At 45.6% G+C, this 118,099-nt stretch overlaps 3 protein-coding genes and 1 long non-coding RNA gene across 4 annotated transcripts; 3 read left to right on the forward strand and 1 right to left on the reverse strand.

The window, feature by feature from the left end:
- The first annotated feature begins 22,218 nt into the window (after positions 1-22,218).
- Positions 22,219-81,303, forward strand: HDGFL3 (HDGF like 3). The gene is made up of 6 exons (XM_054041642.1): positions 22,219-22,859; positions 57,880-57,956; positions 61,725-61,863; positions 70,158-70,316; positions 72,371-72,517; positions 79,926-81,303. Exons 1-6 carry the CDS (start codon positions 22,776-22,778, stop codon positions 79,929-79,931), a joined length of 612 nt encoding a protein of 203 aa, XP_053897617.1. The 5' UTR covers positions 22,219-22,775; the 3' UTR covers positions 79,932-81,303.
- Positions 77,475-79,039, forward strand: LOC128844174 (uncharacterized). The gene is made up of 2 exons (XR_008446445.1): positions 77,475-78,377; positions 78,925-79,039. It is a non-coding gene; the product is annotated as an uncharacterized LOC128844174 (long non-coding RNA).
- Positions 81,304-84,826: 3,523 nt separating the features above from the next.
- Positions 84,827-117,108, reverse strand: TM6SF1 (transmembrane 6 superfamily member 1). The gene is made up of 10 exons (XM_054041640.1): positions 116,748-117,108; positions 112,979-113,082; positions 111,295-111,392; positions 106,718-106,821; positions 105,539-105,621; positions 104,015-104,136; positions 98,580-98,684; positions 95,647-95,739; positions 94,019-94,138; positions 84,827-85,195 (listed from the first exon to the last, which is right to left on the reverse strand). The coding sequence occupies exons 1-10, from the start codon at positions 116,837-116,839 to the stop codon at positions 85,004-85,006; spliced, it is 1,113 nt and encodes a 370-aa protein (XP_053897615.1). The 5' UTR covers positions 116,840-117,108; the 3' UTR covers positions 84,827-85,003.
- On the forward strand, positions 116,882-117,812 carry LOC128844171 (uncharacterized). Its single transcript, XM_054041641.1, has 2 exons — positions 116,882-117,402; positions 117,557-117,812. Exons 1-2 carry the CDS (start codon positions 116,882-116,884, stop codon positions 117,684-117,686), a joined length of 651 nt encoding a protein of 216 aa, XP_053897616.1. The 3' UTR covers positions 117,687-117,812.
- The last annotated feature ends 287 nt before the right edge of the window (positions 117,813-118,099 follow it).

Consider the following 118,099-nt stretch of genomic DNA (forward strand, 5'->3'; position numbering starts at 1 on the left):
AAGGTTTGAACTGATGTTTGTTTTTGATAAGCAAGGATCCACTTAATCATAAACAAATCCACCACCACCAAGGAAGAAAAAAGCTAAACAAATGACCCCCAGCTAACAGCAAGCTATGTCCTCACCAACTCATTATAGTCTAATTAAAAAGTAATGCCACCGCTTCTCTGGTAACAGCTACAATTCCTGCTTGTAATAGTGTGTCTGAAAAATCTATTCAAATATGTATGTATTATTTAGTAACATTTCTATTCTAACAGCTCAATACGTTACGAAAGTGGTTTGGGGGTTTGTCTGACTTCGCATTGATGTAAATCAGGAGTAACTTCATTGTATCCAAAGGAGTTAAACTGATGTAACCAAGAAGAGCATTGGGCTCATTAACCTCCAAGGGCTTGGTGATTATTGGCCCTTTGTTCATAAGTGCAGTGGCCCTGATTTATTATTATTACTCTTATTTATTATTTATAATTGTGTAACTTTCCAAACATCAACAAAAAAACAATCCCTGCTCTGAAGAGTGTATAAAGGGTAGAAAGACAACATCAGCTTCTGGGCAAGGGAAAGGGATATAGCATATAGAAAAGTGATCAGGGAGCTGATAGATACATATCATATTAGTTACATGGTTTGTAGTAATTGTTATTAGCAATACGCGCTAATTTCCTCTCCTTCCATCCACCATTGCCCATTCATCCTCCTTGTCTTCCTGCCCCATTAACCTCCAGCTCTCATTCCAGTGTCCTTACATCCCTTACCTATCAACACTTAAACCCTGGATAAGTAGACAACTTAGCCATCTCTTATGGGTGTCATGAAAGAACCATGTCTTTGAGAGGGATTTAAGAGAGGATAAGGTGATGATTTTGAGGAGCCGCTCAAAAAGGACATTCCCTGAGTAGAAGGGTGGTGTGGAAGAAAATACTGAGATGGTTCTGGGAGAAGTGGATAAATAGGATGTTGACTCTGGCATTGCTGGTGATGAGGAAAACATGGGATAGCTCAGTGGTTTGAGTATTGGCCTGTTAAACCCAGGGTTATGAGTTCAATCCTTGAGGGGGCCATTTGGGGATTTAGTTGGGAATTGGTCCTGCTTTGAGCAGGGGGTTAGACTAGATGACCTCCTGAGGTCCCTTTCAACCCTAATATTCTATGATTACCATGTGGCTGCAACATGATAAGAGACAAGGAAGTGGTGGAGATATGTAGGGCCTTGCAAAGCATTGCAAGAAGCTTGATCTTGATGTAGTGGTTATGGGAGAACTAGGGGAGGGATTCCAAGAAGACTGTCATGGTCAGAATAATGGGCGATGATCTGAGCAACTGTGGTTTGTGTGAATTACAGAGAGGCCATGTGAGTATCAGAGGAGGAGGTTATAGTACTCATAATGGGGAATAAGGGTCCCGATGGAGAAAAAGATTGGATCTTTAAAATGTTTTGAGAGAAAGAGCAGCAAGATTTGGGCAAGGCCTGGATGTGTGAGGCCAGGGGTGGGAGAAGTTGAAGATGACACCCTTGTGACAAGCTTGAGTTACTGGAGGGAGGGATGGTGGTGGTGTCTGCAACAACAGAGAATGTGGTCTTGGAGAAGATTTGAAAGGAAAGATTGGGATAAAGTCAATGGGGCCAGGATTTCACTCCAGCAGTTCAGTTTTAGCCATGTTAAATTTTTGCTGATGACAAGAGATTAAGGAGCAGGTAGCAGATGGGATTATTATTATTAATAATAATAATAATATAATGTAATGTTTATATTGTGGCAGTTCCTGAAGTCCATAACTAGCTTGGACTAGGAGCTGTACAAATGATGAGATGCAGAACTGGATGAAGGATGCTGCAGGCCTAGGAATGGATGTAGGTGAGCTAGATTCATATCCCAGACCATTATTTCTGAATATGGTATTATGATCTAAGTGAGACAAAGACAATCCAAGGGGTTACCTGCAAATCACACAATTTCTTCCTGTTCCCCATCTTCTGATATGGTCATTCAGGTGACATAAAAGTGAAGTTACAGCACTTCTTCATATATGTACTGCTGTCCACTTCAGGACATAATTACTGTACTCATTAAGTCACATTTAGAAAGGCACTTTGATGAATTTACCATAGGGTGTGTAGAGAAATGCTTTCCTCCAGCATTTATGAGAGGAACATATGATGGGGCAAGCGTCATGCATCTGGCACTAAATGACCATTCCTGTCAGCTCTCAACATATTTCTCACCCAGTAAATTTCCATAGCTTTAGATTACACATTTTAAAAATTCTTCTTCTGAGGAGAAACATCTATTGCAGTTTTTCTTTTGTAGGCACTATGGCTTTGTAACTTTAGGGGTGGAGTGTCACGTGGCTGTAAGTGGGAATGCTTTAAGAGGCGTATAACCGTGCCTCCGTGGGTCACAACTGAGAAGACCAAATTCAGGACAAACTGCTGATAAACAGTGTGGTTATTCTCCCAGGAGATATACCAAAACAGCAACAAAGGTAAACTTCTGTTTCACCACACTGGCTAACAAGAAGTCAGAAAAGCAGCTTCCTTAGGCATCCCCGTCCTGGATTCAACACCCAGACACTAGACGTAATGATGAGTGGTTATTTAAAACCAGTTTCATCAAACAAAAGGTTCTTCTGATTCCAAAGGACCAGCCACACACCCAGGTCAATATATAACTTAGATCAGGGGTGGCCAACCTGTGGCTCCGGAGCCACATGCGGTTCTTCAGAAGTTAATATGCGGCTCCTTGTATAGGCACCGACTCTGGGGCTGGAGCTACAGGCGCCAACTTTCCAATGTGCTGGGGGGTGATCACCGTTCAACCCCTGGCTCTGCCACAGGCCCTGCCCCCAATCCCCCCACTTCCTGCCCCCTCCCCTGAGCGTGCCATGCCCTCGATCCCCCCCCCCCCAAAAAAACAGCTGATCGGGAGGTGGGGAAGGGGGAGAGGGAGGGAGAGGAAGGCGCTGATCGGCAGGGCTGCTGGTGGGTGGGAAGTGCTGGGAGTGGGGTGGGGGGGAACTGATGGGGGTTTGATGACGTATTACTGTGGCTCTTTGGCAATGTACATTGTTAAATTCTGGCTCCTTCTCAGGCTCAGTTGGCCACCCCTGACTTAGATCTTACCCAATAATCATGTTGTTGCCAAATCCTTTAGTATCTAAAATCTAAAGGTTTATTTATAAAAAGAAAGGTGAGAGTTAAAATTGATTAAAGGAATTAAATACATACAATAATGGCAAAGTTCTTGGATCAGGCTTGTAGCAGTGAGGGAATAAACTGCTGGCTTGTTACGTCTCTGGTTGCTTCCAAATCATTGGATGGTCCTCAGTCCCTTGGTTAGAATGCTCCCATTAGTGTAAGTTCATAGTCCAGAGGTTTGAGCAGGAAAGAGGTGTTTCCAGGGCCTTTTATAGCTTCCGCCATGTGGAGGGGAATCCATTGTTTCAAACAAAGCCCTCAGCACAGCTAGTGGAAAATTACAGGTAGCAAGAGAGTGTTTGGAGTCACATGTGCAAGTCACGTGTCCATGCATGATTTAGCTTAGTCACAACAGAGGCCATTACCTATACTTCAGAAGGAACATTCACAGAAAAGTCCGTCAATGTAGATGGGTGTCTTCCATTGTGAGTTAAGTGTTCTTTTGATGGGCCACTTAACTTGAATACTCCCTTCAAGATGTGCAGGCTAAATACCTTGTGGGTGTTACCACAGGAGCAAACATTTGAAATCCAGGTATAGAGCCAATGTTCATAACGTCAAATACAAAAATGATACATGCATACAGATAGCATAATTATATTCCGCAAATCATAATCTTTCCATAGACACCTTACGTGACATAATTTGTACAAGATTTGTTGCAATTATATAACCGTGATAGCAACAATGATCTACATGGTTATATTTTATCAGATAAAGTCACATGGCATTTTATAGATCGGCATAGCAAATACAGATGAGAATACTTAATTTAATGAATGATGCTTCTACCAAACAGAAAGTTAAAAGGAAGGGAGCAGGGATGCTAAAGGAAATGGCTGCACAAAATCTATCCTACAAGATAATCCTAGTAGCACAGGTGACTACATTTAGGTTATGTTAGCGGAAGCTACCAGTTTGTGATATGTGCTTCACAGCATATTTGCAATGATAATGACAAACTGAAATCTATTGCATTCAGAAAAAATTACATTAAAAGAACATTAACTTCACAAAGTCAAGTACTCAGAAGTTATGAAATGCTGGAATTAATATTGGCTCTGCAACTTTGTCCCTTTGTGCATATTAATTATGATGCAGTATTTAATTACATGATCACATACTGCTTTTTCCACAGAACCCTTGTGTCAGTCAGTACAGAGACTGTCGTTTGGGACCCTTGCTTCATTTGTTGCAGATGTTGGAATGTGTGTAATGAATAAGGCATGGGACTGCAGGAAGAGAAAGGGCCATGGTCTCATGGTTAAGGTAGTGGAATGCTGCCCTCGAGAACTGGATTCTATCCCTGCCACAGAGTTCTTATGTGGTGCTGGCCAAGTCACTTAAACCAAACTTTTCACGGTGTCACTAATTGTGTGTTCCTCATGTTTTGAGTGCCCTAACTTGAGACTCTGAGATCTGATTTGCAGACATGCTGCGTGGTCACAGCTGCAGATGAATTCAGTGGGAGCTGTGCTTTGAACATAATGCTAAATACTCCGAAAAATCAAGCCATAGGCACTGCAAACTGAGCACCCAAAATTAGTGGACAATCTCTGTGTGCCTCAGTTTGCCATCTGTAAAATGGGGATAATACCCCCTCACTTCACAGGAGTATTGTGAAGATACATTTGTGAAGGGTAAGAAGCACTCGGGTACGATAATGATAAGCATAATAGAAAAGCCCATGAGGAAATGAATAATTCTGAATTCAGTGCATGGTTTGGAGGGTGTGCAGTGAATGATGCATGGGGGCCACATGCTGACTGATAAGGATAAAAAGAGCTATGGAATACTTGCTTATTCAGTGAACACCCATCCATCTTGCGCGCGGAATGAGGAAGGAGCATGTGTGGACCAAATCATGCATAATCATGTAATTAAAGTCTGCACCATATGCATGCTCACAAAGGGGATGAAGTAATGTTGCGCAGACAACCTTTGTCCAGGCATTTCCTAACTTCTGAGTGCTTGACTTTGCTATCTTAACATTCTCTGCACATAGCTTTTTTTCCATGTATTTTCCTAGGTTGTAAAAAAAAAAAACAAATTGGGAAACCCAGAAATTCCCTTGTGAGTAGCCATACTGATTCCCACATGAGTCATAGGCAGGACTGGAACCTTTAGAGCCACTGCCACTTGAGATAATGGATAAGTGTAAGCAGAATAGTAGGCTGCTATCCTCTGTGGGAAGCAGCCACTAAACAAGAATGAGATGTGCACTTTGCCAGTGGGCTTCACAGATATTTGCTAGACAGCAAAGAAATGTTTGGACACAGGAATCCTGGATTGTATTCTAGGTTCTGAAAGACAGTGTGTTGTAGTAGTTATAACCCCTTCTGCTTCTGTCTACCCTTTTCTGCCCCGTCCCTTAGCCTGATCCTCTCTGCCTGTCCTCTTCTGTTCCGATTCCCCCTGTTCCTATCCCGCTCTGCTCTTGTCCCCTCCATGGTACCACAGGCAGTGGAGAGAAGTGGCATGTGCTAGCCAAGCTGAGTATAACCTGCCAGAACCCCCTTGGTATAGACATGGCATGGATAGCTCATGCCACCACTGCGATGTTACCGTGGCTACACTACTATTTTTAGTACACTAGCCCTCATTGAATAGCATGAGTATGGGAATCATGTCCCTAGCTCCTAGTGCAGACATAGCCACACACACAAAATCTATAACATGCAAAGTAACCACTATCATCAACCTCTAGGGTACCTAGTAGATTGCACTAGTAACATAAAAAGGTGCCTGAGTCTATGTAGTTTGCACCTGCTGTGATATGCACCCTCCTCTCTCCCAAGCTTATGAAAGAGAATATTTGAGATCCCCTGGTGAACTTCCTCTTCCCAGTAATTAAGGGTATCCTAATGGGCACTGTAAGTGCCTTTCTGTGCATGTTGGGATGGACATATAACATCATGAACTCTTTTTGCCTGACATGAAGTAGTTCTGTAATTGCAAATAGTGCTTTCAGACTTGCCCTGCAGAAGGCAATGGTACAATTGTGGTCCAGAACAATTTCCTATTAAAATATTTATCAGACAATCAGTAACTTATTGTGGACATAAGCAAAATACTAACCATTGCAATCTGTGTCATTACAGACATATTTTTCCCTGCAGGAAAAGGAGGTGCAGAGGGAAAGACAATAAAATCAGAGTTAGACAGTTCTGGCAGAGGTGCTCATCAATTATTTTAAAATAAAAGTATCAATATTTGTTGTTTTTCAGCACCTTACAGAAAGGTTCATTAAACCTGGTCCCTGCCCTAGAGTTTACAGCATAATTTCAGAGAGGATTCAAGGGGGAAACAGAAAAGTGGTAGCAAACCACTAGAGATGGCTAAGGACAGAATTTCAGGGAGGAATATAACAATAATTTGTATAATTTTACTCCTGGGGGAATTCTGCGTCACTGCACATGTACAGAATTCATGTCCCACACAGATTTCTTTGCTTCCCTGCAGAAAAATGACTTCTGATGGGAAAGCAAAGGGAAGCCACAAGAGCAGTCATGCGCCCCTCCCCGGCAGTGCAAGCAGGTCAGTTCTGGTGCCTAAAGCAGCCAGTAGAGACATAAATCACCACTGGGAGGAGGGGACTGGGCAGTCGTGTGTGTGTGTGTGTGTGTGTGTAAGAGAGAGAGAGAGAGAGAGAGAGCCTCTGTCCCTCTTGCTCACTATTGCGGCACGTTCGGCATGGAAGGGCCGGGCTTTGGGGTGTTTCTGAGGAGGTGGACATGGGGCAGGCTCTGTCCCCTCAGGCTGAGCAGAATGTAGCAGCCTGCCTGCATAGTGAATTGTCCCCATTGTCTTTGTGAATTCCCCCAGGAGTATAAAACAAGTATAAAGTTTTAAGGCTCCTTTACATTGCCAGAGTGGTGTAAAGGACAGTATGGCCTTATAAAGACCTATGGTGCTTTAGTGATTAGAATTGGTCTAAATTTTTGGACTGAAAATAGTTCCTATCAAAATGTGCTCCATGAACTGTTCGCTGCTGACCTTTTTGGAGATGGAAGGTAGCCAATATAAATTGTGAGTTTGATTCCCCAGCCCTCACTTGCTCTTCAGTTGCCTATCATGTAACACTGAGCATATGGCTGTATATATTTGTTGACTAATAACTAGAAATAAAGGGTCAAACCTAGCTACATTACTATTAGACAGAGGGGGGGCTTTGGGATTTTCCCCAATGCTCTCCACTCCCATTCTCCATCCATTGTATTGTAGTTTAAATAAATTACCAAAATAATTGAAATCAGCGTGATTATATTGCGTTACTTTGGCAGATAAAATCTGCAGAATTTTGCAGAATTTTAAAATATCGTGTTCAGAATTTTTAATTTTTGGCACAGAATTTCCCCAGGAGCAATAACAACTCACTAACTTTCTACAAAATGATCATATTTACTGACATGCTTACGCTATATTGGAACTTGGGCTCCCAGGTTAGGTAGTTCCATGTCACACTAGTAGACACCTACTTTGAATGCAGTATCCAAGTTGTATGTGATAAAACTTGATCATGGAATGTTTCAGGCACAAAAAATATGTGTGCTTAAAATTACAGTCATGACTTCAGATGCTGCTTTTGATAGGCTTTTATGTCCATACACTTTTCTCTTAAGGTTGAGCCAAAGCCTAATGAAGTCAATTGGAATCTTTCTTGATGAAAATTTCCAACCAGTCATGGGGCCAAATTCTCTGCAGGTGCAAATGGGTGAGGCTCCATTAACTTCAAAGGACTTACGGTCAGGTCAGAGCCTTAGCAAGTGCCCCTTCCCAGCACACTTATGATCCTACCTTGCTCCTTACACCCTTCACTCTCCTTCCCACTCTTGCTTGTGCACTGGCAGGAGCAAATAAAGTCCCCTTAGTAACAGCATAAGAGAAATAAATACAATATATGATATAGCAGCAGAATTATCTCTAAGCAGAATGTTTTGCGAACTTCTCAAGGTGGTGTCAGTGGCCTATGATAGATCTTATATTATTATACAAGCTAAGGAGGCGCTAAACACACAGAGCTTCTTTTCTGTTTCTGCTGGGTTTCCCGTGCATCAGCGGAAATATTTGTGTGCTTCATATTTGCTGAATGGTTTGTCTGCTTTTTACTTATCAGAAGTGTCTGCCTTCCTTTTCTTCCTATCCCCACCCACACTCTTAATAATGTGTTGAAAGAGGCCTTGCTTACGGAGACAGGTTTTCAAAGATTTTAGAATTGTTTTGAGTTAATTAAGGTCAGTAGAGTTCTTAAATTGGTGGCAATTCCACCTGTTTCAGTAAATATGAAAGCAGATCAGGGCTACATCTTCTCATCAGGTCCAGATAGCTCAAATAAAGGATTATCTTCACTCCACCGCAGAAACATTTATCCACCTGATGCTTCCTATACCTCCTGCACACACCTGCACTGGCACAGTGGATCTCCAAAAGGGGTGTATTTTGGTGAAAGATGTTTGTCAAATATTTCAGATTCTGCTCTCCTGACACTGGCTGCACAGTAAGGCATTGCAGGCAAAATACATGTGTATATTTAGATTTTTCTCCTTGTGGCAAACTGACATGCACCCTCTTCCACCTCTGATATGGGATCACTAGACAGGACTGCACAGATGTATAAACAATTGTCATTGCAAATAGGCTAGTCCCAGGGCAAAGAATATACAAATATCATGTGGGCCACTTGAGGCAGTTATGATGCTGCATGTATTTGTTTCACACTACCTCAAAGGAAACTGTACTCATTCTCCTCAGACCGACTCACTAAGCGACCAGTGATAATAGCTACTCTAATCGTCCAGCAAGCATAAACTCAGAAATGTAGAATTAAATCCATTTGGCATCAGCTAGTGCAATTGCAGGCTTCTGGGATAAGCCTAATGGGCACAGCTTTTGTATTTTTGATCGCCACAGGTGAGAGTCACTCCAGGTCTGCGATAACATCCTGTCCCAGGTCCCCCAGCAGCAGATGCCCACCTGGAAGGGGATCTGCTGTGGTTTCTGTAAACCTCCCTGCCTGGGTTCTTGGAGACCCAAGAATGTGTGGAGCTGGCTAGTCAGGAGGGAGATGTGACTGGAGCATCCAGGGATGTGATAACTCAGTGCTTCCCTTGGTAGCCTCCACAAGCAGGACTCCTACGTAGACCTAATCTGAGATTAAATCCGCTCTCCCCTAATAGAAATGCTACACAAAGGCAGGTGGTGAGACACTGCCTGCCCTCACTTGGGTGAATGCCCCATAAGGCACAGTGGGCTAGACTGGCACACGGAGGTGCAATTCCCAGAGTGAATCTGGCCCCTTTGTTGCCAGATTTGCCTGTTACTTTCGGGTACGCTCATTTATTAGGGTTGCTCTTCTGGGGGGGCGGGGGAGAGAGGTGTTCTGTAATTCTATCAATGTACTGCTTGTGTCACTTGTGTTTTCATATGGAGCTCTACTTATCCCTTCTGCAAGTACCTTCCCAATGGAGCTATCCTGCAGGACCTAGGTTCCCCAGGGCTGGTTCCTCCAGCTCCGAACCAGATGAACACACACACACACTAACAGAGCAAGTCTGAGTGGACTGGGTCGAGCAGCACTTCCAAGCTGCCACCCTCGTATGTCACAGGTTCAGCACATTCCTATCCCCACTTTCATGTTATCCACTTGATGAGCAAACCCCACGGTATTGTTGGGCGCTACAGGGATCTTTAGCTTAGGTAATAGAAGCGTTGCTGCAGAGTAAATGGGGAACTAAAAACACAGAAGAGTAAAGTTCAGAGAGAGAGAGGGAAGTAACCAAAAAAGTTATTTATTGAATAATAGTGATAACTACACAAGGAGAGCCTAAACCAACATAAGTTACATTATTACGTAATACCTTTGGGGTTTAGAGAGCATGGCCCCTTTAAATCTTTTTCCTGGGGGGAGGGGGAGCAGTGAGAGAAAGGAGGGAAACTCGGGGGTGTGGCTCTGGACCTCTGGGGGAGAGAAGGGCTGCAGCCCACAGGCCCTCACGCAGTGAAGCAGCAGAGAACCTGCCGGAAGCCTGGGAAGGACTGGGCGGCTGATCGGCAACACCCCAGGACAGGAGCCAGGAGGAGCACTGTGCCAGGGAGGAATCGCTGGAGAAGGACAAGCCGGAGCTGGACCCACTACTGCCCAGAGCTGCATAGGGCTGTGAGTGCTGGGGTTTGTGACTCTGCATTGGGAACAAGGAGGAAGGTTGCTACCTAGTTAAGTGGGAGGTGGTTGCTCTTTGTGGCTTTGCAGAGAGCGGCAGAAGAGGGCACCAGAGGGGTTTGTTGGGGAAAGTTCACTGGCGCTGAAGACGACCAGGAGCACCCAAGACTCACCCCTGGGCTGGAACTTTGCTCAGGACTCCTGAACTCTGTGTGTAGACACATTGTTCGGTGTCTGTCCTTCCAGACTGTGCTACCACTGGGTCTGTGGGGACTTGGTTTGGATGCAACCCTGTTCTACTGCTCCCCCTATCTTTCCCCTTGTTGTTTTTCTCCTTTCATCCCTCTGTAAATAAATATCTCCCTTTCTTATATCCATTGTACTTTTCCTGGAGTGGGTGTGTTCACTCTGGGGGGTTTGGACCAGGTGCCCCTGGGTGGAAGGGATTTTTCCTGCTGCATTCCTGCGCACGCCCTCTCTTGACCAGATCTGCCTGCAGAGCAGACTCCATCTTGGTCATGAGGGCGCTAAAGTTACAATTAAAGGTTACAAAAGACATATATAGAAAACTATACCTGTTCAAACAAGTCAGGGTTAGAAAGTTATACCTGAGGTAGAAAAGAAAACAGAGAGAGAGAGAGGGATCTCACCACTTCCATGAAGCTTGAACTGGTCGGGGTTCCCAGGTGCTGGTGGTAGCTCAGGGTCCTGAGTGCTGGAGACAGGCAGAGCCCTCAGCGCGATCAGTCAGGAGAAGATGAAATCCCTGTGGAACTGATGCAGTTTCCATCAGAACACTTACTTGAACATGGGTAGGGTTTTTTGTAGAGAAACAACAATGGTTCAAGGGAGAACACTAGATTTGTTTATGGGTAAACTGATGATTCAAGGGTTTTCTTTAGGCTAGAGCTAGACAATAGGGGCTGATCATTCCTAGCTATGGATGGTGTTCCTTCCAGGGAGCTCACAATGCAATTAGGCTGCTTCAGTATTTTGGTTATCAATTGAGGATTTATTACTAGAACTGGTTTGATAACTGCTGAGCTGAGTGTGTGCAGGCGTAGGTTCACTAACATCTGGAGCAGAGATCCCCCAGCATGCAGTGCTTCCCTGGTCCCAGAGTTCGGTGCGGTTCTTGCCTTGGAATCTCTGTTCTCCATTCTGTATGCTAATGGAGATGCCTCCCTGTCCCATCTTTGATGCAAATGAGGCTAGGGGAGTGCCTTAATCTTGTCATTCTTGTCAGGAGGGGTCTAGGTGTGTCTCCCACTGCCCTTCACTGCTCTCTGCAAGTCTTTTCTCTGATTGATTTTGGTTCAAGCAGTGGCTGGGGGTGAGGGGTGTCCTCCCTGAGTCAGACAGGCTGGATACTGCGCCCTGGCTCCCCAAGAACACAGAGCTGACTGGTATCATGTTGTATGACATGAAGCAGCAGAAGAGGAAAAAAATCATCCATACATTGTGTGAGAAGGCTCCTGCCTTTTGTGCCATGGTTCATGCATGTCTGGGAAGTGACAGGCATGTCACACACCTGCTTCTTGGCTGTGCCATGTCACAAGACAGCAGTGACACAGCCCAGCCTAGGAAACATGTTACAGCCAAAGAGCAGGTGTGTGGCCTGCACTCAGTCACATGCATGCAACATGGCACACAATGCTGCAGACCTTTTTGCTTTCTCTGGGATCACAGTGAGCATGGCTCTATGAAGGGTCCAGGGTAGGAAGTATAGTCTTTGGCCTGCATTTGGGGGGTGGGGGAGTATTTTCTGGTGTCATCCAGCCAGGAGCACTGCCAGCTTTTCTGCTGCCCTAGGTGGCAGAAGGTCCTGCCCCGAAATGCTGCCTCCCACAGAGGCGGCAGAAGGTCCCGCTGCTGAAATACCGCTGCAGTCACCACCCCCCCAAATTGTAGCGCCCTAGGCGACCACCTAGGTTGCCTAATAGGTTGCGCCGGCCCTGCATCCAGCAGTTTAATCCCAATTCAGTAGCAGAATATATGTGTAGACATGATAAACACAACTACTTTAAAAAAAGAACTAGATAAATTCATGGAAGATAGCTCCATCAATGGCTATTAGCCAGGATTGGTAGGGATGATGTCCCTAGCCTCTGCTCGCCAGAAGCTAGGAATGGGCAACGGGGATGGATCACTTGATGATTACCTGTTCTGTTCATTCCCTATGGGGCACCTGGTATTGGCCACTGTCAGCAGACCGGATACTGGGCTAGATGGACCTTTCGTCTGACCCAGTATGGCCGTTCTTATGTACTACTGCACACCTTTCCTAAAAAGCTTTACAACAGTGGTTATTATCCCTGTTCTACAGATGGGGAAAAGGAGGCAGCAAGAGACTAAAATGACTTGGCAGGTGTCCTGTTGGGATCCTGGAAGTGGGCTTCCGCCCACCCACTGCCAAGGACCCTTACCCAGCCTAAGGGGAGGATCCACAAGGTCCAGGATCTCAATTAATTATGGGACAACTAAAGATATAACAGGGACAGGAGTTAGGTCACAGGGCTAAACGGAGGGAACCAGATGGGGACACCGAGCAGAGAACCCCGGGATAGCACCCACTGCTCCTCGAAGGCATCAAGGGAGCCAGTGGACGCTGCCCAGAGGAACTCCGCCCGGATGCGTGAGCGGACGGAGGATCAGAAATAGGCCCCACAGTCACTGGAAACCCCATCAGCCAACCTCCTCTCTCTGGTCTTGTAGATGGCCAGTTTGGCCAGTGCTAAGAGGAGGTTGACAAGGAGGTCCCGTGACTTTGTGGGGCCATGGATAGGAAGGGCGTAGATAAGGAGGTAAGGGGAAAAGTGCAGCCAAAAATGTAACAGGCTATCTAAGAGGAACCAGAATAGGGCTGCAACCTGGTGCACTCCAGATACATGTGCGCCAGGGTCTCCTTCACGCCGCAGAAGGGGCAGATGTTCAGGACGGGGGTGAATCACGCCAAGAACATGCCCGGGCTCACGGCTCCATGAAGGAGCCGCCAACTGATATCCCTGGTGGGCTTCGGGATCAGGGTGGAATATAGGCTGGCCCACCAGGGTTCTTTACTCTCCAGAGGTGGTAGGAGGTCCTGCCACTTCGTGCTGGGGCAGGATGCGAGGGTGAAGACATGAAGGGTGTGAAGCACGAGCATATACAGATGTTTCCTCAGCATGGTCCAGAAACGGGCTGGCTACAATTTGTGCAGCCGGCTCACGGTGAAGGGGTAGGATGGCTGGGTGGGGCCACGGGACAGGAGGCTGATGAGAAGGTCCGGAGGGCCTGGAGTGTAGGGTGGGCGGGGGGCACCCTCCCACAGGACACGGTCAAGGTAGGTCCAAGTAGTGGGCAGTAAAGTGGCCCTCACCTCCTAAAGTACACACCGGGGAGTACGAAGTCTGGAGAGCCCCATGCGCTGAGCGAGCGTCAGGGGATCCAGCCAGTCTCCCCGGTCGTAGTCCAGGAGGTCTCCGATTCTGGTGACTTCTGCCAGGACCAGCCTCTGTCACACCGAGGGGGACTCCGCCACCTGCACACGAAGCTGGGGGTTGTGTAGCAGGGGCTCTGCAAGGAGATCCGCCCCCTTGGCGGCCGCCACGGACCTGATCACCGAAACCAGTTTCCAGGTCAGGAGGAGGTCCTGGTAGAAGACCAGCAGCCCGGAGAGTCTCTCAGAAGACCCCCTCGGATGGAGATAAAGGAGCTGCCAGTCGTATCGGAGCCCTCAGAAGCGGCGCAGGAAGGCTGCACTCCACGCTGGACTACCTGCACCTTAAAGGAGCCTTGGCAGGGTCTAGAGGCAGAAGGCATGTACCTGAGTGCGCAGGCACTTCAGGCCCTGTCCTTCCTCCTCCAGGGGCAGGTAAAGGACCCCTGCAGAGACCCAGTGCAGTCCTGGCCAAAAGAACCCCAGAACCAGCTTCTGGATATCATCCAGGAATCCCGGGGCTGGGACCAGGGTGTTGAGCTGGTGCCAGAGCATGGACAGGTCGAGCTGGTTGAGCACCAGTGCCCTCCCTCACAGGGAGAGGCACCGAAGTAGTCCCATCCACCTCTGCAGCTGCTCAGACACCGTGCCCTCCAACCCCAGCCAGTTCTCCAGCAGAGAAGGATGCATGGCAGAAAGATAAATGCCAAGATAGAGCAGTGGACCTGCGCTCCACCGGATGGCTTGAACCATGGGTGGGAGGGAGCTTGCCTGCCAGCTGTCTTTGACCACCAGGCCAGAGCTGTTGACCCAGGTGGAGGAGGCTGCCAAGGAGATGGCCTGGCAGGCCTCCACCTGCACCAAGTCACCCGAATCCTGGACCCCAAGGAGTATGTTGTCAGTGTATGCCAACAGGACCAGCCACAACTCCGGCTCATGGAGCACCAACCCCCTCAACCTCTGACGGAGGAGACAGAGGAAGGGCTCAATCGCCAGAGCATACAGAGCGATGGCCTGACGACGGATACCCCAACACACCCCGCGCCCAAAGCTGACCGGTTCGTTCAGGATCCAGTTGAGCCTGACCACACACTCCACGGAGGCGTACAGCACCTGGAGAAAACCCACGAACTGGGGTCTGAAGCCAAATGCCCGCAGAGTGCCCAGGAGATACCCATGGTCCACCGTGTTGAATGCCTTCTCCTGATCCAGGGACAGAAGGGCGAATGATAGACCATCCCTACACCTGAGCTCCAAGAAATCCCGGACCAAGTACAGACTATCAAAGATGGTACAGCCTGGGATGGTGTAGGACTGCTCGGGGTGGACCACGTCCACCAGCACGGATCCCAGCTGCAGCGAGATGGCCTTCGCTACGACTTGGCAGGTGTCATGCTGTCAGGAGTAACTCACAAGTGTGAGACAGCATGACAGTTGGCGTAGTTGTGACAGGATTCACGTGCCACAAGTCAATTGGGCTTAAAGATTATAACCCAATGCTGTCAAAAGTTTGATATTGAAAGTCTTAAGGGTTAACCATTAGTCACAATGAGTGTCTCACAGTCATATGAAGGTCTTGACACAAAAGACCTTGAAAAATTATGTAAAAATAGGGGGCTATCCCATTAAAAGAAAGCCCAAGATCAGGAACTGAGACCTTTGCTCATAGACTTTGACCAAAGAGCAGGGTCTGAGCATCCCCATATTAAAGGTGCCAGAGAGACCTGTGCATCAGAACTAGTTCGGCTGAGGCTCCTGGAAGCCGAGAAAGAATATGAGCATGAAAAAAGGATGGTGGAATTCTGGAACAAGGAGAAGAAAGAAACTGAGGAAGCTGCGGTGAGAGCATACCAAAGACTCAAAGCCAACACTAAAACTGAGGAGGAAGTCCACCAAAGATGCAATGGAGCAGCTCAGGAGAGAACTCGTGCACTGCAGCTCAGGGTCCTGAAGCAGCAAAAGGAGCAGCCTCAGACTGTGAGTACATCTCCTCTCAACAGCCAGGAGTGGGAGAAAGCCTGCCCAATTTATCAAGAGATTGACTGCATTGAGGCGTTCCTGTTCAACTTTGAGAGACTGTGTGGGACCCATAAGATTCCAGAGGATAAATGGATGCCTATCCTCTTAACCTGGTTGATTGGGAAAGCCAGACAAGTTTTTAATAATATGGAGGTGGATGATGCTATGGTATATAAGAAATGTAAAGAAAATATATTGGAGAGGTTTAAGATCACCACTGGTCCTATTGAAGTACAGAAATCTTAAAATTTTTGACAATGTCACTCATGTGGAATTTGTGCATAAAATGTAAAATTATTTGAAAAAATGGGTAGTAGGGGGCAGGGGCTGAAAGTAGCTATTTGATTTGGTGGCACAAGAGCAATTATCATGAACAGTCACTCATGAGGTAAAAGCGGCCATCTGTGACAAAGAACTTTCCATAGCTTTGGAGGCAGCAGAAATTGCTGATGAATATATTTTGTTAAGGGCTCAGATGGGCACAAACCTCAGTGGAAGGACAATCCCTCCGCTCTCCAGGTTAAAAGAGATGAGGAGTCTAGGAATAAACCTAACCCCAACTTTGTTTAAAAACCTCAAAGGAGCCTGAGATTTTAAAACCTCTTACCCGAAAGGAAGGCAGTCAGTCTGCCATTACTGTGGGGCTCCTGGCCATAAAAAAACAAATTACCCAAAACTTAAGGTCACCCCACAATCTGCACCCACAACCTCCGCCATGAGTGCCAATGCTACCACATTGATTCCAAAGGAAATTGTGGGGGAGGAGAATGGCCTCCTAAACAATATTAGGACTGAGTCTTGGGAAGGTAGGATGACCAGATGTCCCAATTTTATAGGGACAGTCCCGATTTGGGGGGCTTTTTCTTATATAGGCACCTATTACCCCCTACCCCCTGTCCCGATTTTTCACACTTGCCCTCTGGTCACCCTATGGGAAGGTAGTGAAGAATTTATCAGGAGTGTGAGAGTGAATGGCATCGAATGTACAGGGTGGAGCAAGAGTACATCGCAAGTCACTTTGGTTAAAGAAAGTTTGGTAAGGGAAGAAGACAGACTTCCTGGCAAAAGTCTAAATCTTTTAGCTTTTGCTGAATTTTCTGTGACTGTACCTCTAGCTTAAGTGGGAAGATTTTAAGGGTGATGTCATCATTGGCATCAGGAATTTGCTGCCTGCTGATATTTTGATAGGTAATAACATTTTAGCCATGACTAAGCATATTGTTATAACCAGGTCCCAGGGAAAGTACGGATCTGATTCACCTGCTTTGTCTGTGGTCAGCAGGGAAGGCTGTGAAGGGGAGGGGAAATGACCCTCAGTAGCAGCTTGCCTTCTGAGGAGGAATTTGCAAAGTCTTCTGTCATGCCAGAGTCTGCTCTGAGCTTAAGTGAAACGCAAAAGGAGTTTGTGACTGCCCAACAAGCTGACTCTTCTCTGGAGCAAGAGAGGGTTGCAGCTGAGAATAATGCCCCAGCCGGGGAAGGAAAAGGTAGGTTTTTATTTATTTATTTATTTATTTATTTATTTGTAGCAGGTTTGTTGTCTAGAGAGGCTCCTAGAGGTGTCCTGGTGAGGTTTGCAAGCAGGTAGTTGTGCCTGAGAAATACAGGAGAGCATTGCTCCAAGTAGCTCATGATTGTCCATTCGCAGGACATTTAAGAGTGGAAAAAACCGGTGACAGACTGAAACAGAATTCCTATTGGCCTTGCATGTTTGAGACAGTAAAAGATTACTGGAAGAGTTATGACTTTAGTCAGAAGCGTAAGGGAGTAAAGGGACCTTGCAAAGCACCACTGCAGCCTTTGCTCATTATTAAAGAGGCATTTGCTAGGGTGTCTGTAGATATTGTGGGACCTCTCACTAAACCTTCCAGGACTGGATAGAGATATATACTTTCTTCCAGGTACCCTGAAGCCACAGCCTCGTCTAATATTGAAAATGAAACCATGGCTACAGCTTTATTCACCATTTTCAACAGAGTAGGTTTTCCCAGAGAAATCTTGACAGACTGTGGTGCAAATTTTATCTGTAGTCTTTAAAAAGTTCTGGGAATTATGTGGAGTGAAGCATATAAAGGCTGCTCCCCATCACCCAGAAACTAATGGGCTTGTGCAAAGATTACATGGAACTTTAAAGGCTATGGTAAGAATATATGTCTCCTGGAGTGAGAATGACTGGGACATGTTACTTCCTTATTTTCTATGTGCGTACAGAAGTATTCCCCACCAGTCTACTGGCTTTGCCCCCTTTGATCTGTTGTATGAGATGCAAGTGAGGGGACCCCTAGATTTGATCTGAGGCTCTTGAGTGGGCAGTATTGAGGAAGCAGGACAGCTGGTAGGGGACTATGTCATTCGTATTAAGTTTGGTATGATCAGCATACTGAAGAAAGATCATTTGATATTGGTGTTAGTTCTGATCCATGTAAGGAAAAACAAAATGCAGGATTCTTGGGAAGAACCTTTTGAGGTGATTGAAAGAGTGAATAAAGTTACATGATGTAAGGAAGCCCAATGGCAGAGGAGCTGTCCAAACCATGCAAATCAATAGTTTAAAAGCTTACCTTGAAAGGGAGATGGCAGAAAACATGATTTGTTATCCTTATGAGGAAACATTCTCCACCCCTTTAATTGATTTGGTCAAAGAGAACAGGGAAGAAACTCCTCTGGGAAGCATTGAGTTTGGGGAGGGTTTAAATCCTACCCAAAAGCAAGAAATGCTGGCCCTTTTAAAGCACCACAAACAGGTATTTTACTAACAAGATTGTACACTCTGTTCAAACCTCAGGGCCCCACCCAGCATCTAGCAGAGCATATTGGGCTAAAGGGGAAATGCAGAAGCAAATCCAGGAGGAGGTAGAGAGCATGCTTGAAATGGGGGTAATCACTAAGTCAAAAAGCCCCTTGGCATCTCCTATTGTAATGGTAGCTAAAAAGTACAAAACCATGAGATTTTGTGTGGATTACAGGAAACTAAATGCTATAACCCATGCTGGACCTTACTCCGCACCCCAAATAGAGGACTTATTGGACCTTTTGGGGGATGCTAAGGGAACCAATTCTAAATTACTTTGTTGGAGTCTAGCCCTACAGGAATTTGACGGAAATAATTCATATCAAGTGAAAGGAGAATGTAGTGGCTGATGCTTTATTGAGAAAAATGTCAGTGTATCCCTTCATACACCAGTTTTGTGTTGTGAGTGTGATGCTGGCAGACCAGGTGCCAGCTCATGCTGAAGCCCCAGGCTAATTCACTTGTGTATTAGTATAGATCAAAGTGATTGTTAAATATATAAGAATGTAGTTGGTGTTTAAACTTCATGAAAACTAATGGGACGTTACCTGCATTGTTTTCACTTATCTGTATCCTGTTATAATGTAGTAGTGTTATGCTTCTAAGAAGCACACAGGATCTTTTTTAGGGGAAAAGGCAATATGCCGTGTTTATTGAAGATACAACAATTAGCATATGCATTCAATCACACCACACACACACACTGTCTTTCCAGTCGATGTTATAGTTACCAATCCAGAGTCCAGATCAACCTGGTGGCCACTGTAGGGAGGAGCCGGGTTCCGTCAGTCGTGACACGATGCTCCGGGGAAGTCTTGGCAGGACAAACCCAAAGTTTCATGGCAAGGCACCCTGTTTATATAGTGATTTTCCTTCATTGGGACCAATGAGTTTTGCTCCATCATGCTGTAATCAATTGTTGTTTGATGAGTGCTTGTTTTCTTAAATTGTCCTTCTCATACTTTATCATCCTCACCCATAGCTTGAAGAAGGCTGACCGAGATGTAAGCATACACAGCTTCTGATGGATAAAATATTCTCCATACCACAACCGTAACACTGCCCCCGAGAGATGCCAGCCTCCTATGGTCCTCTTTAACTGCCCTCCTGCAGGTACCCCTTTACCAAATTATTTTCCCCCAACACTAGTAGTTCTGATTTAGCAAATGGGTGTGTGCAGACAGGTGAAAGGGTGCAGAGTTCAGATTGTGGTGAGGTTTGTGGGTGTGGTAGTTGCAGTAATGATAAGGGGTGAGCTCATAGATGGAAGAGTAGAGGGTATGCCTATTGGTTGGCTTAACTTTTCACTTTCCTTGCTTTTCTGGGTTTGTGTTGGGAATGTTTTGTATAGAATCATAGAAATATAAAGCTGGAAGGGACCTCAAGAGATCATCTAGTCCATTGGTTCTCAAAGCCGGTCCGCTGCTTGTTCAGGAAAAGCCCCTGGCGGGCCGGGCCAGTTTATCTGCCGCATCCACAGGTTCGGCCAATTGCGGTTCCCATTGGTCACGGTTCACTGCTCCAGGCCAATGGGGGCTGCAGGAAGGGAGGCCAGCACATCCCTCAGCCTGCGCTGCTTCCCGCAGCTCCCATTGGCCTGGAGCAGCGAACCGCAGCCAGTGGGAGCCGCGATCGGCCAAATCTGCGGACGCAGCAGATAAACAAACCGGCCCGGCCCGCCACGGGCTTTCCCTGAGCAAGCGGCGGACCGGCTTTGAGAACCACTGATCTAGTCCTTCCCCCTGCGCTGAGGCATCTATGTAGCAACCTTCACTGCTTCACAATGAAGATTTTTGCGTATTAGTTTCCATGGGTTTTTTAAGGCTTAATTGGTCATGGGGTTGGCCAAGTGGGGTACAGAAATTCAAGTGCTGATGGAGAATATTTTACCCATCACCCGCTGCACATGCACCCTCATCTACCAACAGCTGTCCATGTATCCTTCCCTGCTCTAGAATAAAATAATACAGAAAAGTGCAGAAGGCTTAATATATGCCCTACTCCGCCATCAAGTATATATGCACCCAGCCTCAATAAATCAAGTTGGTATGCACAGCACATGAACTTTCTGTTTAGTATGAACAATGACTTTCAATTACCCTGCCCCTAACATTTAAAAACAACCCCAAACTACTTATTGCACCAGATCTACTCAAGCTCACCTCTCTACCAAGTGTTGTGCAGTCATTAGACAATGATTTTTAGGAGACATTGGACTTCCAGTAACTCAGCCAGATGTTAGGGGTCTATTATAAGAGTGGGTGGGTGAGGTTCTGTGGCCTGCCATGTGCAGGAGGTCAGACTAAATGTTCATGATGATCCCTTCTGATCTTAAAGTTTATGAGTCTATAAACAAAAGTAGGACTGCCAAGAACAAATTCCAGACCGAGGCCAAATTCAGAGACTTCCTGTTAAATAGTTTTGAAGAGAAACTACACAAAAACCATGTAGAAAATTCAAAGGGCATAAAAACGAATGTTGTGTGAAATTTTGCACTGACTGGCCATCTATTTTTAGAAGGCCAGCAATTCATACCCATTTTAAGCTCATTTTAAATGCAACACCTTACTATAGATTCTCAGGTAGACACCATCCCAATATAAATAATAAATATCAACAGTAATCAAGTGGAACTGGAATTGCTGCAAATTGCTACTTAGCTGGTAGAATTTTGGGGTAAAAAAAACTTGCAGGATCCAGGTGCTAGATTGGTGATCTTGTGATACTGCCATGTCTGTTTGCAATAAGGTCTGGAATTTTTTTGATGTGTTAGGAGCTGGTGCATTGTGCATCTATTTATAGAGTAGAATGTAGGATACTGCAGTTAAAAATTAGCAAGATCCACGAAGATCCATGTCCCAATCTGGGTCCTTGCGTCACTAGGACATGCTGGTGTCCAGAACTTCATAATGAAGTAGGAGCAGTTGGTTTGTTCTGTATTCAGACAATAGAATTTGGGGGTCGGAGCACAAAAGTCTGCAAGATCCAGCAGGATCCCAGAGCAGGTCTCTGTGGCATCAAGATGCTGGAAAGTTAGAATCCTCTAGTCTAGAATTTTTGTGTGTGCCCTAATAGGGGTTGGATGTGTTTTGTAGTTAGGTTATGAGATTTGGGGACTTTGGTGAAAATGGGGAAGAGTCCACCAAGACTTCATGTCCCAGATCCAGGCCTGTGTAGTGCTATTGTGCTGGGACACATGGGGGTCTAGAATTTTTGGTGCACTAGAATGAGGTGGATTTCTTGTGAATTTAGGCTGTTGTGTTTGGGGGCAGGGGTGCCATACTCCATGTCCTGGATCCAGGTTTTTGCAGCGCTGAGGTCCTGACATTTTGGTGCAGTAGGAATGGTTGCATGTGTTCTATACTTGGGAGGCGGAATTTGGGGGTTCAAGCCCAGCCACCAACAGGCTCCATTTCCTAGATCCAGATCTTTGTGGCCCGAGGGCACACGGGGGTGGGGAGGGCTGTCCAGATTATTTTAGTGCAGTAGGAAAGGGTTGGACGTGTTTTGTATTTAAGCGGTGGAATTTGGGGAGGGTTGGCTGCAAGAATCTGGCAGGATCCATGTAGATCCGGCTTTTCCCTTTTTCCTCAGCCCCCCGTGGAAACGGTGCATAAAGAGAGAGCCCCGCGCCTCAGCCGGGGAGGCAAGCAGCGAGCAGACTGAGCCGCTCTGAGCTCTGCTGTTTTTCCTAGAAACGGATCCGTGCACCTAGAAAATAACAGGAAGGGAAAGCAGGGAGAGAAAAAAACACACGAAGATCCTGTTGTTTTCGGTCGCTGCCCGAGGAATAATTTGGAGGAGAAGGATCCATATTTCTGCTGCTGCCGAGGCTGCGGCGCCGGGGATGGAGCGCGGGGCGCGGGCCGTGTAGCGGGCTCGCCCAGGGGCTGCCTTTCGGCCAGGCTCGCTCCGCCCGCGGGGGGATTCCGGCCTCGGCCCCGGCCCGGGCGCTGCCCCGCCGGCAGTGGGATCCCAGCAATTGGGGGCCGGTGGGGCTGAGTCCAAGGCCTCCCCCTCCCCCGCTACACACACGCCCCCCACCTCTGCCGCCGCCGCCGGGGACAGAGGCTGGTGCCTGGGGCCCGACCCTGCTGCGGCTGCGGCTGCCTGCGCCTGGGCGGATCGCACCCCGCGAGGGGCGGCTGGGGGCAGGGGGCGCGGGGCAGGCGGAGGAGGGAAGCTCCCGATGGCGCGTCCGAGGCCCCGAGAGTACAAGGCTGGAGACCTGGTGTTCGCCAAGATGAAAGGCTACCCGCACTGGCCGGCCCGGGTGAGTGCGGACCGGGGCTGGGTGGGGGGCAATGCAGGGAACCCGACCCCCCCACACCCAGCGCAGCGCCCGGCCCGACCATTTCCCCGCTGCTTCTCCTCTGCCTCTCCTGGGGCGTGTGGCGGCTGTTGCTGGGTCCATTGCAAGCCCAGCCGCAGACACAGCCCCACCCCCCAGCCCTCCATGCCTACCCCTGCGGGGAGCCTAGCGCTGGGGGGAGACAGGGGGTCTCTTCCCCGCTGGATTATTGAGCATCTTTGCTTGGTTGTGCAGATTTCTCCGCGGGAGAAGGAGGGGGCGTGCGGGGATTGTACCTGAATTATTATTATGGGGAGTTGGCAGCTCTGCATGATAATGATGCTATTTATTATGCGCCCTCCCCTCTCACTGTCCCCCCCCCCCCAGTAGCGAGGGCTCCCGCCAGCCTTCCCACATGCACATTTCCAGGCAGTTGCAGAAAAGCTGCCTTTGCCCACAATATGAAGCCACAGAGGGAGAGAAAGAGACAAACAGGCATAGCCATCAGAAGGCCAGATCTGTGTCTCTCTCAGCCCAGGAAGTGTCTACTGCATGGGAAACACACATGGGAGGAGAGCAAGGCCTAGAATGTAGGCAACAACTCTTTGCAGGGTGCCTGATGCCCAGAATACACCATATTTGGGGCTGCAGTGGGCGGAGGAGGCATGGTCTACTACAAAGAGATAAGTGATAAACATGGACACAGTCCTGAGGGATGCAAGTTATTAATTGAGAGGAGGAGTTGGACTACATGGCCTCCATTTTTCCATGTACCCTTCCAAATGCAGGCACATTGGGTTTCATTGGGGGGCTGATCATATGGAGAAGTTCTGGGCTTGTGAGACAGTGGCTGGTTTTATTTCGTGGTGGTTTGGGATTGTGGATTTTTTATTTTATTATTGTTCCTTTCCCATCTTTGATTATAAACTGGTTTGAAATAACTGAGTTGGGAAAGCATCATGGGCATTTGGCAACCAAATCAGCATCCCACTGTATATTTAATGTCCATATTCCTTAGAGCCCCAAAACAGAGCAAGGCGTTCCCAGGGACCACCTGATACCACAGCATACTTACAGCCTTCTCTTTCCCCTTTTTTGTTCACCACGGTGTACTTTGTTGTGTGATCTACCCAGCAGGCATCATCCAGTGCCAGTCTGTGTTTATTCATTGTCCATTCCATCCTCCGGGCGGAAATTACAACTATTCAGTGCTACATTCTGTTTTCATTCACAAGTAAAAGAAAGTTGTTGGTGTTTATGATCTGTGAGAGCTTGAACATTATAAAGTGTTGTACACATTGTGTAAGAAAGTACAGGAGAGCAGTGTCAAGGTACCATGGACTTTACCATTACTCTTGAGAAAGCAATGAGAAAAGGGTATGTGTAAGTGGTGAAAAGTGAAGCAAGGGGCATTGTGAGTGTGACTGAGAGTGTGAGTGTTGAGCTGCAGACACAGTACAAGGAGGGAAAACCAGTATCAGAGGCTTAAATGAAGGTTGATAGAGAAGGGAAAAATCAGAGGATGCTAAATATTAAAGGGAACAGAAATAAGGAAACACGCCCAATTGCTTTGGCAGAGCCGGCTGAAATTCATTTGTGAATAGGCATGAGAACATAGAACATAAGAATGGCCATACTGGGTCAGACCAAAGGTCCCTCTAGCCCAATATCCTGTCTTCTGATAGTGGCTAGTGCCAGGTGCTTCAGAGGGAATGGACAGAACAGGTAATTATCAAGTGATCCATGTCTAAACTTCACATTGTATTTGTAATTAATGTCTCTGATCAGCATTTATATTCTTATATCTGCTTGTGATGGCCAACATCATGTTAAAGGTGATGAGTCACATCAGTAGAACGATGGAGTCTATTGTAAATCAATTTCTTTCTTACATCAATAATGGTTCAATTTAATCTGAAAATGGATCAGCAAGTGACTTTAACAACTCAGATCATTCCAGCTTTGGGTTTGATCCTGCTCCCATTGAAGTCAATGGTAAAACTCCTGTTGACTTTACTAAGAAAAGCACTACTCTTCTACTCACTTGCATGCAACAACATTCTCCTCCGATTGCAGTGAATACTAGCCCTGTGGCCTTGTCCTCTTGAGTAAAAAGGGAGTGTTGTTAACTCATGTTAGCTAACATATGGTAACTAATTGAAGTAAATGGAAAATAGGATAGGGCTCTTTGTTTCAGCAAACTTTTCTTTATTTTTTATCATACACTGAGCGCAGATGGGCACATCTTTGATTATGTGTCCAGCAGACTAGTCAAAGGTATGTTCCTCAGGATACAGGTTCCTCAGGAAAAAAGGTGTGTTGTTAAATTGCGGTGTTAGGTGAAGACCCCAGTGAAGACAAAGTCATCCACAGTTTTAACATGAGGTTTTGCAGGTTGAGGTAAAGGCTATGAGACTGCTTTGTCTTCAGTAGGATTTTACCTTGTGTTAGGTACCATGTGTTAGCGAACACAAGTTAACACACCTTTTTTCCATGCGAAGACAAGGCCACAGGGTTTACACTAATCTTCATTGTGCTCCAAGAAGACTATTGTGGCATGTAGATGAGGAGAGAAGTAGAGATTTTTGCAGGTGAGACGGCAAGTCAGCTCCCCTGATTAACTGAACCCCAGTTATCAAGAGGTTTTGCTTAGGCCGAAGAAATTTGTATGATCAAAGTTCAGATGTGTATATACCACAATATAACATTTATAAACCATTTGTATGCTTGATCCTTAAACTCACATATAAAAAAGCAACATATTTTATTTTAAAAATACTGGTTTAGTAATCCAAAGAGTTTATTTATTGTTGCATTTAAATAATTTATTGTTGCAATGGCCCCTCACAGAGGGCGTGTTGAGACTTTGTGGTCCTTGGCAGGAAAGTGCTATAGGAGGGCAAAATAGTTACCTGTATTTAGTGAAGTGGAGCAGTATTAAAGCAGGACAGGAAGTGGGTAGCCAGCTTTGACACTAAGCCAGCCACTTCTTACCAATATGAATCTGCCGTTAATTCTATTGACTTCAGCAGGAAGAAGATCGAGCCCTGTGTGGGCAAGAACAACATTCTGCACAGTGAGAGAAGTGGTGGAAAGTGGCTGATGTGTAGAGAAACCAATAGGGAGCGCTGCTTAAAAATAGATGGCACGCTATGACTCGTGAGCTTCACTAGCTTATGATATTGAGCATCATCTCACAACTTAATAACTTACAAAGGGCCAAATCCTGCAGTCCTTAGTCAAAACTCCAATTGACAGTCATTCAGGTCTTTCCATGCTCTGTTGGAAAGACTCGCTTTACAAAACCTGTCTTTGTAAGGCACTTTTGGATATTTGGAATATGAAAGATATCTTTGAAGTCATATTGACTTCTCTCTGTTTTGATCTTGCAGTCTTTACTCAAAGACAAAACTCCCATTGGCCCCAATGTAGGCTAATAAGTAGGGATGGCAGGAATTGGGCCAAAGTCTGTAAGTTTGGTATCCCAGGTGACTTATGTGAGTGGCTCAAGTACTATCTTGTGTCAAAAGGAAGAGTAGCAGTTTGGTGTAATAAGATGCGTGTAGCACTTTTGATACTCCATGTATCCAAAGGTGCTTTTCAAAGCCATGAGATAAATACTAAGTGACCAGAACCCCTGCTGGTGTAAACAAGTGAAGTTCCATTGACAGTGCATTGATTGCATAGTCAGAAGAGGCATTTAGTATGCATGGAGGAAGCATGCTCGGATGGTTGAGGTACTAGGCTGAGAGTAGGAAATATAGGTTTGGTTCTCAGCTCTGCTATAGGCTACCTGTGCGACCTTGGGTTACGCAGTCTTTCTGGGCCTCAGTTCACTGTTTGTAAAACAGGAACAACACCACTTCTCTACCTAACAAGTGTGTTGTGTCAGTAAAGTCATTAGCGTTTGTGACTTGCTCAGCTACTACCAAGATGGGTGCCATATCATTACCTAGAAACAGAGAAAAATATTCATTGCACCTTCCAGATATTATATTCTAGTTTGTTGAAGGGGTGAATATTGGCCATTGGTTAGCCACTTAAGATTAAATGAAAGGAAGAATACAAAAAATCAATAATTGTGTTCATTTCATCAGTGTCCCTGAAGAAATAATAAGCAATTAGATGACACAATGTGTGGGTGATTAAAAAATAAGGAGACCGTTAATGCAAATGTAAAGAGAGGAACAAAATTCTGAATGACCTGAATAATGGAGAAGTTTGCCCAGGTAAGTGACTTATGCAGTTCACTGAACAAAATGTAAGATAATGTGGCTTGGGATAAGAGAACGAGATTTGGGTAAACTCAGATAGCTTGTGCAAGGATGGTTAAGTTGGTTTGGAACAGTACAAAAGAGATCTAAACAGATATTGCAGTGAACTTTAACTTGCCACACACAAGAGGTTTAGAACGATGCTTTTCACTTCTCATTCAGGTGAAAATATGTCCCTTAGAGTTATGATGTTACACTAACTAATCTAAAGTTTACAGTCTCTTGGAAATCTGGATTTCTTCTCTTCTAGACCCACATCTAGCTCCTTCTCCCTTATAATTCCTTGCTGCTGCTTTATATTGACAGTGCCTTGTATGTCATATTTGTTAGATATGTTTGACAGCACATGTGATGCTGCCTGGTAAATGTACAAGAGTCACACTTAAAGAAGATAACATTTGCCAGCAATTACCACAAAAAGGTTTCCTGAGGTATTTATATATTTTAGGGAATCAATGTGTGATCTGATACCTCTTGCCAGTAACTGTTAGTAAACTCTGGCATTGTAATGGGGACCACTGTCTGTGATATTAAAATAATTTCTGCAGCTGAACATAAGATACAAGGGTAGGCTGATAGTTTCCTGTCCAAAACATTTAAAAATTATTGTTAACTGTGACCCAATCTAACAACCCCCGTAAGACATGTTTAACTTTAAGCATTGAGTAATCCCAATGTGGAACTTAAGTTGAAGTTAACCATGTGCTTTGTTTGATTGTTGCCTAGAAGAGTAGCACTGTTAACACTATGGTACTGTATTAAAGAACCTTAAAAAAAACAACCTACCAAAGTGTGAAATAATACCAGCAGTCTTAATTTTCACTCTTCAATAAAACAGGGAAGAACAGTGTGGAAAAATATATTTAAGACACATGCACAGAAATTTTAGAAACAAATTACGACCCCGATTTTGAATTGGGATCCACTAATGTGAACTTCTACAGGACTGTGCATGATCACAGGGTCTTCACTGATGGATTCCAGAGCAGGACCAGGGCCCTGGTTTTGACACAGTAAGTTAATATGCTAGATACTTAACTAACAACAACTTACTAACTAAAATTTGTATGTATGGCATCTTGGAAATATCACTGATCCCTCAAACAATCATGGAAGTACGGTTCTACATTTTAAAGTGTTTGATATTTTAAAGAGACCATTTGTTTTCTTATTGGACAAAAGACAAGAGGAGGTAGGGTTTCCCTGGCAGAGTTTATCCTTTTTGGCAAAGAATGACAAAAAAAAATCAGTTTAGATTCAGAAAACTTCAAAGAGCCCATCAAAAACAGACAGCAGATCTTTCTCTATATTTTCATGCCAAAACCAGTTGCAATCTATGAGCTTTTCTCTTTGGCCATTTGGGACTTGTCCAGTCCTTTCCTATTTGCTTAAAGATCACTCTGTGCTTTTTCTCCATCCTTCCCCTGGTGTTGCTCTGGTCTTCTGCTATCACTTTTTGCCCTGCTGCTAAATCTGAGTCTCTCATATGTCCTCCTCCTTCATCACTCTCCGCCTATTCCTACTTTTCCTCCCTCTCATTATCTATCTGTTACAGGGGACCACTGGTGCAACCCAGTGTATTCCACTGCCTGTCCAGCTTGTGTGGTGTCACGGTCACAAACACACACCAGGTGTTACCTTTTCACCAAGGTGTGTGTTTGTTCTTTTCTTACAAAGTAACAAGTGTAATGCAGGCATGCAGCAATGGGAGACTTCTATGCCACCTTCATTCTGCAGCCCAGGCTCACCTTCTGAGCTGAGCCTTGCTTCCTGTTCATCCCACTTACATCCGCCCAAATTGCCTCATTAGCCCAGTGATTACTATCCAGGTGCTCAGTCCCCCAACACAGTGTATAATTGGCTTCAATTAAGCCTGTACTCTTCCCAGTGCTGCAGCAAACCCAGTGACCAGGGTGCTACTAGTTGTGCCCTCTCTCATACCTCCCCACTTATTTCTCCTGAGGCCGTTTCTTGCCTCTGGAAGAGGTCTTCTTTGCTGCCCATGCCCCATCCTCTTTGTGGGGCTGGGGTTCTACTAGGGGTTCCTGTTCCTTTTGCAGCTGGCCTTCCATGGACTACTGGTGATGGTCTCCTGCTTTCCACCAACAAAAAGTACACTTTGAGGGTGGAGGGTTTTCCCCACATCTCCACCTCAGCCCATAGGTCATTGCACCAGTCACACCTCACTGATCTCTCTTCCAGTTTACTTGGCTCATGGTTTATATCTACCTGCATGAATTGTCCCTCTAGAGCCCCATTCTCGGGATCCCTCTCTTCCCCTGACTTATCTTGGCCCTGGTTTGGGACTGTCGGGGTAGGTTCACAAGGCTTCCTTGTTGGGACCCCCCTCTCTCTTCAGCTTGTTCTCCATCCTGAGCCTTTCCCAGGACTTGTTCCTGCTGGAAGTTGGCTGAACCTCCATCCTCCTTCTCTAGGTGTCCCTGGTCTAGCATTCCCTGCTTCATTTTCCCCTTCTCAACTTTTCCTCCTCCCCTCAAGTCCTCCAGTGTGTTTCGTCTTTCTAAGCTTGTCACATACTGGACCTGGAAGGATCGACACTCGTGAGCTTTTTGCACAGACCCACTGGTTGGGGTCCCTTCCCCCCATCATCAACCCTTTTTACATAAAGGGAATGGGATCCAGTCTGTTTTTAACATTGCTGAGTAAGGCAAAGACTTTACTAGCCCTACTCACTGCCATCTACACTTTCCTTCTACTTCCAATGGGATAACCACCAAGGGATAAGGTCTCTTTTCCCCACATATACAATAAATAGTTATCATCAACCTCTCTTGTTGCCACTGCAGCCTAACCAAGGTGTTCCGTATGAGGGAACACATTGCAGCTGAATTCATAACACCCCTTGTCGTTCTTCGGGCTACTTCAGCCAGAATTGTTCTTATCTCAGGTCCCCTTTTTAGGGCTGTCCACCCACAGAACTCCACAAACCCACAGTCCATGCAGGGGCAGTCTCTCTTTATGTGTTCTTGGCCCTTGTACTGGTAGCAGACTACTGCGTGAGCGGCTGGGGCATCATTGTTTGCCCTTTGCATCCCCTTCGCAGGCTTTGCTGTATGAGGTTCTTCAGCCTTCTTCCCCCCACTGTTGATTATAGGGGGTACGGAGCTCTTTCTGTGGAAAGTTTGCCTCCACAGACTCCTCTGTTAATTTTACCGCCACCTCTAATGATTCTGGCTGGTTCCTCCAAACTCAGACCCATGTAGTTGCAGGGAGGTGCTGTTTAAATTGCTCCAGAATAATGGAGTCCATTGGGGTCTCGATGAGCTGTCTATCCAGCTGTATGCAACCATCCAGTAGCCTAGTCTGATCATTTATGAGCAAAGGCCCTGGGACATATCCCACTGTTCCAGCTGGCTGCCCTGAATTTTTGACATTACTTATCAATATTTGGCGGTATTCAGACAGGCCGACCCTGTCTGAAATAGCAGTCTTCAGCGTATCATAGTCTTTGGCCTAGTGTATTCGCTCAGGGCCATATAGGCTACCTGAGCCTCACTGCCCAGATAAGGAGTTGTCCCAAGTGCCCATGCACCCTTGTTGTATTTGGGGCTAGTAGCCACCTGCTCAAAGGGTAGTAAAAAGGCATCGGGGTCATCCCCCGGGACTGTCTTACACAGTCCCAGGCCCACATTTCAATTTCCAGTCCCCTCACTGAAGCTCACCAAACTCTAAAGGAGCTGTTCCTGTACCTGGGCCTTCTCTTTGATGAATACTAGCATCGTTTGCTGGGGCTGCACCTACCAACTCAGAAGTGCTTGCATCCCTGCCTGCTGGGTCTTCTGCATCTTCTGTTGTTGTTCCACTAACCAGCACAGCATCAGGTCCATGGTGCCTGGATCTCCTGCCTTCGCACAGGTCTCCCTCAAGGCTCCTTATCAGCTGAGGGAGTTATTAATCCTGGACCAACCCTCATGCATCACAGGGCACCTCTGCCACTACTCAGCATACTCCAGTGCCTGGCCAATTTGCATGGACTCATGGTCACAAACACACACCAGGTTGTTATCTTTCACCAATGTGTGTGTGTTCTTTTCTTCCAAATTAAGACCATGTAATGCAGGATTACAGCAAGGAGAGGTGTCCATGCCACCTTCACTCCTCCGGCTAGGCTCACCTTCTGAGCTGCCCCTTGCTTCCTGTTCCTCCCACTTGTATCCTGATCCTTCCAAATACCTCATTAGCTCAGTGATGATCATCTAGGTGCTCACAACCCCTCAACAAAAAGTGTATTAATGGCTTCAACTAAGCTTGTACTCTTCCGTATGCTGCAGCAAACCCAGTGTCCAGGGTGCTGCTAATAGTACCCTGTCACACTATCTTATGCTTTTGTCACTATCAGAATTGTGCAAATAGCATTCCCTGGTAGGCTTTCTCCATTAGTTTGTCATATTGGATCAATCTGTGCCATGATTTCATGATCAGCTACTAAACTCCTGCTTTATAAGGGGTTCTGCATGCAAAACTCCTGTGGCTACACCCGCTGTTCTACATGTGAAATATAGTCCCCTTCATGGAACCCTTTCTTACCTTCAAGACTTTTTGCACATTTTGCTTAGATAATCTGAAATTAAGCCTTCTTTGCAGATATTGGAGCGGATGTAAGAGGATGCTCTTTTATTGACTTCAGTGGCTCATTGTATTGATAGTTAATATTGTTAGCTGAATACATCATGTACTATTTCCTTCATTTTCCAAAAGTAATAATGAGAAATATAAGTGTAAATTTCCCTGTATTTGGAGGGTTTGGGATCTCCTCTAATCTCACGCTCTTTATCTTGTGCTCTGTTTGGAAGCATGCTTTAAAACAGAATTCATCTGAGGGTCATGGCAGGGACTGCAATGACTGCTATAATTAAGGTTTAATGTAACGTTCATAATAAACCCCATTTTCCAATTGCTTTTAACTTTTGACAATCAAATTCCCTTTTGGGCTGAAATGTTCCATGCTTAGACTCAGCCCAGACATAACTGTTCCAGGGAAATTTCAGCAAAATTCATCATTTTTTTTTTTAATTCAATGGCTTGTTGTTATTTTAAACAACCATCTCCAAGTGCTCAGGTGAGAGTTTTGTACACAAATAACAGTAGCTGAATGTATTTTGTTTAACCATGGAATGTTTTTTGTAAATCTGAGTGAATTTAAGGAATAGGCAAGAATGCAGGATATTGGTTCAGTAATTTTGAAGCTCTGAGTATTGAAAGCTTTTTGCACATGAGCACTAAGTTTTTTCTGTTGGACTTCTTTTTTTCCTCATAACTTTAAAGCTACTGAACTGGTGTTCATCAATCATTGCTTGTTTTGTGGATTTCAGGTCAAAGCCATTATTATTGTAAGTGGACACAATCCCATGGAAATCTTGCTTATGCTAGTGGTGAATCTGTCTCCTAAGTGAAACTTGCAGTGATTAAGGTTCTCAAAACTGTATGTACTTAATTATAACTCACTCCAGAGAAATATAAAAATTGCTAGTTTATATTATAATTGACATATGCTTTTATTAATTGACAAATAATGTATGATGATACTGGCAGAGTATAAGTTCCTCTTCTTATTGTATTTTATTTGCATTAAAGTAGTTTTTAGAGGCTCCAACTGAGATTAGCCTCCATGGCACTAATTGCTGTACAAACTGATATAAACGCAGGGAACAACGCTAAGGTTTGTGCTTTCAACTTTAACTTTGCATTTCCTGCTGGTGAGTGTTGATTTCCCAACCTTAATGTTGTGTTACACTAAATGTAGAAAGATGAGTGTTAGCATATAGAAACATATGTTTAGAATAGCTTGCAACAATATAACTGGTGATAATAAACACTTTCAAACGATATATGACTGTCCTTTGAAGAAAGATCAAGAGGGCGTCCTGACAGTGATATGGATTAATCAGTGATGGAGAAGCAACTCGCTTTGGAGATTTAAATCTTAATTTGAACTTTAAGCCCTTTTGTGACAGAGACCTTTTCTACATGTGGGCTAGAACAGTGGCCTATAAGTGCTACTTGAATATGCATAATAAATGGTAACAACAACTAGAAAATACACTATATGGAACGTTCCTTCACTGGCAAAATGTTGACTAGGGACCATATTTTTAAAGATATTTACATGCCTAAGGATGCAGATAGGCACCTAGTGAGGTTTTCAAAAGTACCTGGAAGCCTATTTGCATCTCTAGGCACCAAAATACTTTACAGATCTAGCCCTAGATGACTTAATGGGTCCTTTACGTCTCTAACCTCTATGGGTCTATGAAAAATATTTTAGTGACATATACCAGAGACAGAAGCCTAAAATCTAGGTAGTGCACATTGCAATGAAAGCACACCATTTAACTGCGCACTCTGACAGAGGCAGCATCAACAAAAAAAAAAAAAAAAAAAACCTAGAATAAATAGTATTTTAAAGGAGTCCCAGAAATACTTGGCAGAAGAGGTAGTTTCATGAGGTAAACCTTCTAAAACTTAAAGGAGGAAATCGATCCAGCCTCCCCTCATTTCCTACTCACAGAAAAGGCTCTGCATTACTGGCTTTGGATTTTTCAGAGTGTTTTACATAATTTTTTGTAACGGTTAGTTCTAAACCTGATACTATTGGAAATAAAGTGCAGATTCATTTCCAGTCTTGCTTTGTTTTTTTTCTCTTACTGTCTGACTGGGAAGCTGAAGGATCCGCATAAACCTGTTTTTTTCTTGTACTGAAAACAAACAAAAAGAAAGTAACTAATTAGAATAAATACTACAGCAACATAAAATAACAGACTTCCATGGCCATTTCTCCATTCCAAAATCCCACATACTCCAAATGATCCGGGGTCAACCCAAATATTATCTTTTGCATCACTGCTGATCCCAAACGAACAGAATGTTCTTGGATTTCAGTAAGATTTAATACTCATCTCCCAGCCTTTTGTAAGAGCTCCCTAAAGTCTAGAAATGCCTTCAGAAGTCAGTATAAAATAGTGTTTCCCAAACTTGGGATGCCGCTTGTTTAGGGAAAGCCCCTGGCGGGCCGGGCCGGTTTGTTTACCTGCCGCGTCCGCAGGTCCGGCTGATCGCGGCTCCCACTGGCCACGGTTCGCTGCTCCAGGCCAATGGGAGCCGCAGGAAGCGGCAGCCAGTACATCCCTCAGCCCACGCCGCTTCCCGCAGCTCCCATTGGCCTGGAGAAGCGAACCGTGGCCAGTGGGAGCCGCGATCGGCCGGACCTGCAGAAATGGCAGGTAAACAAACCAGCCCGGCCCGTCAGGGGCTTTCCCTAAACAAGTGGCGTCCCAAGTTTGGGAAACACTGGTATAAAAGATTGGAGACAACATGCTGCAGTGTTATGTTCAAACCCCCAAGGTTGAAGGGGTATAAGTCTGGAGAATATGTCTCATGGTTTATGAAAATGTATTATATCCCTAAATCCCTTTAAATAGCCTCTTACACCAGCGTGGAGAGAGAATTAGCGTACAGCTGCAGCCCTAAAAATACAGACTGGAAACAACAGGTTATTTTGCCTTGCAGCAGCATGTAAAAGCCTAGAGAGAAGCTAGCTGCCAGCTTCAGTTTAGCAGCTTGAACTGAAGGCACCATATAACACCAGAGAGAAAAAGCCAAGCCATGAATGTTATATACACCAAGGAATTTCCTTAAGACCATAAGTTAACAAAGCAATGTGTGTGTATATATAACACACAGCCAGAGTGAGTGAGCAGTGAGGGAAGAAAGGGAAAAAAGACAGATGAACCATGTGATGGAGAAAAGGTACCAGACTGCAGTGACCTGGTTGGGACTGCTGGAAAGCCAGTGATGCTAATCATAAAAGGATGTTTGAGCCCAGTAAGCCAGTACACTTGCATTCGCTCTTAGGACCTGGTAATGCATGCCTACTTACAAATGCAATTGCAGAAAAAACCCATGGAGGCAGTGGGTAAAAGAAAATGTAAAAGACGTGCAGTTAATGCAAACAGCAATGGGAAGCAGACCCATAACAGAGTTCGTTACTACATTTACCAAAAATAAATACATGTTAGCTACAGCCAGGAAGCAAAGGCCTTTATCCTACAGATCCTTATAAATTCACTTTGAAGGGACTACTCACATGCTTGAATTTAAGCATATGCATAAATGTTTGCAGGATCAGGGCCAAAGTGATGGAGTAGCATGTACTGGGAACTGCAGGAGATTTTTGTCAAAAACCTAAGAATGTATTGCCAGACAGTGTGGGGTAGGTGAAAAGCAAGCAAGCAATAGTACTTCAGAAATGCATGGGAACACATCAGCAACTGACAGACTCAGATACCACGTTATGGGGCAGAGGACTCTCAGCCTACCAAAAGGTACAGCTAATTTCCAGCTTGCACCAGTGTAGCTAGTTAAACAGAAAAACATGCAAGGGACACAAAAGAAACAATCTCAGTAGGCAAAACTCTTCCTTCAGTTCCCCCCTCTCCCCCATGAAGTGCCAGTGAAGTCAATGAGATAGCACAGGGAGCTTCTGGCCTGAGGACTGGTGTTCTTAGACTGTCTCTTCTACAAATTCCCACCTATCTATAACCAAGACCACTTTCTATATTTTTTCCTGTCAGAGAGATCCCAGAGGATGGTGTTGGGGCAATTGCACATTTGCCCCATAGGCTGTCTTGTGATGAGTTCTTTTCTGTCCCCACGCCTGCTCTACTCCAGAGGCCAGCTGGCGAGGCAGGAGACAGTTTGGGTTACCAGGTCCATCCATATTTTCATGGCTAGCAGCTTTTGATTCCTTTGAATCACACCAGGACAGTGCAGTCAGTCTGCTTTCAGTCACTCACCGACAGAGGGCCTTAAATGAGAACAAATGGGCTGAGAGGCTCCGTTCAGAAAAGACAGAAGAGATGCTAACGGGCTGAGGGGTGTATTAGTCCATTATTGAGGAGATCCACACACTGGCCCTGATTAACTGGTAAGCTCTGGCAGTTTTGCATTGCTCTGTGACACACAGCAGCCATCACTCAGCTTAGCTGGCCAGGTAAGTCGGGTTTGCAGTTGGTCTATGTCACTGGAGCAGCACAAAGTATGTGGAGTATTCTGGTGAACCATGGATACCTTTGTTTTACTAAAGGTTCCCCCTGGGGTGCCACCTGGAACTGGGGTACCACTGAGCCCACCTGGGCTCCCTTTACACAGTACTGCTGTGACAGGCCCTCAAGCCCCCTCCAGACACATACAGGCAGTGACTCACCCAGCTGCAGCTACATACAGTCGCTGAGATCAGCTCTGCATGGGAAGGCTTCAGCTAAGGAACTGCTCAACTACTCAAGTGCACACCCTACTCTGGAGGGTAAACTCAAAATTATACCGTCTTGTGCTGCACAGAGATCTGTACAGCGTAAGCTCGTGAAATTTGCCCCCTCCCTCAACAGGGAAAGGAAATGTACAGCAGCTTTTTGCCCCAGGTTATAACTCCCACACTCACTGGTTTTAGACAAGGCAAAAATAAATCTATTAACTACAAAAGATAGATTTTAAGTGATTATAAGGGATAGCAAGAGAAAAAGCAGGTTACCTAGCAAATAAACAAAAACACAATCTAAGCTTAATATACTAAAGAGATTGGATATGAGTAGCAAATTTGCATACTAAATGATGATTTAAGCTGCTGCAGGCTCTTAAGGGGCAAGCTGCACTTGCTTTCAGCTTAAAACCCCAGGTATTCCTTTCACAGGCTAGAAATCCCTCTAGCCTGGGTCCAGCACTTCCCCCCAGTTCAGTCTTTGTTCCTCAAGTCTTTCCAAGAGTCTCCTTTGAGTGGGGAGTCAGTGAAGAACCACGATGGTGTCACTCCCCTGCCTGAAATAGCTTTTGCATAGGGCAGGAACCCTTTGTCTTCAAGCTTGGATCCCACGCCCAGTCAGTGGAAAAACAGTGGTATTCCAAGATGGAGTCCAGTACCAGGTGATCTGGTCACATGCCCCTTTAGAGTCATAGCAGCCATGACTTGGAGGCTATTTGTAGCATCCTCAGGAAGGCTCCCTGGTGGGAGATTAGCTTCTTCTAAGGCCTATTGTTTTCTCTAATGGCCCTTCCCAGCCAACCACCTAGATGGAGTGCATTCTGGCTGGTGGGCGTTCCCCAGATGTAAACATATTTGTATTGCAGATACACAGTCAATATTCCTAACTCCAGATACAAAAATGATACATGCATACAAATAAGATAATCAGATTCAGTAAATCATAACCTTTTCAATGATATCTCACATGCCTTATATTGCACGAAATACATCATAATTATACCATACTCGTATAATAATATTACTGTGAAGAATATGGGGTGTTGTGTCGCACTGGGATTGTGCCTAGGTCTCTGGCTGCTCATGGACTGGACAACCATGGACACCATTTTGTTTCCATGAATACCTCGCACTCTAGTGCTCCAGTGTGTGGGGTGGGTTTTCAAGGTCTCTATTATTACTAGCCAGGACACAGTATAGCTCCCCAAGTATAAATAGCATGGGTATTGTTTTGAGAGAAAAATGCATTCATAAATATGTACGAATCCTAATCCAAAATGAAAGTTCAAGTGTGAAAGTGCTTTGAGTCAGACATACCTTAGTCTGATTAAATGGGACCCTGCGCAGGTGTCTGGGCAAGGCTGGAGATGGTGATAAGCTAAGAAAAGCAGTAAATAGGGGGGAAGAGGGGGTTGCAAATGGATCTTGAGGAGCTAGGAGAATATATTAGACCTAATGTTACCTATAAATTGGTTTGTTGGGACATTTGGGGAAAACACTAGACGTAGGGATGATGCTCCCAGGAAGCTTTGGTCTCTGCCTTACAGGGGAGATATATGATTTATCCCCTCCCCTCCTTTCAGTTTATACCATGAGACCACCCCAGTTCTGCTGCCAAGGAAGCCTCCAGGCTATGAAAGCAGAGGTGCGGTTTGCCCCCAAGAGCGAAAGTGATGCAGACAACCGTACGTGGTCGCTCTGCACTGGGATAACAATCACCCTTAATTATTGCATGTTTCTCAGTTTCTTCAGCCCCTGCATTGCTTTTGCTGCTTCTCTGTAAATTCCCTTCAGTTTGTTGTGTTGCAGAGCTGGAACACTGTACTAGGTGTGGTCACAGCAAGGCCACAGAGAGCATAACTGTCATCTCCCTGCTGGGAGCAGCCTGTGTGCTCCAGGCTGGCAGTACCACTTAGTGGTGCGTGTCCAGGACCGTTTGCCTAGCAGCTACAGTTCACGGTAGCGTCACCCAACGGTGAGAGTCCAGGGCTGCTCTGCCTAGGGGCTATTGTCCCAGTGGGGGGCGGGGGGAACCTGGGCCCACCCTACACCACCAGGTTTCAACCCAGGGTGCTACAAAGCAGTAGACCATATACATAGCATACGGTCTGGTATCCTTACTCATGCTCCCTGGGTCACTTCCTACCCCTATTTCCTGTACATCCATTGATGCCACGGCTCGGTCTTAGGATCCCATCTGGCTCCCTCCCTGTTTCGTCTCTGGAGCCCCTTCCCCTGGCGATAGCGAGTCGTCGCCCTTGGTTCCCATAGTTGATAGGCTTCCAGCAATTTGGCTAGTAGGCTTGGTCCCGGCAGCTTGGCGTCTCAGCGGCATCTTGGCAGGAGGTTGCTGCATCCAACTGCCCTCCTCTGTCAGCCCAGACTGAGCAGAGCTGCCCCCTTTTGAATGCTCCCACTACTGGGAGCATGCCCAGCAGAGATGAGGGGGCGTGGCTTCCTTCGTCCAGAGCAGCTCCTTAACCCTTGCCTCACCAGTGTGGGGTTGATACACCCCGTCACACTCCCTGCTCTGCGACAGGTTGTGTGTCTGTACAATGAGCCCAGATTGTGCTGGTCTCTTTTGTAGCCATATCACATTGCCAGTTCATGTGTAACCTGCACTCTGCTATCTTTGCTAAGCCCCTTTCAGCATTGCTGCTTCCCAGATATCTCCCTCGCATGGTGTCCGATTGCCTTCACTTTCACTTTTCCAAACAACATTTCTGTTTTGTTGTTTTCAGCCCACAGTTCTGATTGGTCAAGAGCCCTGAGTCTACTCTCACACTATTGCTAATGCCATTGGGCTCGGTGGAGTTTCTCCATGTTTATGCTGGTGTGAGAACCGAATCAAGGCTTTGCCCTCACTGGTGTTTGCAAACTTTCCAAGTGTACTATCACTTACTCCCTCTTCCAGAACCGGGTAAAGCTATTAAAGGAGGCTGGTCCTAACAGTGAACCCACCCAAGGCAGACACATCCTCCGAGTAATATATTACTTTATTTTTTATCATTATCATTCTTGTAAATCAATCAATTAGTAGTCAATTTTCAGTCCAGATGCCACTGTTTCTATCTGAGCCAATGTGAATTCATTTTTCACTAAGGATTTTATGAGGTGCTGTTATCTAAAGTCAAATTTGATTACATCCATTCATGGATTACTCATATGTGGAAGTGTTTGCAATATCAGGGGCTCATGTTTGTCTTGCTTTTCATAGTCCCATGCTTCCTATTATTCATTTTTCCATTATCCCACCAGATGTTTGTTGATTTTTTTTTGCCTCTTCCATTATTTTACCCCGACCTTCATGCATGCGTAGTGATCAGTCGATGCAGATCCATTTGCAGGAGAGGGGCCCTAGTGTGCTAGCCACTATGAGCCATACGGAGGAAGGAACACAGTGCTTATCCCAGGGAATTTATAGTCTAAGGACCCGATCCTGCAATGCTGTCTGTGGAAGCAGACCGCACTGCCTGTGTAGAGCTCCATTGAAGTCAATGGAGCTGCATGCAGGTGCCAGGCTCTGCATGTGTATTGCAAAGTTGGAGCCTAAAATGGACCCATTCTTCTTTCCTTTCCTGAAAATCAGTATGACATTTGCTTATTCCAGTACATCTCCAACTACCCATGACTTTTCAGAAATAATTGTCAGTGGTCCAGCAAACTCAATAGATGGTGGTTCCCTTTGTGTATCATCAACTGATTCATACATGTTCACATTGTTCAGGTATTCCCTTACCAGCTCTTTAACAATAGTTATTTTTTCAGGGTCTTCCTTCTTTACCAGTTGTTCACACTTCTTATCTCTATTTGCCCTGTTGATGGCAAATGCAAACATTTCTTTGCCATATGCTCACAGCTTGAAGAAAGTTATTAAGCCTTGTGGTTGAAAACTAAGAAATGGCAATTATGTATCACTGATAACAAGCTTCTTTTGTAGGTTAAAAAGATTTTGATTTACCTGCATTTGTTCGAATGAGTCTGTCCTGGAGCTTTTGTTTTTGTGGAGGATTTGGGTCAGGTTTCTGAAGGAGATTTTTTTTAAATGGGCGAGTCTGTCGAAATGACACAAATTCCTACATTAAGAGGTGAAAACATTAGAAAGAATGTATTTATCAGACGTCGGCTCTTCATTAAAACACTGTTAACATTTTGTGCCAATATTTTGCAAGGCCTCTTATACAATATCATGCCTCATGAATTAATCCATTCTCTTGCTATGATTGCCACATTATTATTCTGGAGGGGATCTGATCCTGCAAATACTTACTATCACTTTCGTGCATACTATGAAGCCCTGTGCTCAGCAGTGCTTGTAAGGATTTCGAAAGCCAAGACAATAAATATTTTAGGGACAATATATTGTGAAGAGTTCCTGATCAATGATTGGGGCTCTTAGGCACAACAGTAATGCAAATAAATAGTAATAATAATAATATGATGGGTAGGAAGACCCAAACTAGATGGATGGATGTTATACAATAGGATCTGATTTGCTGTGGATTTTCCAAGGAACTTTTTCAAGACAGACTGGAATGGAGAAGGAGCCAACCCCTTAAAGAGCCAACCCCATATAGATGGGACTAAGGCTAGAAGAAGATGGTGATGACAAGAGGTCAGTCTCTTTAGAGAGATGAACCACTGTGCCATTGCTCAACTTACATCTCATCTTCCAGAGTGGCAATACCCTTAGAGGTATTGAAAGAGTTGGTTCAATTGGAAGTTAGTTTCTACGACAGTTGCAGCTAGATGATGATTATTGTTATTGTTAGTTACCTGTCACACACCAACAATAGGGTTGGCCTTGTACATGACATAAATATCAATATAATCTCTGCCCCAAAGATTATAGTCTGGAAGACCAACATAATGAGATGGTCGCCATCTTGTCCAACACACCGAGAATTGAACTGGGGATCTCCAGAGCTAAAAAGCATAATTTGTTACAGCTTGAGCTAACGTGCCCCTGGCTCTGTATACTCTCTGTAAAGGCACAGAGGAGGACCTGTAACACACACTCACCAGTGGGTTACAGTAGCAAAATGAGAGACACTGAGGATTAAAATGGTAAAAGGAAACATACAGGCCCACTTTTGAACTCCATAGAGATGCATGAGGTCTAATTCAGCACAGTATTTGGACCCCAGCATGAATTATATACGTTTAGTGTTCCCTGATGTTCTTATCAGCTCCAAACATATATCTTCGTAACCATGCCCTCTTCTCTATGTAATTGCCTTTGCCTAGTCCTTTGCACAAGATGAGTCAGTGTAATATGCTGTTTCTTCACAGCTGCTGTAGAAAACGAAATAGTAAACTGATGTAAAACATGTTTTTGATCAGCTACTATGGTAGCAGCATGGTAAAAACCAAGCTCTCTTGCATACTATGTATGTCATTTCTGTTTTAAAGGGAAAATAATTATAATATTTAATATTAACATGCAAGGGAAAACAACAAATTAGATGAGTTAAGGCTGTATGAAGTCAGGTTGCATGAATGTAACATAACATGTATTTTATATAGGAAAATATAAATATATTAATGTTTTTAGAGGGGAGGAGGACTGCAAATTAAGACCCCAATCTTCCAAACCATTAAGCATATGCTTAATTTTACCACTTGAGTTTACCGTGAGGCTAAGAAGGAATCATTGGATCTAAGCTAAACGCAATCACACTTCACTCTACAATTTCATTGTTATTCAGTTATAGTTTATAATTTTCCCTCCATGTTGGGTTCATTTTGGGGCAATTCACTTTACATGCAAATAAACAAGAGTAACTGGGCTTTATGGGGAGACTTTAATTTGGGAGACAAAATCCATTCTGCACCCCCCCCCCCAGGCTAGAACGCAAGACTACAATACATGGCTCCTCCCTCCCCTGGAGTCACAACTCCAACCTTTGGGATGGAATAACAGCTGCAGGCCATCCACACTGGACACTAGGACCATGAGAGCCATGTCATTGTGAATCCTGTGGCCCCTCCCCCAGCCTGTCTTCAACACAAGTCTGTACGGGGCGGTGCAGAGACTTTCTCCATAACATCCAGGGGCTGAAGAAGCCACCCCTTTACATGGCCACTCGACTGACTCTGCACAGCTCCATCTGGTGCAGAGTGCCTTTGTCTCCAGAGTGAATTTCACCCTTGGCTACTAACACCTTTATTCGTTAAAGGTATTACACAAATTATTAAATAGGAGTATAAAGAATGTGACCCAAGTGACTGAACTGTGCAACTAACAGTAGCCCAGATCTTGCAAACAGCTACATTGGTGTGGACATTTGCACCTGTGCTTTTAAATCAGTAGGCTCTACACCGGCCCTTGCAAAACACTGATACCCATCGTGTGCCTGTTAGGTGTCTGTCCACTCCTGTTGGAATGACAAATACACCCCTGGAATACACTGTAGTGTTGAAGTAGAATTGATATCAAAACAGTATTGCGTTGCAAGGCACTAAAAATGTTGTAATTCATTGTCATCTTATTGGATCAGAGCTTGTCAAGCCAATTTGTGGTAGACTCATTAGCGAAATGCACAGGCCTCAGCCCACTATCAGATCTGGTCAAAGGGCAATGCTCAGTGATGTGAGACAATAACTACCTTTGCCCATAGACGCACGTGGGATCTTCTTGTTGGCCCCACGTGTGAAGACTGCCTGCACACTGACCCTGGCCCGTTCAAAATCAGTTCAGAAGGGCACATGAGCACTATGGCACATCAAAACCTGGGACACGCATAGTTGGGTCAGTTATAAGAGACTGGTTTCTGACATCAGCTGCGGACCATTCTTCTTGCCACATCGATGTCACTGAGAAATCTGGGTAGGCCGAGTAGGCCCACAATGGGTGCCTCGATGATAGGCGTGTTTTGGGGTGATAGAAGAGGTCTGTGTATAGTGGTAGGCTTGGGTTTGGCCTGAACTTCTCAGCCATTCTGGCTGTAGCATCCTCATGGGGATGTTTGGGGGAGTGATGTTGCTTGACATGGGGAGCCACAGGACTAGTGTGGGTCGAATTGTCCCAGTTTTGATGCTCATGGTTGAATATAGTTGTCTATCAACCAACTTGATGTGAGAAGAATGGAGCCAGAATGGAGTACAGTATTCTGCTGCAGAGTAACAGAAGGCTAAACTGGATAATTGGAGAGTTTGAGCAATTACTTCCCAAGAAGTGCTGGCCAATTTGCCTAGAAGGTTGTTATGAAACCTCACCTTAGCTGCAGTTTTCCTCAGGTGCTTAAACATGTAAGAGATCTATCTAGGGGTTGCTCTGTGTTAAACTGGGTGGGATTTGTGTTTCAAGCGATGTCCGTTGAGAAAGATATCCAGTTCTTGGGCTGCTCTGGAGTTGTAAAGGTGGAACACACTCAAAACTGTCTTGGTTATACTTGGTTGTAAATGCCACTGAGTACAGAATTCAGCCATCTTAATCGAGTCAGCGTTTAAGGCATCTTCAAGTTCTGGGAGTGATGGTGCTTGGTCACCTAAGGCAAATGCCATCTGTGTACGTGAACTTGCAGGACTCAGTAAGCGGAAGGTTGTTTGTGTACAGGCTGAAAGGGGTCAGTGGCAGCACAGAGCCTTGAGGTAGACCATTGGTTTGTCTTTTCCACACACTAACTCTGTCTCCTGTGCACACTCAGAAATGTCTGTTGCGGAGAAGGTCAATGACTACCCATGCTAGGAGTGCTCTTGACAATTTGACTAAGAGCCCCATGTGCCAAACTGTCATATGCTGCTGTCGGGTCCAGAAATATGACTCCCATCTTCTGGGTTTTTTTTAAAACCATTTTCGATTAATGTTGTCAAAGCTAACACTTGATCTTAGGTGCTCCAACCTCTCAGAAAGTCTGCTTGCTCGACGCTGAGTATTGAATCCACCTCTAGGGAGATGCACTGAAGAATGAAACGCTCCATTATCGTGGGTCTTTCTTGTAATCAGTGCTTTTGAGGGACAGAAATTGTATGTTCTTTTTCAAGGTAGGAGCATTTTCTTCAACTGCAAGCAGTTAAAAAGAGTGTTTCAGTAATCCCAGCAGCATTTTCTATAGCTATACGGCGTGCACTAAAGACCCAGGCAAGTGAGGGGCGAGCAGGCATATTTTGTGTTACACCTTCCTTAAGGAATAAAATTAAGTGTGTGACCAAAGCCCCAAATAGCATCTGATACAACAAGAGTGTCAATCTAGGAGCCACACTGGCTGGAGCCTTGAGGCTGCATTTAATTTGCAGAAAATGGAGCAGATTGCCCCTCCCTTGTCTTTAGTATGTTCATGTCCATTCACAACTAAATGGAGCATCGCATTAGAATCATAGAGCCATAGGGTTAGAAGGGACCTGAGGGTCATCTAGTTCAACTCCCTGCTAAGATACAAGATTTGTTGTGTCTAAACCAACCAACCAACTATCCAGCCTCCTTTTGAAAACCTCCAGTGAAGGAGCATCCACAGCCTTCCTAGGCATCTGTTCCATTGTCCAGCTGTTCTTACAGTTAGGAAGTTTTTCCTGAGATTTAATCTAAATCTGCTATGCTGTAGTTTGAACCTATTTTCCCTTGTCCTGCCTGACAAGAGAGAACAATTTTTCTCCATCTTTTTTTATGACCGCCTTTCAAGTATTTGGAGACTGCGACCATGTCCCCTCTTACTCGCCTTTTTTCCCAACTAAACATCTCCAGTTCCTTCCTTCAGCCTTTGCTCATATGGTTTGCATTTCATCCCTTTGATCATCTTTGTCGCTCACCTCTGGATCCTTTCCAGTTTCTCTGCATTCTTTCTAATACAGTGGTGATCAGAATTGGACGCAGCACTCCAACCGAGGCCTAACGAGTGCAAATAGAGCAGTACTATCGCTTCCCGTGACTTGCATGTTACACCTTTGTTAATGCAACCTAAAATTGCATTTGCTTTTTTTGCAACAGCATCGCATTGTTGACTCATGTTGAGGTTGTGATCCACCACAACTCCCAGATCCTTTTCAGCAGTGCTTTCAGTAGCAAGCCAGTTATCTCCCATTCTGTATTTGTGCATTTGGTTTTTCTACCTTTTATATGTCTTTATGGAATTTCATTTTGTTGTTGATAGCCCAGTTCTCCAATTTATGCAGATCCTTTTGAATTTTAGCTCTATCCTTCAAAGTGTTTGCAACCCCCCTCCCAGCTTTGTGTCATCTGCAGATTTGATCAGTATGCTCTCTATTCCTACATCCAGGTCATTAATAAAGATGTTAAATAACACCGGACCCAGAACACATCCCTGTGGAACCCCACTTGAGACCTCCTTCCAATCTGACATCATTCCATTAATAGTTACTCTTTGTTTGCAGTTGTTTAACCAATTATGTATCCATTTAATGATAGTTCTACCAAGCCTGCATTTCCCCAACTTACTTATGAGAATGTCATGTGGGACTGTCAAAAGCCTTGTTAAAGTCCAGGTGTATTATGTCGACCATTCCCCCTATCCACCAAACCAGTTATCTTGTCAAAGAAGGAAATCAAGCTGGTTTGGCATGGTTGGTTCTTAGTAAATGCATGATCACCCCTTCATCCTCCAGGTATTTGCAAATTGAATGTTTTATACATTGCTGTAGTAGCTTCCCAGGTATCGAAGTCAGGCTGACTGGTCTGTAGTTCTCCGGTTCCTCCTTTTCCAAAGATGGGCACTACGTTAGCCCTTTTCCAGCATTCTGGGATCTCTCCTGTCATCTATGAGTTTGCAAATATTATTGCCAATGGCTCTGAAATATCTTCAGCTAACTCCTTCTGCACCTGGGGTGAGTAGCATCAAGCCCTGCTGACTTGAATTAATTCAAATTAGTCAGGATATCTCTGGCTTGTTCTTTACTTATCCTGATCTGCTTCCCTTCCCCTTTATTGTCTATGGTAACTTCGCTAATCATCCGGTCACATGTTATTTTTTGTGAGAAGACTGAAGCAAAGTAGGCATTGAGCATCTCTGCCTTCCTATCATCTTCTGTTACCAGCTCACCTTCTCCATTGAGCAGCGGACCCGTACCATCCTTGATCTTTCTTTTTTGTCTGACATATTTGTAGAACCCCTTCCTGTTGTCTCTAACCTTTCTTGCCAGCTGTAACTTATTCTTTGCCTTAGCTTTCCTGATTCTATCCCTGCACACTCGCACTATTCCCATGTAAACTTCCTCCTTCCATTTCCTGTATGTATCCCTTTTGGTTTTTAGATAACTAAAAAGCTTCTTGTGCAGCCATATTGTTCTCCTGTGGCTCTTCTTATCTTTCCTCTGCTTCAGAATAGCTTGATGTTGAGCCTCTAATATTACATCTTTTAGAATCTGTCAGCTCCATTCGGCATTCTGGTACCTGCAGTCTCCCCAGGTCCCATTGCCTTCTCAAATAGGGTTAGTTCCGGGCCATATGATATACAATGCTTTGTGTATTCTGACTCCTGACATTGGCTGTGGCAGATTGGAAATGGTGCGGCAGGCCCATATTAAAAAATGGAGGGATTTTTTAAAATGAATTAAATCTGAAAATGATTAGTAAAAGTCAGTCCGCAGATCGCAGCACAGAACCTGTTTACACTCAGTTCACATTTTCGAGGTTACCTCACAACTGTAAGGGCTAGCAACATTTTTTTTGTTTTTTTGGGTTTTTTTTAATGAAAGCTTGGATTCTGGAGCACAGTGGTGTGGAACGCATGAGACTCTGGTTAAAGAATTTGGTTGGATGTGTTTGGCCAAAGGTCCACCCTCTAAGCACTCTTCATGTAGACGAAAGGGTTATGGTTGAGCGGACAAACCCAAATATTTGATTCAACCTGATTTGACATTTCCCACTTTATCCCTGCCTCCGCAGTAAAGTAATAAAATTGCAGTTTCAACACTGTAAAACCCAACAATAACAAACCTAGTATTGTGAATGAGCATGTCATGCCTTCAGGCCACCCTTCCCGACAGCTATGGGCAGACAGGATGTAGAACGTGGCAGAATTTTTGATCTCTAAGCATAGCAGAGAGCGGGACTTTTGTCAGTTTTAATCTCCCATTGGCTCATGAGAATGAAGCTAGCAGGAGAGAATGGAGGTAGTTGTGCTCATGCAGCCCCTAAAATTTCTCATTTGTTGTTGTTTCAACAACTTTGAACCAATTGAATTGGTTTTTATTTTCTGTGTGGGCCAGTACCAAGTTCGTTAATCCTTTACTCAGGATTCACAAACATTTATATCTTAGGGGTAAGACCACAAACCAGGGTGGCCAATTTTTGCCCACTCAAGGACCCTCCTGTTTTGGCAACCCAGAATACCAGGGTTGGAAGGGACCTCAGGAGGTCATCTAGTCCAACCGCCTGTTCAAAGCAGGACCAATCCCCAGACAGATTTTTGTCCCAGATCCCTAAATGGCCCCCTCAAGGATTGAATTCACAACCCTGGGTTTAGCAGGCCAATGCTCAAACCACTGAACATGTAAAGTTTGGTTTGCTTGGGTTGATATAACCTGCAGGCAATGTGTCTGCATCTAAGAAGCGATTCAGTCAGACAGAGAAATTCAGGCACAACAAACTCTACTCTGCTTACTTGTTGTTTTAACCAACCTGCAAAGTTGGCAATAAGATTTCTCAAAAATCAACTCCTATACATTCAAAGAAACAGACCTAGCAATCGCGCCACCTGGTGGCTAACAGTAATATTGCAAAAACATCATTGAGAGCTTGCTGGGAATACACTTTGTTAGCAGAAAATGGAGCAATTTGGAGCTGCTTTTATGTGACCATCTGGATCAACGTGGAACATTGCATTCTGGGTCCTGATCCAGCAAAAAAATTAAGCATATGCATAATTTTAAGCACATAAATAGTCTTGTTGGCTTTGAAGTTACGTATGTGCTTAAGTCATTTGTTGGATCAGAGTCATAAGCTCCTGGGTCCAAGCTTCATATTGAAGACTAAGGCAACCCAGCCATAAATAAGTTTTAACTTTTGTTTTTTTTGTAAATATGATGCTAATTAGAGACGTATTCAACTGCAGGACTGCTGCTCCTGCTTAGCAAGGCCATGCCCGCCTGGATTATTTGGGCTTCCTTTAACCCTTCATTGTCTTCTTTAAATCTTGTTGTGGGCCTGAGCATGCACAGAAGCAAAGGAAGGATTGATGCCTTTATATTGTCATTTCTTGCCTATCTGTACAGTAGCCTTCAGTCACTTCCAGCAGCAGAGATGTCACTGCTCTTTTTTAATCTTTTGTTGTTGTTGCTGATTCTACTTTCACGTGCCTAGAGTCATTTTTTTTCACCTTTAGAGCAGAGCAATTATTTTTTATTGTTAGAGTCTGTTTCTTGTCCCACCCTTTTGTGAAGTTTTTTTTTTTTTTTAAATTGGTGAAAAATGTGCATGTGTCAGCATCGCCCACTTGTAGTTTTAGGGTATGATCTACAGCAGAGGAAGAATTAGTCTGTGGTTAAAGTGACATGCAGTCTTGAAAATCACGGGCCAAATTCTGCAGTTCTTAGGCAATTTCTGTGGAAGTTTGGCTTGATTTAAATACCACAGAATTAGGATAATAGAAACTAGTGATGGAAAACATTTGTTGGACCAAAGTTTCAAATAATGGAGATGGAGGTCTGCATGCAAAGTATGCTGCATACAAATTATATCCATGCACAACTGGTATTTGCATGATTACTTAGACTTGCCCTCCATAGCGCAAGATGCAAAGAAGGCGACATTTGGTGAAGTGGTAGTGGTGATTGCATTTCACTAAAGCAATATGTTCATGATTTGTGAAGTACTTTGGGATCCTCTGGGAAGAAAGGCATGGTATTAGACATTAGGGGGGAATGGATAGCTCAGTGGTTTGAGTATTGGCCTGCTAAGGTTGTGAGTTCAATCCTTGAGGGGGCTATTTAAGGATCTGGAGCAAAGATCTGTCTGGGGATTGGTCCTGCTTTGAGCAAGGGGTTGGACTAGATGACCTTCTGAGGTCCCTTCTAACCCTGATATTCTATGTCAGGGGTCAGCAACCTGTGGCATGCAAGCCAATTTTTAATGGCACACTGCTGCCTGCCGGGGTCCCGGCTGCCGGCCCCGCTCAGCCGGCAGCTGGAACCCCGGCAGGCAGCAGTGTGCCATTAAAAATCCTGCTCAGCCCAGCCTGCTCTTCTCTGCCCCCCGCCCATTGCTCTTTCCTGCGGGGGCAGGAGGCAGAAGCTTGGTCATGCCGGCTGCTGCTGCAGGGCAGCCTCCACCGGCAGCCAAGCTCCCCTCTCCCCCGCCTCTTCCCCCAGCAAGCTGGATTCCTGCCCCTCCTCCTCTCCCTCCCTGCGGCTGAACAGCTGATGGCTTGGGAGAGGGAGAAGCGGAGCTGGAACCGCAGCCGCAGTGTGCTCACTGTTCTGGAGACGAGGCAGAGGTGGGGCCGGGGCCTTGGGGAAGGAGGGTGGAATCAGGGCATATCCCCCCCAGCTCCCTGCCCTGACCCCCTGCATCCTCCCCCCATCCACCCCAGCCCTGACTCTGGCACCCCCCACACATACCCAGCTCCCCCACACTCCATGCCCTGACTCCTACACCCCCCTCACATGCCCCCAGCCCTCTGCCCTGACTCCTGCACCCCCCCACACATACTCAGCCCCCCACTCCATGCCCAGACTCTTGCACCCCCCCACATCCCCACCCCCCCGAGCACCAAACAGAAGCTCCTGCCCCCCCCCCACACACACACACATTCCCACCTGCATCCCTCACACCAAATGGGAGCTGCCCAGGTAAGTGCTCCACACCCAAACTTCCTGCCCCAACCCTGAGCCCCCTCCCCCATTCTAACTCCTGGCCAGACCCTACACCCCAACCCCCAGCCTGCTCCTTCACCCCCAGCCCTATGCTCAGTGCACTCCCACCCTCACTCAGTGCAGAGAGAGAGGAAGAGAATGGGCTAAAACCAGGGCGAAGGTAGGTACCCACTCTATGTGGGCAGGGCTGGGACCCCAGACCGGCAGCGGGCTGAGCAGGGCCAGCAGCCGGGACACTGGCTGGCAGGAGCCGGCGGACGGAACCCCAGACTGGCAGCGGACTGAGCGGCAGCGGGCTGAGCCAGTCGGGTCCCCCGGCCGCTGGTCCCTCTCAGCCTGCTTCCAGTCTGGGGTTCTGGCTCCCAGCCGCGTGCCATCCGGGGTCCCAGCTGCAGGCCCCGCTCAGCCCACTGCCGGCCTAGGTGAACCCCAGGCTGGCAGTGGGCTGAGCGGGCCGGCGGCATAAGATTAGCGTTTTAATTGAATTTTAAATGAAGCTTCTTAAACATTTTGAAAACCTTATTTACTTTACATATGACAATAGTTTAGTTATATAGAGAGTTATACAGAGAGACCTGCTTAAAAACATTAAAATGTATTACTGGCACGTGAAACCTTAAATTGAAGTGAATAAATGAAGCCTCGGCACGCCACTTCTGAAAGGTTGCCGACCCCTGTTCTATGTGTTGAATGATGTATTATTTTAAATAATTGCTGAAAAAAGGATTTATTCATTCTGGTGGCTCCCAATAGCTTACCCTACTCTATTTAAAAAACATGTATTTTCCTTTTTTAGCTGAAATGTGTAAGTCGATGGAGATAAAAACGCCAGCATGGGGGAAAGCGAGTAATCTGTTCCACCAATAGATTCTGAAGAAGGTTGCTTTTAGCCATGCTTTCTGTTAATTAGCTAATTACAAAATATCAAGATGCTTTGTCTTTGTTGGCAATAATGAGCAACTTTAACCAGTTTGCAGTTTGACTTGATTGCTGTGCTCTGACTCCAGAAATTTCAGTGGGAGATTCGGATCTCTGCAGTGCTTCTGTGTGCTTTTGCCAGTCAAAGGCACTTACTGCATATCATAACAGTCAGTGGTTACTGCTCTGCAGTTTAAATTCCCTGTTCTTGTGGTTTCTATGTCCACATATGTATCTGTGCATAGTCAAGTTAATCTTTCCTGGTTGTTTCATGTTTTCTTGATAGCAAAATATGTTTGCAATATAGAATACCTTGTCAAACATAATGGGTCAGCTTCTGCTCTGATGGCACCAAGCAGCCAGAAAACCATCTCAACTGATTGCTTCCCCCTACATGGGGTTATTGCCACACAGCCAAGAGCCAGAACAGTGGCACTACCATGCTACCTACCAGCACAGGGGGCCTTCCTAAGGGAAAGAGGATGTGGCTGGGATGACTGTGTGCTGCGACTGCCTGTATAGCCCCTCGGTGGCCTGGTGTAAGTTAGTGGAGCTTTAGGAAATGTTCCGTTATTCCAAATGGCCAAATGTTTTCTCCCTTGTGTGGCTGTGCAGGGGCTGCTGACAGTGACAGCCCCTGTGCTCCAGGGACTGTAGGGCCTGCTGGGAAGCTGAACACCCAAACAGGGGGGCAGGGAGGAAGAGGCAGGGTCATGGCCTCACTGCCCCCCCCCCCCCCTCAACTCTGCACTAGCCTGCACGGTGGGGCCATCACACGCAAGGGAACAATCTCTTCCATCCTAGTGGATGGAGCAGACTGCATCTCCCCCATGTGCAAGAAGCAGCATTATGAGGGTTTGGGCTTCTCTGAAGCACAGACTCACCAGTGCTTCTCCTAGGAATGTGCAGCTCAGCACTACTCCCAGACAGGGCTGTGGTTTAAACGCCACAGTGTAGCCCAGAGAGTTAGTACCTCACTCTCCAAACAGTCTCTTTGGTTCCAGTGGAGCTACTTGTGGGTTAAGTGCTGCAGAATCCAGCCTTCAGGAATCAGTTGGGAATACTACGCGAGGAGCCAGCTACTGTGCAACACCATTAAGATCCGCAAGACCGGGCTCTTATTGAGGTTGTTTACAAACTAAAAGGATTTGTGAATGAAAAATTACGACAAAATTGTCCTTTATGTGTGTCAGAAACATGCAGCTAAGGGTAGCATAAAATCCCTCCTCAGCAGCTGTATTGAATCTTTACCTGCAAGGGGTTAAGAAGTTCAAATAACCTGTTTGGCACCTGACGAAAAGGACCAATAAGGAAAGAAGATACTTTCAAATCTGGGGGGGAGTTTTGTTTGTGCTCTCTTTGTTGTTCCCTTTCCGGGCCGAGAGACCAGGCAGATAAAACATCTCCTGAAAACATACCTGAAATGATGAATCTAAGATTACAAAAATTGTAAGTAAGGCAAGGAAATGCGTTAGATTTTCTTTTGTTTTAGCTTATGAATTTTCCCTCTGCTAAGAGGTAGTTTTATTCCTGTTTTTTGTAACTGTGAAACTGAGTCCAGAGGGGAGTCCTCTGTGTTTTAAATCTTTTTATTACCCTGTAAAGTTACCTTCCATCCTGATTTTGCAGGTGTGATTCTTGTACGTTTTTCTTTATTATAAAATAAAGTTCTTCTTTTAAGAATCTGATTGATTTTCAGTGTCCTGAAAGCCAAAGGGTTTGGTCGGTGCTCACATTGTAACCAATTGGTTGGTATATTATTCTCAAGCCTCCCCAGGAAAGGGGTGTCAAGGGGCTTGGGGGGATATTTTGGGGGAATAGGGACTCCAAGTGACCCTTTCCTGCATTTTTGTCTAAATCACTTGGTGGTGGCAGCAATACCATCCAAGGACAAGGAAAGGAATTTGTGCCTTGGGGAAGTTTTTAACCTAAGCTAGTAGAAATAAGTTTAGGGGGTCTTTCATGCGGGTCCCCACATCTGTACCCCAGAGTTCAGAGTGGAGAGGGAACCCTGACAATGTGTTTTTGCAGTTTCAGGACAACTGCACCTGTGTTCCTCCTCCAGGGCCCACCCAGGGCACTTGATTTAGCCTTCCAGCTCCCAGCAGTCACCTCTCCTCTGGGTGGAGACTCATGTTTCACTCCCTCCTGGCCAGGGATTTTAAGGCTGCACAGCTCCTTGCTCGACACTGTGATATCCCCAGCAAGCCAGGCTGCCTAAACAGGCCAATGCCCGCACTTTGCTTTCACTCTGAAGGTGATGACCAGTGTATTGCCACAGCTGTAAGTTACCACCCAGCTCCTTTTAAGCAAGCACATCGATTCTTAAGATGAAAGCATTTTAGAGAAAACATTAAAACAAGAAAAGCACCTATACACATGCTAAAAGGCTTACCCCAGAGGTCACCCCAACTCCATCCTATAACTCTGGTAGGTTTTAGTCCTTCAAACCCCACAACAAGGTTTTTCCCTTGGTTACAAGTTCATCCATCTTTGCTTCGGAACCAAGGCTGGGCAGATCAGCCATTTCTTCATACAGCTCGGGCCTCTGTTCTTGGCCTTCTGTAACAGGTAATCAGCAGACAATGACCCTTTCTTGAGGGCATAGTGTCAAATGACTCGGTTTTTGCATTAACTTCTCCCTATAGATTTCCCGGGAAATCCACTTAACACTTATTGTCCCAAAAATCCATACTGGTCTGACACAGTCTCAGTATTATCTAGACAGTATAGTCTGTCCCATCTGCCCCCACAGAAGTTACATACAATCCCAGCCCACAATAATACATAAACCGAAGACAATCAGGTCTTTCAAGGAGATTGCAGGAAATGGTCTGATCTGTTACTCATGTTTGTTGACCTTAGCAACATGCTTTACTAAAACCCCTGCACCAACTAGTGATGTGGGGAGTGCATGTTCCACTTGCAGACCTGCACCTCAAAGATTGCATTTAGTTACCACAAGCCCCGTAAAAGGGCTCCAAAGCTGGGCCATTTGGCTAGCAAACAAATGCTGGGAGGGGCTCCTGTGCTAAGCTTGTTTAGAAAGAAAGCAGTTGTTCTTCATTAAGCAGATGAAAGCAACAGAAGTAAAGGAGAGGAAACTGGAAATCTGAAACCACCTGCTTTATTTTAGGGGTAATTGAAATGTTTATGATGTGATTGATGCACAGATCAGATTCACACACAGGGTGGCTCAAGATCCAGCGCACCGTCTGTTTTGCTTCAGAAAACCCCACCGATCTGATTGCAGGTTATACCAGGCACTTCAAAATCTGTCTGTTTCCTTTTAGAAGCAAAACGAAGCAGCAGTTAGGCCGTGTAGGAGACAGATGCCCCAGTCGGTCGCTATGTTTCTGTGACTATAGCCCACTGTCTTAGCCTGGGTGCACTTATCTCTTTTGTTCCTGGTTTGAACTATTCAGGGTTTCCCCCCCTTGCTGGCACTGAGGGAAGTATCAGATCCAAATTTTAGTGGATTTAACCAAAACATCCTGGAGGATGGCAGTGATTTGGGGCTGAGCTCAGCAGCGGGGAGCTGGCAGCATGGCTGCTGTCCTCCTAAGTATCCCTTTGTGGAAAATAGTCGTTTGCAGGGAGTGCTGAGGTTATTCAGTTAGTTAAATAATCAGCATTTACACTTCAGCAGTCAGTCAAAAGTGGCCCGACATGTTTCTCTTTTGTATGGTAGGTCATGCAGGTTTTCCCCTAATAGTCTCACATGGGCAGGCTGCACAGAATCTTATCGAACAGAAAAAGAACAGAGAACCTTCTGTATTACTGCGCTCCGCTCTCCCTAACCTCAATGGAGATTTTGCCTTTGAGTTCAGCAGTAACAGGATGACACTAAGGACATGCCTGTATTGCGATAAAAGACCCGTGGCATGGCCACGGCTGACTCTGGTCAGCTGACTCAGGTCGCAGGGCTCGGGCTCAGTGACTGTAAAATTGCACTGTAGACGTTCAGGCTTGGGCCAGAGCCTGGGCTCTGAGACCTTCCCCCCTTGCGCGGTCTCAGAGCTCGGGCTCCAACCCAAGCCCAGACGTCTACCCTGCAATTCTGTAGCCCTGCAACCGGAGCCTTGCGAGCCCAAGTCACCCGAGCTGGGCTCTGAAACTCAGTACTGCAGGTTTTTTATCACAGTGTAGACATACCCTTAGAGATTGACTCCACCCCCATAGGTCTCTAGTGACATTAATCTGAAGGGTGTGGGTCACAGCCCTGTCAGTGAAGGTAGGAAGTGTCTGGTCCTTGGCAACACAATGGGAGGTTGGAGTGTACATGTAATGCAGTGGGAGCTTCACAAGCCCATCCTGGAGCTGTCCAGTGCAGATTTATGTTTAATAACTTTCACCAAGATTATGGTGTGCACAATTTTCTAGGGCAGTGAAAAGCACTTTGATGACTTCCTCAAATGACACAAAGGCAGTGGGGTGGTCAGTCAGTGGATGAACTTACTGAGGAATAGACAACAGGTGAGCAGCAAGACAGAGAGAGAACTCAACACCCCCTTGCTGCTATTCACACCTGGCAACAGAAGCTGCCAGGGAATGTGGCAAGTGGTCTGACTGCACTGCAGACAGTGCTCGGGAGAGGATCCTTACTTCTGCAGAGTCCAGAACATCATCTGATATAACACCCCATCCCCTAGTCTCAGGGTCATGTGAATATCCTTCCTTGGGATTCCGTGTCAGAAATGTTCCTCCTGGTCAGCGTTCCACACTAAGCATCTCTTCACTCCCCAGTATCAGTCTTCACGCCTCAGATGATTTGCAGTTGTTCGTTTTATTCCATGAGAAACTCCACTGGCACTGTACACCACATCTTTCTACAATGCAGTCCATGGCTGGATTCAGGGCCGGCTCCAGGCACCAGCCTGGCAAGCAAGTGCTTGGGGCGGCAGCTCCGGAGAGGGGCGGCAGGTCCAGCTATTCGGTAGCAATTCGACGGACGGTCCCTCACTCCCGCTCGGAGCGAAGGACCTCCCGCCGAGTTGCCGCCGCAGATCGCGAACGCTGCTTTTTTTGTTTTTTTTTTTTGGCTGCTTGGGGCAGCCAAAACCCTGGAGCCGGCCCTGGCTGGACTTCAAATTTAATATGGAGGTGTAGCCCGCAGAGACTGCCACTGTGATCCCATGTTCAGTGATCCCTTTAGCCGCGTTGTCTGTCGCATTCTGGACCTAGTTTCTCTCCTGGTCATACTGAAGATGCAGTATGACCCATTTAGGGTGACCAGACAGCAAGTCTGAACAATCGGGATGGGGGTGGGGGGGTAACAGGAGCCTATATAAGAAAAAGACCCAAAAATTAGGACTGTCTCTATAAAATCGGGACATCTGGTCACCCTAGACCCATTCCTGCAAATTGGGTGCATCCCCCAGGCTCCTGGTAAACTATCATCATAGACCTTGTTACTATGAAGTTTAGACACTTCTAGCTTTAAGTAGCATAACATTTGTTGCAGTCTGAAAACCATGGAAACCCTGACTTGCTACCAGTCTGCATTTGTGAGTGAGTGGCAGGGTCTGAATGTTTCCCTCCACATTCTTTTTCCTGCAGTTACAGTCGGATACCTGTATTTAAAATAGGAACTAACCAGGAAATAATCTGATTGGTGGGCACTCATTTAAAACATGTTATGAATTTCATTGAAAACGGGCTCAGGTCCAACCTTCCCTCCATCTGTTTCTGGTACTGAAGAATGCACAGAATAGCCGTGAAGTTCTTGCCTGTGGCCATACTGAGTTCAGCTAAGGACTTGCTACTAGTCTGAACCTTCAGTCACTCTTTGCTCTTCCTTTATATGAGTTTAGATAAGATCCCTAACATTTACATTAGCGTAGATGCAATTTTGAAAAGTTTTCATGAAATGTCTTAGATAATCAGGTTCCTTGCTGGCTCAGAAGCCAGATCATCAGCTGATGTAATGTGGCACCACTGGGCTGAAGTCAGTGGAGCACCTCTGATTTACATCAGCTGAGGATCTGGCCCTAGTTCTGTATTGAAAGTTGTTGCCATCTGTCTGCTTGGTGACCTGTGTGACATGAGCTTGGTGGTCTCTGTCCAGTTCTTGGGAGATAAGCACACACCTCACAAGACCCCCTCTCCAGCACAAGGAGCATTCCTTGGTAGCCTTGTTGGTAGCCTCAGCAGAGACCAGGGGCCAAATGGACATGGAGATGAAGTTATCATTCCCAGTGCAGGTGAACAGGAGATATGGCTTCTCTGGAAGAGGGTTGAGAGGAAGGCTGGTCCGGTGGTTAGGGTGCTAGCTTAGAACTCAGGAGACCTATGTGCTAGTCCCTCCACTGCCATAGATTTCCTGTGTGACCTCAGGCAAGTCAGTTAGTCTGTCTGGTCCTCATCTGTAAAATGGGGATAATGGTGCTTCCCTAGCTCACATGGGTGTTGTGGGGATAAATACATTAACGATTGAGAGGCCCTCAGATACTGTGGTTATGGGGACAAGATAAGTACCATAGGTAGATACATTGGTAGAGCAGGGTGATAGAAGGTTACCATATGGCTTCCCCTAACGTACCTGTTCTGTGGCTAAATGGAGGAATTGACTCTTCAGGTTTGCCATTGAGGTGCTTCGCAGACACATACACTTGTTATAAAATATAAACTAATTAAAATAAACAAGCCTCAAGCATAGAATGGGACCTCCAAGAAGTCATGAAATCTCCAATCACACCTTTGTGGTTTGTCTGGCTTCTGAGATTGGCTGGAACATGGTAACAGTCCTGTGTCCCTTTCTATCCCACAGATTGATGAACTCCCTGAGGGAGCTGTGAAGCCTCCAGCAAATAAGTACCCTATCTTCTTTTTTGGGACTCATGAAACGTAAGTGAATGAACATGGTGGTTTCTTTTGAAATGTGTGGGCCTGAATCTCCTTTCACTCAAACTGTTCTTATTCCTGTCTCTCCATTGACATTAATGGAGTAAATCTTGATTGAAACCAGTGTAAGACTAGAAGTAGATACTATGGGCCTGAAACTGGCTCTAGTAGGGTAAAGGAGCCTTAACGTGGGTGTGATTGTGAATGCCACCCTACAGGGCCAGGGTGGTGCATCGGGGCCTGCATGTCAATGGGAATCAGGGCCCATGTTTCTTGTATGTACACATTTTGACATGATCTATGATAAAAGTACATTATACTTGAGCTAATCAAGATGAATGTATTATATTCAAACACCTTTTTGGGCTCAGTCCGATCCCATTGAAGCTGGTACCAAAACTCCCATTGACTTCACTGGGGTCAGAATTTGTCCCTTCAGCAATAAAGAGGGGTTTAGAAAGTGTTTTTTCTTAATTGAAATTTGAGTGGCTCTAATTTTTAGCTCAAGTTAATATTAATTTGGGGGGAGTAACTGACTCAAAGTCAGTAAAAGAGCAAGGATTTTCTCTTGACTATGGGCCAGATTTTCAAAGGTATTTAGGCACCTGGTGGGATTTTCAAAAGCCCGTCAGCACCTAAAACCCATTGAAATTAGTGGGACCTTAGACATCTAGATGCATTTGAAAATCCTATGAGGTACCTAAATACTTTTAATAATCTGGCCTTGTAAGCTTGTATTTCTGCATAAACATAGAACAGGACAGGGCGAGAAGATTGGTGGTGGGCAAATGGAAAAAGAGCTAAGCTGAATCAGGAGTCTCACTCTATTTCCACTTAGTGCTTAAAATAAATATTCTTCTGTGTCACGGGGTGGAGGAAGGTGGAACAGAAGGGATGGTGGAAGAACTGAGCTGGGTCGTGCCATGGAGGGGGGAAATGGGTGGGAGTAAAGAGTCACTAAATAGTTAATTACCACATCTTAGAATAAGAATAATATTAATTAGACATTGCTTACTGTTAACTCTGTAGTGGCTTAATTTTGGGCTAATGACCTCATTTGCCTCAGAGTTATTATTAGCCTGTGATCTGATATTTACCTCAGGAACAGAAACGCATTCTGCAGTTATCTCCATATTTTATAAAGAATAACTAATAATAAACTGCAGAGTGCGTCTCGTTATCTCTGTTACGGCAGAGCAGTGAAAACTATCCTCCTCCACGAAGGACGCTGCAAAGATCTCAAACCCAGGTTGGGATGATTTTTATTTTTTACCTTGTGTGTAAAAACTGAACTAAAATTTCCATGTATTATGGATGAGATAAATTCAAATGTGTCAGGGTGAGTTTCACATGATGCCCTGTAATTGTTTTCCATATAGCTTTGGTGTGAGCCCTTGGCCATATGAAGGGCCATCTCTCAGTAGCAGCAAAATTAGGGAATACTTTCTTAGAGATAAAGGAAAGTTAACTTCTTGGAGTTCTTTGCTCTGATGTCACTTTTATCATCTGTATGTTGGGAGATCACTCGTTAGCTTTTAAGTAAATGTACATTCTCCACAGTAGTAGTAGTATTGTATAAGTGTGGATTTCTCAGAGACCACATCAGATCCAGGTGCCATTGTGCTAGATCAGTGGTGGGGAAACTTTTTGGCCTGAGGGCCACATCGGGGTTGCAAAACTGTATGGAGGGCCGGGTAGGGAAGGCTGTGCCTCCCCAGACAGCCTGGCCCCCACCCCCTCCTACTTCCAGTCCCCTGACTGCCCCCCTCAGAACCCCCGACCCATCCAACCCTCCCTGCTCCTTGTCCCCTGACCACACCCTCCCGGGACCTCCCAACCCTAACTGCCCCCCCCAGGACACCACACCCTATCCAACCCCCCCCTTCTCCCTGTCCCCTGACTGCCCCTACCCCTATCCACACCCCCGTCCCCTGACAGGCCCCCTGGGACTCCCACGCCTATCCAACCCCCCCACTTCCTGTCCCCTGACTGCCCCCCGGAACTTCCTGCCCCTTATCCACCCCCCCCAGCCCCCTTATCATGCCGCTCAAAGCAGCATGTCTGGCAGCTGCGCCGCTCGGCCGGAGCCAGACGCTCTGCTCTGCAGGAGCACGCAGCCACGCCGCCCAGAGTGCTGCCCACACAGCGGTGTGGCTGCGAGGGTGAGGGGACAGCAGGGGAGGGGCCGGGGGCTAGCCTCCCCGGCCGGGAGCTCAAGGGCCAGGCAAGATGGTCCCACAGGCCGGAGGTGGCCCGCGGGTTGTCGTTTGCCCACCTCTGTGCTAGATGATCTACAGACACATAGTAAGAGCAAGTCCTTGCCCCAAAGAGCTTACAGTTTAAGGCCTCGGTACAGCAGCTGTCTCCATGCTCTCAGGCCCCTGAGGGAATGGGACCACTTGTCAATAAAGTTACTCACATATATAAGTGCTAAAAGGATCAAGGCTGAATTCAACTGAAGCTGCACAAGTCGGAAGAAGGATGGTCCAACAGTCAAGGTGCTAGCATGGGATGATGAAGATCTTTGTTTAAGTCCTTTCTCTGTCACAGACCCCCTCTGCCACCTTAGGCAAGTCTTTTAGTCTCTCTCTGCCTCCATTCCCCAGCTGTGAAGTGGGGATATTAGCACTGCCTTACCTCACAGGGGTGTTGTGGGGATAAACACATGAAAGATTGTGAAGCTCTGAGACTCTACAGTGATGGGCGTCATAAAAGTGCGTAGGAGGTAGGAAAAGGGTTACAGTAAAAGATAAAGTGGTTACATAGCTATGAGCTTATTTTGATGGGGCAGAAGCTTCTCTAATGGTGAAGCTTCTCTAATGGTGAAGCTCATAGCTTCTGCCCCATCATGCTTAATACAAATTATGATTGGCCATGGAAGTGTAAAAATACCAGTCTTCGAGAAATAGTCAGCGAAGAAGAAATGATGGTTGTTTTAGGTTTTATGTATGAAATTATTGGTTTATTTTCCAAAATTTGTTTATGTCAGGAATCGCCTAGAATGTGAGTAGGATTTTCTAATCAAATTATAGCCATGGTTTTTGTAGGTAAATTCTTGCTAATTTTATTTCTTCCTCCCTGCATCGTTATGTCCATTTTTGGGACTGGTTGACCTGCGGCAGAGCTGCTTTATGAAAGGGGGTAGTGCTAAGTCTCTTAGCTGCGATGCCTACAAAATAACTTGGCAACAGTTAGGCACCTGGTGGGTTGATGGCACTGCTAGTAATGCCGACCAATATCGTCCCATTGTTTTCTTGTATCCCCTATCTGTTGTCTCTTGTTATACTTAGTTGTAAGCGTTTGTGGGTAGGAACCATCTTTTTGTTCTGGGTTTGTACACCGCCTAGCACAATGGAGCTCCTAAGGTAATAATAATAAATACTACAGCCATTATGACCACATAACAAAGGGGTAGGTTTTGGCTCATGGGTTCTAGCATTTCTCCATGCACTTAAATTTTTTATACAATATTATTTTTAGTCTGTTCCCAATTCGCAGAATTCTCAGCAGTAATTAATATAATACATGAGACTAAGTAATAATTGTTTTTAGAGATGCACAGCATGATTTCAAAACATCAAAAGTTGAGGTCCTGAATCAAGACTATAAAATCTGTAAATTCAGATTCACAGCACTAACTCAAAATCAGCCAGAGTGTAACAATTTAATGCCTTGAACAAAAGAATAGGCAACACATCTGCAATATGTGTTTAACTTGCAGGGAAAAAATCCTAACAATATTTTTTGAATGTCAATTTTGTTAAAATGCAGTGCATTCCTGGGTCCCAAAGACCTCTTCCCATATAAAGAATATAAAGATAAATTTGGGAAGTCGAACAAACGAAAAGGATTTAACGAAGGACTGTGGGAAATAGAAAACAACCCTGGAGTCAAGTTTACTGGATACCAGGTAAATGACAGCTTCCCTTCCATTCCTCCTTATCTTACTTATATTCCTTTTGAGGGTGTCTTATCCGTGTAACAACTGGGTAGCTGGTGCTAGAAGGCCGTGGTTTGGATAGTATTGAAGGGTTTCTGAGCTGGTGATGGAAATGTAACTGCATAACATAAAGATAAGCATGATCCCATACTCTGTGGCTAGGGTGACCAGACGTCCCGATTTTATCGGGACTGTCCCGATATTTGCTGCTTTGTCCCGCGTCCCGATGTTTGGTCGGGACAGTGGACAAAAAAGAAATTTTGCCCTCCGCTCTGACGCTCGCACCCCACCCCCCCTGCCCTGTTCCGCCCTCTCATTCCCCCATTGGCTCCCTCCCCAAATCCCCGCCCTGGCCCCACCTCTTGCGCAACCACGCAGCATTCCTCCTGCCTCCCAGGCTTGCAGCATGGCGGCGCAAGCCTGGAGGGAGGGGGTTGTGGTGGTGCCTGGATCCTGGAGCTGGTGAGTCAGCTCCAGCACCCAGGCACCGGGCCGGCAAAGGGGAGCTGGCAAGGGAGGGAGACGGGGGGCTCAGCTGTGAACCCCCCCGCCGCGCCAGAGAGCTTCTGCCCGGGCTGCTGCACCCAGGGCCGGGAGCACAGCCTGGAGGCTGCTGCAGCCCACAGGGCAGCGCGGTGGGTCCGGTCGGGGGCAGCGCGGAGCGGCCAGGGGCTGGGTGAGTGGCGCGGGGGCGTGGGCCGAATCCCTGCTGCTGCTGGAGAGCCCCGCGCCTCTCCCTCCCGCTGACGGCTGCGGCTTCTTCCCGGCGGGACGTGCCCCCCGGCCTGCCCCACGCACATGCGGCGTGCGTCCAGCTGCTCCTTCCAGGCGGGAGGGAGACTAGGCGCGGGGGACAGGCGCCGCATGTGCCCGGGGCAGCGGGAAGCGCGTCTCGCCGAGAAGGAGCCGCAGCCGCGAGCGGGAGGGAGAGGCGTGGGGCTCCCTGGCAGCAGCGGGGATTCGCCCCTCCTGCCCACCCGACTCCTGCCCGCTCCGTGCTATCCCCGCCAGGACCCACCACGCCACGCAGCCCCCGCCTGGACCCACTGCGCCCCGCATATGCCCGTGGCGGGACAGGGGGCGGGAGGCTCCGCGGGAAGGGCAGTGCGCGGGGCCTGCTAATGCCCCCGGCCCCTTTAAAAGTCTTTTTTTTTTTTTTTGCTCCGCCCCTCCCCTTTTTTTTGCTCCGACCCCCCCCTTTTTTTTTGCTCCACCCCCGTCCCGATATTTTATACTACTAATCTGGTCACCCTATCTGTGGCAAATGGAATCTTAATTATACAGCACAGCCCCTCGGTCTGTGCAGTAGTCTGGAAAATTCTGCAGCAGGTATAGGTGAATTAAAAAATAGAATGTGTTTATTGAATTCTATGTAAACATGAATATTTGGTGCCCAGTTCCTGTTGTTGTTTATTTTTATAGCACTGTGCTGCCCTCTAACTTGACAATGGGCTGAGGATTTTTGCATTGACAATGATTAACAGCATTATAGAAGTTGGGGGAGGGGAGAAGGCAGAGCAGGAGGTTTTGATAGGAGCGGTGACTGCATTTAACAGTTGTCCCTATCATATGTTCTTCTTCGAGTGATTGCTCATGTGTATTCCACAATAGGTGTGCGTGCTCGCCACGTGCATCGGTGTCGGAAGTTTTTCCCCTAGCAGTACCCGTAGGGAAGCGCCCCTCATGACCGCTGGAGTGGCGTCTCCATGGCGCGGTATAAGGGGCGCTGCGCGCTCCCCCCATCCTCAGTTCCTTCTTGCCACCAGGGAAGGTGCTTTGGAACTGCTCTGCTCCAGCTTTGCTGTAGCTTGTCCCCAGAACTCTTGTTTGTTCAGCATATGTGACCTGTAGTTAGTTGTGTGCCCGGGCCGGGGCATGCCCCGCACCCCGGGTTTAAAGTCGTGCGACACTTGTAGGTGCCCGATGCCAGTGAGTGATCCGCACGCGGACTGTTTAAGCTGTTTGGGTGAAACTCATCTCAGCGATCGCTGCAAGATTTGCAAGTCGTTTAAGCCTCGGACCAAGAGAGAGAGAGACATTAGGCCCCGGGTTATCCTCTTGGAGTCGGTGTTGACACCGACTTCAGTGCGCCGCTCCAAGTCGGCACTGGGCACCGCAATGTCAGTGCGTGGTGACCCCCGGGCACCATCTACTGGTTGGCACCGCTCCCCGTTCACGGGGCACGCCAAGAAGGCTAAGACGAGGCCTACGCTGCCATGGCACCGTAGTAAATCTGGGGCAGAGACTAGACCTGTGCTGGGCAGTCCTCGATCCCCATCGGCCTCTAGGCCTCTGACTCAAGTCGAGCAGAGTAGCCCGGCCCAGTCAGAGCAGGCTTCCCCAGATGTCCGGATGCTCTCCACGCCGGAGGCCCTGCAGGCGGCCTGGGACATCATGTCCATGCCAGTACCAGGAGCACTGCCAATATTGGCCCCACACTCCAGAGGCAAGCCGCTGCTGGGATCTCCGCAGTCGCCCTTGACTCGGTACTGGTCTCAGTCGAGGGAACGTTCCCGACACCGTTTGCCACTCAGCGACCATTCCGTGCGTAGTCCACGTGGGTCACCGGCGTGTTCCATCTGACCGAGACGCCAGGCATCGCTCCACCTCGAGGAGCGAACACCGACGAGACTGAGGCAGACAACGCCAAAGGTCCTCGTCTTGGAGGGGCTATCGCAGCCAGTTGCGACACGAATGTCGACGCTGTTCCCATTCATTGTCCTGCTCCAGGACCCTGCCACGGCACCGCTCCTGCAGCCCCGGGTGTCGATCGCGTCGAGTCGCTGTCATGGATCCACCCATCGGAGCTGATCGCCGAGCAGCTGTTACCGACAGTACCAGTCCTCCACGTCGAGGTCGCAGTCTCGGGGTCGGCACCGCTCCCGGTGCCACTGCTCCTTCTGGTCCAGGGACAGTGGCAGGTCGTACGTCAGCCCAGCCTGCCTTCGTAGCCATCCATCGATGGGTCAGGCCAGCCAGGCCAAACAGCCCGCTCCCCCGGTGCCACAGCAGGTGCAGTGGCACTGGGCCCCATGGCCGGCACAATGGTACCATTGGGCAGCATGGCCCCCAACACAGCCCCCGGTGGGGGTTCGCTCAGTGGCTGGAGCCTCAGAAGGGCCGTCGGCCTCCCTCTCCTGACCTCCAAGGAAGGAGTCGGGGGGACGTACATCCTCGGCACTGTGCCCAGAGACCGACCAAGTGGTGGATCCTCCGGTGCCAGTGGACACGCAAAGTACGGTGCCGGCCTCCTCACCCTCCCCTGATGAGGCGATTACCGTTTGACGGCAAAGCTCTGTTTGCGGACCAAACAGACATAAAACTGCATGGCCTGAAAGACTCCCGCACGACGCTTCAGACTCTGGGCCTCTATGTTCCAGCTGTGGCTAAACCTAAGTTTAAGCCTCAGCAGGCTCCCACCCAGGCCATCCACTCTAAATACGAGCCCACTTATAAAAAGTTGCAGGACTATAAGAAATGCCTGCAGAGGCAGTCTCAGCCACCCCCCAGCCTGGGTCCTCCAAGGGCAAACAGGCAGGGAAAACGGTGGTTTTGACAGGACGCCCAGGGGCGCCCTGCCAGGTCTCATCAGGGACCCACCCACAATAAACCTTCCCTTCTCCAACCGGTTCTGTGCTTTCCTCCCAGAGTGGTCGCAGCTGACCTCAGACCAATGGGTCTTCAACACCATCTCCTGGGGTTACACTCTCCAGTTTACCTCCACCCTGCCCAACCACCCTCCGCCCCTGTCCCTCCTGGGGGACCCCTCTCACAAGGCTCTGCTTGAGCAGGATGTGGGGCGGCTTCTTGGCCTAGGAGCGGTGGAAGTGGTGCCAGTGGAGTTCAAACGCAAGGGCTACTACTCCCGCTATTACCTTATCCCAAAGGCCAAAGAGGGGCTCAGGCCCATCCTGGACCTGCGAGGCCTGAACCAGTACATGGTGAAGCTCAAGTTCCGCATGGTGTCCCTGGCCTCCATAATTCCCTCCCTGGATCCCAGGGACTGGTATGCCACCCTCGATCTGCAGGACGTGTACTTCCACATTCATATATTCAAGGGGCACAGACGCTTCCTCCATTTCACAGTTGGGCAGGAGCACTACCAATTTACAGTCCTCCCATTTGGCCATGCGTCTGACGAAGTGGGCATTCACCCACGAAAGCTTATGCTCCAATACATCTGTTAGTCTTAAAGGTGCCACAGGACCCTCTGTTGCCATTTGGCCTGTCCACTACCCCCAGGGTATTTACAAAGTGTATGTCAGTGGTAGCGGCCTACCTCAGGCACCATGGGGTCCAGATCTTCCCCTGCCTGGACGACTGGCTGGTCAAGGGCAGCTCCCGGTCGCAGGTGTGGGATCACGTGGCGCTCCTGTCCACGTGCGCCACTTCGGGCCTGTTGGTAAACGACACCAAGTCCACGTTAGTCCTGGTACAACGCATAATGTTTATCGGGGCAGTCCTGGACACCACATCGGCCAGAGCCTCCCTCCCACAGGACAGGTTTGAGACCCTGAAAGGGCTCATCAACACGGTCACAAGGTTTCCAGTGAAAACAGCAAGAGCGTGCCTCCAGCTCTTGGGTCACATGTCGGCATGCACATATGTGGTCCGCCACACCAGACTCAGGATGAGGCCCCTCTAGCTCTGGTTGGCCTCGGCGTTCTCCCAGACCAGAGACAGGATGGACAAAGTCCTCACTGTGCCTGAACCGGTGATCGCCTCCCTACGATGGTGGTCCTCCCCGGGGAACATGCTCCACGGGGTCCCATTCAGAGGCAGGCCCGTGTCGATGGAACTGGTGTCCGATGCATCAGACCTGGGGTGGGGAGCCCATGTGGGGGACGTTCAGACCCAAGGTCTGTGGTCTGCACAGGACCTGGCCCTCTACATAAATGTCAAGGAGCTCAGGGCGGTGCGGCTGGCGTGCATGGCCTTCCGCTCGCACCTGGAGGGCCGGGTGGTCACGGTTCTCACAGACAACATGGCCTCGATGTTTTGCAACAACAGGCAAGGCGGGGCCCGATCCTCTGCCCTCTGCTGCAAAGCCCTCAGGTTGTGGGACCTCTGTATAGCCCAGGACATTTGCCTACAGGCCTGCCACCTACTGGGCGCCCGGAACTCGCAGGTGGATCGCTTGAGCGGGGATTTCTCCTCTCAGCACGAGTGGTCCCTTCACCCAAAGGTGGTGTACAGACTTTTCCAAGAGTGGGGAACTCCCCAGGTGGACCTGTTTGCAACCTGGCAGAACCGTCGCTGTCCCTGGTTCTGCTCCGGGGGGGCTGGGACGGGGCGCTATCTCCGATGCCTTCTTCCTGTCCTGGTCAGGCTGGTTTTCTCTATGCCTTCCCCCCATTCCCACTGATAGGCAAGGTCCTGGAAAAGATAAAAACAGACAGGGCCCGGGTCCTACTGATTGTCCCGGCATGGTCCAGGCAGCATTGGTACGGGACCCGCACGGGCCTAGCAGTCGCCCCGCCGTGGCCGTTGCCATCCTGCCCAGACCTGCTCTCCCAGGACCAGGGCCACCTCCTCCCCCCCATCCTAGTGGCACTCCACCTCACAGCGTGGCTGCTCAATGGTTAGGCCGGGAGGAAAGGACGTGCTCGGAAGAGGTTCAGCACATCCTCTTGGAAAGCAGGTGACCCTCCACACGCCGAGCCTACTTCACAAATTGGTCTCGGTTCTCCCGATGGGCAGATGAGCGGAGCATTTCCCCCGTGGCTGCCCCAATCCAGCTCATTCTGGACTACCTCCTTCACCTTAAAGCCCAGGGCCTGGAGCCCTCATTCGTCAAGGTGCACCTGGCGGCCATATTGGCCTTCCACCCGCTGGTGCAGGGCCACATGGTATTCTCCCATGATATGTCTGGCCGATTCCTTAAGGGATTGGATCGTCTCTTCCCATACGTCAGGCTCCCAGTCCCACAGTGGGACCTGAACCTGGTGCTGGCCCACCTCACGGGCCCCCCGTTTGAGTCGCTAGCTACGTGCTCCTCGTTGCACTGCTCATGGAAGGTAGCCTTCCTGGGCGATCACGTCGGCTAGGCGGGTCTCGGAACTCAGGGCCTTGACCTCCGAGCCCCCGTACACGGTGTTCCATAAGGATAAGGTCCAGCTCTGCCCACATCCTTCATTCCTCCCAAAGGTGGTCTCTGCCTACCACATGAGTCAGGACATTTTCCTGCCAGGTCTCTGCCCCAAGCCCCATATGTCCAGTGAGGAGTGCCACCTCCACACACTAGATGTGCGACGGGCTCTGGCTTTCTACCTGGAGTGGACAAAACCGTTCAGAAAGTCCTCGCAGCTATTCATCGCCTAGCCGAACGCATGAAGGGTCAGCCGATCTCCACTCAGCGGCTCTCCAATTGGATCACATCGTGCATCTATACCTGTTATGACCTGGCGGGAATCCTCCCGCCGTCAATTGTGAAGGCACAGTCAACTAGGGCGCAGGCCTCGGCTTCCTTTTTGGCCCATGTCCCTATCCAGGACATTTGTAAGGCTGCTACATGGTCTTCAGTTCACACTTTCACCTTGTATTATGCGATCGTCTCCCAAACCAGGGAGGACGCCGGGTTCGGAAGGGCCGTTCTCTGTCCCAAGAGTTTGTGAACTCCTTCCCACCTCCAGCAGATATAGCTTGGAATCACCTATTGTGGAATACACATGAGCAATCACTCAAGGAAGAAAAGACAGTTACCTTTTCCGTAACTGGTGTTCTTCGAGATGTGTTGCTCATGTCTATTTCACATCCCGCCCTCCTTCCCCTCTGTCGGAGTTGTCTGGCAAGAAGGAACTGAGGGTAGGGGGAGTGCACAGCCATGGAGGCGCCAGTCCAGGGGTTGCTAAGGGCGCTCCCCTATGGGTACTGCTAGGGGAAAAACTTCCGACACCGGTGCACGTGGCAAGCACGCACACCTATTGTGGAATAGACATGAGCAACACATCTCGAAGAACACCAGTTACGGAAAAGGTAACTGTCTTTTAGGAATAGAGTCAGTCAGCCAGAGAGGAACAGTCAAGGGGCTATAGAAACCCAGAGTATGTTATATGGTTCTTCAAGAGCATAAGCCACCTCTAAAAGATGGAGGACAGCTGTTATCCAATGAGCACTTTTCGAGGTATGGAACATCTGCAGCTGAGCCTGGTATCCTGTATTCCTGTCCCTCTTAGCCATGGAGATGATGATATGAATGTTGATAGGGGTGGGGTTTAGGGAGCCACTGGACTGCTGGAGAAGGAGCGTGGGAGAGTTCTCCACATCCTGGTCGGATCTGAAATTTCCCTCTAGGGAGATGTTGGTTTTTTGGGCTGCCACCCTTTCTACTGATTGGGTCACTTGCCCATGCAGCCAAGATCTCTGAGTTTGCATTGCCCGGCACAAACCTGGAAAATGAACATGCGTCAGTCCACGCTGCTTTGGATTGTTATCGAGCAGAATCAGTCATCAGCATGGACTATGTCCCCTGGAATTGTGGTTGAAGCATGAAGGGACATATGAATCTTTACCACATCTGGCATGTAAATATCTTGTGACGCCGGCTGCAACAGTGCCATGAGAACGCCTGTTCTCACTTTCTGGTGACATTGTGAACAAGAAGCGGGCATCATTATCTCCTGTAAATGTAAACCTTGTTTGAGCGATTGGCTGAACAAGAAGTAGGACTGAGTGGACTTGCAGGCTCTAAAATTTTACATTGTTTTATTTTTGAATGCAGTTTTTTTTTTTTGCACAATTCTACATTTGTAAGTTCAACTTTCATGATAAAGAGATTGCACTGCAGTACATGACAAATATTATTTCTTTTGGTTCTTTACAGTGCAAATACTTGTAAACAAAAATAAATATAAAGTGAGCGCTCTAGACTTTTTATTATGTATTGTAATTGAAATCAATACATTTGAAAATATAGAAAACATCCAAAGATATTTAAATAAACGGTATTCTATTAATGTTTAGCAGTGCGATTAATCACGATTAATTTTTTTAATCACTTGACAGCCCTAATGTAAACCTTTCTGAGCTTGTCATCTCAGAAAATGCATCTGATAACTGTTTTCAAGTGGCTACTGAGGAAATTGCCCCTGCCAGCCCTCTATTTTGATAGTTGTAAGATCAGGCTAATTTATTCCTGAGTAAAATGATTAAAGTGCAAGCTCTCTCTTCTTAGGATCTCCTGGTGCAATATGGGACATGGCAAAAATTAATTATTTGGGAGGAGTTTTAGTTGATAATAATAATTATTATTTATTATTTCAAAGGCAATCCAGCAACAGAGCTCGTCAGAAACTGAGGGAGAAGGAGGAAATACGGCCGATGCGAGCAGCGAGGAGGAAGGTGATCGGGTAGAAGAGGATGGAAAAGGCAAAAGAAAGAATGAAAAAGCAGGCTCAAAACGAAAAAAATCCTACACTTCAAAGGTGATCCAGGAGCTTTTCCATTGTCACTTGTGCATTGTAATGGCAGTTTAGCCCTGCCTTCTGCACTGTCTAGATTTCTGTTCCAAAATTGTGGGGTTTATTGAACTAGAGAGGACAGTTGGTCTGGAGGTTAGGGCTCTATCCTGGTATTTGGGAGACCTGGATTCAATTTCCTGCTCTGCCACAGACTTACTGTATGACTTTGGGCAAGTCACTTGGTCTCTCTGCATCTCACTTCCCCATCTGTAAAATGGGCTTAATAGCATTTCCCTACCTCACAGGGGTGCTGGGAGGATAAATACATTAAAGCTTGCCCGGGACTCAGGCACTGTGGTAATGGGAGCCACGTAAGTATTTGAGATCCTATTATTCATTTTCATATTTCTGTCTGTCTGTCAGCACAGTAGCACTGGTGTATTATTCAGTGGGGCAGATTGTCAGCTGGTTTAAATCAGCATATCTCCATGGAAGCCAACAGAGCAATACCAGTTTACAGCAGCTGTGGATCTGCCCCAACATATTTTACACACTTCCCGGATTATCATTTTTATTAGATCAGAGAAATTGGCGGTGGTGAAGGGAAGCTGGATGGTTGGCAGCTGTGTAATGGGCATTTCAGGCATTGGCAGCTGAGTTGGGACCGAGGCAGCTGGGGTTGTGGGACAAGCACATTTATATAAGGTAAATATAAATAAGGATAAAGATGAGGGAAACATTTAACAAGGTCAACGTTTGAATTGTCATGTTCAGTTTTCAGAACTAACTCTGCACTGGGATGAATGAGGCAGTTCACCCCTCTCTGAGCTCTTATTTTAAGCTGTCTGCTTTGATTTACACTCAGTTCACATTTCAAGGTTATTTTCACAACCATAAGAACTAGAAACATAGGGCCGTATCATGCCATCGGTTTTAAGCAGAGCTCCCAGAGAGTTAAAATCGGTAGCACAGTATGGCCCATATTTTTCTTTTAATGAAATCTTGGGTTCTGTAGTATGACTCTGCAACAAGGGCTGGATTCCACAGCAAAAATCTGTGACTGTAGAATTGTGGAATACATGGGCACTGATTATAATCGCATGTATGATGAAACTGCCAGAACAGTCATGTTTTGATTAATGTGCTCTCAAGAACAGCTCAAGATGGCTTTGCTCTTCTTCTTCTTCTTCTTCTTTCAACCTGGTTTAATCACGAGCCTGATCTGAAGCCCACTGAAATCAAGGGAAAGAATCCCCTATAAGAATTAGTGCTTGATTTATTTTGTCTTATTAATCTGGCCTCTTACAATGTCACTGAAAAATATTCCATTAATTATTTGGGGGCTAGTTTCAGATTTGCTGAGCTTTGCATTAGAGATGGGCTGGGACCTGAACAAAAACCTTAGATCTCAGCACTCGGGAACTTGTAGGTTTAAAAAAAAACACATACAACCCCCCCCACCCCCACCCCACCCCCGGGTGTGTGTTTCACGTTAGAAATTCAGGTCTTATCTACCCTCTTTCTTTTTCTGGAAGACTCTGGACGAATGGAGAATTAGTAGGATGATGGCTTAAAACCACAATCTATCCCTTTGTGCTGGAGAATTGCATAACATAAAGGGAAGAGGAAAGATGTATTGGTTCCATATGGCTTTAATGTTAATATATTAAAACTGACAGCACTAAGAAAGTATGGAAAGCAGCTCTGTCAGTTCTGCTCTCGTTTTGCACCTCTGTGTTTAATCAAAACTTTTGTCAATCTGGCACCATCATTTCATTAACTACCAAACCTACAGATGACCCTTCTGCTGTTACCATCTCTACCTCTGATTAGCAGTGCTACCCACCTATGTCAGCTGTTAATTTCTCCTCTTGTTTCATCGATTGCTGTAAATCTGAACGCTGAAACCAACCTATGCTTTCCACCCCCATTGACTGTATCTAGGAAGAGCTTCAAACAGGGGCCCATGAGCTAGGACAAGAAGAATGGACTCGCACGCGCATTGTAAAACACAAGCTACGTCTTTCTCGCTCTGAAGTTTGGTTTTTGTTTGTTAACTGTGTTGTTGATCTGTTTAGAAATCCTCCAAGCAGTCACGGAAATCTCCCGGAGATGAAGATGATAAGGACTGCAAAGAGGAAGAAAATAAGAGCAGCTCTGATGCGGGAGACGCAGGCAATGACACAAGAAACACTTCTTCAGATTTGCAGAAAACCAGTGAAGGGGTAATCTTCCGTTCACATTCCCTTTGTGTGCAGTTTGTTACCACAGATCTCAGACTCAGCGGTGAAGTGCACCCTGTGCAGAGGCATATACACACTGCATAAGTCCTGCTCAACTCCTGCTGTGAGGGTGTAAGTGGCATTGACCCTGCACAGGGATGAATTTCAACCTATATGAGTGAGCGAGCCTTAGCAAACACTGTGGGCATGATTTCGCCTCTCACTGACCCTAGCGTAAATCAGGAGTAGCTCCAGTTAAGTTGCACTGATATAAAACTGAGGTGAGAGCAGAATCGGGGCCTGTGCATGCTGTACGGTGACTTACGAAATGCAGTGGGCTTGCTTGTTCTCTCACGTGATTTACACCTACATAATTCTGCCAGTTTCTTTGGAGCTGCTTCTGATTCACACAGGCGTAAGTCAGAGGAGAATCAGGCCGTGTGCATGCAGGTTCCTGGGCTGATCCTGCTTTGGGTTTCACTATGCTGAAAGGGGCATATAATGGCATTGTGCCCCGGAGCAGCACGGCAGCTGGCACAAAAAAATAACCTGCACATCCCTCACAAGCTTTATCCATATACACTTGTGCCCACTGCACTCCTCGCATTGTTACTGTGAGCCCAGCAACAGACAGGGAGAGTGTTGGTCAGGAGAACGGATGTGTCTTGATGTGTTTATATCATATCCTGGCCTGTCCAAATGGGCGAACAGCAGCCACCTTTAAAAACACAATTACTCCTGCTCTGTATTGTCCTACGCCGTTCACACTGCACAGGTAACAGGCCTGGTTGTGGGGAACGATGCAGTGGGACACCGCACACTTCCGACCTCCCCCTTCAGAGTTCTTTATGATTGTGTGGGGTTTGTCATGATTATACTCTTTAACCACTGGGCATGCTCTCCAGTACACTGGGGCTGGCTCTGTCACTTGCATACGGAACACTAAGTCAGCATTGATCCTAGGGGTGGTGATTGGTGCAAAGCGTATGCCAAATGCTTGGATCAGACTCCAAGACACATACTTGTGGGAGTAACATGGCGGTAGGCTACATCCCATGTTCAGAGTATGGTCGGAAGGTGCTACCATGCATGGAGTTTTGCCTGCTCGTAGTAATAAGACCGGATGAATTTTCAAATTTCAGGATTGGGTACCTAGTCTCTCTTGGTCAGGGTTGAAATACTTAAGGACCAGTTTCAGTGAGTAACTATGGCATAAAATGTGTGAGAGAGTTATAACTCCATGGAGGTTGGAGTGGGATGGAATCCACCACCCTAATCTACACACAGGGAGAGGTGCTGTCCTGCAGCACTTCCAAGCCCTGTGCTGAAATAGGGTCCACAATCCCAGCACATCTCCTCCATGGGGATTTATAAGCACTGTAATCACTCACTCACAGCTGTCCCCAGGCCACTACAGACACTGCCACTTCACAGTTTCTGAGGGGCTGATAAAGAGCACTGGGGGCATGGTGTCCCCAGTCATGCTTACTTAGTGGCAACCCACCTCATATGTAGTGGAACCACTGTGGTTCTGCTGTGCTAAGGGACTTCTGTGCCCCTGTACACTGAGTAAATTTCACCCTCAGTCCTCCTTGGGATTTCTCTTTGGAGCTTTCCAGTAGCTCTTAAAGTTCTGTTTCAAGGAAGTGATGGAGTCTTCATCTCTTGATGTCTTCAGATCAAGACTGGATGCCTTTCTACAAGATGTACTTTAGTCAAACACAAGTTACAGAGCTCAAGGCAAGGGAACTGATATATCACAGACCGAAGAATTTCACCCAGAGGTGACACTAGATGACCTAATGGTCTGGCCTTAAAATCTATGAAAGAACATTTGAACAGTAATGTGCAACTTGAACGGAGTGGGCCTGCTCCTCTTCTCACTTACCCCAATGCAACTTCCTTTACCTCAGTAAACTTAAACCTGGTTTATGTGGGGAGGAAAATCAAGCTTAGTGGGTTTATCTGGTCATAAGAAGGTGCCAGGAACATAATACAAAAATATACCTTAAGCTGCTCTTTTCATCACAGGGAAGCTCAGGGTCCTGTGCAAGACAGGAATTAGAAAATTAGTTGTTTTGTTACAGTTTTCAGTGTGGAAAAGATGCTGACTTTGGCACCTCTAATTATACATAACAAACGGCCTCTTTAACGCTGCTCTCTGGAATGTGCGTGGTCAGCCCCACCATTTTGGATCCATGCAAGGATCCCTGCCTAGCCTCGTGGCTTCCCAACCTGGAAGGCCATGGAAACCTGCTAGACTGGTGGGAGGCCTAAAAACATTCCTCTCAACTTAACTGCAGCACTGCCCAGGGGAGGAGCTTTTGCAGATGAGACCCCATATCTCTGGTGCTCCCAGCATGCATCCTCCTGTGGCCATGCATGAGTAACCCATAATAGCACAGTAGTCACTCCATTTATATAGTGCCCGGATGCTTTCCCAGTGTGCTGAAGGCACCTCTCCCATCTTCAAAGGGGACAGGGTTTGTCTTTTATCATCATTATTGATAAAATAATCATCGTTGCTTTGACTGAGAGGTAGGAGATCAACGTGTGCCTTTGGGTCATAGCGCCCTTTTAAAACCTTCGCCATCTGACTGATCCTTGTTTAGCCAGAGAAACACCACCCTGATATTAGAACATAAGCCAGGCTTGCTGGCTATCACACCAGCCCAGAGGTTCAGCTCCTCTTGTAGGCTTGCTGCTAAATTCATACTAGCCTCCTAGCTATTCCCAGGGTCCTCTGCCTCCCGTCGCTGGCTGCTGCTGTTAGCATGGCTGCCTCTCCAAAACGGTACCCCAGAATTACTGCATCTTGTACCTGAACCTCAAAAGGCTATTGGCTAATATGGATCTTAACAGAGCTTCTATAAGCTAGCAGCCACTGAGACTGCTTGCCCATTGGATAGAGAGTCCTTCGCTTTTAAATACTCAGCTGCGTCCCTATGCTTAGGCTTCCTCAAAATACCTTCTAAGCAGAATATTCCTGTGTAGCATTTCTCATTTCTCGTTGCATTTAGCTTTTACAGTATAAAACGAGCTGGTAAATGAGTGAAAGCAGATTCCCATTGCATATCTAAACCTCCTGTGAGTTGTGTTTTTGGGTTTCGGCTGCTATGACTCTTAAATGTAACTGGAGACATACTTTTTTTTTTTCCATTTTACTACTCTGGAGACTCTTGTTATGGCTTTGTGAAGCACACTCCTAAATGTTTTGTGACGGGATGTATTTGAATGTCAGTGCCACTGCTTGGCTTGTGTGATGGACTTTAGACTATGTACTGATATGTGGAATTGATTTTAATCAAAAGCAAGGCACAGGCTTTGCATCCTTTCATTTGTGTGAGGATGAATATAGTCACCATTCAGGGGGTGGACAGTTCTATGGACTCTGAAAAATAAGGCATTAGTTTGAAGTAAAACAGCTGGGGTTTCCCCTGATACAGCCCAGGGACTCTCAGGTTTAAAGGTGCTCTCCTTACTCACAGTGGTGATCAGAGACTGTGATTGAAGGCAGTGGAACTACTCATGGGAGTAACTGCTCATGCTAGTGTGAGGTAAGTAGTTACAATCCAGTCCAGAGTGGTTATCATCTGATACCATTACTACTGAGAGAGCATATTCAAAAGAGCTGGTGGCTGAGACATTTGTTAACGGTGGTGTTTTAGTGGAAGACCAACATTTCTAGTGACTCCTGTGAAATATAACAAATACATAGACTTCAGTAATAGCTGCCAGGAGCTCTTCCTACTACAATAATAACCTTGTGTCACAGCTTGTTTATTAAGGGTTGGATTCTGTAATCATTGTGACCTCAAAATTGATGCCCAATTATTTGTCACAACACATGTATGAAGAAGGTAAACAAATGTCACTATTCCCATCTTACAATAGAGAAACTAAGGCACGGAGAGATTAAGTGAATTGCCTAACACCACATAGGGAGGAAGTGTCAGCACTGGGATTTAAACTTGGCAGTAGTCCTACGCCCAGGCCACTAGAGCCTCTCTGACTGGATTCTCTATTCTCCTGCCGTACTTACATGTGCAACTTAACTGACTCCACACATATTTTTTACCTACAGGAGGCCAGATTCTCTTGTGCCCAGTTTCCAGTAGGTGCAACAGGAATGGTGGTGCAGCAGGGAGCTGGATTCAGATCCCTGATTTTCAGGCCAGTTTTGTTTGCTTCAGTGCCAGGGTGGTTTTGCACTCTACTAGCAAGATGAGTGATTGACTCAAAGCAACGCAAATAAAGGCACTCAAAGTTGTCACTGTCATTGTGTGGACACCGTCTTGTTGAAGGAATGAAACCCTTGCTGATCTGGGGCAGGGTGGATACCAGGGTAGGGTAGCAGGGGGATAGCCATCCTCCCAGCATCATAATCCTCTGTCCATCAGTTCCATGGGGATGGGGCTCTCTGATCAGACCTGTGGTGCTGGCTGCTCCCTGCAGCATCATGCCCACCACTACCCCCAAGTCCCATAGGTAGGGCCCTACCAAATTCACAATCCATTTTGGTCAATTTCACAGTCATGGAATTTTAAAAATCATAAATTTCATGATTTCAATTTCAATCTGAAATTTCACAGTTTTGTAATTGTACAGGTCCTGACCCAAAAAAGGAGTTATGGGGGAGGGGGAGTCGCAAGGTTATTGTAGGAGGGTTGTGGTACTGCTACCCTTACTTCTGCCTTACGGCACTGCCTTCAGAGCTGGGCAGCTGGAGAGCGGTGGCTGCTGGCCCGGAGCCCAGTTCTGAAGGCAGAGCCGCCGCCAGCAGCAGCACAGAAGTAAGGATGGTCTGGGATGCCATTGCCATGATTATTTCTGCGCTGCTGCTAGAGAGGCGCTGTCTTCAGAGCTGGGCGCCTGGCCAACAGCCGCCACTCTCTGGCAGCCCAGCTCTGAAGGCAGCGCAGAAGTAAGGGTGGCAATACCACAACCCCCCTAAAATAACGTTGCGACCCCCCTGCAACTGCCTTTTGGGTCAGGGCCCCCAATTTGAGAAACGCTGGTCTCCCATGTGAAATCGGTATAGTATAGGGTAAAGGCACACAAACAACCAGATTTCATGGTTTGTGACGTGTTTTTCATGGCCGTGAATTTGAGGGCCCTACCCCTAGGACATTAGCAAGTATGTAAACACTGCTAGCGTCAGCATTAACGTAACCTCTGCCCCATCAATGCAGTGGAGTGGCTCTGGAAGGCGGATTCTGGGGCAGCAGCCAGTGGGGGAGCCTGGCAGCATGGCTTCAGCAGGAACAGTGGGTAGATCAAGGAACCTGCGCAGAGGCACAGGGGTCCCCGCAGATTTCTTGAGGGCAGTGTGGACCATCGGGGGAGCTGCTGGCTTGGGGGCCAAACCCCCTGCTACATTTTCGAGTAGGCAGGACGTGCCCTGTGATCGGCGGGGGGCTGTATCCGACTGGATTTCTGTCGCCTGGGCAGCAGCAGCCCGGTAGGGGATGATCCGACCCCTTTGTCTTTATCCATCTCATGTGCTAAGCCATGGCCCAGCACTCAAGTTGTAATTCTGGGCAGTGAGGAGGAGTTGCAGCGTTAACGTGCGACTGAGCCCTAGCAAGTAGTGGCTGCCACCACTGCCCCTTCAGTTCAACCCCATGGGCACGTTAGCCTTGGCAAGAGCAAAGCCTTAACACTACGGTGGGATAGCTTTGTATATTTAATGTAGGGACTGACCAGTGCAGCCCCCGCCTCTCTTGTTAATGCGGGAGAACGACATGTCAGTAGGGATTTGTAGTAAAAGGCCTTTAATTGTTTTAACGGATGTCTGCACCTCCCTCCAGAAGGAAGCACAACAGCAGTGAGAGCATCTCCAGGCAAAGGCTCCGAAGCACCTGTAAGTATAACCTTAGCAAGCGACGCATAAACAGGAGAGAGAAGAGAGTTAGTGTGGGAGCTTTGGAGAGCAAAGCATCACTGCCCTGGGAACTGGATGGGGAAGGGCCGTGAAGGACATTGGCATGCGGTATGGGACGTATTTTGTAACAACCCCTACCATGGGCAGGGGACGGAAACCAGGAACAAAAGCACAGCGCTCTACTAATTAGATTGGTATTGCAGAGTGCCTTGGAGCCCTGGTCACAGACCTGGCCCTCACCGTGCTAGCTGTTGTATAAACCCAGAACAAAAAGACGGTCCCTGTTCCGAAGAGCCATAAGCAGCTACAGGCCACAACCGGACTGGGGGTCGATTGTGCTAGTCAGCTCCCTTAGCTGGCAGCAGTAGACAGCTGAACTGCTTGGGTCAGAGAGACATGCTCACCCCCAGCCATGGTGTGATTGATGAAGAACACTGCCACAGGGGGTTGGACAGGGCGAGAGCTCAGGAAGGGAGCTGCTAGTGCTACAGTGTTAAAATGTTTTCTTTCTCCTATTCTCTTCCAGATCCTCTGTAAAATGAAAATCGCGCTCTTCCCTGTGGATTCACCCTCTGTCCCCCTTTTTCCTGATGTTGTTTTTTTCAGAATGAACAAAAACAAATATATTGTTGATTGCTTCACATTGATTGTGTGTGGTGTGGTTCTTTCGTCAGTAATTTGTGGGTGGGTGGATAGGCCAGGTAATGCTCCGAATCCTTTCTTGACAAGTGATTTCTAGAACAGTCCCCAAAGGGAAACCCCACCTGACTGTGCAGTGCTCATACAGCATCTTCCGTGCGAGAGACAAAAATTAATGGATCCCTCTGAGGTAGGTAACTGTTTTACATGGAGAAACTGAGACATGAAGACAAGAGACTTGCCATGACCACACAGAAAGGGACGGATTATGTTCCTATTAATGTTAATGGGCGCAAGAGCTGGCCTTGACTCAGTAGTAACATGGGAGTTTCTTCCTCCTATGTTTTTCATCCCACGGAGAGCTCCAAGCCAGGCTATATCTTCAGCAATAACATACACACCCTCCGTTTTTGTATTTCTTTCGTTGTGGGCAAGTGTTCATTTGCTTGAGCAGAACACACAGCCATTTCTAGTGACTTCTTGCAAGGCCCAGGAGCTCCTGTGGACAGAGCAGTGGTCTAACCTTTTGCGTGATGCATACCAAAGGTTTGATGAAACAGAAAACTACAGAACTTGGTTGTGTTTGGTGTATCCTGTACCTTTCATAATGATATTATGGGGCAGGATGAATGACAAAATCTACCAACATAAATGGAACAAAGCGTTTTTTTTTAATAAAGCCCTAAATGCTCAAGCCAGGTTCTTTAATGTGATAGTGTGTGTTTATGATGCAACACAAACTGTTTCCTTAAAAAAAAAAAAATGTACCATGAAGTTAATGTAACTGTAGCTCTGAAATGTAAAGATGAGGCATTCATTTGAATCTTGTTCTCTGCAGCTTGATGCATTAAATCTTACATTAAATACAATTTTTTTTCTCTCTTTCAGACTTAACCAACATAATGACTGCTGGACATGAAGGGAAAACACAAGAAGGTTACGTGTTTGGTTGTCTAATATTCTTGGATTTGATATGAGTCAGCACATCTATTCATTGGTATCATCAACAGCATCCCAGTTTGTATGCACATTATTCACATTCCTATCTGTTGTGTTTGCAGAAATGACATTTTACCCTTTTTCTAAGGGATATCTTTTGATTTTCATATTATTTGGTTGCATGGAGTTGCCCTTTTCCAGTGACTGAGGTTTATGGAGACGTTGCAGAGTTGTACATGTGGTAGAAGCCTTTTCTAAAGAGAAAAGGCAGAAACTCCAAATTAAATCGTTCAAAATCTGCATTTTTGTAAAACAAGCAAACCTTAGGAATTAGTCCCCTACATACAAGACCACAAGAATCTATTCCACCTACAAACATAACTTTAAATTACGCCGTATCCATCTTTTCTTGTTTTTTGATCCGTTTACAAAATAAAAGAAAAATCCTTCTTCAGCTGAGATCATTGCAAAGGTCAATACTGTAATAAAATATCTTTCCTTATTAGAAGTACCTAGCTAGTTATACTCGTTAATATTTCTCAAAATCACGATGTAATGTACACTATCTGGCTTAGTACCTATATGTGGAGTTAGTGAAAGTCTTTTTGTGTTTCTTTAGATTAATACAAGGATTTTTTCCAATGCCAACACAATTTGAGCTCATTCATTTGGAAGCTTTCCATTTCTAAGCTTATTGTGACACAGAAACCCTATGAAACCAAACCAAAACATCGAATGTTCAGTATTGAAAGGCTTAAAAAAAGGATCCTGTCATTCTTCTGTTTTTGTTTTTTGTTTTTTTGTTTTTAATTTTGGAAATAGATCTAGACTAGGAAGTAAGCATTCCAAAACCATTATTCTGTGTACATTATTGTTGCTATTGTGATAATAGAGAATTTTATTTATTTTTATGCCAGCTTTTATTGTGAAAACATATTTAGTCTGGTTTTATCAATCCTTGTTATGCTTGTCCTTGGAACATCTTTTGCGTATTCAAGGTTTGTAGTTGACAAGTTTACTGTAAAAAACAAAACAAAAAAACAAAAAAAAAACAAAAACAAAAAAATGTATTGTTTTTACAGAATAAATTTATTGGAATGTGTATTGGGAGTAAGGTTTGAGGTTGTAAGCAACTAAGTTAGCGTCATATTTGGCTTCATACGTGTAATAATGTGAGGTATTAATGTAACTCAAGTATTAAAGCAAAACATTCTGTTAACACTGAGTTGACAATAATAGATACAAGTCCAGGTGAGATTTTTTTTTTCTGTACATTGCTATTTTTTTTCCTGGATAACAGGAGGTTATTAAATTCACCTTGACCATATTCAAAGTTTCTTTGAAAGCCCTAGAGGAAACATTGGGGCCGTGATACCTGTTTGTGAGACAGTATATCCTACGACGGCTGAACAGCTCTTTGTTTGTTTTCTTGGGGAGAATGTGCTGGGATGGAGCTGACCTGAATTCAAATATATAAGGGAGGACTCCACACCCAGGAAGTTTGGGTTCTGGAGGAAATAAATGTTTTGAGCTCCTTTCTGCCAGTCAAACATTGACTGACCATAGGCACCAACTTCCCCGCTTTCCTGTGGGTGCTCGACTCCCCTGCCCTCTGCCCCTGGCCCTGCCCCCACTCCACCCCTTCCATGAGGCCCCTGCCCCCATTCCAACCCCTTCCCCAAAGTCCCTGCACCAACTCCGCCCCCTCCCTGCCCTTATTCCAACTCCTTCCCCAAATCCCCACCCCGGCCCCACCTCCTCCCCTGAGCGTGCCACATTCCCGCTCCTCTCCCTCCCTCCTCCCGGAGCATGCTAATGGGCGGGACGCACTCGGAGGTAGGCGGAGGAGCGGGGACGCGGCATGCTCAGGGGCAGAGGAGGAGGTGGGGCGGGAGGTATGGGGAGCTTGGCTGTCAGTGGGTGCAGAGCACCCACTAATTTTTCCCTGTGGGTGCTCCAGCCCCGGAGCACCCATGGAGTCGGCTCCTATGTGACTGACGTGCTACAGTAGAGACAAAGTGGCTGGGGTAATATCTTTTATTGGATCAACTTCTATTGGAGAAAGAGGCAAGCTTTGAAGCTCCACAGAGCTTCTCACCCATCTTGTCTTTCTCATACCCTGGGACCAACACAGTTACAACAACACTGCAACCAACACATACTCTGGGAGTCTTGAATCCTGCCCTTTTGGCTAGAGTTCTAAAGCACAAATGCCCTCTTCTGACCACGGCTGTGAACTTCCCCTCAGAGTTTGACATTCTCCTGTTAAAGTACAGTAACTCCTCACTTAACGTTGTAGTTATGTTCCTGAAAAATGCGACTTGAAGCGAAATGATGTTAAGCAAATCCAATTTCCCCATAAGAATTAATGTAAATAAAGGGGTTAGGTTCCAGGGAATTTTTTTTCACCAAAGACTATATTATATACACACACACACACACACACACACACACACACACACACACAGTATAAGTTTTAAACAAACAATTTAATACTGGTACACACTGATGATGATTGTGAAGCTTGGTTGAGGTGGAGGAGTCAGAGGGTGGGATATTTTCCAGGGAATGCCTTATTGCTAAATGATGAACTAGCAATTGGCTGAGCCCTCAAGGGTTAACTCTCACATTCTACAAGGCAGCAGGAATGGAGGAAGGGGAGACCACATCGCAGACAGAGACGCACACTCTGTGTGTGTGTGTGTGTGTGTGTGTGTGAGAGAGAGAGAGAGAGAGAGAGAGACGCGCATTTCCCCTTTAAGTACACTGCCTTGTTAATTAGATCAGCTTGCTGAGACCTCAGTTGCAGCTGCTGCCAGCAAGCTCCCTCCATCCTGAGCCCTGCCGTGTGTCTCCCCTGCTCTATGGTAGATGGGGTAAGTGGGGTGCAGGAGCAGGGGCACACCCTGACATTAGCCCCCCTTTTTCTCCCCTCCCCACCAGACAGCAAGCAGGAGTCTCGGGGAACAGCTCCAAGGCAGAGGGCAGGAGCAGCATATGGCAGTGGGGGAGGGACAGCTGCAATTGCTAGCCTGCTGGGCAGCTGCTGCACAGGGAACTTAGGGGAGCAGGGAGCTGATGGGGGGCTGCCAGTCCACCCTGGTTCCAAGCCCCCACCAGCCAGCTGCAACGGGCTGCTCTTCCTGCAAGCAGTGGACAAAGCAGGCGGCTGCCAAACGATGTTAGAAGGGAGCATTGCACAACTTTAAACGAGCATGTTCCCTAATTGATCAGCAATGTAACAACGAAACAACCTTAACCGGGATGACTTTAAGTGAGGAGTTACTGTATGAATCTATTCCTGTTTTGAAAATCCCCCCGTATAGGTTGAAACATGCACATGAATGAGCCGAATCTGTGTTTAGACTATAAAAAAGAAAAAAAGAACCCTCCAAATTTAGAACTTCTAAAATATCCAAGTATGAAATGTTTCCAATTAAGTTTATCCTCCATTTTCACCCATAAATGAGACAGAATTGTACTATTTTTAGTATAAAGATATTCAGATGTAATATAAATACTTCTAACTGCAAATAGAAACATAAGCCCCACCAGCCAAGACCTTACTAAATTGTATATTAGCTGCTACTTGTTTATGGCAAAATATCAGTAGCAAAAGCAGCTGTGTAGAGAAGTTCAGTGGAAAAACTCCATTCTGAAAACACCTGGAAATGTTTAAGGCCTGGATTCTCCAAAGTGCTGAGCCCTCTGACCTCCCCCCCACACACACACACACACACACACACACACCAATGCAGTTAACCATGTGCTTAACGTTAAGCATGTGAACAGTCCTGTCAATTTCAATGATTAAGCATGTGCATACATGCTTTGTTGGATGAGACCTGGAGGGCTCAGCACGGAACAGGACTGAACGCTTAAACAGCATTTCCACAACCACATGATTTGCCTTTCACATGTAGAGAGTCTTCTCTACAAGATTTCTCAGGATTTTTAACAGGACTGACCTGCAAGAAATACTATTTGATCAATAAAACATGTACGTAACCAAGTGATGTATGTTAATTGTTCACACTTCCAAATATTAACCAAAACAATCCACCCTAGTTTTATGAGAGTTGGTAATGCTGAAACAATCCAGTCTGTTACTCCTGGGGGAATTCTGCACCAACACATTAAAAATTCTGCAAATTTTATTGGTCAAAATAATACTATATAATCACACCAGTTTCAATTATTTTGGTAATTTATTTCAAAATACCTGTCAGCAAGTATGTCTGTAACAGGAGTAGAGAATTAAAGAAACCCCTATAACAACCTGGTTCCTATTACTCTGTCCTCTTCCCCCAGAGCCCAACTGGGGAGCCAAATACTCACCCCCTCTGCCCCCCTCCAGAGCCCAGCCATGCCTCCCCAGCCCAGACACTCACACCCCCTCTCCCCCCCAAAGGCTAGGGATACAGAGGGAGAAACAGCCTGATGCTGGGTCCCGGTCTTACACGGAGTTTCTTGTGTGCCACCGCTTCTTTCCTTCAGGGCATGCTGGGAATTGCAGCTGCTGAGAACCCTCCAGTTCCCTCCCTCTCCCCCAGCCTTGTCTTCTGTTTGTGAGCTGGGCTCTGCCGGGTCCAACGAACCCTAGTGACAGGCGGCCAACAGCTCTGCAGCCCATTTCTGTGGGGAAGAAAGGAAATTCTGCACGCACAACATTAATTTCTGCAAAATTCTGCATTGCGCAGAATTCCCCCAGGAGTAGTCTGTGCCCGCAGAACATTGACATAATTATTACTTAACTCCATGTGGTATTAATACAAAAACTCAAACCGCTTACTTACTCAAGAATAGCTTTAGAAATTATCTCCATGACAGAGTAAAAGCAAAATGTTGAGAAGTGTTAACTGAAGTTGCCTTTATTTTCTCTCTTTACAGTAATGATACACAAAGCGGACTGGGCAATCTTACACATTTTTGATAAACCACATGTCATTTGGAGTCTATAAGAGAGCCCAGTTACCTCAAAAACCAAGTATATACATAGCAAAAAAGAAGAGGTGGAAGCAATCTTTCTATTGAGCTTTTTCTTCTTCTTTTGCTTTCATAAAAAACTCTGGTTTGTTGACACACCTATAAGCCAGCAGTTGGGGAAGGATTCCATACACTATGTTCAGTACTAGAAAATAGAATTTTGCCTCTTCGGGGACTCTGTAGATGTAAGGCGTTCGAGCATGAAGAGAAGCACCAATATGGGAAAACTGAGCCTGTGGCAGATAAATATATATAAAAGAATGGGTAAGCATGATGTACATTTTGGAATGGCAGCATAATCTGCATTACTATATTCACATGCACACATTACCAATAACATTTTTTGAGCAACCCACTTTATGCCTGAATCCCAATTCTCCATCATTCTTTAGGACTGCGGTATAAAAATACTCTCTGATCTGATGTCATTCTTGCTTTGATATAATACAAATAAATGGTACCTCCCATGTGATAGTAGCAGCTGTATTTTGTGAACATTCAGTATTCTCTGCCAGTCTCCCATATGTCTTAGGCCCTATTCATTCAGCAGGGGCCGCTGACGTGGACCTACGCAAAGTGCCAGTGAAGTCCTCATGGACACAGAAGTCTGTGCTAATAGATCCCAATGCAGTATCAAGCCTATAGATTTTGCCTCACCCCCATAGGAATCAATGGGAATACTGCTGTTGACACCAATGTGTGTGGGATCTGACCCTTAGTTTGTATAAAAATGTTAGAAAATAAGAAAACTAAGGAGCTAAGTAAGTCTCACTAAAATATGTTTTGGCCCAGGCCTGCATACCTGACTTTGGTAAAACTCCTCTTGATTTCTGTAGTTCTGCAAAATCGGGCCCGAAAGGGCTACTGAGCTGGGAGTTGTTGGAATATATCTTAAATGTACAGCTACGGTTATATCCAGGGGAGAGCTCACTGCACTGAAATATATTTTCGCATAAAGAAACATTTATAGATAGAAGCAATAGAGAAGCACTCCGGATAGTTGCTGTCTTTTGTCTCCATCTGTTATCTGCTGTATCAAGCAACGTCTCATTTAAATTAACTATCGTCTGCCCAAATTGATGGTTTGGCAGCAGGAGGAACTGGGGAAGATAAACATCAGCTTGATTTTGAGGGGACAGTGTGGGAAAGGCACAACAGAACTTAATGTAGTAGTAGACTATGGGCCAAACCCTGCTCTCTGCTGGTGTCAGTAGGAGTTATCCAGGAGTCCCAAAGCAGAGAATTTTGCCTTTGGCTACCAAAGCAGACGGGCACAAGATGCATACAGTCTGTGTGCTTGTTCTAATACACCATCTTCTGCAAGGAGGTTACCTAGAGAATGTGCATTAAAACAGAAAAGGAACTAGTGGTTTCAGTATGTTTAACCACCCCAGCTGACAGGAGAGCTGCTCTAGAAAGCCCTCGTCAGGAAGCAGAGTAATCAAAGAAATTAAATGCAAACCCAGGTTAGCAGAGTGGCTCTTGGTATTTCCCTAAGTATTTGTTACCCAGCAAGCAACGCTCAGGGGCATTCCATATATTGCATTTTTTTAATAGCCTAGCAACTCATTCTCCACACTCCTAGCTCCCACCGGTGGCAGCTCACCACTGCTGGGAACATGGCTCAACCTCCCATTGTCCCTGGGACCACCACCCCCACTCCCTACTTCACACTGGGAACTGCACTGGGGCAGGCAGCTCAGAGAGCCAGCAAAGGCCAGGGGCAAGGTGCTGAAAACACCAGCAGCAGAGGTAAGGAGCAGAAGGCTCTCTGCTGTCTAATGTGAGCCTGTCTGTGTAGGCACTTATGGCCACTCCGAAGTATCTGGGGGTCCAGAGAAGAACATTGGAGCTGGAAAGGGTATCCTACAAATTGCCATGCTAGGTTGGCCCAATGAGCCCTCTAATCCAATATCCTGTCTCTGACAGTGCTAGTACCCAATGCTTCACAGTGTATGGTCTCTGTAATGAACAGCTATGCACTCATGTCTATGGGAGAATATTCCTCTTCATCTCAGGCAGTGAGTGCTTGACACATAAGGGTTTATAACCCTTCTACATTTTTATCCGAGCTTAATGAAACTGGCTATTTTTATTATTCGCAAAAATAGAATTTGGATCCTATCTTTGGCCTCATTTCTATCTCCATGGACTGAGTTTCACTGACTAATTATGCATCATGTAAAATGAATTATTTCTATCAGTCTTAGGTTTGTGGTCTTTCAATTTCATTGTGGCTCCTCTGTTTCTTGTATTAGCAGAGAGGATCAACGGGCGCACCCGACAGCTGTGCTCTCCCTATTACTCTACGTGCCTCCACTGTGTCATCTTCCTCCTAGCTTTTATACGTTCTCCTCGTCTGGAAGCTGTCTCATGCCTCTAATCATTTGCATTGCTCTGCTCTGGACCTTTTCTATTTCTGCTATCAATTCAGATAGTAGAATTCTCCTTTAAAAAAAAATCATATTGGTCTATCTGCCTGTCAGGCACCAAGAGCCTGATCTAGCTGTCAATACAGGCAATGGGCAGAATCCCATTGATTTCAATTGGGAGCCAGATTAGTGCTCAGATGGCAAGAAATGTGTCAATCCAGATTACTGTATCTGTTTTGCAGAAGCCCAGTTTGCAGGAAGGGAGATTTCACTTCATTGGGGTCCAGAGTTCACCCATGCTCTGAAACTAGAAACAGGGGCAGGGGTTGGGGGTGGGGCGTTAAATACTGCATTGACAACTGCATTAGCACCAAGCTGGCAAGAAAATCTAGGGCTGCTTGGGCCAGATTTCCATTTGTGGCTAAGGGTTTTCAAATAATGCTGGCAAATCTATGCCACAGAAGGTGAAGGTTCTGCGGGGGGGAGGGGGGAGACAGAGGAATTGTGAGTGACTGGATGGGGAAAAATCCTTTAGATGGGGAAGGGATTTGGACAAGTGAGAAGGAGCAGAGAGGAGGGGTGATTGTGTAAATTTAAGAGTGCCATTGTGCCATGTCCCATTTTTTATGGGGTACATTCATGCGCACAAAGGATTTCCCCTCATGAACATGTAATGTCCCCATAGAGGGTAATAACATGTCCTTTTTGTGTGTAGGATGTATTTCCAATAGAGATGATGAAAATTTAGCTCTCCCCTTGTACACAGTGCATTAGCAGGGACATCCAGCAGATGTGCATGTCTTGCCAATGGGCTGGCACTCCTATAACTGAGAGCAAGATCTGCCTTGCTATGTAGGATTTCTATAATCATATGCCATCAGGGAATAAGCCATTCCTAGGAACCCTCTTATATTGAACCTTTAGAATGAGGAATGTAGGGGCCGGGGATGGGGGTAATAGGCACTTATATAAGAAAAAGCAACAAATGTCGGGACTATCCTTATAAAATCGGGACAGCTGGTCACCCTATTACCAAGAGGGCCATATCTCAGCCTTTACTAATCTGCTGGTCACTGAAGCTCACGGCAACTTCTAAGCTGCTAAATGCCAGGGATGCAGGTGTCAGTCACAACTAAAGCGTCTCACCTTTTCACCCACATTTTGGCTGCAGACCTATTACGAATGCTGCTTGGAGAGTGTCTCTGTCTTGGTGTTTGTATTGTTCTGCAGCCAACAAAGCAGTCTGAGACAGAAAAAGAGGGCTGGGCTGGGCTGGGCTGGGCTGGACAAGGGGAAGGGGCAGGTCTCCCACCATCCTGGGCCTGATCTAAAGCCAACTAAAATAAGTGAAACACTGTCACTGATTTCCAAAGGGGTTGCATCAGGCTCTTTGAGCTCTGTGAGGCCAAGGAAAGTCAGCGGGGAAAGACTGGAGATATGTGGCAACCAAGTGAACCCTTCTGAGCACCCTTTGTTCTCATTTAGGTAAGAGCCTGAAGCAGTGGGGGTTGAGCAGGCCAGGTTTTTCTATGTCTCAGTGAGCTAGACAGGCTGAGGCAGGAAGGAGGATGTGGCCTGGCCTGGCCTGGCCTCTAGACTCCTCAGCTGGGCCTGGTTAGCAACCGGTAGAGAAACTTCCTGCAGCTCAGATCTGGGGAGGGAGAATTACTTGGGCTATGTCTGTATGGGTGGGGAGGGGAACTGTTTTGCTGCAGCACAGAAGTTGAACCTTTCATCACTTGACATGTAAGTCCTGTCTTCAGTTTCTCATATAGATAACTGTTTTAGTAAAGTCTTAGAAGATAACTACAGTCTTTGTAAAATCAAGGCTCCTAAAGTGCTACTCTTGTGAATGTTAAGTAGCATCACAGGATCAGTGACCCCAGAAGGTCATAACCCATATTTGGAGTCTGAGGGCCATTACATAACTTTTAAAATGACAGGTTTCTGAGAAAGATGTCTCCTCTCCCATGCTAATAGCTAGGCCCTTTCAGAAGTCCCCCCCCCCCCTTTTTTTTTTTTAAATGCAGGAGACACTATTCTGAGATTTACATTTGCAGAAACACATACATTGCAAAAGGACAGAAATAAAAAAGTCTCCTACTTAGTAGCAGTGTGTGAGCTCTCACCAGGGAGATTCCCATGGGATAAAATGCTTTGGCTTGCAATCTTTAGTTTTCTACTTGGGGGGGGGAGGGGGGGAATGAGGGGCTCTTTGTCCATAACAGAACACAAACCATAAGTTTTAATTAATAATTACAGGTGTTTTCAATTTAGCAAATACAATTCTTGAAATAGTCACTTGTATTAAAAAGACCAAAAAAGATGGAAGATGACATGCCTTTCTGCCCCCTCCCCCCAACTTCCTTTAAAAGACAACCTGTCTCCCTCATTTTCTTCCTGAGTAACATGTATGGGCACTAGACTAAATCAAAGTAATTGCTTTTAGTTGGACAATGATTTGAGTTCACTCTGCAGTGCACTAAACCATTTAGAGGAAATGCCTTTGTGTATTGGCAATTGCAAACAACTGCTTAAATGCTGAGCAAGCTAGTACATGTGTTCTCGTTCTTGGGAAGGAAAGGAAGAGTTTGGGAGCTATGCTACAATGTGTATCACTTTTGACAAATGGTTTAAGCTACTGCTATCAATCAGCAGAATTTTTGCTCGGGTCCCAGATTTATTTAAAAGACTAAAAAGGAAATCTGTAAGTCTCAGTTCTGGGTTGCAAGTGGCTTTCCCTCTTCTGTCTCCATTTATAAATCAGTAGCGTCCTTTGGCCAGACCACAAGTGAGATTAAACAATGTTTTTCAGACTTCAGCAAGAAAATGTTGCACATGACTTAATAACACAGATACATACAGAAGTTATATTTGCTGTTAGAAACATATGGTGAGAAAAGTTTTCAGTCTGATGTCTGCACATGTTGGCGAAGTTTATGGAGCTATGATAGTAAGACACAACATGTGTTTTGACTTTTGATTTCGTTTTCCTCATGGTAAATAAGGTTTGAAGAAGTTGTTTCTTCCCCAAGAATGGGTGAAACCTGAGTAATCTGTTAAAAGATCCACATCCACGTTACTGATACGCTTTTGCTAGATGTGTTGACACTGGCTTCCCTATATTAACTTGCTTGTGGTTTTTGATGTTATGTTTTATCTAATGCAGTCACTGTGCCAATTCAAGCATATAACATCAATTCTGATATCTTTTGATTCTCTGGTTCTTTCCATTTACAAATCTTGCTAAATTCCAATCTGATATATGAGTTACGATATACGTGGCTGTCATATATCTCTGGGAATAAGCAGGAAGAACTCGAAATGCTAGTAAATAAACACAACTATGATATAGTTGGCATCACAGAGACCTGGTGGGATAATATGCATGACTGGAATATTGGTATAGAAGGGTACAGCTTGCTCAGGAAGGACAGGCAGGGGAAAAAGGGAGGAGGTGTTTAATATATAATTTTTATATATTAAAAATGTACACACCTGGACTGAGGTTGAGATGGAAATAGGAGACAGACTTGTTGAAAGTCTCTGGGTAAGGATAAAAGGGGTAAAAAACAAGGATGATGTCATGGTAGGGGTCTACTACAGACCACCTAACCAGGACAGGGGCGGCAGGCTTGTATAATTTTTGATGGTGCCCAGAACAGATTCAAGTCCCGCCCTCTCGCCTAAGGCGCTGGGAGGCAGTTTGGGTGTGGGAGGGGGCTTGGGGTGCAGACTCTGTGACAGAGTTTGGGTGCTAGGTGCAGGCTCTGGGCTGGGGCAGGGGGTTGGGGTGTAGGAGGGGGTGTGGACTTTGGGAGGGAGTTTGGATGCAGGACAGGTTTGGGGTGCAGGCTCTGTGAGAGACTTTGGGTGTGGGAAGGGTGCAGGTTCTGGGAGGGAGTTTGGGTGTGGGAGGGGGTTTGGGGTGCAGGCTCTGGGAGAGAGTTTGGGTGTGGAAGGGGTGCGGACTCTGGGAGGGAGTTGAGGATGCTGGGTGCAGGAGAGGGTTTGGGTGCTGGGTGCGAGTTCTGGGCTGGGACAGAGGGCTGGAGTGTGGGAGGGGGTGCGTGGCATGGCACTGGGCCGGGGATGAGGAGTTTGGGGTATAGCAGGCAGGCTGCCCCAGGGCTGGGGCGGGAGCAGAGAGGAGAACTCCCCCCAGCCCTATCCCCGATGGTAGAGATTCCAGAATACTAGAAAAGGGCAAATATAGTGCCAAGCTATAAAAAGGGAAATGAGGACAACCCGGGGAATTACAGACCAGTCAGTTTAACTTCTGTACCCGGAAAAATAATGGAGCAAATAATTAAGCAATCAATTTGCAAACATCTAGATGATAATAAGGTGATAAGTAACAGTCAGTGTGGATTTGTCAAGAACAAATCATGTCAAACTAACCTGATAGCTTTCTTTGACATGGTAACAAGCTTTGTGGATAGGGGGGAAGTGGTAGATGTGGTGTAACTTGACTTTAGTAAAGCTTTTGATACTGTCTCGCATGACCTTCTCATAAACAAACTAGGGAAATGCAACCTAGGTGGAGGTACTGAAGGGGGTGTAAAACTGGTTAGAAAACCGTTCCCAGAAAGTGGTTCACAGTCATGCTGGAAGGACATACGAGTGGGGTCCTGCAGGGATCGGTTCTGGGTCTGGTTCTGTTCAATATCTTCATCAATGATTTAGATAATGGCTTACAGAGTACAATTATAAAGTTTGCAGATGATAGCAAGCTGGGAGGGGTTGCAAGTGCTTTGGAGGGTAGGATTAAAATTCAAAATGATCTGGACAAACTGGAGTAATGGTCTGAAGCAGGGGTTGGCAACGTTTGGCATGCGGCTTGGCAGGGTAAGCACCCTGGCGGGCCGGGCCAGTTTTATTTACCTGCTGACGTGGCAGGTTCGGCCGATCGCGGCTCCCACTGGCCGCGGTTCGCCGTCCTGGGCCAATGGGGGCGGCGAGAAGTGGCGCGGGTGAGCGATGTGCTGGCCGCAGCTTCTCGCCACCCCCATTGGCCCGGGACGGAGAACCGCGGCCAGTGGGGGCCGCGATCGGCCGAACCTGCCGCGTCAGTAGGTAAATAAAACTGGCCCGACCCGCCAGAGTGCTTACCCTGCCGAGCCACGTGCCGAACGTTGCCGACCCCTGGTCTAAAGTAAATAGGATGAAATTCAATAAGGACAAATGCAAAGTACTCCATTTAGGAAGGAACAATCAGTTGGCTGCTTAGGGAGGAGTACTGGGGGGTCATAGTGGACCACAAGCTAAATATGAGTCAACAGTGTAATGCTGTTGCAAAAAAAAGAGAACACATTTCAGGAAGGATGTGGACAAATTGGAGAGAGTCCAGAGAAGAGCAACAAAAATGATTAAAGGTCTAGAAAACATGACTGATGAGCACGGCTGGATTAACACGGAGGCTTTAGGGGCTGCAGCCCAGGGCTCTGGGCTAAGGGGGGCTCCGGCACAGCAGGGCCTAGGCAGGTAATCTTGGACTGTATACTAACTGCTTGTAGTTGAGACAAAGTCTTACTACTCTGTTGCTAAAGACAATTCTTATCACCATATTAGGTAGTTAAATTGTGTTGTAATCTGCACATATAATAATATATAAGCATGTATAATCTAAACATGTAATCACAGATATTCATCTGTGGCCCAGATGCACCAGGCCATTCAAGAATCTCAATTAGCCCAACAGCATGACATTTATCTTTGTATACTTTTGTATCTCACACTATCCTTGAGTTATTGTTACAGCTTCACACCCAAATGTTCTGCCTCCTCTAAATGTTTAGGGGTCCTTCATTTTGCCACATATAGAGCAAATCAATTAGATGTGTCATATTAGACTTTCTATAAATGTCCTGTCTCAAATGGTAAATAGCTCCATACGTGCACTCTAGGCCAGGTCAATTTACGTGTGTGGAATTTTTTGTTTTTTGGTAAATTATTTTGTCTTACTGTTTGTGTCACCAGTGTCCATGAATTATTACTGCACATCATTATATAGGTCATTATTTAATCATAACTGTTTATTTAACAAAATCAGGATGGAATGAGTTGTGCAAGTGTGGGGCCTTGGAAAGAACATGAAATTTTGGAGATGAACGTGAATATATGTTAGAAATGACACTGGAAGCTCCCCTGTGCTGTAGAAGTAGCTGTAATGCTAAGAAAATAACCGATATTGTCCACCGTGCGACTAACAGCTATTCTTACCAATGAGACTCTTTTTAAACCATCCACTTGACCAAAACATTGAGTGGCTCAATGACAGTATTTAACTGTCTTTTTAAAAAGTGGGTAGATGCTATGGCTTAACACCCCCACCCCATGCTACCCCAAATATTTGATTTCTTTTGGGAAATGCACAGCATTTAATAAGGCTTAAATAATACAAACAAGCCAGATAAAAATATGCAGCTAAAGAAAAAACTGTCTTCCAAGGCAATGATGTAACATCTGAGACGCATGTATTGAGCCTGATTCTCCACTCCCTGATGGTGGTTTTATGCTTGTGTAATTGTAGAAGTCAACTGAATTACTTTGGCATAAAACCAGCATAAGGTTGTGGATTGGGGGTGAATTGGATCTCCTTACCTATATGATATTTCTCTAGTTACAGCATTATGAACTAGAAATTCACCAATGAACATTTTTACAAAGAAATAACTATAATACCTGGGCTAGTCCTCCAGCATGTATAAGGGTTAAGTCAGGCATCCAAGAACAACCAGGCACCAATAGGCCATACAGTGCGATCGTATAATAAGGCACAGAGTAGAACATATATATCAGCATCTGCATTTTAAACAAAAACATTAGCTGTTTTGTGTTTTCAGAGAGAGGTCTATTTAGGAATCAGCCAATTGCTGACTGAGAAATTGGAATATTCCAAGATTATGCTCTCCAGGGATGTTTGCAAATGATGAAAGATATCCCTGTAGATGAACAGAATACTCCACATAGATTCTCCAAATAATGAAATCATAATACTCCAGAACCCCACCACTTTCCAGAGTGAAGTTTCTTCGTTCAACTTGTTGCCAGAATGTATTTCTCACAGAAAAGGTCAATTCTTCATTTGAGGTTTACTATTTGGTTGCCTCCCTGTAAATGACACTATGCATCTCAATGTTTGTCATTTTTTAAAAAAAGAAATATTGTGGGTATTAAGAACCCTCAGGTCAACCCTCGTGCGATGCTCAAGTAAACAGGCTTGGCAAAGGATGCTGTGTGGTTTTACAGGAAAGAGGAATGTGTCAGTGGTGATACAGAAGATAAATGGTAAATATAGGGCTAGATTTCCTATCTACACCACCCTTTGACCTGTTGAGGATGCTATTACACTAGGGCGGGGTGGCCAACCTGAGCCTGAGAAGGAGCCAGAATTTACTAATGTACATTGTCAAAGAGCCACAGTAATACGTCAGCAGCCCCCCGAGCAGCTTCCCCCACCCACTCCCAGTGTCTCCCACTCATCAGCAGCGCCGCCAATCAGCACCTCCCTCTCGCTCCCCGCACCTCCCAATCAGCTGTTTCGTGGTGTGCAGGAGGCTCTGGGGGGGAGGAGCAAGGTCATGGCAGGCTCAGGGGAGGGAGCAGGAAGGGGTGGTGTGGAGGAAGGGCCTGTGGCAGAGCCAGGGGTTGAGCAGTGAGCACCCCCAGCACATTGGAAAGTTGGCGCCTGTAGCTCCAGCTCCGGAGTCGGTGCCTATACAAGGAGCCGCATATTAACTTCTGAAGAGCCGCATGTGGCTCTGGAGCCACAGGTTGGCCACCCCTGTACTAGGGGAATCCTCATTTGGTGCCTTAAAAGCAACTTTAAGTCCACTCTGCACACCCAGAGCAGCACAAAGGGGACTAAAGAGGGGCTAAGGATCTGGCCTGGGGAATATATGAAAAGGAGGCTGGGTAGTCAAGTGATAAAATATGTAACCCATCACTGCTAGGTCCCCAATCTGAATCCAACCCAGCTCAATGATAAACAAATGTTATCTTGTCATGGCTGTTCAGAGGTAGGGTGACCAGATAGCAACTGTGAAAAAACGGGACAGAGACTGGGGGGTAATAGGTGCCTATATAAGAAAAAGTCCCAAAAAATGGGACTGTCCCTTTAAAACTAGGACATCTGGTCACCCTATTCAGAGGCCTATGTGAAATGCATGATGGTCTCAGTCTCACTCCCAGTGGACAGATGCCACATCACAGTTAGCACCCTCATTGGTAGGCCCAGTGAAACCTATGGCTTCATATTTGTGCCTGTTCACCCATCATTTTATAACATCCCATACTCAATAGTTCTTTACCTGAAGTTTAGGATAAGCAGCAGGATCCTTGATATAGGGCTCGTGAAGTTGAATATATAACCGGCAGAGTTCAGCAGGGCAATCCAAAGCAATCTACAGAGATGTTAAACATCGCATGTGATGAAAGAAGTCACTCTAAAACAAATTAACCTGACCCTTGCTATTGTGGGCTCTACAACTGTGCTCGCTGTTGCCATACAGGCGGCTTGCTTACAGGCCAGAAGGGACTGGATCCTTTGCCAAGGTGATCCAGGGGGAGGGATAGCTCAGTGGTTTGAGCATTGGCCTGCTAAACCCAGGGTTGGGAGTTCGATGCTTGAGGGGGCCACTTAGGGATCTGGGGCAAAATCAGTACTTGGTCCTGCTAGTGAAGGCAGAGGGCTGGACTCAATGGCCTTTCAGGGTCCCTTCCAGCTCTAGGAGATAGGATATCTCCATTTAAAAAAAAAAAAAAAAATCCACTTGGTCACCACTATCGAGATGGGCTGACATCAGTTCTGAAATGTAGTCTTCCCTTTGCCTGCCTCACAGGTCCCTTGAACAGTTCATAGAGCAAGACTATAATATCTAACTGTTATATACCATTTTTCATCAATAGATCTCAAAGGCACTTTATAAAGGAAGGTGAGCAGATGAGAAAACTGGGACACAGAGGGGTAATGACTTACCCAAGGTCACCCAGCAGATCAATGACCGAGGCTAGAATAGAACGTAGGTCTTCTGAGTCCTAGTTTAGTGCTCTAGCTACTAGGCCAACATTAGCAGTCTTAGTTTTTCACTGGAAAGTAATTAAGCTAGTATACCAGGTATGTGTGGTCCACACTGTGATAAATGTATAACATTCTTTTATTTGTGCTGACAACTAATAGCTTTGACCCAATCCATAATGCCTAATGGAAATTCACCCAATAGTAGAAAAATCAGGTAAGCATATACTGTAGAGTTTATATAGGGATTTAAACAAGAGTTGTGCTGCAATAAGGTAATAGTGGAGAATGATGCGAACTCCAAAACCAGCTACTATAAAAAAATGTAATGAGGAAAAAAGAGATTGTTGGATGTTTATCTCCTGTAAAGAATAAACTTGCCAATAAACTCCATGGTGATCCAATTACTATGTCAAGGAACTGAATTCATGATAACAAGCAATGACTACAAAGTACGCAATACTTTTCTAAAATGATTCATCAGTTTCAACAGCAGCTTAATAAGAGCTTTCCCACGAGGCATTGCTGGTGTCTAAATTACTGACAAGGTCCAGCTGGGTGTATTGCAGCAGCCAACTGCACTGGCATTTGTAAGTCTGGGTTTGGGAAGAATACAAAGATTCCCACTGTACATGCCAATGGCACATCTTGGAGAGGGAGAAACATCTGAGAAACAGGGGTATGTTTGTACTAAGGAACCACAGTTTATTGGCCAATAACATATTGCCACAATTACTGGAGCTTAACAGAAAGCTGTTCATTCCATCCATGGTTGAGAAAACGATGTCACTGAAACAGTTCCTACAATGGGAGAGGAACTGGGTAGTGAAATGGGATAGGAAAAGAAGCTCAGAAAAAATGAGGAAATGGCATTGCAGCCTGTAGCTGGGTGCTTGGGCAAGAGATTACACTATGAAAAATGTGTCATCTCTTTCCACATTGCTTTGATTTTTTCAGTTAGCCAGCACCAACAGTACTAGGGAGTGCCCTGAGCTGCAACAAATGAAGATGCCAGTAACAAGACAGAAGTAAACAAAAATTAAAAGATTTCTGAAGGCAAATTTTCTCAGAAATATGACTAGAGAACAAAAATAAAGCAGTAATACAAGCCAGCAGAACTACAAAAGAGTGACATGCACTAAGTAGAACAAATTGCTGCTAAAGTTACTTCTGATCACCTGATATATGAATTAAGGTCTAGACAGGGTCAGCTCTACCAAATATGCAGACCGGGCAGTTGTCTTGGGCACCAAAATGTTTAGTGATTGTTTACTCAGTGATGTGCAATTTCCATTTTGCCTAAGGCAGCAAATACTTCAAAGCTGACACTGGGGGTAGGTTTACCACTGCTCCAAGAAGCAAGTATTTTAAATTCTGTGTGACTCCCTCTGAAATTTCAAAGCTATCAAATGTGCTATAAATCCATAGATAAAGTTAATTTAAAATTGATAGGCAAGAATGAGACATTTTCAATTTCAGGAGACTTGGGATAAACCCAACATAGGTCTCAGATAAAAAGATTCTACTCTCTCACTCATAATGCAAGCTGCATGTTTTTCTATGTGAGTTTAGTTACGTGTCTATGTTTTAGAAAGACATGAATGTAGATATAATTTAGCTTGTGTGCATCCATGCTATAGACCACCAAAAAAACAACGAATGACATGCGTTTTAGGTCATTGTAAGCCACACTTGGGCTATCATTACTGTGTTGCTCTTTGGGGGTCATATAGCTAGTCCCTTTCAGAAAACCAATTTCACACCATGCAAACGGAGAGGCAAAGCTACAGTAATTACAATAATGCCACATGCAGTGCTGTAGCTGTGTTGGCCCCAGGATATTACAGAGATAAGGTGGGTGAGGTAATATCTTTAATTGGACCAATTTCTGTTGGTTAGAGAGAAGAGCTTACAGAAGAGCTCTGTGTAAGCTCTAAAGCTTATCTCTTTCACCAACAGAAGTTGGTCCAATAAAAGGTATTACCTCATCCATCTTGTCTCTCTAATAATGCCAAAGACACTTCATTTCTCCTTCATATTCTTAGGGCCCAGTCCTGCTCCCAGTGAGAAGTTTTCCATTTACTTGGGAGCTGACTGGGCCCTTGGTTTGCATATAGTACATATGTTTTCTCACACACAAAAAATCTTCCTTTTGAAAAGCAACAGATGTAAAAGCTTTGGGACTAAAACTCAGAGATCCCAGGTTGTTATTGCCCTTACACTTACCATGCCCCTAAATATGCAAAACCCAGTTGCAAGGATGAGATATATAGCCAGCATTAGATCTAGTGGTCTTCTCAGGAGTCCTTTCTTCTGGACTTTCTGAACCACCTACAATACAATATAGGGTTAAGAGTAGATCATAAATTCTACATTAAATGTATTTAATTTCAAATCTGTCCCTAAAGAAAGTTAAGGTGGTGAAACACCCTGATAGGAGCCAATGGGACAACATCTGCTCTCAGCTACTGTAATGTAAACGCAGAATCACTCTATTGATTTGAGTGTATAAGCGGGAGCAGCAGCATTTCTGTATATAATGATGTAACAATGTTACAATGATATAACAGAAAGCAGAATCAGGCCCCTACCATTCAAAGTTAAAGCTAACCCCCACTTTAAGATTCTCTAATGGTCCACCTGAGTGAGGATCAGTATCAATCTTCATGTTGAATGGCTTATGTTTCATCAGTCAGTGACACTTTACATGGTCATTTACACAAAAATAATAAAATGGCTTCCTCATATCCACACTAGTTGCTCCACTGAGTATTTTACAAATGCCCATTTTATTTCTAAAAACCATAGTGCATACCCATTTACGTGGGCTCATAAGAAAATGTATTATATAATCATAAATACATATCCAATATTTACTTATCAAGTGGCTGACCAAGAGAGGAAGGATGGCCCAGTGGCTAAAGTGGTAGCCTAGGACACTGGAGACCCAGTTTCATTTCCCTATTCTGACACAGACTTCCTATGAGATGCTGGGCAAGTTGCTTTGTTATCGTAAGCCTCTGTTCTCTTGCTGTAAAGCTGAGATGATCCCTCCCTCAGAGGAATGTTGTGGGGGTAAATATATGAGGCATGCTGATGTAAATGGAAAAAATGGTTTGGGGCAATTGCGAGAGCTCACTCACTGCAAAGTTTTCACTCAAACCTTCATTCCAGGATGCATTTTTTTTTTCACCATTATGCACTCTTGCCCAACATACAAACTAGATGCAATCTCCTTGCAATTGAGCGAACAAGTCATCTTCTTCATTTAAAAGCACTGCATTTATATGACTCACTCATTTCCACTTCCCTTTTGAATGATAATCCATGCATTGATAGGCACACAACAAAAAGACCTCCTACAAAACGGATTTCCTTATTATATATTATTGCATTACTGTCTCAAAATATGTTGTACAATGACATAATTATAAATATTCATGTTCAAATGACAGACCAGAAGAAAGTATTTTCCAGGCAAAACTCCTAAGCAAGGACTACAGAATTTGGCTCATAGTTTAACAAAAATTAAAAACACTTCCTATATGTAGGGCCGTTTACTTCACAAAATTGTTAAAACGAGTAAATTTTCAGAAACAGATCTCTGAGGCAGTTCTGCTGTGTCCTCTTCTTGCTTCCTCATGTTAGATCAATAGGTAGGCTCATGTGAGTAAGACAAGTATGATTTAGACGTGTGTTACACTATAACAGTGTTTCCCAAACCTGGGACACCGCTTGTGTAGGGAAAGCCCCTGGCGGGCCGGGCCAGTTTGTTTACCTGCTGCGTCCGCAGGTCCGGCCGATCGCGGCTCCCACTGGCCGCAGTTTGCTTCCAGCAGCTCCCATTGGCCTGGAGCAGCGATGCGGTCCGAGAGACATACTGGCCGCCGCGTCCAGCAGCTCTCATTTGCCTGGAGCAGCGAACCGCGGCCAGTGGGAGCCGCGATCGGCTGGACCTGCGGACGCGGCAGGTAAACAAACCGGCCCGGCCCGCCAGGGGCTTTCCCTACACAAGCGGCGTTCCAAGTTTGGGAAACACTGCTCTATAATATTTAAGGTATTATATATATATATATATATATATATATATATATATATATATATATATATATATATTAATGGGAAAAACAAGAGAGTAATGTTACAAATACTTTTAAGATGGAACTATAAAAGAATAATTGTAAAGTCAATGGATTGTTTCCATTTTACTACTGCATGAAGGCTGAACTTTAAATGTATATGTTACACCTTTTTCTAAAAGGAGACAGTAACCTGACATACATATTTATGAGTGACACGAAACCACAGCCCTGTGTAATATACAGATCAGTTAGAATGATTAGCCAGGGTGACAATGAGGACAAACCTACCCAATAGAACTTGTCTGTTAAGTTTCTATAGGGATACTGAGAACTCATGCCTTTTCTGTACAGTATGTATATATTTACATAAAGGCAATGCAATGTAAAGCTCTAAAGAAAGTAGAAAGATAGGCCAACACATTGTGCAAAGGCTTAGTGCTGGACTGAAATACCTTGTCTACTGAGTTATTGTGCCCATCTCTCTCTTTTTAATACAGCAAAGTCATACCAATGTACCCTGACATGAATTAAATGCAACAACAGCTCCTGTCAGGTCAAAGTTGATCCACTGCTGGCTTCCCTTCTGCTGAAAACAACAAACCAACTCCTCACAAGTCTTGCTGGCGCTGCTGTTTTGTATGTCAGAAGAAAGTCTGCAGGTGCAATTAGAATTTTCTCTCAATTCCCTAATCCATGCTGAGTGCCTCGTTTGGGGCACCTCCCAGGCTCAGGCTCTAAGAGCTCAGAACAATCTACTAGTGTCAACAGGCTGAATGCAACAAAACCGGTCCCACCAGAATTCATGTGCAAAGCTGAATTTATGCTTTGCCCCCCATCTCATTAACTTTTCCTGAACTTAAATTACTTGAGACTGTTCCCTGAGTTACTAGTACATTTATAGACCTATCCACCAAGCCCTGTAAATACCATATTACAGCTCAGTTTGATTCTAAACTGTGGCATAACGCCCCCGTGCCTCTATGCTTTGAAAACAACTGAAGCTTGTCTGTTATCCAAGTGTATGTATTTAACTGGTTTGTAGTAAGTCTATAACAATGAATGGCTTACGCGACACTATATAAATTGATTCCAGTAATGTTTTAATGTAAGTACTTTGTATATATTTGTACATTTTTAAGAACTATTATGCCATTTGTTTCCTAACTCCCTTATTGTCTCTGAATAATGCTAGTTCAAAAATTAAAATTGGATTTTCAAGCTGATTGTAAATATTTAAAAGATCTGCTGAAAAGGGGCCAAATCCTTGTAGGATTTAGTATGGTTAATTGTTAATTAAACAAATCAGTATTAATAACACACAACTATTTTCTGAAAACTAGATTACATTTATGATTGCCTAAAATATTACAATTGGTTTTATTTCATTTTCTACAGAATTTTAAAGTACACAGTTACTAAACATAAGTATGTGTGCTAGGTTCTCAACTATTCTTGTCTTCTACAGATCATAAATTAGCTATGAAGATGTAGTTCTATTTTCCCACAGGAAAGGCAATTTCATGAAAAAAATCTAAAGCATGGATGAAAAGATTCTATATTTAGAATTACACTGAGGACTTACTATGACCTTCAGAGAATAGAAACTAAAAGGCTCAATTTTTACATACAAAAGAGCTGTTCAGTAAAACCTGAAATTAAAAAAAGTGTTTAGAACACCTGCTTTCCATGCATTTGCCTTTTTTGAACAAAATTTTTTAAAAGTTAAGCTTGATTGAAACATGCATTAATGTGACACATTAAATCTGGTTAACAAAGTAGTAGTGATTAGGAATCTCATAAACATAAGAAGCTTGGTCATGCTTCTGCAAATGAGCTACCATATTTTAGCTATAGGCAGCAATTTCTGTACAGTTCTTGGGGCTAGGAGGGCAAATCGAAACCTTTATCCATCTCTACGCAAACACCATATTCACCTCACTAATACATGTTGTTACATAAGAAGCAACCATCAACATGACCAAACAGCGCTTTGACTCTCTCCCATTTTTATGCCTTTCATTAGATTTCTGAGGGTTCTGTTTACATATTACTCAAATCCTCTCTACACTTTCAGTTTGGAAGATTCACTGAGCTTTCCCCTATCTGGCTTCCATGGAAATGAATCCTAATTTATAAGGCAAAAGCTATTCAGAAGTGCCTCTTGGGACTCAGATTTAGGAGTCATACCTGCCTCACTGCCCCCCAAAATCCTTTACTACAATAGAACCATTATTGATGTGTCTTTCACAAGCTTCTTGAAAATCTTCCAGTGCATCTTCTTCAACTATTGCGTCCTGCAAGATCACCTGTACACAGAGAGCCTGTTAGATTTCTGAATGTTCAGGGGTAGGACCTGTCTCCTATTATCCATATATATGGTGCCTACCATAAAATGGACCTGTCTGAGGCCTCAGGATGCTTTTGTAATACAAATACTATTAATACATTATATGTTGACGCTCAGAATGGGTTTGGAATGTGCTCTGGCAGTAAGCCTGGCTCCCTCTAGCCACAAATAGCTAAACATCATGTCATTCTTTGCTCTACTTTTCAGATAACCTTTTTTCTCAATGCATGAAATTGTGCATAAACAAATGTTGCATATTGTGGCTGCCCAACTAATCCTATTGTTGCCCAATTACAGAGTTCTAGGGAAAAGGTCTAGCTAGTTTGTGAGTAGATACCATTCCTGCAGATGAAGATGATTGTAAAAATGAGCTTTGAATAGGTATAAGGTGGGTAACACAAAATCACTTCCTTACTACCTAACATGATAATATATCTCAGCTATAAAACGCAATAGCAAGCAATGCAAAGATTTTAAAAAGCAAGCAGGTGTTCAATTATATGAAATCTCACAATATCTACATAATATCTGTAGTTATATAGCACTTATATCTTAGTATCATAAGGAGCTTTATAAAGCTGGGGAAGTATCACTATCCATGTTTTATAGATAGGGAAACTGGGGCACTGGGACTATAAAGGTCATACATTGAGGCCAATCAATGTTACAAACTTACGTCAGTAAAACTATGTAAAAAAAATCCATACCCCTGAGTGATACAGTTATACCTACCTAAACCCTCGTGTGGCCAGCACTATGTCAGCAGGAGGGCTTCTCCTATTGACATAGCTATTGTCTCTTGCAGAGGTGGATTAACTATCCTGACAGGACGTGCTCTCCCGTCAGTGAAGTAGCACCTTCACTGAAGCACTACCATGCACCACTGCCGCGTTTTAAGCATAGATCTGCCCTGAGTAAATGGTAGTCAGGAACAGAATATACACATCCTCACCCCTAGTCCTTCACTCTAACCACCTAATCAACTTGCTTCCCTCTGCACTCCACAATTAAACTAACTAAAATATTATCTTATATGAAGAATGCAGCAGGGATGTTTTTGTCGTGCCTGCATGATCCTCCATCAATCTCCATTACAAACATAATAAATCATTACAGTGCACTCCACTAAAACTCTGCAGGAATAATGAGCACATTTTTAGTTTTTTTAATGCTATTAGTACAGTAGTTTACTACAGTAACATTACTACAGTAGTTTAATACAGTAACATTACCTTGACGGGAGTATTGTAAGTCACTGAAGGATGATTATAGATTCTGAACCCAGCCCATATAGGAAGACAAATATATGGTACATTTAAGAAAGAAGCAGGACACATTCTTGCTCCATATTTACCTATTAAAAGAAATAATCATAAAACATGTGAAGAAATAGTATACTAACTCTATATGGAAAAAATTACAGCATATCTGATGGAGCATCCACACCAAACAGCTACAATAATGCTGGATGTAAAAAGCTTTTTAAATGCTGGCAACCCAGCATACAAATCTGATGGAAAAGCCTGTGCTGGAAATGGAAGAGTCACACACAAGCAGGTAACAACTAGATACAGTATGGTGTGTTGTTTCAAAGATGAGATTTTCTGTTTGTGACAGCCAGCTGCCTCAGCCACTGACCTCTTTTCTGCATACCCACAGGGATGGAAGAGCTCCGAACGCTGTTAATACAACCTGCTCTAGATAAAGGCATCTTCCACAAAAGAAAAACTGACACTTTAAATCTGATATTATGCTCTGATTACTAAATCTTGGTTTCTAATGCAGGGCAGTGACAATGCTTGGAAAAAGGGTCACAACAAAAAAAAACCCAAAAATTCTGGCCCAGATCCTCAGCTGCTATAAATCAGGCTAGACTGTGCTTTTTATATCAGCTGAGGATCTGGTCAAAATCAGTGTCAGAGAGGACTCCCTGAAAATCAGAGATCTTGAGCTTGTATAGGAGAGAGGTGAAGAGCTTCTGTGTGGACTCATCAGGCTGAACCATGAATGCTCCATCCTAGCTATAAATACCTGGGCTGAGATTTTCAAAACCAACTAATGGTTGTAAACACATTAACATTAATTTATGGCAGTAGTGTGTCTAACCTCCCTCTCCCCCCTTCATCTTTGAAAAATCATAATGTTAGGCTTTTTGCCAGAAGGAAATCATTTATTTATGTAAGAAAAGTTTAAAGCACTTCAAGTTAACAACTGCATGACATAAACATGATTTAATAACAACTTCTCAAGCCCCAGCAGCTGTAAATTCATTTGTCCAAAAGTGCCTTTGGATGCCTTTTGCCTGACCCTTGACATCTGTACTGTAAAGCAACAAGTGCGCTTTATGCTAATCCGTAAATGAACAATTTTTAAACACTAATAACAAACAGATATAGTTGTTTTCTCATATCCCAAAATAAACCACATTAAGTCAATGAGAACCTTTTATTGACTTGTGTGCTTTGGATCAGGGCCTTATTGCCGATAGCAAAATAAGATGATAAACTTTTTCTTGTCGGCATGGAATGGTAAATCCACACACTTCCCAAAGTAAAAATATCCTTGGTATCTAGTTAACTGATCTGTTTATATTCCTGAAGTCCCTCCAAAGTTATATTAAAGTAAGGAGCAATATACTATATTTTGGTTATGAGACCAGGTAGCCTTATTTTTTATTAACCACGTATAGGAAGTAGAAAACAAAACAATTTTCATGCTTCACATGGGAAAGTTGGTTATATGAATTATCTCCTTACCCACAATAGTTCCAGGCATAAAGACAATAATGCTCATGACAATGGATCCTAACCAATATAGGCCAATGGTTCTGTAACTTTCTCTGAAAAAGAAATAATTGATTTAATGCACTATCCCTAGAACACTACTGTCAAAAACTGCCCTGAGAGATTATACTGATTTCTGCTGGTAGCATCTTAAGAGAGAAGGCTGAGATCCTCAAAGGTATTTAGGTGCCTAACACCCTTTGAAGATCTGGGCCTAATGTGGTGGTGAATGGTGGACACAGAGGAGTGATAGAAACAAACCTATGGGGGGAAACTCTGCATTTTTGTGTATAAACAAGGTAATTATATGAGCAATATGGGATTGTATGTTTAATTCCCTGTTTTGTGGGAGGTGTTACTCATAGAAGGGCTGAGTGGGCACCTGTTGCACAAGGCTTTGAAAATAATTTGCTTTAATGCTTGTGTTACCAGAAGGTTGATGTTTCAAAACAGTATATTTTGAAATATTTTCCCCTGCAATGTGCATTTAAATAATTATTTTCTTTAACTCTTTCCACAAGAGTAAGCAACATAAGACTCCTATATTCCAGAAATTATTACTACCTCTTTATCTACACAGTACTTCCAGGTAGAAATGAAAGAAAGAAGACCATGTAGTCTTGACCAAGACACTGTTTTGCTCTCTTGAAATAATGATACCATGGAGTCTGAACATGCATTCTCTTTAGGATTTCCACTTTCTGGTTAGCTAATATAAATTGTACAAATGCTCTGTGTTTTGCTCTGTACAGTAAATCTTCCAGATAAAAGTCATGGTAAAATTTTTGTTCTGCTGTCTACATCAAGTTCAGCAATAATTAATAAAACCAACACCATCAACAAAACACTCATTAACCAAACTAATTAACTGTGTTCATTTTGAATTATAGTGCAAAGGCGAGAGAACCCAGGTTCTTTATTGGCTCCCCCTTGTGCATCTGAAACAAGAGGCCAAATCCAGTTGTGATCTAACTCTGCAGAGAGTAATGGAATTTCAGTAGGGCTTAATTTGGCCCAAGGAATTTACACAGCACAGTTTAAAAAACTCAAACATCTAAACATTGCAAAACCACAGGAAATGAATTTCCTTTGTGGCTTATACAGGGGTGTGGAAAGCTAAACAAATGGTACACAAACATCAGACTGACTTACTCCCAGGAAATAGCTGCCACCATTAAGAGATACATCAGATAATGCACAGAGCCATCCCAATAGCAGATCACATGGCCATAAGCAGTGTTCAGATGAGGTTCGCCCTAAAGAAAATGGATTTTAAAACAGAGCAATGGCAAAGGAGATTCAATAACCTTAGAAGTGTATTAAGAATAGCAGGTAAACAGGCTGGAGTAAAGTGACTGGTGTTCATTCAGTCTAGGGATCCATTTTTCCTGGCTGTCAACTCTCATGTTAGCCTTTTTCCAGTCATCCGGGACCTCACCCGATCGCCATGAGTTTTCAAAGATAATGGCCAATGGCTCTGCAATCACATCCACCAACTCCTTTAGCACCCTCGGATGCAGTGCATCCGGCCCCATGGACTTGTGCACGTCCAGCTTTTCTAAACAGTCCTGAACCACTTCTTTTTCCACAGAGGGCTGATCACCTCCTCCCCATACTGTGCAGCCCAGTGCAGTAGTCTGGGAGCTGACCTTGTTCGTGAAGACAGAGGAAAAAAAGCATTAAGTACCTTAGCTTTTTCCACATCCTCTGTCACTAGGTTGCCTCCCCCATTCAGTAAGGGTCCCGCACTTTCCCTGACCTTCTTCTTCTTGCTAGCATACCTGTAGAAATCCTTCTTGTTACTCTTAACATCCCTTGCTAGCTGCAACTCCAAGTGTGATTTGGCCTTCCTGATTTCACTCCTGCATGCCTGAGCAATATTTGTCCCTCCCTGGTCATTTGTCCAATCTTCCACTTCTTGTAAGCTTCTTTTTTGTGTTTAAGATAAGCAAGGATTTCACTGTTAAGACAGGCTGATTGCCTGCCATATTTACTATTCTTTCTACACATTGGGATGATTTGTTCCTGCAATCTCAATAAGGATTCTTTAAAATACAGCCAGCTCTCCTGGACGCCTTTAAAAAAGGGAAGAAGGAGGATCTGGGAAACTACAGGCCAGTCAGCCTCACCTCAGTCCCTGGAAAAATCATGAAGCAGGTCCTCAAGGAATCAATTCTGAAGCACTTTGAGGAGAGGAAAGTGATCAGGAACAGTCAGCAGGGATTCACCAAGGGCAAGTCATGCCTAACTAACTTAATTGCCTTCTATGATGAGATAAGTGGCTCTGTGGATGAGGGGAAAGCAGTGGATGTGTTATTCCTTGACTTTAGCAAAGTTTTTGATGATGTCTCCCACAGTATTCTTGCCAGCAAGTTAAAGAAGTATGGGCTGGATGAATGGACTATAAGGTGGATAGAAAACTGGCTAGATCATCAGGCTCAACGGGTAGTGATCAATGGCTCCATGTCTAGTTGGCAGCCGGTATCAAGTGGAGTGCCCCAAGGGTCGGTCCTGGGGCCGGTTTTATTCAATATCTTCATTAATGATCTGGAGCAGAGATGGGAAAACTATGGCCCGTGGGTCACATCCAGCCTGCGGGACCGTCCTGCCTGGTCCCTGAGCTCCTGACCCCGGAGGCTAGCCCCCGGCCTCTCCCCTGCTGTTCCCCCTCCCCCGCAGCCTGAGCTCACTTGCTCCGCCGCCAGCGCAATGCTCTGGGCGGCGGGGCTGTGAGCTCCTGGGGCAGCGCAGCTGCAGAGCCGGGCCTGTCCCAGTGCTCTGAGCTGTGTGGTAGTGGTTGTGGGGGCAGTGGCGGTGGCATGGCCCAGCTCCAGGAGGCTGGTGCGGCTGTAGCACTGCCAGCCACTCGTGCTCCAGGCAATGCGGTAAGGGGGCAGGGAGCAGGGGGGGTTGGATAGAGGGCAGGGGAGTTCGGGGTGGTGGTCAGGGGGCGGGGGTGTGGATAGGGTCGGGGTGGGGGAAATAGGGGGTTGAATGGGGGCAGGAGTCCCCGGAGGCTAGTCAGGAAGGAGGGGGGTTTGGATGGTGTGGCGGGGGGCAGTCAGGATCAGGTGTTCCTGGGGCAATCAGGGGACAGGGAGCAGGGGCAGGTGGATGGGGTAGGGGTCCCGGGGGGCCATCAGGAATGAGACCAGGGGTTGGATGGGGCGGCAGGAGGCAGTCAGGGGCGGGAGTCCGGGGGCGCTCAGGGGACAGGGAGTGGGGGTGTGTGGATGGGGCAGGGGTCCTGGGGGGGGCGTCTGGGAACAGGGGGGGTTGGATGGGGCAGGAGTCCTGGGGGGGGGGGGGCAGATAGCAGGTGGGGGCCGGGCCACGACCCCCGCCCCTAACTGGCCCTCCATACAATTTCCGAAACCAGATGCTGCCCTCAGACCAAAAAGTTTGCCCGCCCCTGATCTGGAGGATGGCGTGGATTGCGCCCTCAGCAAGTTTGCAGATGACACTAAACTGGGAGGAGTGGTAGATACGCTGGAGGGTAGGGATAGGATAAGAGGGACTTAGACAAATTAGAGGGTTGGGCGAAAAGAAATCTGATGAGGTTCAGCAAGGACAAGTGCACTGCAAAGACTAGGGACCGAGCGGCTAGGCAGCAGTTCTGCAGAAAAGGACCTAGGGGTTACAGTAGACGAGAAGCTGGATATGAATCAACAGTGTGCCCTTGTTGCCAAGAAGGCTAACGGCATTTTGGGCTGTATAAGTAGAAGCATTGCCAGCAGATCGAGGGACATGATCATTCCCCTCTATTCGGCATTGGTGAGGCCTCATCTGGAGTACTGAGTCCAGTTTTGGGCCCCACACTACAAGAAGGACGTGGAAAAATTGGAAAGAGTCCAGCAAAGGGCAACAAAAATGATTAGGGGGCTGGAGACATGACTTATGAGGAGAAGCTGAGGGAACTGGGATTATTTAGTCTGCAGAAGAGAAGAATGAGGGGGGATTTGATAGCTGCTTTCAACTACCTGAAAGGGGGTTCCAAAGAGGATGGATCTAGACTGTTCTCAGTGGTGCCAGATGACAGAACAAGGAGCAATGGTCTCAAGTTGCAGTGGGGGAGGTTTAGGTTGGATATTAGGAAAAACTTTTTCACTAGGAGGGTGGTGAAGCACTAGAATGGGTTATCTAGGGAGGTGGTGGAATCTCCTTCCTTAGAGGTTTTTAAGGTCAGGCTTGACAAAGCCCTGGCTGGGATGATTTAGTTGGGGATTAGGTCCTGCTTTGAGCAGGGGTTGGACTAGATGACCTCCTGAGGTCCCTTCCAACCCTGATATTCTACGATTCTATGTTTCAAGGCATCCATATCATTATCTGGAGTTAGGATGAAATAACTTCCATATAGACACACCCTTTAGAGCAGGGATCGGCAACCTTTGGTACCCGGCCCGTCAGGGAAATCCGCTGGCGGGCCAGGACGGTTTGTTTACCTGCAGTGTCCGCAGGTTTGGACAATCGCAGTTCCCACTGGCCACGGTTTGCCGTTCCAGGCTAATGGGGGCTGTGCGAAGCAGCGTGGGCCGAGGGATGTGCTGGCCGCCACTTGCCACAGCTCCCATTGGCCTGGAACAGTGAACCGTGGCCAGTGGGAGCCATGATCGGCCGAACCTGCGGATGCTGCAGGTAAAGAAACCGTCCTGGCCCGCCAGTGGATTTTCCTGATGGGCCGCATGCCATAGGGTGCTGATCCCTGCTTTATAGTATTGAAAAATTAGGTGCATTCTGGTGGGGAGGGTATGCCTTGCTCTTCAGTATTTGGGGACACAGTACTGAAACAGCAATCATTGCTCTGCAACGTTATGGGAAATTCCTGTTTCTAAAAAAAAATGATGTTCAAAAATCTGAAGTTATGACATATATATCAGTGATGAAATGTAAAGACTGTTTGATTTAATTAAGAAAGATATATTTAACAATCTAGAGATCCAACAATAGTGTTGAGCACATTAATGATGGTGATATTTAAGCTCATAGGGCCCAACTAATTTCTCTGAAGTCTATAGAGTCTTTTCAATTACACCAGTGAATGTTGGATCAGGCCCTCATTGTGCTATTTTTGATGGACACAGATTCAGCAGGGAACAGATTCTGCTAACTTGATATCTGGCACTATCAGGTTTTTCACTCTATTTTGAAGTTCCTTTTATTTGGTTCCTTTTATTAAAAGGATTAAGCAAAAACACAAGATTCATTATTTTTCTTCTAGGCTAAGCTTACAGGTTTTGTAATATTTCACTTTAACTCTCCATTAATGACTGCTGAATTTCTATTGACTTCTGCAGAAATGCATGCATTAAGTAGTTCAGTAGAAATGTATGCATTAACTACACTAATGTCATAGAAGTCCACTATAACAGTATTATTGCAACTAAATGAAATAATAAACTGGGGCTTGAAGTCAATGAAAGCTCTATCAGTGACTTTAATGAGAGTAAAATCAAACCCAAGAAGATTCTTTTGGACACATTAAGTACTCTTATTTATATTATTAAGAGAAAAGCCAAATTGCAGTGGTACTTCATAGCCTATATGAAAACAAATAAATTACAGTATCTTCCTCTTCAATGTCCAAGGCATATGAAATAAATTATAATACTGAACTTCATATCCTGTTAACTTTCTAATGGCTTTTTTCTGCCAGGGGCATTTTTATAATAAAGATTTTATTCAATCATCAATAGTAAAGATTTAAATTCATAAGCTAAATGATTGTTTACCTCTTTCAAGTAGTAGGTCATGAATCCATCAATAATTCCATCCTGTTCAAGTCCTATTATAAGGTTCACTACACTGGTAAAAGCGAATACGGCATAAACTGTAGTAATATGAAAAGAAGAAATTACTGTATATAAAAAGGCTTGCAAATCACAGACTGTCAATATATAGTCTGAAATATTAAACTGTTAAGAGATTAACATCTAACTGGGGGGATTTATCTGTTGTGAGGAAAACATCCAGACAGATATCTAATGGACAATATAACTTGTTACTTAGCAATACCTAGTTTAAATATTTTAAGATACCAGTATTTTGCCACGAAGTGTACTCTTCAAGATAGCTATACTTAATGACGTGTACTCCATACATCCACATGCATAGTTCCTATTGACCTCAGTGGGTGATCGGCATCACATGAAGAGGACTGGACAGCGCTTAGAAACTATCATATAATGTAGACAGCCTCAATTGCAAACATCTGATCTTCCTTGAGGAAAACTGAACATTCCAGTTATACTCAGAAGAAAGAAGAGGAGGGGCTGGCAGAAAAAGGAAGGAAAATGTGACTTGCCCTTTCTGGGGTGGAGCAAGGTGAACCTGCTTTGCCATCATGAGCTATGACGACGTAGGAAACCTAGTCTGCAAGGTGCTCAGTGACTCCATAGGGAGTGCCTTTTATGAATTAAGAGTTGTCAGCACCACGCAACATACGCAGCACCTTGGAGGATAAAAGTGTATGGGTATGGGATGAGTAGCAGAGGGTAAAAATACACAGTAGGTATGGGCTATGGGCTCTGCCTGCAAGTTGTGGAGAGGTCTAGGGCTGGAACTTGAGGCAGCTAAATGAGCCAGTAGTTTTTCCTGTAGGTTGCCATATGGTGCTCCAGAATATAAGATTTCACTTCAAAAACAATTACATCTCCCCGGCCTTATGGTTGTGACAATAACCTTCAAATATGAAAAGAGTGTATTGATGCTTGCCTGAATCTGTGGACAGCCTAAAATGATAGCACTGAGAGGTGAGAACGACCCCGTTCATCACACTTTGGTGTCAACGCTGAAGCCTAGTGATGGTTATTAGATATTATTAGTGGAATATTTATTGAGTAAGAATGAAGGGAGATGATCAGATTATGACAATCTGTATTATCTAGGGGCAGCCAACCCTATGGAGCCCAATGGGGAATCCAAACCCCCTGCAGGGGCACAAACCCCAAAGAAGCCCACTGAGCTGAGTAGGAGAATGGGTCCCAATGAGGAAGAGCCAGGCCTGAAATGTTCAATAAGGTCCACTGTGTCGCCTGAGCTCCACCAAGGGGGAACAAAACTGAATGGGCCCAGCAGAGCATATTTTTAACCTTTCTACAGTCCACTATGAGTATCTCATTTTGGCTTTCAAGTGGTGGAGTTGGTTTGTTGGCAGAGGCTGAAGATTAGCACTACCTTTCCCCTCATCCCCTATTTCAACCCCTGCTGAGCTCATTCAACTTCCAATGGAAGTTGAAATCCACTTAGCACCCTACATCATCGGGCCCAAAGTCATTAAGAGGTTTCTATCAGGTTAAAGGCATGTTACCTTTCTATAGACACAAATAGTAACAGCCATAAAGTATGTCCACGTGAGATGTAACTTTCAAACCAATGAATAAATGCTTAATTAGCTTTGATTATATTAATACATACCATAAAAAAGTGGGTCTTTTGGAGGTTTTCTTTTGACCAGAGTACGGGCTACTAGAGCAACGAAAATCAGAATCAGGGATCCAACTGCTACAATTGCCCAGGAACTGAAATTATTTTAAAAAATAGGGAATTAAAAACAAGCGCCCACTTGCCCCCTTCAACTCTGCAGTTTTTCTTATCAGCTAATCTCAAAAGGATCACTTTTCAAAAGCAAAAGTGTACCCCCTTAATCTTAAATTAAATGCAATTACAAATGACAAATTTTGCTTTTTAAAATCCTTGCAGAGTTTACAATATTATACATTTTTACTGTTTCTCAGCACTTCCATGCCTTCTTCTTACGTGATCATCTATAAAAAGAAAATACTAAAATAGCTTTATAAACAACTAGTCCAGAAAGCTAGCTTGTCAGACTAAATTCAGTTTCCATGCTGACATTAGCAAAAACTAAGACAAATAGGCTGTGAAAGTCATATATGCACAGATTTTTAGGTCAGAAAGGACCATTATGAACATGCCACAGAAAAGTACCTATCTGTGAAAGGACATGTTTGCAAAGTAAAATTACAAAAAAACAAATTGATCAGCTGGCCCGGAACTAGGGGTAGCATAGTGCAGTGCTCCATGATAGCTCTGGGTTCAATTTCTGGCCTCCCTCTCCCAGGCCCTAGATTGCCAGGGACAGGAAATGCTATAGAAGTGTTCTCAGGGTCTGGAGAGAAGTGCTATGTGTGACTCATTGTGAATGCTTTGCAAATAGAGTTGATGGATTCTGCAGGGAGGACCTCCTTTTCCATAAGGATGGGGGCCATAATACAAGGCCTGGAGGATGCATATTAGAGGGTGTGTAAAGTGCTGGTGGGAAAATGATGGAAATACTCAAGGCCCAGAGAGAAAAGAGTTAGCCTCCCCAAGAAAAAAAAAATTTCAATAGAATTCCTTTAAAATCTATTTACAGCTCTAGATTGGCAAATTGTGCTAAATTCACTTTAGGACAGATTCTTGAGATCAATTCATCCCCTTTGCACTTATATACAAAATAACATGGGGAGAATTCGGTAAACCATAAGCAGGGCCGGCTCCAGGCACCAGCAAAGGAAGCAGGTGACTGGGGCAGCCAATAGAAAGGGGCGGCACTCCGTCCGTTATTGGGGCGGCACGTCCAGGTCTGCGGTGGCAATTCGGCGGCGGGTCCTTCAGTCCCTCTGTTCCTCTTCGGCGGCATCTCACTCAGTTTTTTCTTCTTTCTCTTTTTTTTTTTCCGCCTCTTGGGGCGGCAAAAAAGCTAGAGCCGGCCTGACCATAAGGTTTTTCAAAAAATGTATTTTGAATATTGGAGACATCAGAATATGGTTTCAGAAGATACACTAATTACAAGTCTGATTTTTCTCCTCAAGAAAATAAATTAGATAGTTATATTTAAACAATATGAAAACTGACAAGAAATTAAAAATTGTTTTACATTTCAGATTTGATCCGTCACTCTTAATTCTGCTATTCAGCCTTAGTGGATCTTGCATTAGATCTATTTACTGAGTAAAGATTGAAGGATTGAGTACTTCAGTTGTATAAAATGCAGACTTTCTGCACAATGGTGTGTACCTACTAGAAAGAAATACTGGCAATGAATCAAACATGCACTAACTTTTTAGAAATCTGCTCACTGAATATTACAAAAACCTCTGAAGTACCTGGACCCTTCCAACCCAAACCAGCCACACAGTCTATTACGTGCACTGACTTTTTGAAAAACTTTTAGGCAGTGGAGCATACAGACATGTCTGATGCTAACTGGATCCCTACGCTCCTTTAGTCCTGAAGTTTCTTAGGAGAGAGGCGACTCTTAAGATCCTTTTCTACATTTTAAATCAAAAGTTTATCTGAAGTTTTTGTAGAACTTTGTAGAACACTGGAAAGGCTTCAGGGACCTCTTATTGGGCACAGTTGAGGAAACTCTCCCTTGGATGATGAGATACAGAAAAATTGAAACTACTCCAGTGCAGTAAGACTTAGGACCTGATTCTTCACCCACTGATGTCAATAGCAAAACCCTTAACTGACTTCTATGGGGGCATGATGGTGACCATAGGCTCTGATGGCTCTGGAACTGACTATGAATGGTGTGGTGACGTCCACAGTTTTGAAAGGGAAAAACCCTGAAGGATTTTTGTGGCTGGGCACAAAAACCCATTAAGAACTTATCCAGGCTGGCTTTGGATCTGCAGTTTCCAAAGAGAATTCCACCCAAGATCTCGCCTCCACCCCTTCCCACAGCCACAGTGCTGATACCTGGGAACTTGATATAGGATTTCTATGTCATCCCATGCCTCTTGTTTAATCTCATTGCTTTACCTGATGACAGGTTTCAGAGTGGTAGCCATGTTAGTCTGTATCAGCTAAAACAACGAGGAGTCCTTGTGGTGCCTTAGAGACTAACAAATGTATTTGAGCATAAGCTTTCATGGGCTAGAACCCACTTCATCGGATGCATGAAGTGGAAAATACAGGAGCAGGTATAAATACATGAAAGGATGGGAGTTGCCTTATCAAGTGTGAGATCAGTCTAACGACAATTCATTTAATAGCAGGATATCAAGGGAGGAAAACTAACTTTTGAAGTGGTAATGAGAGTGGCCCATTTCAGACAGTTGACAAGAAGGTGTGAAAAGCAACAGAGAGTCCTGTGGCACCTTTAAAACTAACAGATGTATTGGAGCATAAACTTTCGTGGATGAATACCCACTTCATCAGACACATGCGGATCCAGACTAACATGGTTATCCCTCTGAAGAAGGTGTGAGTAACAGTAGGGGGAAATTAGTATTGGGGAAATTAGGTTTAGGTTTTGTAATGACCCAATCACTCCTAATCTGATGGTGTCCGGTTTGCAAATTAATTTCAGTTCTGCAGTTTCAACAAAAAAACTTCAAAAACAGACTCCAAAATGAAACTGCAGAACTGGAATTAATCTGCAAACTGGACACCATCAGATTAGGCCTGAATAAAGACTGGGAGTTGTTGGGTCATTACAAAACCTAAACCTAATATCCCTAATACTAATTTCCCCCTACTGTTACTCACACCTTCTTGTCAACTGTCTGAAATGGGCCACTCTCATTACCACTTCAAAAGTTATTTTTCCTCCCTTGATGTCTTGCTATTAAATGAATTGTCTGGTTAGACTGACCTCACCCTTGGTAAGGCAACTCTCATCCTTTCATGTATTTTCCACTCCATGCATCTGATGAAGTGGGTTCTAGCCCATGAAAGCTTATGCCCAAATAGGTGTTAGTCTCTAAGGTGCCACAAGGACTCCTCCTTGTTTTTGCTTTACCTGAGATATTTTGCCCCAACAAAGGACAACTTCTTGCTCCACCACCCCAGCCCGCTCCAGGGCCCCAGTGGTCAGCTCCCCAGGCCCAAACCCAGATCCCAGCTCTCAGCCTTTTGCACCCATTTCCGCCCAAATCACTTGTCCTGGTCCCAGCTTAACCCCACCTCCCACCCCCAAGCTCTCAGCCTCCAACCCTCCTGGACTCAGCTCCCCCCGGGGCCTCAGCTCCCAGCCCGGGCGGCCTCGCCCGCCCACTCCCTTGGCGCCGGTTATTGTTGTACCTCGCTCGGGTCCACGTTTGTCCTTTCCATGCCCAGCTTCTAAAAATACGCTGCGCAATGAGCAGCCTGGGCGCGCGCCCTGACTGCCCCCCCGGGCGCTCGGCTCCCCACTCCCCGCCCAGCCCGGGCGCACGGGGACCCCCCCGCGGCTCACCTGCTGCTGGCAGCTAAGAAGTTGAAGAGGTAAGTGACGGGGATGGCGGTGAGGGACAGGACGAAGACCCCGGTAGCAGCCGAGGCGCTCATCCCAGCAGCGGCCGCAGCAGCTCGGCTCACAGGGCGCTTCGCATGGTCGGAGACAATGGCCCAGCTCAGCGGTCCCCGGCCGAGCGCCGCTCTCTGCCCCTTAGACCTGCCCTGCGCGGCCGCGGTTCAGCCCGGCTGCGCCGCTCATCGCCCGCTGCTGGGGGGCAAAAGCCCCCGTCGCTGGCAGGCTGCGCGCCGCAAAGGTTAACGCCGCCCGCCGCGGCAGAAACTGGAGCCCCCCGTTGTTCTTCCAGCAGCAGTGACGGGACTGACAACTGCGGCTGCCTCGCTTCATTCCACAGCCGCCCGCCCGGGACTCTCCCTCCGCCCGGAGCCAGCGGCATGAGATCTATTGTGACCTGGCTGGCACGAGCGAGCCAAGAGCCATCATCACCCCCTGCTGCACATGGTCCCCTACGGCAGGGAGGCCGGGCTCGGGGGGATCAAGGCGGGGACGCCTGGAAAAGTCACTGGTCTTCATCGTCCCGGGCTGGCTGCCCTTGCGAACTACTGCGGGGCGTTATTAGCTCAGTGGGCTGGAGCAAGGAGTCCCCAAGGAGAAAGTGAGTGGGCAAGGCAGTTGTTCCAGCTGTAGTGGCTAACGAGCCACTTAGAACAGAGCCCTCTTCCCCTTTCTCCCCATGTTTGTAACAATCGGTATCGAAATCTTTTCACCTTTTTTTTTTTTTTTTTTCAACAAAATGTGAGTAAAACCAGACTTGGGCTTGGACTTCAGTACTGCAAGGAGAACACTGCTGAATACAGGAAACTCACAAGCAAGCTCTCTGACTGGACTAGAAACAAAAGTGAAACCGACTTGCCTGTTTTCTTCCAGCAAGTTGAGTGAAGCACTCAAAGTCAAAGGGACTAGACACTTATATTGAAAGGCAGCATATTTAAAACTGGTAAGGAATATTCTGTCCACGGGACATTTAGCCTATGGATTTATTTAGTTATTTATTATTAATGGAGATATCCCATCTCCTAGAACTGGAAGGGACCTTGGAACTCATTGCCACTAGAAGTCATTGAGCAGGGCCAGCTCCAGGCACCAGGCAACCAAGCACATGCTTGGGGCGGCACCTGGTAAGGGGTGGCCAATCTTGAGGTGGCGGGGGGCAGCGCGGCGTGGCATTCCGCGGGGGGGGGCGCTCCAGTGGCGCGGCGCTCAGCAGAGGGGGGCGGCACGGGGCACAGCGCTCGGGGGGGGGTTCCGGCGGCGCAGTGCTTGGCGCGGGGGCGGCGCGGCGCTCGGGGGGG

Source organism: Malaclemys terrapin, chromosome 10 (genome assembly GCF_027887155.1).
Source record: "Malaclemys terrapin pileata isolate rMalTer1 chromosome 10, rMalTer1.hap1, whole genome shotgun sequence".
NCBI lineage: Eukaryota > Metazoa > Chordata > Testudines > Emydidae > Malaclemys > Malaclemys terrapin.

Excerpts from the sequence above, each read along its gene's own strand:
- TM6SF1 (XM_054041640.1), bottom strand. The coding sequence starts at position 116,839 with ATGAGCGCCTCGGCTGCTACCGGGGTCTTCGTCCTGTCCCTCACCGCC. Across the intron at positions 104,137-105,538 it reads TATGCCTGGAACTATTGTGG|GTAAATATGGAGCAAGAATG; the intron begins GTAAGGAGATAA and ends TTCTTTTAATAG. Across the intron at positions 94,139-95,646 it reads CTGCTTATCCTAAACTTCAG|ATGCTGATATATATGTTCTA; the intron begins GTAAAGAACTAT and ends TTTAAAATGCAG.
- HDGFL3 (XM_054041642.1), top strand. The coding sequence starts at position 22,776 with ATGGCGCGTCCGAGGCCCCGAGAGTACAAGGCTGGAGACCTGGTGTTC. Across the intron at positions 57,957-61,724 it reads TTTTTTGGGACTCATGAAAC|TGCATTCCTGGGTCCCAAAG; the intron begins GTAAGTGAATGA and ends GTTAAAATGCAG. Across the intron at positions 70,317-72,370 it reads AAAAATCCTACACTTCAAAG|AAATCCTCCAAGCAGTCACG; the intron begins GTGATCCAGGAG and ends TGATCTGTTTAG.
- LOC128844171 (XM_054041641.1), top strand. The coding sequence starts at position 116,882 with ATGGTCGGAGACAATGGCCCAGCTCAGCGGTCCCCGGCCGAGCGCCGC. Across the intron at positions 117,403-117,556 it reads AAGGAGTCCCCAAGGAGAAA|ACTTGGGCTTGGACTTCAGT; the intron begins GTGAGTGGGCAA and ends GAGTAAAACCAG.